This window comes from Crassostrea angulata, chromosome 5 (genome assembly GCF_025612915.1).
Source record: "Crassostrea angulata isolate pt1a10 chromosome 5, ASM2561291v2, whole genome shotgun sequence".
NCBI classification, from domain to species: Eukaryota; Metazoa; Mollusca; class Bivalvia; order Ostreida; family Ostreidae; genus Magallana; species Magallana angulata.
In genome coordinates this window covers 25,144,803-25,272,316 of record NC_069115.1, presented here as the reverse complement: position 1 = coordinate 25,272,316, position 127,514 = coordinate 25,144,803, and the positions used below count along the sequence as shown (strand labels likewise).

The window sequence follows — 127,514 nt, the reverse complement described above, 5'->3', positions numbered from 1 at the left end:
CCCAAGTGGGGCTCGCGCATATCCAAACTTAGAGGAATAGTAGTAGCACTTGATTCTTATTATATATCGTCAAACATTTCCTTAAATGTACGGGATATCAACTAAAATACTATGCAGATGTTGGTTTTTTTTTTTACATTCAGCCCTGCCTGTCCATAGCTCTTTCATGTCCATTTCCGTAAGTTCGGTCTCCCAAAAGCAATCACGGAATTGTCTAACAGTGGTTTTATATTAACTTAATATTAAGGGTTCTTTTTTGCCTTTGCCGATTTACTCACCCATGTGTAAAGACAATTAATATAAGTAAATACATGTATATGCATTTGCCCATCAAATGGGATGCCATTTTGGTCTTTTTTTATTCAACGTTTAGTGTAAGTGTGCAATGTATTTTACATCCAACAATCTGTAGAACAACGTTGTTTAAATACGACTTTTCATCGCGAGTAAAAGCTATTCAACACCTCATTTACGTTAACTTGCAACGCACAGTCAAGCCTTTAGTTATTTAACATTAATTTAAATGTAATTTAATTTTTATAACATTGTGCTATTCTGAAGTTTTGGTGTATGTTCTCGAATGCGACCTTATCGAAATGTCAGATCAAATATGACAAAAACACATATTTCACAAGATCCATACATATATGGTACTCTTTATACAACATTTTGTTAAGAAATGACTAAGCTCAACAGCAGGGTTTTTGTTCATGTTATATCGAAAGTTAAATATCTAAACTACTAATCTAAAAAAAAAAAACCAAACAAACAAAAAACAAAAAACAAAAACAAAAAACAAAGATCTAATGAAAACTGTAGAAAGAGTACTTCGAAAAAACCAATTGGACCAAATAGCTTCAATCAGTGTGTAAGCATCCTCAGCTAGTTTGTTCTTCGAATCATAATTCCCAGGGGTAGGATTGGGCCATAAAGGGGGTTGATTTTTGCAAAGGAATGTACTGAAGAAAATCTTTAAAATCTTCTCTAAAACAATCAGCCAAACAAGTTGTTAATTATGTTGAAACATTCTCAGGTGATGTAAATGCTAGTCGACCCAATTACACATTAGACCAACCATATTTGTCCTAATATTTTGTATATTACTCCTTAATAAGAGTTGGCTTTGCTTTATAATGTCTATCGTGGCTCAGGTGAGCGATATGGCCCTCACATGTGTAAAACTGATTGTGTCTCAGTTTATGTGCAAGCATAATAATAGCTGTTCGGGAATAATTGAGACAATTACTCTTACTCCATTGGGGAAAAAAAATCTCTGGTAAGCTGACAAACCTGCCTTCGTCCATTAAGCGACCCGGAGTAACGGCAAACGTCATTATAACGCGCCTTATTGCTCCAGTGAACTTAACAACTTACAAACGCACGGAAAACATAGATTATTCTTTAATTCTTATCATTCTTTTAAGATGCCAGCATTTACATATTTTCTCGATCATTCTTGGGGTTTTTTTGTCAAAAGAAAAAATATATTTATCTACCTCAAAGTCAAACTACTGTAAAACATTTCTGACAGTCATTCTGTACATATTTTAGAAGTGTTGACTTCAGTTAGTGTGTAGTTTAGTGTGTGTTAGGTGGCTCCAATTTTTCATACATATTTTGCCAAATATAAAAATGATATCAAATTTTAACTCGTGTTGAATAACTTTTGAAAATATATATGACAAATGATCTTATGTACCAAAAAATGTTTTATGGCCATTCTTATATGGTCGTATACACATATTTAAGGTCTTCCGTTTCCAACGGAATACCTTCTTGTTATTGCTTTGTTTCTTTTTCACTATTATTTTTATTGTTTTTTTTTCTGTCACGTTTTCTCAAAAATGCTTCAACCAATTTTCATGAAATTTTCAGATCTTATTCATGACAAAATTTGTAAGAAAAGTACACGGGCTTTTTTTGGTCGTCACTTCCGGTACCGAGATATTTAAGATTTTACGTTTTTGCTTGTTTACGATTTTTCTCAAAAAGTATTTACGATAGAACCTTCAAATTTTCAGAGAAGGTAGAAAGTGAACGGCCGCAGTGCCCTTCGCATATCCGAACGTCCGCCGTCACTTCCGGTCGTCACCGGAAGGAAATGAAAAACCTTAATTTTTCAAATTTTTAGATTTGAATTTTATTTATGTTTTTATTCGATAGAGACGCTTAAAACACTTCAGAATATGAAATTTGTGTTAAAATCGATCCAGGCATTCCCGAGATTTTGAGTTCAAAAGTTCTGAAGCGAGAGTCTGCGTAGCTCAGTCGTTAGAGTGTTGGACTTGTGCCCAGGCGACCCGGGTTCCATCCCCGAGTGCCGATTATTTTTTCTTCCCTAATTTTCCTTTGTTTAACGATTTTACCTTTAAAATGATGGTTTTTATTGTTTTTTCCGTTTTATTTTTATCATAAATAAAAATACTAACAGCTTTTTTAGTACAAATATAGAGCTCGTTTTTGTCAGCAGTTCGCGTCGCCGCCATCAAAGACATGCCGCCGAAGCGCCCCTGCAGTACGACCGCATTAGATTCACTGGGTCGCTTTGCCGGCATCAAAGAAATGCCGCCATCTCAATGACTGTATGCACACAACATTTAGCAATGCACCAACGTTATTCTACATGGCTTTAAAAGGAGGACTGATTAGTATTTGTTCACATATATAGATACACGCTTGTATGTATGCATGCGTTTATTGACATACGTTGCTGATATACTGATTCCCTAAACACTACAAAAAACTAGACAATCTCTCTCTCTCTCTCTCTCTCTCTCTCTCTCTCTCTCTCTCTCTCTCTCTCTCTCTCTCTCTCTCTCTCTCTCTAAAGTACATAAGAACTAAGTACAGGTAACATGCAGTAAATTGGATAGAGGCTAAATGTACATTGGCGTCCAAAAATTATGCATGTATTTATTTCAAGTTACGGGATAATGTCTATGGATTCAAATAATTTGAAATTCATTGTTTAATGATTGTCTTCTTACTGATTGGAAGTCAACGCTAAAAAGTCATTTTTATCAAAGATGGTGTAATTTTTCCTTTTTTGTGCATGTCTATATACTGATACAAATCTGTTGCCTGTCTGGGATCAAGAAAAACCTTCGATGTTTATACTCGTAACTATACAAACGAACGGGTGACTGCGACACGATTTGAAAACTGACCACCCGTTTATGAGTGTTTGAGCCAAAAATAAATATATGTAAAAAAAAAAAAATCAATAGTTACATCTTTCAAACAACGCTCATACATTGTTCTAACATATGTATTTTATTTAATACCACATATTGCAATATGTGATATTTAGAATTTAATATTCTACGTTTAATATAGAAGTCACCGACCGACCCCCCCCTCCAAATTTATAAAATTTAGTTTTTAGGGCCCGATTTTACTTGATCTTTGATCTTGTGCCTTTAATTTCAACTAATTACCATTCTAGATTACTGTACTAATTACCAGACCAATTCGTTCATTATTAACAGAGTTATGAAGCTTTTGGCATTTGAGTTTTAGTTGTTGTGTTTGACATGTACTGTAAAAAAACAAATTCTAACTCCCAAGCCCTTCACTCAATCCTAATGAAAATTCGTGAAAATGAACCTCTGACCCCATTCATATTGTCTGTCAAATATGCAGCGGATTGAACAATTAAGAGGAAATTCCTGAGATTAAACGGCGCTTATTGCCTAAACGTGGAAATTAAATTTACACACTGTACACGCACCGAACCCCCCCCCCCCTTCCTATTCACAAAATCATTTAGTTTTTCTGGCCTGATTTTACTGGATCTTTCATCTTGAGCCTTTATTTTCAACCTAATTCAATTCCAGATAACTGCACTAATGACCAGACCTATTCGTTCATTTTTAAGAGAGTTATAAATGTTTGGGCATTTGAGTTTCGATTGGCGTGCTTGACATGTACTGAAGAAAAAAAATCTAACCCCCGAGCCCCTCACTCAATCCTAATGAAATTTTATGTAAATGTACCTCGGACCCCATTCTTATTGTCTGCCAAATATGCAGCGGATTGAACAATTAATAAGAAATTCCTGAGATCAAACGGTGAGTAAAGCCTGTACGGGGACTTACAATTTACAGAGTACAAGGGATGTAAGCAGCCGCGTAATATTTCTGTTGTATGTATATTTCTTGTTTTCCGTTTAGTCTGTATCTACGATACTGTGTGAACTACTTATGAATGTTAGAACTGTGGAAATTACTGTCTTCAAATTTTTACGTGTCACTGATTTCGTTATTTCTACATTTATAAAGATTTTATTATAGTAAACGACACGAAAAAAAAATTATCAACACTGAAATACATGGGTAAAATGCATCAGTCATTGTTTTAGGACTTCCCCAAATGGTTGTTAACCGAATCCGAGATCCATTCCTCAAAATTCTATTTTCGATTTATTTACGACGAAAATCAAGCTCGGGTCTTTTCACCCCCTCCAGACACGAACACGCATCAATATTTCAAATGACTTCACACTGTTACCAAACCTATATAGTCAGACATCTTACACTTTGTTTTTCATCTCATACAAAAACTCAGCTCTTCTCCCGGGCGGAAACGCCCCAAATTCAAACACAAATTCGGGAATTATTTCGCGTCAGCCATGTTTTGAGACACCTGCAAAGGTTGTGTGTTCTAATCTCGCCGGAGCCAAGATTTGCTCTTTCTCTCTATTACTTTCTCTCCTTTTTATTTCTTTTTCTAAAATATTCAACATAAAAGGGTTGTTGGACTGTAGTACAAGTCGAAAAACAAAACACTCTTCAATTAAGATTTAGACAAAAACAGTTTTTTATTATTAGGGTCTTCCGTCTTCAGCGGAACACCCTTCTATTCTTATTGTTATTAGGGTCTTCCGTTTACAAAGGAAGACCCTCTTTTTTTCTTTGGTTTTCTTTTTATTACAGGTCATTAGACCTGTTAATAGGTCAAAAGATCTCTTATTTAATATGATATAAAATGGGGCTGGTCCTTCAAAATAGGAATCCAACGGGGTGTATAATCCTTCATCCATCGCTCTTTTAGATCACATCTGCATTTCTTGATATGTTTCGTTGATGAAGATAAAAGTCAAGGTCATTTCCTCTTCAAAAAATCGGACGGAAGACTTCCTCGTTGCTCGCAACGAGATCGTGTCTAGTTTATCTTACTTTTTCAGTTTTTTAGGGGCTGGGAAGGTCATATTGAAATTACCTAATTCTCTAAGACTAGCTACATGTGTAGATGTCTAATACTCTAGTATAATTTCAAACAATGTTTCAACTCATACAGATATAAAATCTAGAAAATTTCAATGGGTAGTTTTTTTTAGGTGTAACCTATCAATCTCTACCTTAAATAACATCGAATTTTAAAAATTATCATACATAGTGTTTAAGTATATTTAATATGATTTACATTTTTTTTACTTAAAGAAAATAATTCATATTCTTCTCAGAGTTAGTAGTGCAAATTTGTAGTTTTATATGTACACGATAGATTAAGTATAGGCTAATCTGTTTTTCTTAGAAACTGCTTTAAATTTGAAAACAATGTGCTTATATGAAACACACTTATTTTCCCAATACGTCTGCCCTGGTGACCGGGTTTCAAAGACCTAAAGAAAACCATGAACAACTAAATCACTGATTTTATGATCCAATGATGCAACCAAATTAAAAAGGAGTGAAGACGTAATTTGTTTAAGACTACGAAGAAGACCATATAAACAACAGTGCTGAAGTCTGACTGTTCCAGTGTGGATATAATATTGTGATATTCTGATATTCGGCTTTTTGTATGATATATTGTTTATGTGTGAAATTAAGACACGAGACTGTCATAAAAAGACATTGGGAATGCCCAAAAAGAATGCCTTGATCGATCGTTATATGACCAGTGATCGTGCAAGATTTAGTTCTGAGCTGTATGATTTGAACTTTGCTCGTTGTGAACTGTAAACTTTTGTCCAAGTCCGTCTGTGGGCCTTTGGTGATCAAACTGCATTCAAGTTTATCGATCTACAACAACAAATCATCACTGATCAACATATAAAAGGACACAAGTTAAAATTATTATCTTTAAATTTTACATATTTTATAGATTTCAAAAATAAACACAAAAATGTTGAATTAATCATAATTGACAAAAAGTATTAAACCGATCAGTGATGATTTGTTGTTGTAATCTTGCACGATCACTGGTCATATAACGATCGATCAAGGCATTCTTTTTGGGCATTCCCAATGTCTTTTTATGACAGTCTCGTGTCTTAATTTCACACATAAACAATATATCATACAAAAAGCCGAATATCAGAATATCACAATATTATATCCACACTGGAACAGTCAGACTTCAGCACTGTTGTTTATATGGTCTTCTTCGTAGTCTTAAACAAATTACGTCTTCACTCTTTTTTATAATATGATAAGTCGCGAAGTGAATCAGTCAGTCCATGGTTGCACGAACACTGGATAGTCTTCATTAAAGAACTGGATAGTCTTCATTAAAGAAAAAATCGCATTTTTTCATTTGTTCACATGTCACGCAAACTAGATCATGGTGTTGTTGGCAAGTGACATCAAATTCAGGATGAAGTGGATCACTGAGGGCAAAGGTCTGACAATGATCTGCTACCTTGCTGTCTGGGGAGATGTGTATCTAAGGCAAAAACAAGAAATCATCTATATGAATCTTATCTCCACTGTGCAAAAACATAGAACCACAGACTTTGGTATAGGTCGATATGTATCAATAAGGGCACACACTTTTGTAGGAGTTTAAAAATAATGCATATTTTGTGATGTCATCTCAACCAAAGCAAATTTTAAAGTCAAGGGCATCCTACCACCATGTACACAAATATGTTTTCCGTCTATCTCAAGTTCCAAAGATTAACTACAACACTATTACATTCTGTGTTCTGACAAACCAACATGTGCTGAAGTATGTAAATTCAAATTAATTGGCCCTTGTTTTGTTTTACAGTAAATTACAAAATACCTGTAGAGTTTTCAATAGCTTGTCAAATTGCTCAACAGGTTCAGCAAGATTTAAACGTAGTCATGAAATAACTCAGGTATGACATCAATACATGTTAAGTGAGTTAAATCTAGTAATCTTTTGTTTACTTGAAAATTCTATCAGTCTTCTGTAATTCGCTGTTATAAGTCGTAAATACAAACATATACATTCATTCAAACATACCTTGAAATCTACACGAAGATACTGTTTACATTGGAGAAAGAGGGCAGAGAAGTTTTTTTTCTCCTGTTGGTTTAAAACATGAAACTTCAAGAGTTCCTCCAAAGCGTCCAAAATGGTGCGGAATGCAATGAAGTAGTCAATACCCTCGAGACTGGTTCTTATTTGTGCTCCACACAGGATCCTATACATTGTACTAGCTGTCACCTAGTAAAATGTCCAAAATATATTAAGTAATTTTTTGTAGTAAACATATGATACATATATATTTTCTTTTATATACTAGGTGCCTACATTTAATATGATTCTTATCTAAAGCACTATTACAATTATATTAATTACTTGGGAAACAGCTTACTTAAATCAGTATCTGAAATTTGTATTTTAACTTACCAAGAGGAGAAATGTTATTTTCAGAGCAGTAGGCTTTATACTGTTGAATAACATCACTGGACCCCATGCAACGAATCACGTTTGGCATTTCATATACTGTTCCGTCTGACAATTTAATCTTTCTTTCTCCACATGGTAGATCCCGAATAACATGAGGAGAAGTAATGAAATCCAGAAAACTGTCCAACTTCACTGGATCTATTCTTTTTCTTGTAGAAGTTGTACCTACAGGAAGACCAGGGCCAATATTCTTTGCGTTCTTCAGACACTAGAAGATTCTTCACCACTTCTTCAACATTCTTTGGGAAAATAAAGGTGATCAATTTTGTCAAGATGTTTCTAAATTGTTTGGTGTAGTAAGATTTAGCTGACTAAGAGTAAGGGTCCCACTGGTATCTTCCATCAGCTGAGAATTCTCTTTCACCAATTATCTTAAGATACTCATTCAGGTGCTGAAGGTCATGGCTAAATGTAAAACTCTGGTTTGAGTCCTGTAAAAAATAATATATATTTTAGATTTAAATAATACATGTACGCTATTATAAAACAAAGTCTAAATTTTAAATGAAACCATCTGACTTGTGTACTTGTTTATTTTTTATTTGCCAGAACATTACTTGTAGGTGTTTAGACTCAGTCTATTAAAAGCAATGTCAAAGCCGTAATACAATAATCTCCTCCTCGACATCAGAGGCAAATTTTAATATGAGGCGAAATAAATTCATATCAATTGACTTGTGTACTTGTTATTTTTGATTTGCCAGTACATTACTCATAGGTATTTAAGCTCTATTAAAAGCGATGTTAAAAATTAGATTTTAAATTGATACATATTGATATATCAAATGATTAGATTCATTTGACACTTACTTTGACCGTTCTCATATTTTACTTATTGTCATATATTTCATTTAAATATATGTTTCTCTATTGTACTTACTTCAGAGAGGCATTCCATGCTACTTTCACAAGATGTCTGAGAAAGGCTACATGTACTTTCAGAATTTTCACAAGAAGTTTGAGTACTAATTGTATCTTCAATAACCTGAAAATCATTACCAAGATATTGTAAATATTCCATATCATAATTTTTTTGTAACATTAGCATTTTAGAAAGGTTTAAAAAAAAAAACCTCAGTATAATTGATACTTAGGAAAAGTGATACGTATGTACATGTAGAATGGAATTGTAAATAGTGTAAATGTGTCCAAATATATAGATGGCAATTCAAATTCACTGAATAATTTAACAATGGTTTTCTCGGGGTGTCAATTTCATCTGTTACCCTCCCAAACAGGCACTATTTATATATTGTTATATTCAGAAGTATATTCTCACTATATAACTCTATATAGACGAATAGTCAATAATTGTAATAATTATTAGCTCGTCCGAAAAATATTGACCGGTCAATATTTTTTAAATATTGACAGGCTAGGAATAATATCTAGAAAATATTCCCTCTATTTCAATTAATCGCTTCTGATTTGTTGATTCGTAAACGATGACATAAATAACTTTTCGCGACTCCAAAACAAGGTGACATTATAACAGACTGTCAGTCATGGCGAGTAAACAACGGAGGCGCAATGCGACGGTTTGCTATTATAACGGATATACGGATTTGCGAATTACTGTGAAGTAAAATCAGGTAGAACATCTGTATGACTTGTTTATTCTTACGGGCTGTGGAATATCACCAGTGACCGTTTGATGCTAAGGATATTTTGGAAATGAACTTGAATTCGTGAATTCTTGTTGAGCTGAAAAAATTACGGCGATCTGTTTTCAATTACGAGGGTTGTCCCAAAATAGCGTAGACAAGTGGCGTTATTCAGTTAATCGAAGACAAAAGAAGATGAAATTTGTGCCACAAAGGGTTCAAGAAAGTTGCATTCAAATAATGTTTTAAAATCGAATATTGTTTGAGATTAAATAAGTGAAATGAAAGCATGTTAGATCAGAAATTCGACATGCGGCGCAATGTCAAAAACAGAAAGTTAAAATCAACATAATGAATTGAAAATTGGGCGGAAAAGTACTTTTCGAATGAAACATACACTGATATTTGATAATATTTCTATTATTTACTCAGAAAATGTTTTGGCTATAACAAAACTTTGAAATATTTTATAGCGCGTTTTGTGACAAGTTGAAAGTTAACACGTAATAAAATGACGTTGTCAGCGTTTAAGGCGGCGCAGCAGTAACTGATACAATTTTGTAAAGTCCATGAAATTATTCCTGAGCGGCTTTAGAATTGAATGAAATTAACAAAATCGATGAGAAATGCGTTTTGTGAGTAAGTAGATAAACAACATTGAAAATATTTGAACAAGTATGACGACAATAAGTGGAAAAAGAAACCCCGAACGAAATTAATGGACGTCAAAATGTTAAACGACACATTTCGGTAAGACGGACGTTAGACAGCAAGTAAAACAGGGCAAGTTTGGAGCCAACAGATCCTTTGTACTTAGAAAATATTTTTTAAAAAAACCTAGAAATATATATTGAATGTGCACGCAGGGTACATGTTCAAAGATAATATTTTATCTAAGACATTTTCGGAAATAAAACGTAAATGTTATCGTAAACGATGTGGAGGGTTTAGCAACAACGTAAAACTGGAAATTTTCGACGTCGCACATTGCGCCGCCTGACAAAACGTGTTGTTACTAATTATTCATTTTCTCGAGAAATAAATAAAGTACAGATTTGAACTTTTCAGCATTGTTTGCCAAAGGGTCATTGAAGAAAACATAGAAGTCTAATGAAATTGCAGTGAACAGATTATAAATTATGTGTCCTGTCTACGTTATTTTGGGACAACCCTTGTACTTTCTAAATTTTAGTTTGTTTCTTCATATAACAAAACAAATGTTGACTGTGTTTTCGGGCAACATTGATTATATTAGCCCTCTTGGGACGAAAATATTGCCCTCCGCTTCGCGTCGGGCAATATTTCGTCCCTCGGGGGCTAATAAAATCAATGTTGCCCTTAACCCCAGTCAATATTTGTATGATAGTTTAGCTTCCTTGTTGTTGCGTAAAATTGGATTAATATGATCCTGTCCATTTATTTCTTTGGTCTTCATTATTCCGTCATGATAAGGTTGAAAGGGTAAATCTAAATGTTGGTCCGTCAAAAATTGTTTTAATTCGTCGAGACAATGATTTCTTGCTTCCTCATCACTGACTATAGTACGTATTCTACTGCCAAGGTTGTAAGGGATGACCCGCTTTATATGTCGTGGATGGAACGGTCCAAAATGCAAATATTGATGAGTATCTGTACTCTTGTAAAAGATATCTGTAGAAATTTTACCGTTTTCCTTCTTGACTATAACAATTAAAAACGGAATTTTTGTGGAACTTTTTTCTAATGTGAATTTAATATCTGGATTCAGATCATTAAGGATATTTTTCAACCTTTGTAATTCCGAGTCTCTTTTATTCAATATGATGAAACAATCATCTTGAAATCTTTTCCAGTTATTTTTCAGAGTCTGGCTGAATTCTTCACCGAACTCCTCATTTGTCTTTTTATACAGTGTTTCTTCTAAAAATCCTAAGCATAATGTTGGGGCCATTTTAGTTCCGATGTCTGTACCTTTAATTTAAAGAAAGTATTTGCCATTAAACGTAAATACATTATTCTTTAAAACCAAGTCCGTAGCCTCCAATAAAAACTCCTTTGTAAATCAATGATCAATCCAGAAATTCAAAGCTGTACGTCCTATTGTACTGCTTATATTGGTGGACAAGTTGACTACATCCATGCTTACTAGTAGAGCATCAGGATTCACTTGTTCCGGTAGATGTCGTAAGAAATCTAAGTCATCCCGGATGAAACATTTTACATTTTGACATAGATAGTGGTTTCAAAATGATATTCAATTAATTACTGAGTCGTTGGGTGGGTGCTGCAAGTCCTCCAACAATAAGACGGAATGTTAAAACTGTCCGATGTTCACAAGTAAAGTATTCAGAATTCCGTTTTTGATTGTTTGATTGATTCTTTGATTGTTTTTGATTTGTGAACTTTTGGTAACCCATAGAAGGAACTTTCTAAATATTCAAACTCAGTGACAAATTCTTTCTCCTTATCTGTTAAAGTAGAGGAATGTTTGAGTAACAGTTTTGGGCTTCACAGGATTAGATCACGTGACCAACCAAGTTCATATCCCAGTGAATTTTTTAGATTGCTGTTTATTTCTTAATTGAATACCGCTATAGATTACACGGCAGTATCCCTCTACAACTTCAACTATTACTATGGGTGATTTCCATTTAACCGGCATCGCAATTTACATGCAAATTTAGATAAGTGCCTGTATATGTATATCAGATATATATTTTTGTTTAATTATCTGTTAGAGTTTCATCAATGTTTATATGCAATTTTTTTTTACCAAGATTTGTCAAGAAGGGGGGAGATGATGTGTTGTGTCAATAATTTCAAAACGACCCTCTCATATATTTTTTCTGCCTGTCTAAACAGATGTTTATCTTATATTTCACAAAAACTATATTAACCATGTAATTCTTATTAAATGCCTATGAATTACAAAGCACGATGAATTGATCAAATCAAAGTTACGTCAGTTTTTGTGTGTCTCAATCAACCATCGTATATTTTTTTCTGCATGTCTAAACAGATGTTTAACTTTAGTTACATTATACAAAGGCTATATTAAACATATTTTTAAGTTTTAAGCACGATGAATGTATCATATTGAAAATCACGTTAAATGAACAAAAATTTCACTGTGTATGCTATATAAATATTTCAATAAAAGCTTTGTTGGCAAAGCATATTATACCTTTCAATTTGGACAACAAGAAACAAGTAAGTGTTCAGCGTAATTTTAAATGATTCATGTATTTTTTTTATTGGATTAACACGATCATTTTGCATTATGAAAGAATAACGGATTAAAAAAACTTTCAATTTGACGATGAGAAACAATTGACTGTGCATTTCAAGTAAAATGGTGATATACCGTGGTATTGATATATTCAATTGTTAATTAACATACATTGTATTCCTTTGTAAGAAAAGTTATGAAGGAATATTTACATTTGTAAATACATTTCCTTAAATGAACCTATAGAAAAGTGAAAACGTTCAATTCTGTATGAACTTTTTCGTGACGTCACAATGTTCATAGCACGCGCTTATCGCTTGTCGCTTGGATTATTGTAAACATAAAATCTCGGTAATTATACTATATATATAATATAATAATAGAACGATTTGTCTATTTCAAACGTAAATAATATGTATTACGGTACGACCGTTTGGGCGAGCGCAGCAGGTGATCAAAAAATGAATTATGATAAATCAATAAAAATAAAAGTAGTGACGTAAAGTAAATGGATTTGAATTCAAAATAAAATAAACATACCTATTTTTTCCAGTAAATTTTCATTATTCATAATTCATAAGATTTTTTATTTATTTATATACTGGTCGCACGCCAGTATAGAATTTATCTCATATAAAATGTTGTTGAATAATAAAGATTTTAACATAATGTACATTGCAGTTTATTTCCTCTTTTCTTGCAGCAGACATTTTTCTTAAACTTACATATAAAAATTGACTTATCACAGAGTCCCCCTCTCCCCCGTTTTAAAAAAAATCAAATTTACGTATAAAATTTTTTTTTGATCATATAAGGAAAATGGATCCCCCGGGAGCATGTAATGAATAGTAGTGAAAATAAAGACAAGTTTGAGCAGCTAAAGAGCTAAAGGCATACTACGCACTCCCCATTCCTCACCCGATTAGAATTTTCCTGATTTTGGGAATTTTTTTTTCTTTTTGCTTGTGAAGATTTTTTGAATGATGTTGCCACGCCCCTTTTAAAAAACGTTCCTGGAAATTACCGTAATTATAGTGAATAAAATAAATGTGAGCATTCATCCAAATGAGAGCAAATTACAGCTGTTTCCTATCTCTGAAGAAATGTCCCGATTCATTAGCTCTGCAAGATTTTGAGAAGATTTTGGTATTGATATTTCAGCAGATTTACAATAACTACTTAGAGTAGTTTCCCCTTATTGTGACGTCAAAGTTCACGTCGGTCAAGTGTCGTCTGTCTCTTTGAAAACACACTGGAAAAAACTACGCGAAAAATACTGTTTTGTTTACTTAAAAAGCATGATGTTCTGGAATTTACACAATTTATCTGTTTCTCAAAAGTTTTACTTTGATTCTCGCGAGATGGTATCCAGTCTACTGAGATCGACCGACATTGACGAATTGCTTTGTGGGTCGAAATTTACTGACGCCGAAAAATTCTGTCGGATCAATGTGTAAGAAATCCATTGAGACGTCACTCGAAAGGACGAATTGCGTTGTGTCAGCCGTAACCAATGCATGTACTTGTTCTCGTGAGAGTGTGAAAATGGGAAACCATAATTACAGGGAACTACTGGGACGATTAAAACAAGGCATTACTGGTCCGATTTACTGACGCCAAAAAAATCTGTTGAATGAATGTGGAAATAGTCCGAATTTTCTATTCACACGCGCCTTGCCGGTAGAGCTCGTTTCGCGCCGGCGAGCTGTGATCGCTATAAGTAATATACAGCAATGTTAAAAAATTCACCGGGATATGAAGTTGGTTGATACGTGATCAATTCTACTGAGAAGCCCTTCGGGCTTCACAGGTTTTGATCACGTGACCAACCAACTCCATATCCCGGTGAACTTTTTAAATTGCTGTGTATTTCTTAAATAAATTATCTTGTCTACGTCATCAAAGTATATTCTTATTATATGAGTCTGTAAACAAACTTCCTGTCAGGCATATTCCTATGCTGTTACTTTCAATTTTATTTCAAGTGCACATGCGCAAAAAAATACACATACATGCACGTGTATTGTTTATAAATATGTACAACTATAAGAAAAAGGTCATTTCTCTTTACTCTAAAGTACTTAATCATAATATCAATGCATATTCCGTCGCATATCTCACCGTGTTCACTTTTATACAGCCCATAGTGACAAACTTTGCGTCTGTATTCCAACAAAACAGAAATATCGTTCTACAGCAAAAATAAAAGCTTTATCAAGTGAAATTTATTAAAATAAGAACATAATATAAACGGTGAATTTTCAGAATGGCTGTAACATCTGTGAATCCGTGGACGTCAGATTGTTCAATAAAAACAAACAAGGTCATATTGGAATATGTATTTGTTAATCACAACCGTTGCGATCTAATGAACAAGACAAAGGTTGCTGACACAGAACCAAAATGCATAGAAGGTTAGTCTCTCTCTCTCTCTCTCTCTCTCTCTCTCTCTCTCTCTCTCTCTCTCTCTCTCTCTCTCTCTCTCTCCAACATTTAAATAGTCAATATTAAAATGATCAACAACATTGAAACATTTTGAAAAATAAAAGTTAAATGCTTATATTTCAATTTTTCATTTTTCTACATTGCCTGCAAATGATAATAAAGGTTCCTCACACCCTGTTGAAAAGTTTGTGACATTTATCTTGAATATTTGATATTCAAACATTCATTTGATAAGAAAAAAAGTCAAAGTTAGTGGAAATAATCTACTTTTAAAAATGTATTTCTTTTAATAAAAAGAAAATACCCTGCTATAATTAAATTCAGGACAAGCTTCAATAAATCGGTTAAAAGGTTTCTTGTTTAATGAGACCAGCAGTTTTCTGTAAACATGACACAATATTAAAGCATGGAATGTTTATAATTCATTGTTGACGTACTAGGGTAAATAACTGCAGACAAATTGCATAACACGCGTTATAAATAAACTTTAATGCGTATTTAAATTCCTTTACCGATAAAATCAATTATTTTGTTAAGGTATCTTGATTGAATGAATCTGGATGGAAAACAGATATGTATGGGTTTGATACTGGTGCATTAATTAATTATTTATATTCATTATTATTACATTTATTTCAATAAATGCATCCAAATTTAAACCACGCTTTAATTTATCATTTATCTTAACTTTCAATAACCTCTGCCCGGTATAAAGTCTGTAGTTTTCAACTGTAACACCACAGGACAGTGAACTGAACGGTTGCTGTTTTCATTTTTAGTAGTATAGTAAGGGAAATAATTAACATGATACCGAAAAAAACCCCCAATCAAATCTTTGTAGTTTAATTAGATTTTTTTCTCTTCAAATTAATCTTTATAACTGTAGATTTGCACATTTAAATTTATCACTTAAATTTAAGAAATCCTTCTGATAAATTCATAATATCAAGTTTTTAACCATAACCATATTGAAGTCACCACCCATAATCACATACATGTACTGGCTATTTGATGCTGTTTCAATGTTTCCCTGTATCTTTATATAATTGTGGATTGTCTTCATTTAGTCCACATATATTTTATTTTCCATTGTTACATCTATCTTCTTGAATTCATCACTTTTTATGACTTTTAATAAAGAAAAACATACCTGTGAAAGAAATACAGTTAAAATCAATAAAAAGGCAAAAGGAAAATAAACAAGGTATCTTCATTGACACATTATCAGTTTTTATTCATAAAAGTTCACAGGAGCGAAACAAGTTTCTTATGGAGGTTAATAATGGAAAACGTTTACATCCTTTCACCAATCGGGAACATATTCGGAATACTTCGTACAATTTTTCAACGTTATCATGGCTGATTCAATGCACAATTCCAGTAGACTTTCTATTTTAAATTGTATTTTGAAGCCTTAATCAGTAATTATAGAAGTCTGTGCAACCTGAATGCCTCGATCGGAAAGCAACCGACCGTAACTTTCTCAACTGTTATACATAACCTAGTGGTAGTAGATGAGCAATCAAAACAAATATGGCGACCAAATTCTTTTCTGAATTCATGTCAGCTTTTAGATTCCAATACCAGTAAATTCAATCCGACCTGGTCTCTTGTCAGAAAAATATGTTAATTGCAAAATATATGTTAATTGCAGGGAAATAAAAAAAAATATGTGAATTAATTGTTCTCAGAATCTGTCCTTCTTATTTTTTATATGTTTAAGGTGGCTCTCTACACCAAAGTAGGAGTTTTTTATGCATAATTTTGTTATATATGTAATATTAGGCTATATATTCAACAGTATAAGTCCTCAAAGTACAATCCTCTATTTTCTAGAAACTTTAGAAATATCAATCTTGGTCCAGATAACCCCTTATTTGTCAAATGTTCAAAATGTCTGTTGTAAGGTTCCACGACACACCAAACTTTTATTTGATTGATCGAAAGAGAATGTTTTTTGAAATACGATTACACAAAACAGAGATCAATATTGGCTTTTTCTTATGTTATATGGTGTTTTTTTTTAGTATTTTTTTTTTAGGAAAATGGCATAAACTGTTCTGGGGACATACATGGTATTTTAGAGCTTAAAACTTCTTGTCAGTGAATGTGTAATATAATTATTGATAAAAACATTATCTATCTTGATCGTTTGGTCAAGTATTTATTTTTTTTAAATCAAATTTGCAATTCTTTTATATCTTTTTATTCTATGGATACAAATTAAAGGATAATGTATAGTCACATAATTATAAAGTACTTACTTATATTAACAATATTATTTTACAAAGAAATTGAAATGACAATGCGAAATTAAAAAAAAAATGCTCTTTATCAGATTTGAACCAATCCGGAATGAAAATACGGATCCCAATCAGAATTATTTTAAAATTGAAATTTTACAAAAATATTACAGATTTTTCCGATTATTGATATGAAATAAAAAGGAGATAAATGGCCAAAACCATTTTAAAGCTCAATTTCAATTACAATCGCGCTCGGTTTGATTTTAAGATAAATATTCACTATTTATACATAGAAATGTTGATCTTCTATAGGAACTATACAGTGCCACAAATGACGTAGTTAACCGCATTCCATAACGTTAAGTATTTTGATTCGCAATGTATGTACTGGAGAGTTTTCATAAAAATATTTGAAAACTGTTTCAAAGAGCACCTGCGAACTCTAGTGTTAATACCCAGCAGTAAGAAGCTCCCATAATTGACGAAAATCGTATAATATATGTTGCTCATAAGTCAGTAAAGTCTGTCTCAAGTTATTACTTTCGTCACTTTTCTGATAATTTTCAATTAAAATACCTGTCAATATATCTGTCAATTAAGCTCAATTGAATTTGATAAAAAGGAAATAATCCAGGATTTCTTAATTGATACATCATCTGTATATACCCCGAGAATTTCACAACAACAAAAATCGAAATGGTAAATGTTTACATTTTTTCTCCATTCCAAAGTACTGGGGACACATTTCACAATTTTTGTTAACGCAATCACCATCCTGGGTCCTTCACATAGTTTGCAATGCAAAATCCCCGTATACTTTTCATTTTTGTTGTGCACTGAGACCTAATGAGGTAGAGGGGCGTTTTAGAACATATAATCGTGGGGGATTTTTTTAATTCCAGTGATAGATGTAATTGGGTTTCTAATGTCTTTATAATTATCGATATATTGAGTGGTGGAAGCAGAGACTTGGGGAGGAGTTCAATGACCTAAAGAATTGAATAATTAAACATACTTTTTTACAATGTCAATGAAGTTGAAAGCTTGAAGTTAATAGATAAGAGTTTTCTTCTTTCCAGATTGTCCACTTTGGTATACATCCATGGTTAAAGATCTTGAAGGGAATGATTTCTGTGAAATGATTTTAAAACCAGTGGCTATGTTTGAAAACCCGTTCTTCAAAAGTCCCAACAAGATTGTTTTCTGTGATGTCTGGCGTTCAAAAGACGAGCCTGCGGGTAATCATGGTTAATTGTGATGCATAAATATATTATTTTAACACGTGAACAATGATGTTGTTTGATATTATTCTTCTCAGAATATACCACAGAATATACATGTATCTGTGTAATAGGAAACGAGAATAGAGTGATACTTTTTTATTAAAATTTATGAATTTGGTAAAACATGATTTTTAAAATCAATGACAACCAAGAGCATACATGACATTGTATGTTGCTGTTTCATTGCAATGACAATTAATTCTATATTATAAAGACTTATTATATTCTATAAACAAGATATACTATCTATTGCAGAAATGAATTCACGGTTTCGTTGCAATGAGACGATGAATCGACTGAAATATGATGCCAAAACAGGATACCGACCACATCAGGCTCACGACCCATGGTTCGGCATAGAACAGGAGTACTGTGTGATTGACGACGCAGACAAACCAGTCAGCTATTCTCCTCATAACTACGACTATAAAACACTGCGTAAAATTTTTATTGATATTTTTCAGTAGTTTATGAATACAAAATACTTTTGCCGAGCTTCATTTGTATAATACACCTTTTTTATTTTTTTTTTACCAGAAGATATATATCGTTCTTGAATGCAATGCTTTGAATTTTTGATTGACCTGAGAGAGTCCGATTTTAGGCGATCAGTTGAGCAGCGGTGCACATTAATTTAAAAGCAATATGAGCCACTTTCATGTCGGGAGTTCTTGGTGTAAAAAAGTAATTTGCTACTTCAGTGAGGAAAAAATAATAGTTTACAAACTTTCGTTTAGATACATTTTTGTTGGGAAAACTATTTAGAGGCTCTGATAGAGCAAATTTATATAATCAGGATCTGTACAAAAAACTAATTGCTTATATTTCATCGAACACGACTCTGTTTTATGATTTTAAAGGGGCATGGTCACGATTTTCAACAAATTCTATATTTATGTTTTTATTATTTACAATGCTTTAGAAATGCATTTCGAATGATCAAATAAAATTTGAGAGTCATTTTAGAGTTATAAGAAAGATACAGGGTTCACAATTCTTTGTCATGTAAACAAGGCTTGTGCCCTCTGTTTGTTTACATAGGTTCAATATACCAGTAAAAAATCTTTTTACAGCTTATATGTCTATCATTTTAGTTATTTTAAGCATAGATTAACAGTTCCCAACGTTTAATACATTCGTTTTAGGTTTAAAACTGAAATTTCAAGGTTCAAAATGTAAACAAACGCTTTGTTAAGAATTACATAGTTAAGAATTTCATGCTTTGTAACTCGTTTATACTCAAAATTCAATTGCCTATATAAAATGCCGTAGACGAAGAGACAAGCCTGCATCAGTGTACATACAATGCACAGGGGCATCGTATCCGCTCTACACTCTGTGATATATATATATATATATATCTATATATATATATATATATATATATATATATATATATATATATATATATATATATATATATATATATATATATATATATATATATATATATATATATATATATATATAAAATACACATGGGAAGAATCGAAAGTAGGACACGATTTGTAAACAATGTCAAAAAACAACTTACTTGACAAAAGTTCAAAAGTTACGCAAATCCTCCCACACAATGTCACTGATGTTGTTAAAAACACGTTCACACTCAAATATTCCTAATAAACTCGGTAAAAAGCGTCTTTATCCCATTAAAACCGCTGTCTGCTGCAGACAGCGTGTGATATGATGTCCGTAAGCTTTACTGTATTGAATTTTACCTGATTGCAATAGCATTGCAATGTTATCATGTTTTTTTAAAGTTACTATTGATATCTGTAAGGCAGAGGTTTTAAACTGCAAGAAGAAAAGACCTGACATCACAACATTCCGAGTTAGGCAAAGTCCATTTATAAAACTTTTCATATCTGTCAATTTTCTCAATGAGCATTTTAATTTGTTTATTAGTGAATAAGATTCTTGAAAAAATATAGTATATTTGTACGAGGTCAAGTTAATCTTAAATTAATTGATGTTATTCTCGGGCTTACAGTTGTGTACTCGGCTATCGGTCCTCATCATGCTAAGAATGTAGGCGTTGAGCGAGAGTTGTCAAGCAGACATCTGGTAGCTTGTCTCTATGCAGGCGTTAAAATAGGCGGCCGGGATCGAGAAAATGGCCCTTCACAAGTATGACTCTATGTGCTCACTTGTTCTTTTCTTCTTCGGTTTGCATGTCTTTAGAAATGGTATTGTAAATTGTCGTATTTTGTTTTACGCGCAAGACGTAAACTTACAGAAAATAACGATAACATGTTTCAGTGGGAATTTCAAATTGGCCCTTGTGAGGGTGTGACCATTGGTGACCACCTTTATGTGGCGAGGTATATACTGTACAGACTGGCAGAAATGTATGGCTTGAGGGTAACGTTTTCACCGATACCTGTACCAGGAGAGGCATTTATGTCATCCGGTCATATAAACTTCAGTACCTCTAGAATGAGACAAAAGGGCGGAATGGAGTAAGTTTTCCCCGAGATATATATCAAGTTTTCTAATGTAGTTAGACACAGAGTGCAACAAGAAAAAAAGATCGGTTTAGACTCTCTTTTTAATTGCAGTTTATTTTGTGGGTTATTAAAAAACCCATGAGCATTTTATTTTATTTTTTTTACATTTCAGATTTATTAGACATGCAATCGATATACTATCTAAATCGAGCGAGGAGCCTCTCTTGGGTTATTATGACCCGACAAAGGAGTCCACAAATAGCATCAGACTGCAAGACACTGCTTTCAAATTCCATCCACGCTTTAATGAATTCGTCTTTGATGTAGCTAATAAAAGACTAACATCAGTACGGATTCCGCCGTTAGTGCACGAAAATGGCTATGGGTACTTTGAAGACAGACGTCCCTCCTCAGAACTTGATCCCTATTCCGCAGCAGACGGTCTTGTGCGTGCATGTATATTTGGCGATTTTCTTAAGCCAGAATATCAACATTTGCAAGACCTCCGATTTTGGGACAAAGAATGAACATCAGACAGTTTTAAGCTTTTCAACTCTCCGTTAAATCCCACATTTGTTTAATATTTTAAATATCTGTAATGTAAATGCATAGTTGTGTACAAAATAAACAACAACTTTAAATGGATCCAATAGTACCAATTAAATGTTAAAATTCGAACATGAATAAATGAGGTAGTATATTTCTGCACTTTTCACTTGACTGTATATTCCAATCACCTGCCTGGTGACTGAGTGTTTATGTATAAAGGAATGTACTTGGTTATCAAATATACATACGAATCAAATTGAATAACAGTTGTTAAATATCTAAATCTCATATTCATAATAAAGATAAAATCTTGTGGTGAAAGGGATCGAGTAACTGATTGTTCCTCGTTCGTTTCATTGGTTTCAAATTTTGAAACTACCAACAACAAAAATTAATATGATGTCGGTCTTCCAATCCTATGCCAACACCATGACCAAAGTCTACTATACAATATTTGGCTGAAAAACCACTGTATGAAATGGTTTCAAGGATTTCGAGCTACAAATTTACAGTTACTCTCATAAAAAGGAGTCACCAGGTCTTCCATATCCTGTAGGACCTTTATCTAGATAAATTTAATAGAGTCCATCTTCCCTTCCATTACAGCTACATGTATTTGAAAAATATTCTGATTCGAGTATTTGATTGCCTGCTATCACTTAGCATTGTGATTTCATTTATTCCCTTATGTTTTAAAACAAGTCTTTATTTTTTTTTATTTCAAATCTTAGTAAACAAGTCAACATTATACAATTCAAGTTCATATTATCTTCCACAGAATGTCTTTAACTTCAACTGTTTATTTTATCATAGCAGACCATTGAAAAACGAGGTGCATGTTGAAATAATGTAAAGCACATCAACAAAAATAACAAGAGAGAATCGCGAGCATATCAAGAAAAATATTTAAGAGAGGAAGAGCAAAAATCTTTCAACATTTAATACTCTATAAATTGTGACATTGCTTTTTGTTGTTTTACTCTGATAAAAATTAATATAATATAATGGATGAAATGATTTATAATTACACACCAACTAGGAATACATATATAATTCATATATACATATATAATTGTTTGTGACAAATGTGAACGCTCACATATTAAACTTATCAAATGTCAAATATCCTGAAGCATGTAAAACAACATATCAAGTCAAATTTCACATAATTATTCATTTTAGCTTATAAACTTTAAGCACTATGTCAGCTCAGTTTCTTTTCCATTCGATTAAGTCTCTGAAATGATAAAATAAAACCATTTAAATTTACAAATTTATTTACATAAAAATTTTTTTATTGATTGTAATTTGTATTACTATTAGAATTATTGCTATAGAAATAAACAATGTATTATTTCAATACATATAGTTAGAAATCTTTAGACATTTTTACTTCATTAATTTTTCACAGGTCGGACAAATTCAAGCTCTAAAGATGGCTACATCGCTTAAATTGATCTCTATAGATATATGGCCTAAGTTCAAGCATCTTCCATCTGAATAAAATGATAAAACAGATTATAGAAAACTTCTATAAAAGTATCCCTAAAGTAGAAGTGGACTGACCCAAACTCCCGTCATACACCAGAGTCCGCAGCAGCAGCCCGTGTCTGTCTCCAGGACCCTGTAACCCTGACCCTCAAAAAACAACCGAGCTTTGTTATTGGAGGCAACCCACAGATCCATAACCTGTCATAATCATATAATTTTATGTAGCATTATAAGAATGGTGAACACATATTTTAAGTATATCATCTGCAACTTTAGATTTTAAGATCTGATCAACTTTGAATACATGTATTGCAAAAAATGATCATAGATACAAAAAAGTAAAAAGAAAAACTGCCATAGACCCACTGATGTAACTGCCTTTCATAATCATGCTGATTATTATAAATTAAAACCACTAAACTCCATTGCATTCTCGTATTTAAGAGTTTTTTTAACTAGCAGGAAACAAATTTTCTCGTCAGAAAACTACAATGTTAATTATTCATAATATGCTACATTTATGTGCGAAAACTATATATCATTGAAAAATCTGAGCTTACTGAGCATCCATGTCTTAGAGCATCTTTTTCAGCGGTGTTTAATAAGATTTTTCCTATTCCTTTCCTTCTGAAACAAGAGTCGACAGCTAGATGGTTTATCGAACACGTTCCCGTAGGAATACCTTCCTTTCTTGCCTTATTCAGCAGTTCAAGCCTATAATAAATCATAAAGGAAATACAAATATGAGTTATAGGACAAAACGAAGTGCTTTACTTAATTATGAATTACCAAACACACTACAAAGAAACATTCGACCCTGTTTAATGATCGCCTCTTTCGCCCTTTCCGTCAGCGGGTGAATATAAAACTGTCAATGAGCGCATCTAATGTTCTAATATCTCTTTCAATACAACTTGGTCTGGGTGAATTCATAACTTGGCAAAACCCTTTACTAGTGTAGAGGGCTAAACATAACACGCGGGGAAACTAACCCTGTATACAGTATTTAAGGTATAATCTACATGTACATTTCATATAGACAATGTCTCCTTAAGCACAACTTAGATTAGATCCTTTTAGAACTTAAACCATGCGTTAGTTTACATACTGTTGTATATTTAAGGTCTGTCAATGCACAGGAGTATCAATATCTTAACAGGTCTAAGAAGATTGGTGGATAAAGCATGTAAAATGCCTTTATAAGATAGGAGACTCCGATATCAGCCAGAGGGCTGTGATATGAGTATTTATTATTATATTTATTACATAATTAGAAATAATTTTTAAACAGCATCAACTTGAACAGATTGATTTTAAATATTATTTGAAAATAGTCTGTACATGTATTAAATGAAAATATGAGATCTTACTGTTTTATCAAACATGCAGCTACAGAACCAGAATTTCCTCGTGTTTTGAAATTAACTGCTCTAAAAGAAGTTTTTAACTGCATTTAAAAATGTCGACTGTAAGAAATGTTTTATTTTTCGTCTGTTAACATGCAGAAACGGAAAAAAGGCAGAGGAGTTCCGCCTGGAGTGTGATACGGATCCGTATCAGCCCTATAGGGCTGATAACCTGTATCAGCCCCGGAGGCCGATATGAGTTTTGGGATGTCATCTGTATCACATATGCAAAAAACATGTATTTATAACTAAGTATGAAATATCATATATTAAACGAAATTGTATCATATATTATTATATAATATAGTCAATAGACATCTTGGAGCACCGGGCCTCCATGAAATTTTGTGTGTTCGGAGGAAAATTTCCGATGGAGATCAAAGGTTCTTAGATACTGCTATCATTGTAGCACAAAGGTTTACAGATGGAATCACAGAGATAAAAGATAGAATAACTGATATTTTGAGCTCTTGTAGCACCCCCACCACCATTACATCCCGGATCTTGCACCTATGGATTTTGTTTTATTTCCTTATCTAAACTCGAAACTGCGTGGACATAGATTTTTGAACCTAATAATCTACGATATGCAACAATATGCAATTCACAAAAACTTGACAAATAATGGTATGAACGGGCCTTTTATAAATGGGTTAATGACATAAAAAGTGTGTGGAACTGAAAGGTGTTTACTTTGAAAGAGTGACAGGTTCGCCATTCAGTGATTTGATGTCACCTGGCGTCGTGGAAATATGAAATGGTGCTCCGTAAACTTTATCTACTTCACGCATAAAAATTGCTGAATATTTTAAATTTCTTTTCAAAATCTTTTAATCTTTTGCATACTTAATTTTAATTCGTAGTTATTTAATTAAACATACGTCATCCTACAAAGTACACAGCTTGTCGACAATCACTTTGTCCTCGAACTTTTATAACAACCCTCGTAAACCCGTACTTGTTTTACTTATATTACGGGGCGCTCTCTCCCGTACAGGACTAATACTGGGCCAACCGTGAGGTTATTCTCTTGTTGTTGGACCCAGCCTCATAAAACCTCCAACAAGCCAACACGCGTTTTAGTTTTCAGACTTTTATATAGATTTTACATGAAATATACTTTTACGTGAGTTTGGTATGCATCAGCACCGAAGGTCTGATTCCAACTGACTATAATTTACAATTCAGAATAATATATAATGAACAATGGAACAACACAATGAAGGATTAACATAAGAAGTACAGATGTAAGTAAATCAATTATCAAACAGCTATTGAGTGACTCGGGACATTTTAGCAGCATGTACATAAAAGGATTAATATGATGAAAGAAGCTTAAGTGTCAATAAACATAAACAGAAGTCAATTAAAAGATTAGCTGTCCATCACTGATTGTGCCTCAGGTGGGATTAATGCTGCGCGGAATTTATAACGTTTATAAAACAGTTGTCGAAATAGATGAAAAGTTTTTGTATCAATTAACACAAAGTCCGAAAAGTTAATTTACACAATAATTAAAAATAGTCCGAAAGATTGAATGTCACACCGTGACACTTATTCACTAAACTAAAAGGAAAACGATGGACTATATATCTGACAGAGAGCGAAAAAAGTCATGAACCAAAGTCTCACCCGCAAAAATCCGTACATCCCACAGGGGCCATGTCTTCTTCTCTATCTCTATCCAATTAAATAAAACCATTAATTCACATTCATAATGCAATTTACCAGTTGAATGTTGAAATCTTTTGTTTAAAATATTTAAAAGATTTTAGAACTGAATTTTTACAAATAAAACTATGTTTTCTCAAATATAACAAGAAGGAAAATGTTATTTTAATTAACAGAGAATTATTAATGCCGGCACAACTTGATTTATGTTTTAGGTTCTCTGATCTTCAGCCTCAAAGTATTTTTTTTCAACATAAGAATGTTACATGTATTTGTCCTTCAAACTTTATAATTTCTGAATGGTATCCATGCACTTTAATGTATCTCAATGTATCCACTATGCCAATAACTGATGTAATACCAACTCTAGAAAACTAATACAATCGGTCTCCATAAAAGGCAGATTTGTGGTACGAATAAGAAATCCGGATAATTTAAAGTTATCGAATATGGTAACAATTCATAATGAAGACATAACTGAATGTTCGAATTTGAAGACTTTTGCTGTTGCAGTCAGTAACACATGATGATAATTATATACATGTATGACGCCATTAATATACAATTACTGGAATAGTTCGCTATCACCATGGTAACGCAGAACACATGACCCCGCCTTCTCTCCGTTGTATTCGGCCACTAGGTGTCTCTCATAGAATTCTGGCGGTCTTTCTCTCAGACTGTTGGCATACGAATCTCTCATGTCTGGTAAACTAAAACAAGCAACTTTACATTTCATGCGTTGTTAAGCATTAAAAAAAATTGAATGCAGACTGTTACTAGTAATATATAATCGCCATCAAAAAAATTAATTAATATAATTATGCAGGTTTAAACTTGAACATTGATGTTTCAACAATTTTAGATGGTACAGTTGTAACAGCAGGCATATAGTTTCCAGACCTGCCCCTGCTTGTTGCATGAACCAGTTTCCGTTCAAACGCTTCCACCATCATCCGGCCGGCAAACAGGCGGTCGTCCTCCGTACCTGTCAGGTACCTGACAATCACAGGCCCCGTGGAGGGGGAATCGGTGGGCTCCGGGGCCGGCCGGCCACCAGGCTGTATCATACACACCTCTGTCATGCTCAGTTACGGAAAAGGTGTACAGCAAAGTATCCCCAACTTTCTTCTTGAATCTTCTCTCATTTTTTCTCATAACTTGCTAATGGTTTTAATAAAACAATATTTCTTTATAAAAAAGTAAAAATCAGGATACATATTTTAAAAAATCAATCAATTTGCTTACAGGTAATAAAGAGGAATCTAGATTGAATCCCAAACACTACATACATAAAATTTAGGGAATCAGTGCTTTTTTACAACAAGAAATTCCCCAGAAAATCTAGCTAAGAAATTAACGTTCATTCGCACTATATACAATGAATTTTTAATTAGATGACCATTTTCCACATTAAAATAACCCGTGTAACTATCTAGGCCTTTCTTCTTAATGCTATTTCTAAATGATGAACAGAAAGACTTTATGATGAAATTTTATCTGATAGGCAAGAAACACAACTTTTTAAATATTGTAACTTCCGAAAATATTTCGATCCCTAAAATCTCCAAAGAGTCACAAAACCCACAGAAGAATTTTAAAGGCAGCTATCTCTCTTATCAGAGCATCTATGTAGGCCTACCTTAAAACTACACAGTGTAAATATTGTTTGTTACTTCCTATATAGCGATTTTTGTTTGTTTTACATAAAAAGCAAAAGTAGCTAATGGAACGTATTCATTTAGTAAATAAAGCTATATATGTAGGTATTTCAATCTGTGTAGCTAAAATTAGTGGTTGTACCGGGTCCGTACAATTTAACCTGGGAGGAATATATTTAGTATGTGGATAAAGAGCCTTGTGCCTTATCTGAGGACTAAACATAGCATCAACTGACCACAGCTAGACTCGAACCAGCACTCTATTTTACTGGCCAAAGCCTTTGTGCTCCATCTGTCTGATGAGTATGAAAAAAATTAGAAATGTGATGGTTTACCTGTTCATAGCGGCAGTCGGTCGACAGGGTACAAACACACAACTTGTCTGTTTACATCTATTTATAGATTGGACGTTTCACGAACCCGATTATTATTTTTTTTTTTATCGGGGTCACCACAGAGGGGCCGGGTTATTAAAAACTATAATTGCAAAACTCTTTACTTTTTAATCATAATTATGTAATTAACATCAACTCCTTTATTTGCGAAGTTTCAAATGAATGCACCCTCAGTTGATGCAGAAAATATAGGGAAATACAAGCGATGGTTTGCATGCGCGGATCCAGAAATTTTTTCCAGGGGGGGTCCGAAGGATAATTGTGTTTGCCAGGGGGGGGGGGTCCGAGGCATATTTTCGCGATAATTTTACTATGTCAATTTAATAAATTTTCATTTCCAGGGGGGGTCGGGACCCCCCCCCCCCCCCCCGACCCCCCCCCCCTCTAGATCCGCGCATGGTTTGTGATATTATTGATTAATTAAAACTGTTTCTTTCTCAAGCTGGGGGTTTTACACTTTTTACCTCTCCAAATATTTTTAAAGGTATTTTTTGTTTAAATATTGTAAAATTTGAAAATTCTAAACCCGTGAAAGCATTTTAATTATAATGTAAATTAATCCACATTAATATTGACAGCTAGATGTCCCATACCACCTTAAAACTCAACAAGCAGACGAAATCGAGAGAAGTTAAAGAGACACAACTTTACATTTTGTTGTCCTGTAAGAGAAAAGTATATCCGGGAAAAATTTTATTGATGCGAATATCATTTTTTTTTCGACCAATCAGAAGCTCCAATATCTCGTCAAAGTAAAGAATATTAAATAATTATAAAATCTACTAGGGCATCTGGTTCTTTTTAGGGGAACAATCTCAAAATACAGGTACATTTACTATAATAGGGATATAATTATGAAATTGTCAATTTCCACACTTCCAAGCAGATTAAAAATTTTACAGAAGCAACTCTCCTCAAGTTGTTATATGTGATTAACAATGTAATAATCTACCTTAATTATATGTTAAAAATACTACTATAGTCTGTCCCAAGTTATTGCTTCCATCGCTTTTTGATGATTTTAAATAAAATTACACATACTTGTGAAAGAAATACAGTTGAAATCGTTAAAAGGGAATATATCCAAGATATCTTCATTGAACAATTATCCCTTTCCACTCAGAAAAATTCACAGTCCTGAACGAAAACAGATTCCTTACGGAGAATTATAATGGGGAATGTTTACATCTTTTCTCCATTCGGAATACATCGCGCAATTTTTTAACGTTATCATCCGGGTTTATTAATGGCTGTTGCAATGCAAAATCTCCGTAGACTTTCAATTTCGGGATGTGTATTGAAACCTGAAGCGGTAGAGGGGGCGTTTCAAAACAGATAATCTGGACATTTTTTATATTAGTGGATGAACGTAGTTTGAGCACAGAGGTATTTTCTATTATTGAAATATCAAGCAAAAAGTGGTGGAAGCAAAAACTCGGGACAGAGTATAGTGAACAGCCCGACCACAAAAACCTGATTGATTCCACGTAAAAAAAAAAAAACAATTGTGGTTACGGGGATTTGAAAACATCTGTGTTAATATATCTAATAACACAGTAGATTTGAGAATGTGAGAATCGATTATAAAAAAATACTCCATAAATGAAAAGATACAGTACTTATTGGAGTACATTGACACTCAAGTTGAGTCCACTCCATAAAGGGAAGGAGGAGAAGAATTTTCTAGTGAACACAAAACAAAACAAAATCATAAAAAAAACATACAAAGGTGTATTCTACGTACAATGTACATGTCTTGAACGCTTTAGTACCCTACAGTATGCCAAGAATGAATACCAAAAGCCATAATGATAAGGCTTTTAAAACATTTACAGTTAAATATGATCATAGGTCCTCCTCTATGCCTTGAGAATTCCATCAAATTTATACCTACTCTCGTTTTGAAACCTATAATTTATGTTTGCCTGGATGTTTTGAAAGCTACTCTTTGTTGTCATGTCGGCTATACATTTTTTGGTAGATCTCATGCATGATGATATTGCGTATTATGCATTTTAAATACTCAGCACTACAAAATATGTAAGAATATTGAATTGTACATGCCACATGATACTGCATATATATACTTTATTTATATAAAGACGTCATTTTGTAAACATAGATGTTTCGGGAATATGATTTATTATTTCACGTCTACCAAGAATAATTTCCTCTATTTCTAACGGAAAGTTATAGTTAATTCAAAGCTCTATAGAAACAGCCAGACTAAAATCTACACGCCCCATTTATCGATTGATCGAAATCTACAGCAGCTGAAATTGACAATAACGAAATTGACACGCCCTGTTTGTCGATTGGTCTGAACCTACAGCAACCTAAGTAAAATCACGGACTGCACGAAATAATCATGGTGATGCCAGACTCAAAGTCTTAGGAGACGATTTGGCTGTTTCTTTTAGCTAACGTACTTATGTTCATTAACAAAGTGACAAAGTGGCTGCCCCCTCCCCCGGATGCTATGTGCCTGCAAACCCCCTCCCCAACTGTATAAAACCCCATACGCAACAAAACAAAAATGTTATACAATCACAGTGTCCACGAAAATTACTTTTGTATGATAAAGTCTTTATTTAAACAATAAAATGCTTTCCTTGGTGATTCATTCGTGATATGAAGGTAACGATCATTGCAGGAAAAATTTACATAACGCACTAACGCGGGTTATGTATTTTTCCTGCAATGTCGATACCTTCATATCCCGAATGAATCACCAAGGAAAGCATTTTATTGTTTAAATAAAGACTTTATCGTACAAAAGTAAGTTTCATGGACATTGTGATGGTATAACATTTTTCTTTTTTGTTTTTTGCTTATGGGGTTTTATACAGTTGGGGAGGGGGTTTGCAGGCACATAGCATCCGGGGGAGGGGGCAGCCACTTTGTCTCGCACCCAAAATTTTTCTCAAATTTACATATATATAGAAAAAGTGAATTACCATGGAGTTGGCGCCCTCACTTTTTTGGGACATTGTAAAATGTTGAAGTGAAAGGAAGGAAAATTAACAGTGAAGTTCAAGTTACCTAGCCTACCCCCCCCCCCCCCCCCCCATTGAGATTTGCATGCCACACGTTATTTTATTTGCTTGTCAAAGTAAATATTTTTTTGAGAAGTCTGCGCCAAAAACGACGCTATGTGCCAGGGGGAGGGAGGCTAACAAAAAGTCATGACCAATACTTCAAATAGTTGTGTTGCTAAGATAGAACTGTTGCAGTAGATACATTTGTAAATATTTCTTACATTGTTTTAAATTTAAGTAACTAAAAAAAAACACTAACTGATAACTACCCTATTCAAACATTTCAATTCAACCCGACTCAACAATAACGAGCTCTCGAGGCCAGGAAATCAAATAATATGATTAATATTACACCGTTTAAACACATTTTCAACAAATAATTTTCGTTATTAATTATCATTACCCATATCATTTAAACGTGAATGTTGAAATCATCATAATATCATCAAAAATGAATAAAATATCAATAATTTGGTTTTTAGGGGGTTGGCAAAGAAAGTATAGCAATCACAGAAAATGGTTGTAAACAAATTAAAGCATTAACTCAGACAAATGGTAGTTGGTTTTCTGATAACAACGCCTTTCATCAAATCATTGAAGTTTATTTATGCTTCTCAGGAAAATTAAGTGACAAGATTTTTCACAATAACTCAACACTATATAACTTCTCTGAAAATCTTTAACCTTCCTAAACCCCTTTGAGGTTCTGCATTTTCAAGCATACATTATAGAGTACTTTAATCAATATAGCCAGTGATCCAAATCAACCACATTTTCGATTACCACTTTCCATACAATGTAAAATAAGAGAGTAGCATTGTACAATACATACATATTAAAATATTTTCAACTACAAAAATAAGCATTAGGGTACTTTTATTGCACTGCTATTCTACAAGATCATAAAATTTTTAAAGTGCATAATCTTTAAAAGTACGTTGTAACATTCCACTATAAATCCATGTTTTTTTAGTATGTCAATTACCATAAATTAGAATTGTAAAATATTGTAAATATTTCGGAATATTTTTCTTTTCTATATTCCAACCAGTTTGGTGTGTGTGTATGAGCAAAAAATCGGCCAAGAGAGAATGTGAATAATTTAACATTCTGGTCATGTTGTCGACATTTTAAAGACGATTCTGTCGTACTCGTTGTCAAGTAAATGACTGTCAACATTAACAATAGAATATCCATCGTTTACAATGAACTGTCTGCGATCCTCCACCCCCCAGCCCGCTCCGTGCCCCACTGCCGGGCTCTGGGACATGCTGTTAGGCAAACAGAAGAACACACTGTATGGCAAGTGAGACTGCGCAGCCTCGCTCCCTATGTTAGCAGAAACATCGGACGATATGTTGGGCTCAAAAGCTACAATATATCCGTTAGGTTTTAAGACTGATTTTAATTCAGATAAGACATGACTGGGATCGGGCAGGTCATGCAACACTTCCATTAGAATTATCACATCGAAATTTTTTTTCAGGTTGGAATAAAACAAGTCTGCATTTCGAAGGAAGCGAAGGTTGGGATAACAATATGTCTGCTGACAGTGTTTGACCGAGACTTCGTCTATATCCACTCCAGTGACGTCACAGTCAGGTTGGCTGAGCGCCAGTTGTTGACACAGTTTTCCGTAGCCGCAGCCGAAGTCCAATATGTTTTCAATATTTTCTAGAAAAATAATGTTAACTGTAAAAAGTCTAAGAGTACATCATCGATCTATTTGCTATAATTGTTGTCCAAAGGATTTAGGATAGGCACAATAGAATACATATGTTATCTTGCAACTTTCATTTTGACTTTGTCTGAGAGTGTATAATAATTATAAACAACGATTACATCCTTAACGTGTAAGTCTACAAACAATTAGTTGAACAATTAAATGCTTTCTTTAGTGATTCTTGCAGTATATGAAGGTATCGACAGACAAAATGCAGGAAATAATTGCATGCTTAAGCGGGATGTGTAATTTTCTTTGCAATGATCGCTACCTTCATAACCTACATGAATCATCAAAGAAAGCGTTTTATTATTTATATTTACACCAAGTATGATTCTCACTATTTCTTACGAAAATTGATATGTCTGTAAAGACTAAAATTTACACGCAGCGTTTATTGATTGGTCGAAATCTTCAGCAAACTAAGGAATAAATAGCAGACTCAAATTCCTATAGAAGACGAATTGACTGTTTCTTTTAGCCAACGTACTTATGTACAACAGTAATTAAGTTAATGTTACTATGTTTTACAATTTGCTAGAAGAAAAGAAATAAAAAGCTTTCTTTGATGATTCATGCGGGATTTAAAGGTAGCGATCATTGCATAAAAAAAATTATATTATAACCCACATAAGACACTTAGCATAGAAACTTTTGCCCACCTTGTGTTTCCGTGTGAAAATGTTCAAACACAGGCTCCAAATTCCGTGTTATCCATTCAGGGTTAAAGGCACTCACTTCGTTAAATTTCCCGAGCCATTCTAAGTCTTTTTTAGGGAAAGGATAACCTGTGTTAATTATAGAATGATTAAGTCAAAGGACAATGTCCTTCAGAATATGATAGTTGTTTTTAATGCAAGTATATACAAGAAGTAATGTATGCAAATATATACAGGTTTTAATGAAGTTCAGGTCCTTTTAAAATTTGTTAACGTATTCGTAAACAAAGATCATCACATAATACAGAGCTCACCGAGACGAGGCATAAACATAGTATAGACCATGCACCTTTATCATATTAAAATGAAAATCATAGTTAATGATCTTTGATAAAATATTGAATATTGAATTGTTTGACACAATATCTTATGATATGATATGATATGATATGAAATTGTATAATAATCATATTATTTGCAAATTTTATTCTGTATTGTTTGATACAATTTTCATCTATACACAGCCAACAATATTGTACCCTATGATCCTATACAATTTTTTGTGTCTTATAATAACGTACAATTTAATATCATGATACAATATGATATTGTATCATATGACATGACATTGTATGCTGTTTATGAAATTTACTGACCATGTATAAACCATATTAGGTCAACTAAAAACCATGTAAGAAATAGTATTGTTTTGTATGATACAATTTGAAATAATACAACAGTGTAATATATCACATAATTTAATATTGTATGATACAAAACCATATGATACAATATTATATGATACAATATAAAATAATACAATATCAAATAATACAATATTATATTATACAATATTATATTATACAATATTAAATTACATTATACAATATCATATGATACAATATCGTATCTTTTAACGATAAATCATAGGAAATTATTATAATATTATTTTATCATAAAATATTTTACAATACCATATCAAATGATACAATATCGTATCATATTTTTTAAACTGTATCATATCATACAACATAATACCACAGGAATTATGATATATTATTAACAACAAACATATATCATATATCAAGCAAGTTGAGTGATGTAGGACAAGGTTTTCTTAGCATCCTTGATAATAGAGACCAGGCTCTGTATCTGAAGCTAGCCTTATGTTTTAATGTTTTAAATCCAGAGTTACATGAACCATGAAAAGTAGTAAGGATTTCAATTCTTTCAAACATTCAAAACCTGAACCTGAACTACTTCAAAAAACTTATTTCTGCTCCAGCATCAAGATCAAACTCTATATCTGAAGCTACTTCTTTATATATATCCGTAGATATATCAACTGTTTCAAGACCCTAGCTCAATTTGAGTTGCTCTAAAAAAATTATCTCACCTAAGCATCTAGATCATCAAGGTCAATCTCAGTATCTGAAGCTACCCCTATTAAATCAACCATACACGTTTGATTCAGTACTATTATTCATATAAACAATGACCTCCTCCAAAAAAACTTAACATTCTCCAGCATCCAAAACCTATGGCTCAGATTCAACATTATAACGCATTGCAAGATGCATGATCTATTAGACTGAACCAATTATAACTAAAATTTGTCTACAAAAGGGCACCTGCTCCAAAAACTTTCACCTGCTTTAAAAACCTTATCCAGCTCCAAAAACCTTAACTTCGTCCAGTATCTGGCTCAGATTCAGCATTCAAGCCTGTCATGTGCATAATCATCATAAGACGCACCATCAATGCAAGGTTGGTGGAGGTAGAACGAGCAATAACTTAGACATGGCTTTCAAAGGACATCTGCTCCAAAAACTTAAACCTGCTCCAAAAACCTTAACCTCTTCAAACATCTGAAATCCATGCCCCAGATTCAGCATGTAAGTATTGAAAGTTCATAAATAGGCCCAGATATAAGTAATTACTTAAATATATAGGACCTGCTTCAAATACTTATTCCGACGCCGGGGGGTATAGCATAAGCTTCTCCTGACTTCGTCTCGGTGAGCTACATGTAATATCTAAATAATAAAAGACTAAACTTCCTTCAGTATTCGATACAAAGTATTTTATGTACATGTAAACTGTAACCTGTTTTTTTTTAATTCAATATTTCAAAATGATTTGTATCAAATCCTCTCTATCAAAATCATATCCTTAAACAAACTAAGCTTTTAAGGTTTGTGCGTAACGTATTGATATGTTAAGCCACGGTATGTATTAAAGCATAACAAAATGTTAGAGTTGCAATATTCTAGGACTGCTGGATCAATCTAACGACACAGACCTCTGTTGTGATCCGGATCCCGCATCACGCTCTCAAGGCTGGACAGACAGTCTGCGAACATTGGGAGGACAGCGGAAGTCAGGACGGCCTTCTGGACTCGCTCAGAGGCGGGCAGGCTGTAGGCCTCGTCCTCATACTGTACGATGCCTTTTGCTGTCATACACGCGAGCCATTCCTGAACATATCTATGCATAAAAAAATACTGTCTCCGTCATATAAATTGTATATAGCATTAATTGTACAAGTACAATAATTATGCTTTAACATATTTGGACGATAGGTATATAATTAAAAACAGGAAAAGTATATAATATGCTTAGAAATTTAAAATTAATGCTTGTTTTCGTTGTAAGAAAAAATGCTTTTAAAACCTTATATTTTTGCACAAAGTGAATTGATTTTTGTAATTACGGCCCATGCTGTAAATATGTAAATTGGCATTTCATTTAATCCGGCTTCTCTGTACAAATACGGCAACATCTGTCAGCATCAAATTACCAGCTACATGATTCTGAGTACACGCGAATACCATGTAACATTTTTAACAATGTTTATCTATTTTGTTCAAACTTAAAAAAAAACTTAACGATACAAAGATGCTACACGTTTTCTGAATTGTACATTATTCATACAAGTCGTATAAGTATAAAACGTGATGGTGCACAGTAATCAGAACGAACTAAAGCTGACGTTCTCAGTGGTGTGCAAAAGTGCAGGATCTTTTTATCAATGTGTCACGAATGAAGAAATAAAAAAATCTAGTGTTTAATGAGCTAGATAAACGTTACGTAATCTTGCTGCACCATTGATTATTTGTAAACCGTCTACGTCATCCCTTTCACTTCGTATGATTTATCTCGACATTCCTCCATATAAACGCTCAGTATCAATTGATCTTAAAACGGATCTTGCCGAACTCATTTTTAAATGTTGATCAGGGTAGAATAAAATAAAATCGATACCTGGGATAATAAAAACGATACCTGAGATTGAGGCTGGCCTCCTTGCTGATTTCCTTGGCTGTGGCGGGTCTGCCCAGTCTGTAGAAGGCGTCCACGATCCCCACTCTGTGACCCAGGGCCAGCACCATAGTATGCAGACCTCCACTCACAGTGTCCTCAATCAACTTCTCAAAGCCCTCCAAATTGTTCATTAATTTACAGCCTTTGTTGTATGTTGTATTTTCCATTGTAAATAACCACTGCACAGGATGTTGCACAGGATATGTATAACTCCGAAACTTACCTTGTTTTCTCTTTTTCGGCAAGATCAATTGTGTGCAGGCATTAACCATGCAACATATGTTACACGTACACATGAAAATCCTTGATCTGTTAGTATCTGAATATTCTTAGGAGGAAAATATATCATTGCATAACGAAGTACAACATTAACGTCCCTGTTGTCAACGCACGAAGTATTATATAGGTCACATAATCGTGCATTAACATTGCAAATTAATTTTGGAGACGTAGTACTGTTGTATAATATTAACTTAAACAATTCATTCATTAAATTTTATGAACTCAGAACAAGACTAAAAACGAAACGCGCTTAAAACTTAAGAATTCCATGCGATTATTTAAAATCAAATCACGGGGATGCAAATTATTTTCTTTATAAATTAATTTCATTATCTTTTTGCTATTATCATGTTGACACCAGAAATGACACTCTATTGACCAGATCTTTTTCTTTTGCTTAGCTACAGATTGACAAAAGTCTTTAATATCGATGACCCGAACATGCTATATTCAAGTAGGTTGTCTGTTCTCATTCCTATATCCTAAAATATCTTTCTCCTTCTATACTTCCTTTTTTATGTACAAGATGGGAAATGAAATATTGTTATTTTGTATGGAAGCGTATCTCTTTCCTACCGCGTAATAGTATATCATACGTACAACATTATTACATTTAAGTCGTTAGATAACGATCTGCATGGTTTGTGACTTTTACCTACCACTGAATAAAAAATAAACAGAATGGGTGGACCTTGGTACAAAAGACGATATGGCGATTTTACAAAAGACGATATGTACATCAGTGAATTCTGTGATAGGACAAGACTCGTTTACATATCACGTGGCTTCGACATTCATTGCCAAATTATCACCAGTAAAGGAAAAACTTTTCAATCAGACATGAAATCCGTTGAAAATACAACTTACAAATGATGTATTCTAATAAGAAGGTAAATGGCATACGTTGCACAGACAGGTATAAACAATTATTATTATTATGGGGAAGACCCACTGAAATGTTCATTTAATTTAGAAGTTACATATGAGCATAGTGAGGTATATATTTCTCCTTTCATATATATTTTGACAAAATACATGGAACAGTTGAAGGAGAAAAATATACCTTTAGAAATGTGCTCAAGGCATCAAAATAAGGAGCGTTTCTTAGATAGTACATACATATACAGTAGAAAATACGTTTATGTTTACAAAAAAACAATAGGATAGGATTCACGCACGATGACATGTAACTGTATACACGAAGGATATGCTAGGACTGACACACGATAGGAAAGGATTAACGATGTTTATCGTTAACGTCTAACCGTGTTAAACGATCTTCACGATATACTTGTACTTGACTACAGCTAGATGATGGCATAATTTAAAGAGGTTCGTTCCTCTGGTTTTGGGTAGCCATTTTGGGTCAATTCTAGTCTGGAAATTCTGTGTCACATATGAATTCTACTTGTAAATTATTTTTTCACAATGCCAAATAAACTATATTGAATGAAATAGTGAAGGAAAAATTACATATTTACAGAGTTTAGTAAGGGACTATATTTTGTGGCGGAAGGTTTTTAAGAAGAAAATGAAATTTTATCATAGCTCAGTTGTTTTAGAGTACCGATAGATAGTTTATGTATTGGGATATCTTCGTGATGTTTCAAAAACATATTTTAACAATATTTCAATATTTCTATCGACATATATTGGCATAGATATTTCATGTAAGTCTAGAAAAAATGAATTCCAATTTCCCCTTAAAATTAGATTGTTTCATGCCATATCTCAAAATTTACATCGTTTGGTTTTATTTTCTGAGTTTGTTAGTTTCTTTTGATACGTCTATCATAATTTGAGACTTTTAAATAATTTTATTGCATGTTGAATCGGTTATGCATAAAAATAGTGTTTTTTTTCAGTGCAAAAAGGTCAAAATATCAATTAGGTTAAGAAATTGCAAACTTTTTCTTTATGATGATTTTAATTTCATTAATTTTTAATAATCTAAATTTGAATTCAATTCCATGGTTCATTTCGATAAAAAAAATTATACAGGGAAAAGTGATTTATGTGCAATTTCCACTTTCAGTGCAGAAAGGTCATATAAAATACACCGTAACACCGAAAGGAGCATATAGACCCCAAAATTTTGTTTTGAATATTGCTTTAGTTATGCGTGTAGATGTTAAAAAAATACTTGAGAAAAAAGACTTTTGATTGCAGGGCCCAACGTCCTTATCAAATAAAGAACATGTAAGAATCAAGATAGACGTACAATATCTTTTAATTACCGAATGACGAGTTGGTTATCGTAGCTGTGTCATATATGGAATATACAAAAACGACCAGATAAAAACTCTTATATAAAGCACGAGCTTACGAGATTTGTCCAAAAAGTTCGTGGACACATTTAATTTCATTCAAAATAACGGCGCAATTATCAGGAAAGTATTATAATATTTTAATATAGAGTATAATAATGTGTATATGTATAAAATCCAGAGCAATGTACATGTTTGTATCGCAGATATCATTGAATATACATCGCCTATACAGGCCACACGGGCTAGTCTGACGTTGAGTTATAACGGCGTTCTTAATTATAACGTCGTAGTCCTGGGTTAACCCCAGAGTAATCACTGTGACTGATTTAAGCACCCCTGCGAATGTGTTCGGAATATTTCTTTATCGTTGCTAAGTAAGTAATGAATCCAGAGGTGTTCGAATGAAAGTTCACGAGACTTCACCGAGATTTGTTCATTTCCTGTGAAATTTCGAGCGGAAGTATAAGTGTTCGGATAATATTCTCAAAATACGTAAGTACTGGTCGATTTTCATATCATATCCTACTTTGATTGGTATTAAAACGGGAAAAGCTTTCAGGATGTATGTCTTATTTCACCATCTAGCAGTTAGGCTATTTATATTAAACGATAATATTCAGAACAGAGTTATCGTTCGTGTTCGACCACATGCAGAGTGGTGGAAAATATAAACATTGGGTTGCTTAATAAAATCATAGCCATGTTTGATGCTTGTGGTGTGCAATACCATGTTTTAAAAAAAATAATGGGTGTCTGTTTTGCATTAAAACTTAGTATGTCGAGCTATTTTCAAGGAACATTCTGCATAAAATGGTATAGTCTGTTTCACCATTGATATTACTAGGTCAGGTGCGGATCGAAAATTAATCCTCAGGAGGGATCTCTTTTAAGCATGTTAGTTGTTGCAACAGCAGACAAAAACTAATTTTTGTATAGTCACATTTATTTTTAGAACACTTTTATTCCCCAATTAATGAAGTTAAAGTTTAAAATCAATAAACCTCTTGATTTTATATTTGACTACAAGAACCTAGATACTGTGAAATAGACTTTATACACGAGGTACGATTTTTACTGCGAAACTGAAAGGGTCAAATAAAACCACGTGGTCTAAAATTTGAATGACAATAACATTCGCAGGGGTGTAAAGGGTACAATCGCAGGTTCCATAAACAAATCGCTTGTGTCACTTGCAGATACTATTTCGATGTTTTTCCTGTTTCCTCTATCTTTTGTTTTGTTCCTATCGGTGTTTCACCTCATTCGACACAGATTTTCTATGATGGCGCATTGTTTCGCGCGGTCAGCTAGCTGACGTCGATTTTTCGAGCGTTTTAAAAGACATGCTCTTGCTGTAGTATCTTTTAAAAGTACTCTGCTAGTTTGAAAATGGTTTCAAATAACGTGTGAAAACATGTACAACATACATAGTACATCACAACAGAAGATTGTGAAGTTTTCAAATGTTTTACAAAAACTGTTAACATTCATGTCTAAAAACTCAATTACAAAGATAGTTAACAAGACAACTTTGAGGTGCATATGGTGACCATCTCAAAACTCCCCGCTTAAATAATGGACAATAGGTTGAAAAGGATTTCAGAGAATTTTGCTTTGACTTTGACCTATATCTTAAAAAAATGTATTTCTTCAGTTTCAATTTCCCTTACATACGGGCATTTTCAACTACTTTGAACATGATTAAGCAAATGGGAAACAATTTAAGGTCTAAAACTGATTATTTAAGATCTACTATGACCTTCACATTGACATGGGTCAAAGTCAATGCACACCATTAACCCAAATGCTCTGCTTATGTGAGGTATGAGCCCAAAGTGGAGAGTATGCATGTGTATGCTCTTAAAACACTCAATCGATCTCTATACTGCTTACACAAGCAAAAGTGGGTCATATATAATAATGTAAATATTCTAATATTCAATCGTGCAATTGCTAAAAATTATATAAACACAAGTAATGAAGATTCATTCTTTGAATATTATGAGGTAATAGTTTTAGTCGGAGCGTGATCAATTTGACCACGCTCCGACTAAAATTATCACCTCGTAATATTCAAAGAATGACACCACGACCCATCAGTCCGAGGTACCAGATTAAAAATGACATCAGTTTTATTTTAAAAGATAGGGACAAGAGAATGTATAGACAACTTTTTTTTCTATTTATTACAAATAAAATTTGATACATACATGTTTAATGAAATAGACAATTATGAATAATTATCACAGTCAGCAAAGAGACTAAAATGTATACAACAGAACTTCATACATTAAAAACTCCGTCAAAGGTACATGTAATTCATTTTGTAAAAAGACATAACGTCGATCCATGGACAAGCAAGATACACGTTTGTTTAAGGCTTTATTGAGTTTGGTGAAGTTACATAAATCATGCATCATCAAAAAATTCATGTGTAAAATTAAAAATACAAAAACCGATTTTTGTTTCACAAAATCATTCATTATTCCATTGAGCGTTTAAATTATATCTTTTCACCAAAAAAAATAGTTCTAGGAACAAGGTAACTAAAAGAGTGTTTATTTAAACAATAGAATGCTTTCTTTGATGATTCATTCGGGATATGAAAGTAGCGACATTGCAGGAAAAATACATAACCCGCGTTAGCGGGTTATGTATTTTTTTCCTGCAATGATCGCTACCTTCATTACCCGCATGAATCATCAAAGAGAGCATTTTATTGTTTATATTAACATTTTTTTTTACGTAAGTAATAAATTGATTATGAAAAAGTGAGTAAAATTCATTGAATTACTGTTAATATACATAAGTACGTTAGCTAAAAAACCAGCCAAATCGGCACCTGTGAGACTTTGAGTCTGACATAATCATGATAATTTCGTGCAGTCCGTGATTTTTCTTAGGTTGCTGTAGGTTTCGACCAATCGATAAACAGGGCGTGTCAATTTTAGTCTTGTCAGTTTCTCGTCAGTTTCAGCTGCTGTCGATTTCGACCAATCAATGGACGGGACGTGTAGATTTCAGTCTGGCTGTTTCTATAGAGCTATGAATTTACTATTAGTTTCCATATGAAATAGAGGAAATACTACTTGGTAGATCTAAATAAAATATGATCACAATTTTAAGCGGCTACGGCAGATAATGTGATATGTGAATTTTAACAGGTTCGAGATTTCTTCTCCTGAGCTCGATCGGATTCTCTGTCCATCTGCAGTCAAGCGAACCATTTATAATAGAACCTTCTCCATGAGTGCAAATTCCTATCAAAATATCAAAATTAAATTAACATGATTCTAATGTAGTAAATTATCAATAGCTATAAGGCATTGTTAAGTACATACTCTTTCTCCAGTCAGACACCACATTCCACAACAGCAAAGTGATGTTGTCTCTTTGGTAACATATCCCTGTCTTTCGTACAAGTTTTTGGCCCTGTTGTTTGTAGCTACCCATAAAAAGATTTCCTGTTGAATTTAAAAGAGCATTAATTTGATATGCAATAAATAAGACGATTTTAAATTTGGTTTTAACACTGCATATATGTGTAATATCTTTTACATTACGTCCCACAACCTGAAATTCACGATTAGGATTATAGATATATAGTATGAAAGATTTGGCAAATATGACCTCTAATTTTATATTCAGTGTTACTTTGCAAAAGCTTTATGTATAATACTTTCATTGGGTGTATCACATTTTCTTAATAAAGTTTTTGCATCTATTTACTAGAACTAGGATGAACATAGTGAATAAGGAATTCTGATATGAGTTTTTTCATCCATGATGAGAACCCTTTTTGATGTCATCTTTTTCAAATACTGACAGGTATTTCTGATTGTCCTGGAAAATGCCCAACACGTAACATGTAGCTGTCCTCATTGGAAATTAGAAACTAATCAGAACATCGTCTTTAAAACTTCTATAAACAAGCATTCTGAGAGTATTGCATAAGCAATACACGTCCCCTACCGGTTTGTATTATTCTATGAAAGCTTCCAAGCACACAACTATTTCAGAGCTATTGTAAACGAGATGTCATGCTTTAATCAGAGATAAAAGAACAGAGGAAATTTAAACTATATAGCTGATATAGAAATTATATACAAAATAGGTAAAATAATACTCTTTATTTCATCTCCTGTAATTTCGCCAAGTCTATTCTGTATTCGCTGGTAAAAATTTGTGAAAACAATGCACTGTTATGCACAATATCATTTCTTACCGTCTTCTGTACCCCGAATCAGTCAAACCAAACAGTTAAACAGCCCAACCCGACAACGAACCCGATTGTAATAATACAAAAAAAAACCCCTGCCGATTAAATTTACAACACAATGTTTGACACTATTTTACAGAATTTATTTGTTTGTTAGAAATTATAAAAGGAATGGTACAAGTAACGCACGATATTATTACTGACTACATACTGGCCTCGTTTATTCAGTACACACCGAACCCGATAACGAACCCGAACATTAAAAAATTGGGATAATAAAAATTAATTTTCTCGAAAATATGTCAATCAGACGCTACAAAAGTGTAAACTTGATCTGTAGTTTGACATTTTGAAGCTGTTCAGCAAGTTTCATATTATTCCTCAAATGAATAAAGAAAAAAAGTGTGGAAAACTGAAGTGGGACAGACAGACGGACGGACGGACAGACGGACTGACGGACGCAGAGCAAAGCTATAGTCCCCTCCGGTGAAACCGGTAGGGGACTAATAACATATGTAAAAAGTAAAATTTAATGAATATCCAAACATGTTGAAAAAATAAACACTTCCTGATTTTGAATAATAAGAGGTCTAAGATCTTGGTCATTTTTGCAGGATATAGGGTAAAAAAGAAGTAGATGTACATTTGATTTAGTTAATGCATCGAACCTAATGCATGCGAAATAAAGCCTTTGATCTTCAGGGGATTACACAAAAATAGAGTTAACCTGGGGGTTTGATATCTAAGCGCAAAACTGGCATTAAAGACGTATTATGAGTCCCCTACCGGTTTTCACCGGAGGGGACTATAGCTTTGCTCTGCGTCCGTCCGTCAGTCCGTCCGTCCGTCCGTCTGTCTGTCCGTCCGTCTGTCTGTCTGTCCCACTTCAGTTTTCCACACTTTTTTTCTTTATGCGTTTGAGGAATAATATGAAATTTGCTGAACAGCTTCAAAATGTCAAACTACAGATCAAGTTTACACTTCTGTAGCGTTTGGTTGACATATATTCGAGAAAATAAATTTTTATATTCCAATTTTTTAATGTTCGGGTTCGATATTCTGCATAACAGAGCATTGTTTTCACAATTTCCACAAACCGGTAGGGGACGTGTATTGCTAATGCAATACTCTCAGAATGCTTGTTGAATATGGCTAGGTAGGTGAAATAAAGCAAAACGATCTTTACACTATAATATAGGTCTCAAAATGTCAAGGTTTTATCATATTGTACTGGGACTTAGGTTAACAGCTCAATATGTCCCAATGAACATTTTACAGCCTAGTGTAATCCATTGCATTACCATACACGTGCTTGCAATAAGGTGGTTATCAACATTAACTAAACGATGTTTCAAATTTTTAGGATTATAATTTGTACCTTACATCCTCTTTTCTTAGCGTCGACTTCAGCCGTGTCTAATAGAACTTTCCCAATGCCTTTACCTCTAAATTTCGAGTCTACACAAATATGATCTACATAACATTTTCCAGCAGGAACCTCAGAAGATGTTGCAAGGTTTAAAAGGGCTAATCTAAATTCGCAAAAAAAATTAAAATAATATATCATTAAAGAACAGGATGCACGTACATGTAAGCCAGAATGGTCAGTGTGTACATTAATTCTACGATAATGAAAAAGTCTAATTATCCCATGTCACCGAAGATTTAACAGGCATTAATAACTAAAATAGTTTTAAGAATAAATGAATTTTCAACATCTGACCATTAAATACAATGCAGCATGGTACCTCACTTTGACGTCATGAAGTTTGCAATCTCTGATTGACGTCAAGGTGTGAGGACTATTTTTAAACGTTGTACACATTGGAATAGTTTCACCCACAATCAAGTTCCCGATCCTAATCCGAGGTGGGTAGGAATATCAAACATTAACTATCATTGTTCCCCTCATATCACAAAAGTTTAGTACTTGTGATTAAGGTGGCTCACTACACCTTGAATTAGTTGCTCAAACCTGCCGAAAATAACTTCATTATAATAAACTACTAGCTGCAGGTCTGTATATCCCGGTCTGAAAAAATTCGGATGGACGACCAAGTCGTCCATCCGAATTTTTTTCAGACTTGGAGCTACAGTCCTGCAGCTAGATAAACTGCATGATGGATAAGAAGTATGTGAGTCAAAAAGGCGAAACAATGTGCAATAATTTTGGATTTAATTTTAAACATTTTAATTCAGCAAAATGAGCAAAATCCCCAGGCGGATTCGAACTCGTCATATGTGTTTCAACAATCCTGATACTTTAACCACTAAGCTATGATGATATTCACCTAAACTGATTGATACAAACAATTTAACAAAACATTAAAATCGCCATCGTGTGACGTAAGAATTGTAAGTCTGATCGTAGTGAGGTGCCTTAAATACTGGTACTGGTATAAGTACATGTACGCAAATGATCGGGATGGGTCCAAGTTTAAAAGTTTTATTGATCCTATTTTATCTTATATTTTATACGTTAATTTTAAATTTTACGTCAGCTACGCACAAGCTCCACATACTTTTCTAACGCATTGCATAATATTTGTAAGCAATATGTGTGTTTTTCTAATGCAAGATTCTGTGTAAGAGATTTTTTACAACATATATCAATGTCACAAAATTATTGATTGTATATAAATTAATTTATAAATATTGGTTTAAACAATATTTTATTATGTACAAATGTAATAGGATTCGTAAAAGACAGTCTGCCTACCTAAGCTTTGTGAATCTTGCCCCCCCCCCCCCCCCCCAAAGGTGGAATTTCACAATCCCATACAAATATGTAATGAATGATTATATTTCTCGCATTATTTTACATAAAAAACGATGTTTGACAACTTTATCTTTTGATGCTTAAAAGTGTACTTTCGGTTTATCCCGCCGCACGCTACAATATTTTCAATGAAAATATGTTTAAGGACGATGGATCCTGCGATCATAAGTCTTTAAGGTTTTTTTTCTAAAGTATTTTTTAACAATCTACACACACAGCTAAACCAACACTCAAAATAAAATCTTGGGTCTTTATGACCTTTCGGTGCTACAGTGTTTTTGATATGACCTTTCTGCACTGAAAGTACAAATTGCACATAAATCGCTTTTCCCTCTATAATTTTTAATCGAAATGATCCATAGCATCAAATACAAATTTTCATTATTTAGAATTAGTAAAATTAAAATAATCATTAAGAAAAAGTTTGCAATTTCTTCGCCTTTTTTAATATTTTTACCTTTTTGCACTAATAAAAGGCTATTTTTATCCATTAACGATTCAACAAGCAATAAATTATTTAAAAGTCTCCAACTTTTTCTCAAATTTTGATAGACTTGTCAAAAATATCTTACAAATTCAGAAAATAAACCCAAAGGTATGGGTCTATGATGAAAATTTTGAGATATAGCATGAAATAAGCTAATTTTGGGCAAAAATTGGAGTTCTTTTTTTCTTGACTTTTATGAAATATTAGTTAAATGTGCTAATATGCATAAACTAGGTAGAAATTTGGATTGCGCTGAACATAAGGAAGCTAAATTTACAGTACTCTAAAACAACTGAGTTACATGTATGGAAAATGTTCATTTTCTTCTTTAACCTTCCGCCGCAAAATATAGTCCCTTACTAAACTCTGTAAATATGTAAATCCCCCTTTTATTCGATATAGTTTATTTGGCATTGTAAAATAGGAATTTACAAGTAGAATTAATATATGGCAATGAATTTCCAGACTAGAGGTGACCTAAAATGGCTACCCAAAATCAGAGGATCGAACCTCTTTACATTGTATAGTCTGTCCCGAGTTATTGCGTCCATCACTTTTTAATGATTTTTAATAAATATATCCATACCCGTGAAAGAAATGCTATTAAAATCGATAAAAGGGAAAATATCCAAGATATCTTCATTGACAAATTATCATTTTTCACTCATAAAAGTTCACAGGATGTGTATTGAAACATGAAGTGGTAGAGGGGGCGTTTCAAAACGATAATCTGGAAATTTTTCAAATAAGCGAAAAGTGATTGAAGCAAAAACTTGGAACAGAGTATAGTCAATTTCAACTAAACCAAATAATGTCTTATAATTAAGCTAATTCAATCATCCATTATTTACTTGATGTCCAACCATACGATGTTTGTTTACATTATACAGCGACGTAGTTATACACAGTGTAAAACACAAAAATCTCACACTGGACAAACCGATCTCACACCGGTAATTATGCGAGAAAACCATTTCTGAACAGACTTACCCACACAGGTCACAACACCCCAAAGACTTCCCCACACAAGTCACGACACCCCAAAGACTTACCCACACAAGTCACGACACCCCAAAGACTTACCCACACAAGTCACGACACCCCAAAGACTTACCAACACAAGTCACGACACCCCAAAGGCTTACCCACACAAGTCACGACACCCCAAAGGCTTACCCACCCAAGTCACGACACCCCAAAGGCTTACCCACACAAGTCACAACACCCCAAAGGCTTACCCACAAAAGTCACGACACCACACAGACTTACCCAACAAAGTCACAACACCCCAAAGACCTACCCACACAAGTCACAACACCCCTAAGACTTACCCACACAAGTCACAACACCCCACAGACTTACCCACACAGTTCACAACACCCCAAAGGCTTACCCACACAAGTAACAACACCCCACAGACTTACCCACACAAGTCACGACACCACACAGACTTACCCACACAAGTCACAACACCCCACAGACTTACCCACACAGTTCACAACACCCCACAGACTTACCCACACAAGTCACGACACCCCAAAGGCTTACCCACACAAGTAACAACACCCCAAAGACTTACCCACACAAGTCACGACACCACACAGACTTACCCACACAAGTCACGACACCCCAAAGGCTTACCCACCCAAGTCACCACACCCCAAAGACTTACCCACACAAGTCACGACACCCCAAAGACTTACCCACACAAGTCACGACACCCCAAAGGCTTACCCACACAAGTCACGACACCCCAAAGGCTTACCCACCCAAGTCAAGACACCCCAAAGACTTACCCACACAAGTCACGACACCCCAAAGACTTACCCACACAAGTAACAACACCCCACAGACTTACCCACACAAGTCACGACACCCCACAGACTTACCCACACAGTTCACAACACCCAAAAGGCTTACCCACACAAGTAACAACACCCCACAGACTTACCCACACAAGTCACGACAACACACAGACTTACCCACCCAAGTCACGACACCCCAAAGACTTACCCACACAAGTCACGACACCCCAAAGGCTTACCCACACAAGTAACCACACCCCAAAGACTTACCCACACAAGTCACGACAACACACAGACTTACCCACACAAGTCACAACACCCCACAGACTCACCCACACAAGTCACGACACCCCACAGACTTACCCAAACAGGTCACAACACCCACAGACTTACCCACACAAGTCACAACACCCCAAAAACTTACCCACACAAGTCACAACACCCCAAAAACGTACCCACACAAGTCACAACACCCCAAAGACTTACCCACACAAGTCACAACACCCCTAAGATTTACCCACACAAGTCACAACACTCCACAGACTTACCCACACAGTTCACAACAACCCAAAGGCTTACCCACACAAGTAACAACACCCCACAGACTTACCCACACAAGTCACGACACCACACAGACTTGCCCACACAAGACACGACACCCCAAAGACTTACCCACACAAGTCACGACACCCCACAGACTTACCCACACAAGTCACGACACCCCAAAGGCTTACCCACACAAGTCACGACACCCCAAAGACTTACCCACACAAGTCACGACACCACACAGACTTACCCACACAAGTCACAACACCCCACAGACTTACCCACACAAGTCACGACACCCCACAGACTTACCCCCACAGTTCACGACACCCAAAGGCTTACCCACACAAGTCACGACACCCCAAAGGCTTACCCACACAAGTAACAACACCCCAAAGACTTACCCACACAGTTAACAACACCCACAGACTTACCCACACAAGTCACAACACCCCACAGACTTACCCACACAGTTCACGACACCCCAAAGGCTTACCCACACAAGTAACAACACCCCACAGACTTACCCACACAAGTCACGACACCCCAAAGGCTTACCCACACAAGTCACGACACCCCAAAGGCTTACCCACCCAAGTCACCACACCCCAAAGACTTACCCACACAAGTCACGACACCCCAAAGACTTACTCACACAGGTCACGACACCCCAAAGGCTTACCCACACAAGTAACAACACCCCACAGACTTACCCACACAAGTCACGACAACACACAGACTTACCCACCCAAGTCACGACACCCCAAAGGCTTACCCACACAAGTCACAACACCCCTAAGATTTACCCACACAAGTCACGACAACACACAGACTTACCCACCCAAGTCACGACACCCCAAAGGCTTACCCACACAAGTCACAACACCCCTAAGATTTACCCACACAAGTCACAACACCCCACAGACTTACCCACACAGTTCACAACACCCCAAAGGCTTACCCACACAAGTAACAACACCCACAGACTTACCCACACAAGTCACAACACCCCAAAGACTTACCCACACAGTTAACAACACCCACAGACTTACCCACACAAGTCACAACACCCCACAGACTTACCCACACAGTTCACGACACCCCAAAGGCTTACCCACACAAGTAACAACACCCCACAGACTTACCCACACAAGTCACGACACCCCAAAGGCTTACCCACACAAGTCACGACACCCCAAAGGCTTACCCACCCAAGTCACCACACCCCAAAGACTTACCCACACAAGTCACGACACCCCAAAGACTTACTCACACAGGTCACGACACCACAAAGGCTTACCCACACAAGTAACAACACCCCACAGACTTACCCACACAAGTCACGACAACACACAGACTTACCCACCCAAGTCACGACACCCCAAAGGCTTACCCACACAAGTCACAACACCCCTAAGATTTACCCACACAAGTCACGACAACACACAGACTTACCCACCCAAGTCACGACACCCCAAAGGCTTACCCACACAAGTCACAACACCCCTAAGATTTACCCACACAAGTCACAACACCCCACAGACTTACCCACACAGTTCACAACACCCCAAAGGCTTACCCACACAAGTAACAACACCCACAGACTTACCCACACAAGTCACAACACCCCAAAAACTTACCCACACAAGTCACAACACCCCAAAAACGTACCCACACAAGTCACGACACCCCAAAGGCTTACCCACACAAGTCACGACACCCCAAAGGCTTACCCACACAAGTCACGACACCACACAGACTTACCCACCAAAGTCACAACACCCCACAGACTTACCCTACCAAAGTCACAACACCCCACAGACTTACCCACACAAGTCACGACACCCCACAGACTTACCCACACAGGTCACAACACCCACAGACTTACCCACACAAGTCACAACACCCCACAGACTTACCCACACAAGTCACAACACCCCAAAAACGTACCCACACAAGTCACGACACCCCAAAGGCTTACCCACACAAGTCACAACACCCCAAAGGCTTACCCACACAAGTCACGACACCACACAGACTTACCCACCAAAGTCACAACACCCCAAAGACTTACCCACACAAGTCACAACACCCCTAAGACTTACCCACACAAGTCACAACACCCCACAGACTTACCCACACAGTTCACAACACCCCAAAGGCTTACCCACACAAGTAACAACACCCCACAGACTTACCCACACAAGTCACGACACCACACAGACTTACCCACACAAGTCACGACACCCCACAGACTTACCCACACAAGTCACGACACCCCACAGACTTACCCACACAAGTCACGACACCACACAGACTTACCCACACAAGTCACGACACCCCACAGACTTACCCACACAAGTCACGACACCCCACAGACTTACCCACACAAGTCACGACACCCCAAAGGCTTACCCACCCAAATCACGACACCCCAAAGACTTACCCACACAAGTCACGACACCACACAGACTTACCCACACAAGTCACGACACCCCACAGACTTACCCACACAAGTCACGACACCCCACAGACTTACCTTCACAAGTCACGACACCCCAAAGGCTTACCCACCCAAATCACGACACCCCAAAGACTTACCCACACAAGTCACGACACCACACAGACTTACCCACACAAGTCACGACACCCCACAGACTTACCCACACAAGTCACGACACCCCACAGACTTACCCACACAGTTCACGACACCCAAAGGCTTACCCACACAAGTCACAACACCCCAAAGACTTACCCACACAAGTCACAACACCCCTAAGACTTACCCACACAGTTCACAACACCCAAAAGGCTTACCCACACAAGTAACAACACCCCACAGACTTACCCACACAAGTCACGACACCCCACAGACTTACCCACACAAGTCACGACACCCCACAGACTTACCCCCACAGTTCACGACACCCAAAGGCTTAACCACACAAGTCACGACACCCCAAAGGCTTACCCACACAAGTCACGACACCACACAGACTTACCCACACAAGTCACGACACCCCACAGACTTACCCACATAGTTCACGACACCCCAAAGGCTTACCCACACAAGTCACAACACCCCAAAGGCTTACCCACATAAGTCACAACACCCCACAGACTTACCCACACAAGTCACAACACCCCACAGACTTACCCACACAGTTCACAACACCCCACAGACTTACCCACACAAGTCACGACACCCCAAAGGCTTACCCACACAAGTAACAACACCCCACAGACTTACCCACACAAGTCACGACACCACACAGACTTACCCACACAAGTCACAACACCCCACAGACTTACCCACACAAGTCACGACACTCCACAGACTACCCACACAGGTCACAACACCCCACAGACTTACCCACACAAGTCACGACACTCAACAGACTTATCCCAAACAAGTCACGACATCCCAAAGGCTTACCCACACAAGTCACGACACCACACAGACTTACCCACACAGTTCACGACACCCCAAAGGCTTACCCACACAAGTCACGACACCACACAGACTTACCCACACAGTTCACAACACCCCAAAGGCTTACCCACACAAGTAACAACACCCCTAAGACTTACCCACACAAGTCACGACACCCCAAAGTCTTACCCACACAAGTAACAACACCCCACAGACTTACCCACACAAGTCACGACACCCCAAAGGCTTACCCACACAAGTCACGACACCACACAGACTTACCCACACAAGACACGACATCCCACAGGCTTACCCACACACAAGTCACGACACCCCGCAGACTTACCCACACAGTTCACAACACCCCAAAGGCTTACCCACACAAGTCACAACACCCCACAGACTTACCCACACAAGTCACGACACCCAAAAGTCTTACCCACACAAGTAACAACACCCCACAGACTTACCCACACAAGTCACGACACCACACAGACTTACCCACACAAGTCACAACACCCCACAGACTTACCCACACAAGTCACGACACTCCAGAGACCTACCCACACAGGTCACAACACCCCAAAGGCTTACCCACACAAGTCACAACACCCACAGACTTACCCACATAAGTCACAACACCCACAGACTTACCCACACAAGTCACGACACCCCACAGACTTACTCACACAGGTCACAACACCCCAAAGACTTACCCACACAGGTCACAACACCCCAAAGGCGGCACGTCTTCGTCCCTCTCTCTGAATAATGATAAACTCAAATCCGTGAGACGTACAAAGCATGTAATATGATACTCAAACGGGGAAATGTGAGTGATTTTATCACTGTTGAATATTTTGTTGCGTGGTTCCTGAGGTCCACGCAGAAAATATATAAGCGAGGTTAAACCGGATGCTATGGGGAAAATTCAGCTTGCGCATGAGCTAGCCTGGTTCCTGTGCGTAATGGGTAGCTCAGGGAACCAGTCTAGTACACGTTTATCTGAATCGGGATCGGGATTCCGTGCAATATGCACACATAAGTTTGAAGGCGCTGTAATTGTAAAGTTGTTGGTAAACAGTATAGAAACAAAGTATTCCTTTTAAAGAAATGATTGGCATGTGATATGAACTATCAGTATTATGAAATAAGTTAATGTTATGCCGAAACTACAACATGCATCAAATAGCATAATTTGGAATGTTTTGTTGTTTTCCGAATACACATGTAACTTAACTTTACTTTTATAGTAGGCGAGGCTAGTGAACTTCCCGATTAAATTTTTTAAGCATTTAAGTGTGATTGAATAATTATGTCACTGTATCAAAGTTTAAATCTCAAGAAAAATCCTCAAAATATGAAATATTTAATCTACACAAAGCTGTCACTACATAGTTAACAAAGTAGTGCGAATCGTAATGTGTGCGCAAATAGTATTCACCGAATGCCTGATACTATACATGCAAACTTCATTCATAGATAGATCATAATTATTTTAGAAGTATGAGTCCTTTAAATTCTGAGATAAAAAGTCAGGGCTATACATACATGTATACGTAATACAACGTACAAATTTAGTGGTTAAAAGCAGAGGGCTAGAGTCGGTGGAATCTCTTAAGGCTTTTACGTTTTCATTGGAAACACATGCAAATGGTCCACGTATTGAAGTCCTTTTTTAAAGGACAGCAACTTGTACAACTATTTTATGTAGTGTTTTAAAAGTGTTATATAAACTTCTATCATTCCTGATTCTTTATTTTCATATTAAATATTGATTTTAAAATTCCATATTTCATTCGTTTTTGCTTATTACGCTCTTTGACGGTGTGAATTCAATAAGAAGATTTCATTAATTCCTTGCAAGGTTAGTCCTGAGGGGTTTTTTTTCAGTTTAAAAAATACTTACGGAAAAAGTTTCGAATCTCCATGGTAACGAAGGACACAGACTCCAGCTTTATCTGCATTATATTCAGCAATGAAGTGTCTTTCATAAAACAGTGGAGGCCTCCCTTTCATATTGTTCGAATACATAGTTCTCATTGCGGGTAAGCTGTGAAAGGCAAGCATATTATGTACATATATACAGGACTGCAAAACTTGCACTCCCTCAGGCTTCAATGTGCATGTACATGTACATGGTCATCAATCGATTTACTATAAATTATAATAAATTTCTGTTTTGATAGGAACTGTATTGAAAACATATTGCTTCTTGATGAGCGAATCTTCTGCATTTTTTTTTCTTTTGAGAGGGACCGATGGTCGATAGCATTAATAAGTTATAACTACACGTATTTGATCCACCTTAAAAAATAGTTCCGAAGAACAATGGATATCAAAATAAAACAAATACATTATTCTAAATATACATGTATATGATTGTTTTTCTATACATAATAAAAGTTAATGAAAAACAGGCCGAGAAGAGCTCAAGTGCGCATGACTTTACGCATCTTTTCATTTTTTAAATGCAGCCAAAGACCTGTGCAAAACTTTCTTTTGTACAGTGCTTTTACACAAAATCAACATTATGTAACATTTATGAATTGAGAACTTGTGATTGTATGACTCTGATAGAGTAAAATGCTGAAATGGTGCTTACCTGTCATAAGATTGGTGATAAAAAAAACTTTGTATAATGCTGGAGAAAAAAGTACAATTCGTTGCGGCCATGGATTTTTAATATATATTTGAAGAAAAGGAAATCTCAGGGGCAGAAATACGAAGATTATGGGGGAAATAGAAGAATTAAGAACATGTTCAACCATTTCCAATACGATCCAATAGTAAAAAGTATTAACCTTCAACACAACTCCCTAAGAAATTGGGATGGGGAATAAGTTATTTTTTTAATCTTGAAATAATTGATATAAAAGTAAAACTACTTGCAAGATATTTCATCAAAATATCTATAGTCTGTCCCAAGTTATTGCTTCCATCAATTTTTGATGAGTTTTAATAAAAATACACATACCTATGAAAGAAATACAATTGAAATCGATGAAAGGGAATATATCCAAGATATCTTCATTGCACAATTATCCCTTTTCACTCATAAAATTTCACAGGAACGAAAACAATTGTAACGTTTCTGAGTTCGATATGGGATTCGGCTGCTCTGCCTGAGCAAATCAAAGAGTGAATTAAATGATCTATTTCCTCAATCACAGATTTGAATTTGAAATATGTACAAATAATATCCCCCGGTTCTCTGTGGCGCACGCACTTCAAACTACGATTGCGTATGCGCTGCTCGGAGACAGGAGCGCACGCGCCGTTCCGGGACTGTAGCGTACTAACTACAGTCAACAAGCCAATTTGTATATTTATTACTCCAAATATACACCTATAGTCTCGAAAGCCTATTACAGGCATGTAAGACTACAGACAGGTTATTCTTACCAACCTTAATTTCCTTCCTGGCTTCGATGTGTTGATGTCTCGGCCGTCGAACACAGACTCTACGATCCTACTGATTTTCTCAGCTTATATACCCTTCGGGTATCACGTGACCAGCTGAGGATCGAATGGGATGAGTACATAAAACCGGAAGTCAGTCAGCACAATTCTACCACAGTGAACCGAAGGGATATTTTCGATTTTGATCATAACTTCGCTTCACAACCCACACCTCCGAGAAATGCGTCCCGCATTCTCACAAATCAATTTCAAAAAGGAACAAGATTAAACAACACTATACATTTTTTTTTTCAATTTTCTGTTTATCTAAGACAGTAACATATATTTTCAGATGCACTACATCTAATTTTCAAAGCAAACATGTAAGGGCTAATAGTAAAAACAGTGCAATATCTTTGCTCTCTAGCTTGAAATTGACCATAAGTCATCTTAAAACCACTCTTCATCTTCATGGACTTCTATCACCGATTCTCCACCAACTTGATACGATTTCTGAACTCGATCTAAGCGCCTCCTCTTAGTTCCTTCTGTCTGCGTGTCAACATTTACTCCCGTTGAAGTCAAGGTCTGGGTAGATGCGTCCACGGTAAGTATACCAGCTTGAACAGCAACGGCCCTTAAGGTGCTTGGTTTGGATGCAGAAGCAGTAATGGTGAGGTCTTTAGCTGCTCGCTCACGTGGAGTTATCATCGGAGTCGCAAAAGGACTTGGAGCAGTTGGAACAACGGCATCAGGACTCACTATGGCCTTTGCTCTAGGAACATAAACTGGAAGTGGTCTCGTGGGTTTCCTCTTCGTCACTTCCTGGGTAACAGAGATTGTGCGCAGGATGTCAGATTCACCTACCACGTCAGAGAGACTCCCAGGATCCAATGATTCCCACTCATGATCAGACTCGCTTTCCGCTTGTACGGTTCCAGAACTACCACCGTGCCGTGTTCTCTCGTGTCTCTGCATATCACTCTTCTTGTTGGTGGCGTAATCACACTGCGTACATTCAAATCTTTTCTGGCGACGCTTCCTTCCACACTCTATAACATGTTTCTCCCAGAAATTCTCTTCCACAATGCGCTCATTGCACATAGGACATCGGTGTCCCTCTTTCCTAGCACTGGTCCTAGTGTTTACCATTTCCTACAAAATAAAATAACAAAACAAAACATTGAATCTGCTCACTATTTACACAATTTAAACAATACAGACATTATAACTGAACTATATTTTGTATTCTACCACAAAATCATCATGCCAAGCAGGTGCGCGTTTCCGGCGCAGGGGTCTACTTTTAAGGTCTGCGCTCGCGCTTTCTATATCATTATCACACAAATGCGCATTGTCATCAATAGCATGCAAGTTGTCAGCCTCACACTCTATTTCGTTTCTCTCTACTGACAGTTCTTGTTCTTCACCTGTCAATATCTGAGATTTACACTTTCGCATGCGATCGCAATGAATAACACCACTCTTGCCTCGAAATCCGCATGCTACTATGTAAAGAAAATCAGATAACTTTTTCTCTATGACGAAAGGACCTTTCCAAAACGATGTCAGTTTTGGCGAACAGCCGCTTTTTCTAACCGGAAAGTATACATAGACCTTTTCACCTGGTTCAAATATTGACCATGCTACTTTCGCATCATGATATTTCTTCTGGCGTAGCATCTCTTTTTCTGTATGTTCTCTAACAATTTTGTGCGCGGTTTCCAGGCGTTCACGCAAAATCCATACCCACTGATTAGAAGGAATGTCTTTTATATCAGATGGCATCTCGTACATCAGGTCTAACGGAGTAGTCGCCTCTCTACCCAACATCAACATGTTTGGGGAGAAGTTAGTTGTCTCGTGCGCTGTGAATCTGTAAGCCATCAATAAATAAGGGAGATACACATCCCAGTCACGCTGGTTTTCTTGAACATAGGTACTGAGCATCGAGAGCAGTGTGCGGTTAAATCGTTCCACCATACCATCTGATTTCGGGTGATAAGGTGTGGTACGTGTTTTTCTAATACCCAATAACCGACACATTTCAGAAAACAGCTTGCTCTCGTATTGGCGCCCTTGATCAGAATGCAGAACTGATGGTACGCCAAATCTGGCTATAACTTGCTCCATGATTGTCTTGCTACGGTTTCAGCATCCATACTTTGTAGAGCGAAAGCCTCTGTCCACTTTGTAAAATAATCGGACACTACAAGTATATGGCGATTTCCTCTGTCCGTCTCTGGCAATTCGCACAATATATCAGTTGCAATCCTCTCCATTGGAGTACCGGAACCAGCAATTTGCATAGGAGCTCTTTGCTTTGGATTTGGATTCTTGCGCATGGTGCATTTTTCACAACCGGAAATATACTGATGGACATCTTTCTGAAGCCCAGGCCAGTAATACTTTTGCCTTATTTTGGCCAGAGTCTTCGTAACACCTAAGTGTCCTGATGTATGGCTGTCATGGCACATATTAAGGACTCTCCGACGCTCTTCATTGGGGATAATAGCCTGGAATGTTTCCTTGCCTGAGGGTAGCAGTATCCATTTTCGCATTAACAGCCCTTCTTTTATGCACAGGCGATCAAATTGATTCCAGAGTGATTTCACTACAAACCCTTGCTGCGTTATCTTAGAGTTACAAGGTCTTTTCCCATTTTCAACCCAAGAACGAACCAACTGAATGTCCTTGCTTTCACTCTGCGCTTCTTTCAAAGTATGGTCATCTTTCTCGCTCGAGTCTAGATTTGCGTACACAGTTCGAACTTTTTGCACTGTTTCAGGTTCGAAACCACACTGGGGACATGGTATTCTACTGAGTGCATCTGCGTTACCATGCTTTCGACCAGGGCGGTGCTCAATCTCAAAGTCGTACGTACTGATCACTTCCAGCCACCTCGCCATTTGACCTTCCGGATCCTTAAATCGTAACAGCCATCTTAGTGATCCGTGGTCTGTCCTGATAAGAAAATGACATCCATAAAGGTAGTGTCGAAAATGCTTGACGAAGTGACAACCGCCAATAATTCTCTCCTGGTAACGCAATATTGCTTTTCAGCTTTAGACAAGGTTCGGCTTGCATATGCAATCACACGTTCTTTATCATCAATTTTCTGCGAAAGCACAGCACCGATTGCCGTTCCACTGGCATCGGTATCCAGGATAAATTCCTTTGTTACATCAGGTAATGCTAAAATTGGCGCACTGACCAATCGATCACGCAACACCTCAAAAGCTTCCTGGGTCTCTTTCGTCCATTGAAACTTCCTTCCCTTCTCAGTGAGTCGATGCAGGGGCTTGGCTATGGAAGCAAAGTCTCGTATGAAGCGCCTGTAGTAGCTGCAAAGGCCAAGGAAAGATCGAATTTCTGAGACATTACTTGGTATCGGCCAATCAGCAACTGCTTTTACCTTTTCCGGATCAGTAGCAATACCATCCTGAGATATTATATGCCCAAGGTACGAAACCTTCTTTGCAAAAAGGTTGCACTTTTTAGCCTTCAGTTTGAGACCTGCCTGTCGCAAACGCTTGAACACCTCTCCGAGATTTTTTCTAGCATGTCTTCAAACGATTTCCCGACAACAATTATATCGTCCAGATATACCAAGCACTTGTCCCATTGAAGGCCTGCAAGCACTGTCTCCCTGAGACGTTCGAAAGTGGCAGGTGCGCAACACAAACCGAAGGGCATAACCCTAAACTGATATAACCCTTTGCGCGTAACAAAGGCAGTCTTCTCCTTGTCTCCTTTTTCCATGCCGACCTGCCAGTACCCACTGCTGAGATCTAGTGTACAAAACATAGCATGCCCTGAAAGATGGTCAAACGGTTCCTCTATCTTTGGAAGTGGATATGCATCTTTCACTGTAACTTCGTTTAATCGACGATAGTCAACGCAAAAGCGCATTGTCCCATCTTTCTTACGAACTAGGACAACGGGTGATGCCCACGGGCTGATAGATGTTTCGATTACCCCTTTATCAACCATTTCATTGACTTGCTTATCAACCTCTTGAGATAAATGTAGAGGGATTCGTCGAGGCGCCTGTTTGATAGGACGAGTTCCTAGTTCAGTATTTATCTTGTGTTTCACAACATGTGTGCGCCCTAAATCATAGTTCGATGTTGCGAACAAATCCTCGTTTTTGTGCAAGAATAGTTCTACCTTCGAAAACTGCGCAGGAGACAGATTAAGTTTGCACCTGTCAAACAACTCCCGCAAATCACTGCGTAATCCCTTAGCACTATTTTCAGCCTCATCCGCGGAAGCATTTTGTTCTTCCACTGCAGTCATTTCTGCAATCAAAGTACCACCATGAATTTGCTGAACGCTCTCAGTGATATTCATGAGACAAACTGGCACAATATTATGTCCCTTTACCAAAGTTCGGCCAACCAATGCGCGTCCACTCTCAAGAAACTTTGGCTCGGCCTCTACCAAATAGTCTGCAGAACCAAATGTATTTTCTCCCGGTACCTTAGCCTGAATTACAACTTCACTTCTCGGTGGCAGGCACATATCCTTATCCGCCGTTACCCTATAGCACCCTAATGTACCTTCCCATGAGAAGCGACACTCCTCGTTATTCAATTTCAGAGAACTTTGTTCGAAGTTTATATCTCCTTTGCATGCTCTAAGAAAATCAAGACCCAGTATCCCGTCTACACTAATATCCGCTATCATTAGTTTCACCGTTTCCCTTGACCTTCCTATCTCTATAACGAAATCGGCTTTTCCATACTGACAAAGTCTTGAGCCACTGGCACTCGTTATAACTTGTCTACTCTCCTCTAATACGGGCTTGTCTGGTAGTTTGTCATATATTCTCTTAGACAACAAAGTCAGGGATGCACCAGTATCAATGAGAAGTTTTGTTTTGAGGCCGTTTACTTCTGAATCTATAAAAATACCCGCTTCTTCACATAAGTTGCTTGCCCTACATTTCCTTTAGAACTCTTTCGATTTTTTCGCCTCTGCTTACCGCGAATTCGACGCGCATTCCCCTCTTTAGGCTGCTCACTGCGTCGAGTACTACTGTCGCGCTCTCTCTTCAATTTGGGACAATTTCTACGGATGTGTCCTTCTTCTGAGCATTTGTAACACTTCACTTTCCCGCTTCTTTGTGTATTGGCAAATCTGTGACCTTCAAGAACGCTTTGATTTTTACCTTTCTCCTCAATGCGCTTCTCTAACGATTCTATCTTATCCTGAAGTGTCTGCATCATTTCAAATAAATCTTTGGACTGCGATTCATTCTCACTAGTGGGTTTTGTGAAGTTCACACTGTGCACGTGGCTTCTCTTTTCAGTCTTGTAATATGCGTCCAACTCAACTGCCAAGCGTAATGCTTCATTCAAATTTTGAGGTCTACTTTGCTTAATGCGCAATCGCATGTCGGAATCTACCAGCGCATCTATAAATGCCTCTTTTCCAAGCGTTTCTCTTACCTCCATTAGTACTGAAGGATAAGCCAGACAAGTAAGTCTCCTAATTGCTTGACCTAGTTCTGTCAGTGTTTCCGAAGCTCTCTGTCGTCTCTCTTTCAATTGCGCACGGTAAAGCTCGGTTTGATTCGGCGGCGCAAATCGCTCCTCCAGTGCTTCAACCAACAGAGTATACTGTTGTCCCGTCTCTGACGAGACATTCCCAAGCACCCCTTGCGCAGCACCTCGCAATGATACGGCTAAATAGAGTCCTTTCTCTCTATCAGACCATTTATTAATGGCCGCACAAGCGTCAAAATGAGACTTGTAATCAATCCAAGAATGACTACCGTCAAAAGTCGCAGGTTTTATATTGCATTTTGTTGCATTCCTGTCGGTGGTGATTGGCATTTGCGTAGGCGGACGACTGTTAACACTCCTTAGCGCAAAGTCGTTATTTCGTCTATGGCCAACAGAATCTGTAACTGTACTCAATTTACCTGTAGCTAATTGTTGTTGCGCTTGCGCTGGCACTGGTATCTGCGAATGCACTTGCAGTGGTAAATGGTGTTGCGCATGCATACGATTTTCTTGCGGCGCACTCGCCGTTTGTAGATGCGCATTTGATGCGTTTGATAGCCTATCAGTCACGGCTTCCGGCGCATCCGCTTGATACTGTTGCGCACTTTCATAATGTGCATTCTGTGCAGAAGCAGGCTTTCGTTGTGCCGTTTTTCTTAAAGTAACACCATCAATGTAACTACCCTCCGCCTGAGAGTTTTCCGTTTGCCTTAAATTCACGCTCACCACTGTATCATTCGCAACTCCTTCAGGTAAGCATTCCCGAACTACAACTTCCTTGGGTATAGTAGCAATGCCAGAATCGCGCATCGATCTATTTCTCACTACTGGTGTCGACTGCTTTTCTATTTCAAGGCGCAATCGCTCACAACTCTGTTCAAGGAAAGAGATTTCCTCATCCAGCATTTCATCCATTGCGCTCATCATTTAACAAATAAAAGAGAAACAAACAAACAGTACTCTATTTTAACAACTAATTTTAAATGTGATTATTTCTTTTATTTGCCGAATCCCACCGCTCGCTGCCACCAAATTTATGTAACGTTTCTGAGTTCGATATGGGATTCGGCTGCTCTGCCTGAGCAAATCAAAGAGTGAATTAAATGATCTATTTCCTCAATCACAGATTTGAATTTGAAATATGTACAAATAATATCCCCCGGTTGTCTGTGGCGCACGCACTTCAAACTACGATTGCGTATGCGCTGCTTGGAGACAGTTCCGGGACTGTAGCGTTCTAACTACAGTCAACAAGCCAATTTGTATATTTATTACTCCAAATATACACCTATAGTCTCGAAAGCCTATTACAGGCACGTAAGACTACAGACAGGTTATTCTTACCAACCTTAATTTCCTTCCTGGCTTCGATGTGTTGATGTCTCGGCCGTCGAACACAGACTCTCCGATCCTACTGATTTTCTCAGCTTATATACCCTTCGGGTATCACGTGACCAGCTGAGGATCGAATGGGATGAGTACATAAAACCGGAAGTCAGTCAGCACAATTCTACCACAGTGAACCGAAGGGATATTTTCGATTTTGATCATAACTTCGCTTCACAATTTTCTTACGGAGATTTGTAATGGGAAATGTTTACATCTTTTCTCCATTCGGAATACACTCGGAATACATCGCGCAATTTTTTAACATTATCATCCGGGCTTATTAATGGCTGATGCAATGCAAAATCTCCGTAGACTTTCAATTTTTGGATGTGTATTGAAACCTGAGTGAAGCAGTAGAGGGGGCGTTTCAAAACAGATAATCTGGTCATTTTTCATATTAGTGGATGAACGTAGTTTGAGCACAAAGGTATTTACTATTATTGAAATATCAAGCAAAAAGTGGTGGAAGCAAAAACTCGGGACAGAGTATAGAGTACAAATAATTTGACTCGGCCTCGATAAAATGGGAAGGGATAATGATAGTTTATAAAAATTTAACTCCTAATATAACGTATAGCATACCTCACTCGACTTGTAGCATGGACAAATTTCCGTTCAAACCCCTCGAACACCAACTTTCCAACAAACTCCATGTCCTCTGCTGATTCGGTGGCATTTCGCACGGACACTGTGCCATTGCTGAAGAGTTCTCCTGATGTGACATCGCCATATATCTAGCCAAGTGCCAACGGCTGTTGTGTTGTTACGCTTGGGTTGAACATCACTGTGTGAAAGCAACTAATAATGACTAATCGTGATTATTATAATAGTAATTTTTTCAGTAGACATTAAGTAGAACATCCAGAAGACATCTAAATATATCGTTTCTAGATAATCAAATATCTCTATTTTTGAACAATCGGCAATCAGTATCTAGTTAATCAAGCCTGAAACGACCAATCTGGGAGAAGCTCGGTAATATATCATATATATGTATCTGTCACCGAGAACAAGGGCACCATAGGATAAGGGGAACTAAATCGTATAGGTCCAACCTAAGAGACAGGGGGTCACCCTATAGTCCTTACGTTTAAAAAGACCTTTAAATCGATTATGCATAGAGCTATGTTTCACAATTTCTTAAGTGAGTTGAATTAAATATGAATTATCAACAATAATCAAAAGAAAAAAGTCAAATGGAACAGGATAAATTTAAAATAATTATTTCTTGAAATGTCAAATGAGTCAGAATCAAATTTATCTCGATGTTGCTTAGTCTACTGACAGACTGATGGACAGTCAACTGGATAGTCAGTATGATTAGACATAAGCAACATGAGGTGGTGGCCAAGAATGTCTGACTCACCTGAATAAATTCCTAACAGTATTCATAATCTTAAAGATAATCATAGACCTAACCATTACGCACATAGCATTATAGAGGGTTCGCCCCCCCCCCTTTTTCTTGCAGGAAAGATAATTGTTCTAAAAATTATCTTGAAAAGATGGAAATATTGAGATGTTGGAGTCATAGGTAACCCCCCCCCCCCCCCCCCCCCCCCCCCACGGATTAGGAATTTCATGATTTGGGGAAAAAAAAGTTTGGTAGGTGTAAGAACTATAGGTATACCCCCCCTCCCTGGATTAGAATTTTCATAATTTTGGGAATATTTTTTTTTGGGGGGGGGGGGGGGTTCTTGTCAAGATTTATGAGGATTAGTCTAGCCCCCCCCCCCCACTTTCAATTTGCTTCCGACGCCACTGATGATTAATAAAAGTGGGGTACAATACTCATGAAACGCGATAGGGACTCGTTGGGGATTGTACTAATAATACAAAACTAATTAATGAACCTCAGTGCGTTTCTTCAGTAAATTATGTGCTTTTATTAGAAAAATAAATAAAAAATGCTCCCCAGGTTAGAACCCCCATACTTCACATTTGAAGTCAGAGGTGATCTTGTATATGTTTTATTAATATCTCTCTCTCTCTCTCTCTCTCTCTCTCTCTCTCTCTCTCTCTCTCTCTCTCTCTCTCTCTCTCTCTCTCTTACGCATTCACTGTTAATTAGTAAGAAATACATGTACCACTATTTTATTATTAACATAGTAACAAGATGGTTAATTCCACAATCGTAGCATGTTAAGTTGATGGCGAAACCAGCCACTATCTCCCTCAATAGCTAAAATCGGAGTAAACCGGTGCACCCCTAGAAAGTATCGCAGCGCCCGTAGCTGTACGGATTCGATGTTGTAATGTTTTGAGTGTCCCCACACTCCACTGCAGTAGTCACTCTGCTTAGAAACATCTTTTCGTAAGTGTAAAATCCTATCGATTTGTTTGAATGTATTTTCGAAATAAGACCTCCTAATGCACGTCCTCCGGATTTAGCGAGGTATTCTGTATTATTTCTAAATGTAGTAAATTCATCGAATAGAACACCAAGATATTTATAGGATGTTGTAACACTTGGAAAATGTGTATTTAAACTGGCGTATGCGTATCAAAACCTCCAAATATAGACTAAATGTCATTTTTAAGAACGCCAATGCAAATATCTAGTACTCAATCCGTTTCGAATTTCATATATCAGAATTTGTCTTTATTTTTATCATTCGCATATAAGATGAGGTGCTGAATTTTATCCATTTAAGTTTTACTATACAATCACGCGTAATTAAGATAGTACATTTCAACAAATATTCACCGGCAGTACTCTCGGCTGGCAGACGAAGTTACTTGTACAGTGCTCAACCTTGTTGTATTATACATGTATATAGAGGGGATTTAATTTTTTTTCAAAATATTTGTTTTAAAGAAATTTTGTTCAATGAATGTCTAATTAGAATATATAAATATATATGTCATAAAAGGTCTATTAGGATAATTTATATTAATTTTAAAAAATGAGTGAAGTCCCGGGGGTCCAGATACTTGGGGTGGGGGATGGAAGGGGGGTCGGTCCTGTCCGCAAGCACCTGTGAACAAAACAAGATTTCACAATACACATGGTGGGTCACCTTACATGTAGTGGACACTTAATGAAAATTCTATAAAAGTCGTGTGCATCTTGTTTGTACCAATGGCAATAAATTATTGCTGGCTATTTATAAAAATTTTCAGAAGCGGTTAGACTATAATAATAATATAAACCGTGCAGTGATTTACACTATCAATGAACATGTTCATTAAGTACATACTCGGTACATGTATGTCCTTTAACCGTGGCATATGTATCTTATTTTTTAATCCGAACAAACTTAGTAATAAACAAAAACATTTAAACACAATCAATACATGCAAAGTACTGCTTTGAATATTTTTATACGAACCTTAGTTTATGTCATGGGTATATATTACGGAGGAAGAAAACACGGGGGCTTGGTTGTTGGATAGTGAATTTCCTACTCTAATTATTTGTTCCCGAAGAAAAAAATGATTAAAATTAGTAATAATCTTATGTGTATTTCTGTGTACTGCAATAAATAAATTCACTGAAATCCCCCGTTTCAGTCATGTTAAAAAAGTGTATTCAATGTACATTAAAAAAAGTAAAGGGACGACACTCGCCATCTTGGATTTATAGGGGGTCCTCGTTTCAAGCTATGTTTTAAACAAGTTCTTCCATTTCTCCAACGATTTCTGACGAGATCTAGGATGGAAAATATTCAACTGACTTATTCCTATCGTCTGAATACATCTGTACGCTGCATAATAAACACATCGTTCCGAAATGTACTAGATACTTGCCAAACTTATCGAAAGCAACGGAAGTTTACTTTTGAGTGACGTAAATTCTCCATATAATCACTGAGATGTTCCGAAAATGTATGATAAATCTAGAGAGAGCAAAAATTCCGCGAAAAGTTATCCTCTTGGTTTATCCAATGCTTTCGGATCTCCTCAGTGATTACATGGAGAGTTTGCATCAACTTCCGTTGCTTTCGATAAGTTTGGCGAGTATCTAGTACATTTTGGAACGATGTGTTTATTATGCAGCGTACAGATGTAGTCAGACGATAGGAATAAGTCATTTTAACATTTTCCAACCTAGATCTCGTCAGAAATCGCTGGAGAAAAGGAAGAACTTGTTTAAAACATAGCTTGAAACGAGGACCCCCTATAAATCCAAGATGGCGAGTGTCGTCCCTTTACTTTCTTTAATGTACATTGAATACACTTTTTTTAACATGACTGAAACGGGGGATTTCAGTGAATTTATTTATTGCAATACACAGAAATACACATAAGATTACCAATTTTAATCATTTTTTTCTTCGGGAACAAATAATTAGGAAATTCACTATCCAACAACCAAGCCCCTGTGGAAGAAAAGGCAGCGTACTGTCTACAATGTACATACTAGAAATTATTGTAAACATTGTCTTGCGCAATTCGTGTTGAGTAAACTTAGAAACAAATTGATCAAACTTTTTTTCCCCGGAATGTAATCAGTGTCACTAAACTGAAAAGGATAACATCCTTAAATATAAGCTAATGGTCCTTTTTATTCAATGAATTACAGGAAACTACCACACTTTTGTTATCGTTAAATTAAAATTGAATAAAACGACACATTCTGGTTAGTGTTGATAGTTTGGATTGTTTTTAGCCGGGTCGCTGAAAGCAGAGTCCTGGCTGTAAGCAGGCAAATTAAAATCAAAAGTAAACAAAAAAACGAGCAGCATAAAGTAAAAGTTTCCGCTATACCAAATAGTTACAAAGGGAGCAATGTTTTGTCAAATCTATTGGTTTTTTATTTCTTTGCGTATAAATTTCAGGCACGTAGCATCGTTTTTGAAAGTGGGGGCAGACTCATCCAAAAAATCTTGCCAAGCAAAAAAAAAAAAAAAAAAGAAAAAAAAAAAAAAGACGGCAATTTGAATTTCTCCAAAATCTTCAAAATCCTAATCCGTGGTGGTGGTGGTGGTGGGGGGTGGCGTAGCATATCTTAAACTTCAATTACACTCCTTAATTCGTTATTTTCATACCGATTATTTACAGAGAGAGAAAGACAGAGAGAGATTGCCAGCTTTTACTACAAACTATGCCTAATTACACATCAAAAGAGCCCGGCTCTCAGTACTACATGAACTTCAATACTTTGATTTATTGTAATAATTGACGTTTTATACATGAAGATGATTTTGTGCACCATATATTTTGTATCCATGTCCTTCCAATGAAAAGACAAATAGAATGAATTGACATTGGTACAATACACGATATAAATGTGCGTTAGTGTTTTTTAAAAATAAAATGTTTTCTTTCGTGATTCATGCGGGGTATGAAGGTGGCGACATTGCAGAAGAATGATACAGAACACGCGTTAGCGCGTTATAGCGCGGGTTATGTAATTTTTTCTACAATGATGGCCTAGATTCAGCATCCAAGTCTTTGAAATCCATAAGTATGTCCAGATGCATCATCCATGCAAGTTTAGTGACGGTAGGACAATTAATAACTTATATACAGGACCTGCAACAAAAATTTTAACCAGTTCCGGACACCGACGCCAATGCCCCGAGGGCATAGCATAAGCCTCCACCGACTTCGTCTTGGTGAGCTAAAAATACCAAGCAGAGTGTCAAATCTAAAATATTCACAAATACATTACAAAAATGTACGTGTTTGTTTGATTTTTATTTGATTAATACAAATATTTAATTTCACATGTAGAAAAATCTCGCCAAAAAACATTTGCAAGATAAAATGATAAAAAAAAAGATATCATAAATCAGAGACGTAAAAACAGATCGATCATGTTGATTTAAAAAATAAAATGCTTTCTTTGGTGATTCATTCGGGATATGAAGGTAGCGACATTGCAGGGAAAATACATAACCTGCGTTAGCGTTTACTTTATATAAACATCTTTCTTTAACTATTTAATAAACTGATTATGAAAAGTTAGTAAAATTCACTAAATTACTGTTAATGTACAAAAGTACGTAAGCTAAAAGAAACAGCCATATCGTCTTTTGTGAGACTTTGAGTCTTGCACCGTCATGATTATTTCGTGCAGTCCGGGATTTTACTAAGGTCGCTGTAGGTTCAGACCAATCGATAAACAGGGCGTGTCAATTTCAGTCCTGTCACTTTCAGCCGCTGTAGATTTCGACCAATCGATAAATAAGGGCGTGTAGATTTCAGTCTGGCAGTTTCTTTAGCGCTATGAATTGACTATAAGTTTCCGTAAGAAATAGAGGAAATTATGCTTGGTAGATGTAAATATATATGCATGAAGTTCATCAAGGGACGAAGATGCGTCCCTGGTTACCACTAACTACAGAGACAATTCTAGGGGAATATTTCTATTAGCCACACTCAACACAATGATCAAATTGTAAACTTCATAAAATGTAATGTATAAATTGAGTAAATTCTTGCAAAGAAATCCTTGCAAGTTGATATAAAAAAAAATTCATAAAAATATTGTAACAGACATCTTTATGTGATATGAGTGTTATTGTAGGGGCTTTTGTAGAAGCTTAAAGTCCTTTTCCTCAACTCGAGCTCATCTATTCGTCTACTCCAGCACTTTTTCCATGCGTACAATTTCCTATCCAAAAAAAGACATAGCGTTAATGTTCATTTTTATATTCATTATGAAATCTACAATTCTACAAAATACATGCCAAGGATATTACAGGTTGATTATATAAATACTAGTAGTGCCTGTTTGGGAGGGTAACAGTTGAAATTGACACCCCGAGAAAACCATTGTCAACCGACGCGAAGCGGAGGTTGACAATGGTTTTCGATGGGTGTCAATTTCAACTGTTATCCTCCCAAACAGGCACTATTTATTTTGTTATACTGAATGTCTTAATTTTAAAGAAAATTTTACTGCTTTCATATAGGAATAACGTGAATTCTACGGCGAACCATACGCGCATAATTTTCGCGCATGTAACAATTTTTAATGTTACCCGTTGCTAAGTGCGTTGCTAACGCTGAGGGTAATAGAAAAGATTGTTATACTTTCATGTTAAATACTGAACTCTGATTGGTTAAGACGCAGTTCATAATATTTTCTATTACCCTCAGCGTTAGCAACACACTTAACAACGGGTAACATTAAAAATTGTTACATGCGCGAAAATTAACAAAAACGAAAATTAAAAAACGCACGGAGACCGGTCCACTGCTATGGAGTTGTTTTGGCGGTGTCTGTCCGCCTGGTGACGGTTGCTGTGTTGTGACGGCAGTGTTGTCCATCACTAAAAAAAATTAACTACAGTCGATCAATAGAATCATTACCAAAACAGTAACAGAATTAAATAAGCTACAAGTTTGGAAGAAATAATAATCTGTGTTTAAGGAAAATATAAAAGTAATAACAAATACTTAAACGAAAATATTCCATCCAGTTTAAAAACTGTTTCATTTACAAGGGTGCTTTTTACGATTACATATATGTACACGCTGCACAGTATATTTGAACAAAATCTGCCCGCCCCCCCCCCCCCCCCTCCCCCCATTTTTATAAAAGTTTTATTTTTATATTTATTTTATAAAAAATAATTATTATAAAATAGTGAAAAGTTACCCATTTCGATACAAGTTGCATACCAGTGTACGGTGTATACAAGTTTATACATGGCTTACCTGAATCTGTTTGTATAGTTTATAGCAGTAAGTTATTTTGTAATGATAGTTTTTCACTTCCAGAAAGTAGATTCTTAATGGTAATTGTTATGATATTGTCATTCATTTACTTAAATAAAGACTGCCTTTGTGGGGCATAGAATGGACAATTTAAAAAGTCGTGCTCAGAGTCTTCCGCTTCTAAAGGACAATTTTGACATAGCACCCCTCAATAAGTTGTTGTGAGAAGAGATCAGCATTTAAGTTGCCACTGTTATTTCTAGTTATTTATTGTTAATAATAAGTTAAACTATACACGGCCATTACGAGTACAAACGTGTGTGTATATATATATATATATATATATATATATATATATATATATATATATATATATATATATATATATATATATATATATATATATATATATATATATATATATATATATATATATATATATAAGTAACTGAATCGCTTTTATTATAAGTTCATTTTTTTTTTTAGCAAACACAGCTCTTAGTTTTATCTTCTTCTTGCATTTTAAACTTTACTTCGATCAAGTTTCAGATTCGGAACAGTTCGACAAAGTTTAAATTTACGACCAGTGTTTCTAAACACGAGGACGTTTAAGTGTTTAATGATCGAGGGGAATATCTAGTACTCCGCTAGTACTCCGTGAGGGTTGTTTGGTGTACATGTAAAAAAGTCAAAATCTGCTGACTGCATGTGAAATCATCTTGTTTTGTTATAAACCAAGACCACGGCGATTATGTAAATATTCGATGGGTGTCAATTTCAACTGTTATCCTCCCAAACAGGCACTATTTATTTTGTTATACTGAATGTCTTAATTTTAAAGAAAATTTTACTGCTTTCATATAGGAATAACGTGAATTCTACGGCGAACCATACGCGCATAATTTTCGCGCATGTAACAATTTTTAATGTTACCCGTTGCTAAGTGCGTTGCTAACGCTGAGGGTAATAGAAAAGATTGTTATACTTTCATGTTAAATACTGAACTCTGATTGGTTAAGACGCAGTTCATAATATTTTCTATTACCCTCAGCGTTAGCAACACACTTAACAACGGGTAACATTAAAAATTGTTACATGCGCGAAAATTATGTGCGTACGGTTCGCTGTAGAATTCACGTTATTCCTATATAAAAGCAGTCAAATTTTCTAAAAATTTTTAAAAAAGACATTCAGTATAACAAAATAAATAGTGCCTGTTTTGGAGGATAACAGTTAAAATTAACACCCCTCGAAAACCATTGTCAACCTCCGCTTCGCGTCGGTTGACAATGGTTTTCTCGGGGTGTCAATTTCAACTGTTACCCTCCCAAACAGGCACTATTTATATATTATGAACTGCGTCTTAACCAATCAGATTTCAGTATTTAACATGAAAGTATAACAATATATTTTACTACATTGCTGGCTACGAGGCTTCAAATTCAACTCACCCTTTCTCCGGTTCCGCACCACATGCCACAACAACACAAAGTTCGCTTGTTTTTGTAAGTATATCCCTGCCTTTCGTACAAGTGTTTAGCCCGGTTGGTTGAAGATACCCACAGAAAGATCTCCTGAAGAACACACAAAGTCACATAACATAAACGAGTGATGTGAATGAATAACTACAAAAAGAAGAGGATATCTTTACAAATCTGGAGATATTTAAACAATGAAATGCTTTCTTTGGTGATTCATTCGGGATATGAAGGTAGCGACATTGCAGGAAAAATACATTACCCGCTAACGCGGGTTATGTTAATTTTTCCTGCAATGATCGCTACCTTCATAACCCGCATGAATCATCAAAGAAAGCATTTTATTGTTTATATTTTCATCTTTCTTTAACTAATTAATAAATTGATTATGAAAAGCTAGTAAAATTTACTAAATTACTGTTAATGTACATAAGTACGTTAGCTAAATGAAACAGCCAATCGTCTCTAGTGAGACTTTGAGTCTGGCATTGTCATGATTATTTCGTGCAGTCCGTGAGTTTACTAAGGTCGCTGTAGATTCAGACCAATCGATAAACAAGGCGTGTCAATTTCAGTTCTGTCACTTTCAGCCGCTGTAGGTTTCGACCAATCGATAAATGGGGCGTGTAAATTTCAGTTTGGCTGTTTCTATAGAGCTATGAATTGACTATATTTTTCCGTAAGAAAAAGAGGATATTATACATGGTAGATGTTACTATATAAATATATATATATATATATATATATATATATATATATATATATATATATATATATATATATATATATATATATATATATATATATATATATATTTCAATAAATGTGCGGTTAAATAACAGAATAATTGATTGCATAAAGAAAATTTACACAACAAACTTTTTTCAAAATCGTACCTTACATCCTCTTTTCTTAGCGTCCATATCAGCCATGTCTAATAGGACTTTCCCAATGCCTTTACCTCTGAATTTCGTGTCAACACAAATCATATCTATTAAACATTTTCCAGGTGGAGTATCGGTAGGCACTGCCATCTCTAATAGGATAATTCTAAAATCGCAAATCAACATTTTAAATACTTTAAATAAAAGTAAAATATGTTATTACATAATCATTGACATACTATTAAAGTTTTACGCAACGTGCATAGAAAACAGAGTTTGTCATTTTTTATGCACTGTTAAAAAAACAACTTTTGAAATCTTGTCACAATCAATGAGTACTGCTGTCCAAGATCCTCACTGTTTGTGCAGAAGAGGGTTTGGATGATTATGAATATGAGGTTAATATTGAAAGAAGCATTTCACGATATCATACATATTCTAAAGTTTTGCCAACTTGAAGATGGTTTGTATTTCTTCGAATTCGAAGTGATCATTTGATCATATAGGTTTTTTGTGGGGTTTTTTTGGTGGGGGGGGGGGGGGGACTTTTTTTGCAGGTATCTAAAATCAATGATAAAGAGATGATTTTGTGCATCATGATAGACTTACCCGCACGTATTACAACACCCTACAGGCGGCAGGTCTTCCTCTCTCCCTCTTAAAAAATATAATAAAATCAAAATCATGTTTACAAACAGTAACTGTTGTTGAGACGCAAAATCAATAACAAATCTTCTTTCCTAATCTTTTGAATAATTACACTAATTGACATTTCCTTTATCAAATACTCTATACTCTCCATACCACATGCAGAGATACTGTGATTGACTGGACGTAAATGCATGTTTTGATACTTACGGGAAAAGTTCCGAATCTCCGTGGTAACGTAATACAATTGCACCAGCTTTCTCCCCGTTGTATTCTGCGATGAAATGTCTTTCATAAAACAATGGAGGTCTCCCTCTCATGTGGTTTGCAAACATAGTTTGCATTGCTGGTAAGCTGAGGATGACATTTGATTTTTAAGTACGCATGCTTATCATATTTCTCCACAATGAACTAATGTAACGATCAATTTAAATAGATTGCAAACCTTATAATTACAGAATTACTTAAGATTGTCTAAATTAATTTTTTTTGAATAACTTTGAAATGTGCGTTTTCTAGCAACACATCAAACGATATTCGGATGATAAACCTTTCTCGGTTTGTAGCATGGATATATTTCCCTTCAAACCCGTCGATCACTACCCTTCCCAAGAACTCTCTGTCTTCCGTTGATTCGGTGGCATTTCGCACGGAGACCGGTCCACTGCTATGGAGTTGTTTTGGCGGTGTCTGTCCGCCTGGTGACGGTTGCTGTGTTGTGACGGCAGTGTTGTCCATCACTAAAAAAAATTAACTACAGTCGATCAATAGAATCATTACCAAAACAGTAACAGAATTAAATAAGCTACAAGTTTGGAAGAAATAATAATCTGTGTTTAAGGAAAATATAAAAGTAATAACAAATACTTAAACGAAAATATTCCATCCAGTTTAAAAACTGTTTCATTTACAAGGGTGCTTTTTACGATTACATATATGTACACGCTGCACAGTATATTTGAACAAAATCTGCCCGCCCCCCCCCCCCCCTCCCCCCATTTTTATAAAAGTTTTATTTTTATATTTATTTTATAAAAAATAATTATTATAAAATAGTGAAAAGTTACCCATTTCGATACAAGTTGCATACCAGTGTACGGTGTATACAAGTTTATACATGGCTTACCTGAATCTGTTTGTATAGTTTATAGCAGTAAGTTATTTTGTAATGATAGTTTTTCACTTCCAGAAAGTAGATTCTTAATGGTAATTGTTATGATATTGTCATTCATTTACTTAAATAAAGACTGCCTTTGTGGGGCATAGAATGGACAATTTAAAAAGTCGTGCTCAGAGTCTTCCGCTTCTAAAGGACAATTTTGACATAGCACCCCTCAATAAGTTGTTGTGAGAAGAGATCAGCATTTAAGTTGCCACTGTTATTTCTAGTTATTTATTGTTAATAATAAGTTAAACTATACACGGCCATTACGAGTACAAACGTGTGTGTATATATATATATATATATATATATATATATATATATATATATATATATATATATATATATATATATATATATATATATATATATATATATATATATATATATATATATATATATATATATATATATATATATATATATATAAGTAACTGAATCGCTTTTATTATAAGTTCATTTTTTTTTTTAGCAAACACAGCTCTTAGTTTTATCTTCTTCTTGCATTTTAAACTTTACTTCGATCAAGTTTCAGATTCGGAACAGTTCGACAAAGTTTAAATTTACGACCAGTGTTTCTAAACACGAGGACGTTTAAGTGTTTAATGATCGAGGGGAATATCTAGTACTCCGCTAGTACTCCGTGAGGGTTGTTTGGTGTACATGTAAAAAAGTCAAAATCTGCTGACTGCATGTGAAATCATCTTGTTTTGTTATAAACCAAGACCACGGCGATTATGTAAATATTACAGATCATACGTGTGTGGGCTAACATATTTTATTACAATTATTCATAAATTGCTATATGCGACTCCAAAGAACTTTTATACATGCAACATGTTTTATATGCCTTATGAAGAATTCAAATCGGTCGGCATCTAATATTTTAATATATATCGCAATGACACTTACATTGTGTCTAACTGAATCATGTAATTTAAAGCAAACGGGCAGGTACATGTACTATATGGGCCGAGTGGAGACAAGCTGCTGACCATGCTTCGGTTTTTTACTAAGTGAAACTGACACGTACAAACTATATAATTTTATTTAACGATTTCGTCATTGAAATTTAATTAAATAATGAGCTCGAAGCAAGTACATGTACCTGTATACAAAGTTACAAACCTTTGTAAATCCAATAGCAGTTATGTAGCTACCGCTCGAGTCAAGACACCATTTGTTCCCGGGTTTGTTTACATTTTGACCAGTAGCTTTCGCAATACATGTTGACTAAATGTAGAAACCAAACGATCGAACCTTTTTTCTCCGAATTGATTGCTAAACCGACTATGTTTTATATGTCAGTTGGTTCCAAATAAAAAGTTTAATATGACTAAACTCTTCGTTGGGCTAGCTTCGTTGATCTGATTTGAATAATTTAATGATGAATAAAAAAAAAATTTGGTACTAATTCAATTTCAATTTAGTTCATTTTCAAAGTTCATGTACGAGGGTTGTCCCAAAATAGCGTAGACAGGACACATAATTTATAATCTGTTCACTGCAATTTCATTATTTCTATGTTTTCTTCAATGACCCTTTGGCAAACAATACTGAAAAATTCAAATCTGTATTTTATTTATATCTCGAGAAAATGAATAATTAGTAACAGCAAGTTTTGTCAGGCGGCGCAATGTGCGACGTCGAAAATTTCCAGTTTTACCATTTTTTTTGTTTACGTTGTTGCTAAACCCTCCACATCGTTTACGACAACATTTACGTTTTAATTCCGAAAATGTTTCAGAAAAAATATTACCTTTGAACAAGTAACCTGAGTGCACATTCAACATATATTTCTAGTTTTGTTTTTTGTTTTTTAAATATTTTCTTAGTACAATCGATCTGTCGGCTCCAAACTTACCTGTATTACTTTTGTCTAGCGTCCGTATTGCCGAAATGTATCGTTCAGCATTTTGAAGTCCATTGATATCGTTCGGGGTTTCTTTTTTCCACTCATTTTTATCATACTTGTTCAAATATTTTTAATGTTGTTTAACTACTTATTCACAAAACGCATTTTTAATCGATTTTGTTAATTTAATTTACTTCCAAAGCCGCTTAGGATTTATTTCATGGTCTTTACAAAATTGTTTCAGTTACTGCTGCGCCGCCTTAAACGCTGGCATCGTCATTTTATTACGAGTTAACTTTTCAACTTGTCACAAAATGCGCTATAAAATATTTAAAAGTTTTGTTATAGCCAAAACATTTTTTGAGTAAATAATAGAATTATTATCAAATATCTATGTATGTTTTATTTGAATTTTTTCATTCGAAAAGTACTTTTCCTCGCAATTTTCTTTTCATTATGTTGATTTTAACTTTTTGTTTTTGACATTGCGCCGCATGTCGAATTTCTAATCTAACATGCTTTCATTTCACTAATTTAATCTTCAACAATATTTGATTTTAAAACATTATTTGAATGCAAATTTCTTGAACCCTTTGTGGCACAAATTTAATCTTCCTTTGTCTTCGATTAACTGAATAACGCCACTTGTCTACGCTATTTTGGGACAACCCTCGTATTAGTAAAATACTCTGTAAAGAATGTACAGTACCGATCAGACCCAACCTACATGTAACACCAGAGTGAACCCCAACTAAACCCCGGGTTTACATTTGGGGTTAACTTTGGGTTTACTCTGGTTTTACTTTTTAAAAATTTGGGTCCACTCGGGGTTTACTTTGGGTTTACTCTAGGTTTACTTTGGATTTACTTGGAAATGCTTTTGATGTCAACTGTACGCAACTAAAGTATAAAGCAGACCCGTCCTTTATCTTAGCATCCTACTGCCTGTTATTCCTGCCCCTTGTATATTCCGAATACACAGGTAGCGTCTATTTTCAGGGGTATACTTCTGACTGGGTTTACTCTCTGTGTCCACTCTGGGTTTACTTTGGGTTCTGGGTCCACTCTAGTAAACCCGGAGTAAACCCAGAGCAAACCCAGGGTTTGGTTGGGGTTTACTTTCTGTTAGGTTGGGTCTGATCGGTACTGTATCCGTCATCAAGACATTCAGGCTAAATTATTTGGAATGATTAAAACTGAAAATTGTATACGGAATTATAATCATAAGAGTATATATTTGTACAACTGCACAAAGCGCTTTGAGCTATCCGGAATGTGAATCTTGATTGTTTAGCGCTATTGTAGGAATAAGAATTTTAACCAGAGATTGCGTCACTGCAGTGTCAATCACGGGAAGACATGAAGCACTTCTCATATATATTTATGATAGGCGATTTATGCAGTTGTTTACGCTTTGAACAATAACAAATTAAATATACATGTACATGTATGTGCAATGTATGATCATTAAATTAAGACTCCGTAATTTCCCTTTCATTGTAACCTTGGATATGACTATTCTTCAGTTTGGCTGGAAGGTTCCAATTTATGGTCAGTGTCTCAGTGATGAGATTGCCTGAGCTACATGTACATTTGGAAAAGTTTGATTAATTTAGATCGAAGTAGAACAGTGTTGGATTATAAAATGGCATCTGGATATATCGGTATATCTCAAATCACACAGAAACAACGGTGTCTCAAGTCATACAGAATACATCGATAAATGTTATTCTATCTGCGGGTTTGAAGCGTCAGGTAGAAACATTTCTGCAAGGTGTGCATTACTAAAATTAAAGTTTACAAAGGATTGTTGTGAAAAATCAAAATTTCAAAAAAGCGTTATTTATTTTTTTATTTACCTGTACAACAACTCTGAAAACATGGAGTATCCATGTTGAATTTTTTTTTACAGAACAATATACATGCACAGTTTAAAAATTGTACAAAAAAAGTAACATTTAGATAAATAAATTTATACATGCACCTGTTTAAATAATAATTTAATTTTCAAAAAGTAAAAAAAAAAAATATTGAAATATTTTCTTGAAAAAAAAAACACAATATAAAACATTAATAATCCATGTACTAAGTATTTTTCATATTTCTCTTCATTTATTTGTTCTAAAATTGTAATATCTATAATTTTAAAGCTTTCCATTTTGTCTTGTGATATTAAAAACACTTTCATGACTTGTGTGTTGTCATGCAAACAAGCAAAGGAAATTAACAAATTTTAGATCTACATCATGAGATGAGCCATGTACATGTATAATGGCTGCGTCTATACAAACTGTTCTTTGCATTAAGAATCCCCATCTTGGTTTGTACATGCTGTACCAGCTAATCCAGAACTTTGTCCATTCGAGCAAACTCCTACCGATAAACACAATAATTGATTGTTAAAATTCTATCAATGTGATATGGTATGACCATGGCTTCATCGAGTACATAATGTACTTACCCTTTCTCCGGTCATGCACCAGTACCCACAGCAGCATAGAGATTTTTTCTCTATGACATGGTATCCCTGTCTTTCATACAAGTGTTGGGCTCGGTTAGTTGTAGCTACCAACAGATAGATAACCTGAAGGATACAAACACAAACGCATCGAAACAAACTGTATGGAATCAATATCCGTAGACAATTTATCATCCAATACATATTGCCAATTAAAACATAATAACATGTACATGTACCTTGCATCCCCTTTTCTTGGCGTCTATTTCAGCCATGTCTAATAGAACTTTTCCTATGCCCTTTCCTCTGAATTTCTCGTCTACACATATAGGATCCAGATAACATTTTCCGGCTGGATAATCTTTCGGGGTTCCCAGTTGTAAAAGCCAAAGGCTACAATCATAGAACACAATGTAAGAATGGGTTGCTATTGAAAAACAAAAAGGTTGCGACTGCTAGTCTCGTTACAAATATTAACCAAACTTTAGCCAATTCATTAAAATCACAACCATTCAATGTTGAATTTTTATTTATGTGAAGACAATTCCGTACATTAATCACAAGATTCCTTCTGGTGACCATTTGACTTTTACTACCTGCTCATCTGCCACAGAATTATGTTTGTGATTCTAGCATGATATATAGTTACGGACACTTATAATAATGGGCCTCATCCATCTGAATTGATGATACAATCGTTCCTTTCACAAAGAAAGGTAATCCGAAAATAGGTATGTACATGTACAGAAATATATTCAATTCAGAATTTTAATTTCTCTGTTTGTAGCAGGCCCTAGTTAAGGGGTGGTTGCAGGAAGAGGGGTGAAGGGGAGATAATGAGTGAAAATAGGAAATATGAAACGATTAACTCGCGAAACGACGCCAGGCATTGCACTGGACGCATTTTGACCAGAACCTTTGGCTCGGGTGAGCTAAAAAGAATAGGGATTGCAGTTACTTACCCACACAGATCACAACAGCTGAGTGGCGGTATATCTTCACTTCTATCCCTTTTAATGATAAATATGTACAAGTATGTATAATAGAACAGTACTCCATTTAGAATGCAACGATAAATTCAACCGTAATTCTTTTTAGTTTCCAAATTGGACAAACGTTATTGCGTTTATATAAGATATTATATATTTTTAGCTACTAAGATGCTTTGTATAGAACCGGTCTATATAAAACTTAGTCAATGTTTGATACTGACGGGAAAAGTTCCGCGTCTCCATGGTAATGTAAAACACAAGTACCAGCCCTCTCTCCGTTATATTCGGCAATGAAGTGTCTTTCATAAAACAGTGGAGGCCTCCCTCTCATGTGGTTGGAATATATAGTATTCATCGCGGGTAAACTGTAAAATCAGGGTTAATTAAAACATATGGCTACGGCTATAAAAAAAAATGTATAAAAAATTGGCCCGTGTAGACAAATGCAAGATATTTTGGACTCTGTGTCTCAATAAAAGGACCTTGCTACTGGCCTCAATATTTAGACGAGCGTACTTTTGATTCAGATTTCACTTAATTTTACAAAAAGTCTATAGATGAAAGAAAATAAAGACAGAATTCAGTTTTACAGCTCTGGTGTTTGGGCCATTGAACTAAATTTTAAAAATATAAAGTTTAGTAAAATTAAGTATAATATAGATTAAACCATCCGAGTTGACCATTATTTTATCTACTGGGAGCTAACGTATGCCATCCTCCACACCTCTGAAAGGTTTGTTGATACATGTACATTTAAATCGACTGATTTATTGTAATGCAAAAATGGAGGCACCAATGACAAAGATGTCCCAACTTCAGGACAAATTGTGGTGGGAACAAACCTTATTCTACAAAATACTTCAAATATATAAAAAAAAAATTAATTTCGAAAAAGAAATTTATTTTCGCCCGAAAAAGAAAAAGAGACAGATCATACCTTGCTCGACTGGTAGCATGAACGACTTTTCGTTCAAACGCCTCAATCACCAACTTTCCTATGAACTCCCTGTCTTCTTCTGATTCAGTGGCATTCCGCACGGACACCGGGCCACGCCTCAGGAGTTCTGTTGGTTGGACATGTCCATCTTTCTGTCCAATTGGTAATGGCTGCTGTGTTGTTATTGGAGTGAAGTCCATGTTATATAGATGTGATCAACTGTAGAAAGAAAATGGTGCACTAGTACAAGCGCTTTATACTTTTTAAATTAATTTATAGCCAAAAATGGAAAAAAGGTTCTATCTATTATATTTTCTGAGAGAATCACGTACCCCACTTCTATTCATAATTTAGGATTACATACATGTATATATGTAAGATTTTGTAAACGAATATCATTTCCATTTTTTAACAAAAACATATTCTACATAAAGCCATTGGTTTTGCTCGATAAAGGAAAGTAGTAAAAGAGACCAAAAACAATAAAATAAAAAGATCACGTTATATCTAATAATTTAATATATATTCGCTGTAAACTTTTAAAAATTAACATATCCGTGAAATAACAGATGATTTATAATCGATCATGATATTGGACTACTGCTTGACAGAATATCCGTAACAGTGGTGTCTGAAGCAAATTGAGAGTGTGTGGGTGGGGGGGGGGGGGGGGGGGGTAGACTAATCCTCAGAAATCTTGACAAAACCTAATTCCCAAATCATGAATATCCTAATCCGTGGGGGGGGGGGGGGGGCCTAATGGTCCAAAAAAAGGGTAAATTTAAGAACAATTACAGACCCTGAAACGTGCTACTAAACCTCTAAAACGAACCGTACCGTTCTGTGCAAGAAACGAACCGTACCGTTTACAAAACGAAACGTACCGTTCACAAAGCGTAACGAACCGAACCTTGCAACTGGTGTAGTAGCACGTTTCAGGGTCTGTATGTTTGCTGCGAGAAAAAGTTGAAGGGGGGGGGGGGGCTGAACCCTCTATGATGCTATGTGCCAAATGGTAAGGTCTAACTTTGTAAAAAAAAAAAAAAAAAAAAAAGTAGGGGGGGGGGCTAAGCCCACCCTAGCCCCCCTCCCCTGGTTCCGACGTTTATGCGTAAACAAATACACCTACATGTACATTAATTGCATATACATTTTTTTCTATTTTAGCTTGATTTGAAACTTAAATTAATTATCATTAATTAAGCTATGAAAATTAATATCACAAACAGGTATGGATACATTTTTTGTTTACTTTTAAAATGCAACAGGGTTTTCAAATATACTTTTAAAAAACATACTTAACTCGACATGAAACTAATCCACGTATATATTAGGAACCTATATGGTACTGCTACGAGAATTAAAAGGTACGGCCACACGATGCGATTTTCTGATGAATGTTCGCATCGTGTGACAGCACCTAAATGATATCCATATCTTTCGATTTTTTTCTATCAGAGGTTGAATATCCAGTACTCGGTTTAAATTCATAGTTATCGTTGGTAGGTCTCGCAATACTTTAATACAACCGAAGTTACTTCCCTTTGCATAGATATTTTGTAATAAATAAATTTTGAATAGTTCTTCAACTCACGTACCGTAGGCGTATACACAACCCGTAATGCGGGGAGTCGCCAAAGAGTATGTGCAGTTGGGGTTGCTCCCACGTATCCATAGGTGAGTTGATTTTTTCCGCTTCGGAGACGAGAAAAATGCAGGTCACGGCTTTTGTTGGCATTTATAAATAACTACAGTACAGGGTGATCCATAAATGCTGATTCCATTTTAAGACTTCATAAAACTCTTACCTGATGAGATAAACTGTTAAAATTAATAGGTAGCATTCTAATCTCCAGTGGATTAAATTTTACATCATTTGTAATGTACGGATAAAATCTACTTTAAAAAGAAGAAAAGACGTCATAAAATTGGGGTAGGGTTTTTTATAGTGCCCCATCTTTACCGAATGGCTACAAAATCTAGATATTGTACTTTGAGACTCGTTTACTTTAAACTGTAATCCGTTCTAGGGCGAACTGGATTTTGCAGACATATAAAACTTAATAGAGTAGAAGGGTCGTAAAGAAGAGTTCACCATGCAAGCTTAATTATATAGTGAAAGTAGAACTAAGGACAACTATAGACAACAAGGAAAATCAAGATCTCTATTTTGTCTTCTTTGACTGATCATCTGAAAAAAGCTGAATATGTTAGCAAATAGTATTTTCAATGAGATCCAACATAAGATAATTGTGAATAACAGTAGATCAAAGCATAAAAAATGAACCCTAAACATATCAAGAATGGTTGTGTGGTTTGAAACAAAATTGAAGAAAGTTTCATTTCTTTTAGGACTTAGCCCAGATGGTGACTTACTGCTGCGTTACTCATAACTAAGCTTGGTGTACACCTGGGGTGGGGATCTTTCACTCATGTTATTAAATGATCAAGTTATTAAATAAAACCTTAAAATCTCAAATATTTGAGCTGCTAATTAAAAGAAAGAGGGGAACCAAACAGAAGTGTAAAACAGGGTGCAATAGAAACTTGTCATAACAACTATATTTTTGAACCTGCAAAACGAAAAAACGTCAATTAAACCATAGGATGTAATTTTGCTATTTTGATGTAAATATTTAATGTCCCAGCACTGTTATGTAAAGCACCGCAAACTGCACTTAACCTACATAAATTAAAACTGTACTCTTTGCATATTCATACCGTATATTTCACAAAATTTTATAAAATTTGTTTTTTTTTAAACTTTGATGGGCATTCAAAACAGTATCAGATATTTTGGATCACCCTGTATTTCCAAAAATCTATACCGCACAGAAGACGGTGATCGATAGTCAAGCATTGAGCCGAGTGCTCCGTGCGTCTAGTAGTCTCTTACACTTCGAAATGTTTGACAGATTAACATTAATTTACGGCAATCAAATGGTCAAAAATGCATGCTTTGCAAAATCTATACTACTTGCATCTTGTAAATGAAACAATTAAAAGGGACCGATGGCCGTGACCAATTTTAAATTGTAAAAGTAAAGTAAAATACCGACGATTTTTAAAAAGGTCAAATTTATGTATTTTTTCTCTACTATAATTAATAGTTTATAGCTTAACAAATCATACCTTAAATTTTTAGGAGCTACATGTACATCGGATGGTTATTTAGTTGACCATCCGGCACACTTCAATTTAAATCTTAATACATATAAATCTTTTCCTAAGATAGTTTTAAACATAACTAAGCGTAATTAATCAATTGTGCATGGCGGGTTTTCGATGGTTTTTATGTTTTGCAACATAATATATCCTCTCTACATTTTTTGGTCAATTATATTGGAAAAGAGTTTGTTTTATGTATTATCAATACATCGCTCTGAATAAGTTCACCCTAAAAGCAAAGACTGAAAAGCAAAGTACAACATACATGTATGTATACAGGTATTCCAACACAAAGCCAAAGTTGTCGACATCCTCTATGACTATACATCTACATTAAAACTCGTTTATTTTATTGTATCATTTAAAAAATAATAGACACACTTTTGGCTTTCTATAATTATACCAGCATAATTTTGACGTCCAATAAAATGTAAGTTTTTAATGAACAGGGTTCCCAATTTTCAGATCCAGATCTCTTCGATTTTTAACCATGGGATACATGTAATTTGCTTTAAAATGCTTCAGAACATTCGTAGTTTCTGCAAACACCAAAAATGCTACACGTATATAATCTACAGGACATTCATCATCTGCCATCAGGGTTACAAACTTTCTGAATTATTCGATGCTCATAAATAGTACTAAATAATAAGTGACTGTAAAACGAGAAAGTTTGGCGCATGCGTATTTTAGCGCAAACGCAAGTGCTGATACATTGGCGCGAATAAATTTTAGCGCACACACCTAAACAAAACAATGCTACCGTATGGCGTGCTAAAACAAAGAGTAGGCTAACATGTCAAGCATCTGCGAACAGTAAAACAGAGAAAATTGCGACAAGTGTAAAACAGTACTAGTATACAATGTACCCCACTCTCAGGACTTCGGACCGGAGCGGGGATATAAATATGACACAACTACATGTATATGTAATTATCCAAATAATAAATCATATGTATCCTGCATGCAAAATCGTAGCACAAATTTTTTCATAGATGGGAAATTGTCAGCAAGGCCATACTGACATACACGTAATATATATTGTGCATGGAGCACCAAGATAAAATCAATTAAGTATTGATCGATACTATTTCAAATGAAGTGTGTTTCTGTACCTTTCTTTTGATTTACAATTACATGCCCACGCACGCACTTGATCGGAGACATAATAACAATGATTGTGGTGAGACCCTACCTTGTGCTCTGTTCTCCTCACTAGAATGAAAGTCATCTACAACAACTTGTACAAAACACGAGTTTAGTGGAATCTGTCTCTAAATATGTGCTTTATATCTTGAAATCTTGTTCCGAAAACTGTCCTCATCTCACGTAGAGTTTGGTCAACAACATACAGTCTGCCGAGTAATAAAATGTATATTTACGATATTGTTATGTATAACAATATCGTAAATATACATTTTATTACTCGGCAGACTGCCTGGGATTGGTTTGAAAGAGCAGAATGTTAGCTCTAACCAAATACAAATATAAACAATAAAATGCTTTCTTTGATGATTCATGCGGGTAAAAAAATGAAAATTAAAAAAAAAATTACATATTACCCGGTTATGCATTTTTTCTTCAATATCGCTACCTGTTTCCCGCATGAACCACCAAAAAAGTATTTTATTGCTTAAATAACACATAAATATGTATGGTAAACATCCATTTTTGGTAGTTGGTTTAATTAAAATAACTATTTCAGACTAATCTTTACTTATCTTATTATAATTAATTCGCAACATAGAGTTATTCTCCGAAGACACGAGACGATGCCAACTGTTTAATTATTGATTCAGTGTAAAAAGCATGCATGTGCTGCTAGCAATTTATTTATTTTTAAAACCGAATAAAACATTTTTAAAACAATTGAACGTCATCAAATTTGATCATATTATCCTATCGGAAACGGGTTAAAAATATTGCCAGCTAAATGTTACATGTACTAGTAATCCTAAAAGCGTTCATTTTTCCACCCCACTTCATTTCCAGTCGAATAAAAAGTTAAAAAAAATATTTTATAAAAATCAAAAATTCTACACAATAAACAACTAAATAAATTTGAAATTACGATTTTATTATAAGTCATGCAAGACATCTTACACCAAATTTGAAAAAAAGTTAAATAACAAGGTCCTCCAAATGAATCAGAAATTATTTTCATATTAATCACTTTGAAGAACATGTTGAGGGCCAATCAAATGATGGATTAAATCTGGGAAGTTTAAAGAGAAGTATATTTCCAAGGGCGCCACCCATCACAGACCAGCTATAAATGGTGGCCAGGCATTAAAACAGTCAAAATGATGCCTCAAATATGCAGAGTAAGAGCAATGTCTTGAAAGTTAATTGACAAATTTCTCAATTTAAAGAACCACAACTCTGTTGAAATAACCACTCATGTGAGAACATGAGTGCAAAGAAAAAGCAGCACAACAAATAATTATACTACTATAAAACAATTTATTAACAAAATATGTATATATTATTACATATGTATATAATGACACAACGATGACTTGCGTGGATGTTGATTCAAATGTGTTCTGATTAAGTTTCTTCAATCTGAAAAATATTGTATAGAAAATATAACTACTAAAAATAAAATAGAGACAAAAGTAATTCAAAGCTTTAAACTTTTCCATATACCGGTAATTATGCAAAAATTGTCAGGGAACGGGGGCCATATCCCTGTGGATTTTGCCGAGTTTGAACAGATTTGAAATGGGAAATATCTCTATTTGAATTATTTATCTTTAACAAGAGGCCAATTGGCCTTAACGGTCACCTGAGTAGCATATATCCAATACACAAACTTGTCATGGAGTCTCATATATGCATCTAATTAATTAGGTTTCATACTGGAGTAGAAAAATTATAAATTTGTAATGACAACCACATTTAATTCAAAAAGAACTGAAACCTATAATTTTGGTGAAAAACTAAAAGATCTGGTGTACAAAATAATGAATTTAGTTTTCCTTTCAGGTGTGTGGGAGTAAAGAAAATAATTTTTTAACGTTATATGCATTAACATCTATACATCCATTTTGGCCCTGCCCTAGAGTCAAAACCCATACCCCAGGGGACATGAAAATTAAAATTTCAGTAGAGGACTTCCTGGTAAACATAATTATTAGTCGTTTTTTTTATACAGATGTGTGAGAATAGAGAAGAAGATTTTTAAACATTATATGCATTTACACTTTATTGCCATATTGCCCCCCCCCCCCCCCATGTCCTGAACCCCTGACCCAGGGGCCATGAATTTCACAATTTAGGTAAAGGAGATTGTGGATATCATAACCATGTATTCAGTTTTTTGCCCACATGTGTGGGAGTAGAGAAGAAGATTTTCTTAGATTTAATACATTTTTACTATTTGGCCATATTGGCCCCACCCTAGAGCATGAACACCTAACAAAGGGGTCATGAATTTCACAATTTTAGTAGAGAGCCTCATGGACATCATAATCATGCATTTAGTTTTTAACAAATATATATAGGAGTAGAGAAGAAGATTTTCTAAGATTTAATACATTTTTACTATTTGGCAATATCGGCCCCACCCTAGAGCCTGAACCCCTGACCGAGGGGTCGTGAATTTCACAATTAAGGTAGAGGGCTTCATGGACATCATAAACATGCATTTAGTTTTTAACAAATATATATGGGAGTAGAGAAGAAGATTTTCTAAGATTTAATATATTTTTACTATTTGGCCATATTGGCCCCACCCTAGAGCCTGAACCCCTGACCCAGGGGTCATGAATTTCACAATTTAGGTAGAGGGCTTCATGGACATCATAATCATGCATTTAGTATTTAACAAATATATATGAGAGTAGAGAAGAAGATTTTCTTAGATTTAATACATTTTTACTATATGGCCATATTGGCCCCACCCTAGAGCATGAAAACCTAACAAAGGGGTCATGAATTTCACAATTTAGGTTGAGGGCTTCATGGACATCATTATCATGCATTTAGTTTTTAACAAATATATATGATAGTAGAGAAGAAGACTTTCTAAGATTTAATACATTTTTACTATTTGGCCATATTGGCCCCACCCTAGAGCCTGAACCCCTGACCCAGGGGTCATGAATTTCACAATTAAGGTAGAGGGCTTCATGGACATCATAACCATGCATTTAGTTTTTAACAAATATATATGGGAGTAGAGAAGAAGATTTTCTAAGATTTTAATACATTTTTACTATATGGCCATATTGGCCCCACCCTAGAGCCAGAACCCCTAACCCAGGGACCATAAATTTCACAATTTTGGTAGAGGGCCTCATGGACATCATAACCATGCATTCAGTTTTTTCCTCACATGTGTGGAAGTAGAGAAGAAGATTTTTGAAAATTTGGCTTTTTTTGCATATTTGGCCCCGCCCGTGGCACCCCAGGGGTGGTAGAGCCATAAATTTCACAATTTAGATTCTTCTTACCATAGAGATGCTTCACACCAAAAATGGTAACGATTGGCCTGGTAGTTTCCAAGAAGAAGTTAAAAATGTAAAATTGTTAACGCACGACGCACGGCGCACGACGCACAACGCACGACGACGGACGAAGACCAATTGCAATAGGTCACCTGAGTGACTCAGGTGACCTAAAAATGTTGAAAAACTTAGTTATTTTTTTTCCAAAATGTCAATAAATTTAATTATTGTTCCAGCATTTGACACAAAAGTTATCTGGCAGTGCTCCACTACCTAAAAGAATTTATCAATAATCTTCATAGTCTAACATGAGAAGTGATGGAGAATTGACTCACCTTTATGCTATACATAAATCCCAACCCACAGCAATAAGAAGACCACACCAAAGCCCATAAACACCGAGGCGACCAGAGAGACCAGGAGCTCCTTGGAGAGGTCCCGAGTGAATTTGTTGGAGGTTACTTCATAGCTGAATTATCCGTTAAGGAAATACATATACACCTCTAAAATATCTTACTTTTTTATATACATGTAACAACTTATTTCTTGACTGCTGATCATAATTATCTACATGCTTATGAAAGATGTGAAACATTTATAAATACGTGAATACATTAATATTTGTTTTCCTTTTGACAAATAATCAGATTTACTACAAGTTAATGTAAACCGATTCTTAGACTTCTTAGGCCAAAAATACATGTACTATTCGTAAGTTTCTTCAAAATGAAAATCAAATTATTAAATCAATGCAGCAATATTTAATTCAATATGAAAGTGCCTGAGAAACTAACCACTATTTAATGTTATTTATCATTTTTACAACATTTTTAAATATGCTCCATATGTAAAAGCCGAAAACATAGCTGACCTTCCACCTATATAAAACCTAACTTTCGTTATACTTTAAAACCATAACAAGGATACACAAAGAACCAGGCCATAAAGAAGATGCCGATTCCCAGCAGCACGACGGTCAGGTGTGGGAACACCGCCGGGTTGATGGGACTGACGTACCGACTCATCATCTCCACTGTCATGTCTGCCTACAACACAGTGTTAAAGGATTTCAAAATCAATGCTGTATGTGAGACCATATTGATGGACATAGAATACCAAAGTTTATTAAATATGAAATCTTTCCTGAAAAAAAAATTGTTATTCTATAATATATGAAGTGATTAAAAAATATCGGAAAGATTAATATGCATTAGAAGTTCAAATCAGAATATTTGTGTTGTGTTGTTGAGCATGTTGATAAAGCTGATACATGAAATGTTTGATACAAATTAACATGTGCCAGCTAGTTGTTGATTCCCACTGGTCTTTGTAAATACAATTCCTTATCAAAAGTGATCAATGAGACAAATAAAATGATGACTCGTTACATTTCTATGATTTATCACAACATTTAGAAACACATGTGACATATTCGTACATTGAATGTATCAAGACATTACTTAGCTGGAAAGAAACAAGGTTGACAACAATTTAAAAGCTTTTCAACACCCCTCTTATAGTCTTCACAAATTACTGTTTTCATCACTTATTGCATAAAATTTCAATATTAATCACAAATGTCTTTGTGTCCAAACTAAATTGATTTGCTAGAATGAAAAATATCTAGTTACATGTATTCTGTTTTGAAACACTTAATACAGGATGGGATGAATAATGACAGACCAGATCGGCATTCAAACCGAGGCTCCCTGAATATCTAGTCAGGTGCTCTACTAACTGAGCTACATATGTATCTGGCAAAAGTATCCACATCTTCACTAGCCAAGTGTCCGATTTGTTTTTCATGAGAAAATGCTACTAAGTGAAGATGCAGTATCCAATGGCAAACCACTGGACCCTCCACTTTGGAGGTTCATCAAATAGAATTTATAATTACATGATTTCCCCACTGCAGCCTCTAACTCTTCAGATTGGAGAATCCAGAATTAGCTTTTTACACCATGCCCATGATCTTTATTGTTGAACACCAGCATTGGTTAGGATATAGCTGCAGGTTTTCATTCAATTTAATTTACATCAAGATCGAGAGACGCCATTTTCACCTGTAAACAAACTGTACCACTCAACTTTACGGGGCTGGTGATGGTGTTTTAAAAACTATCAGAGAAGAATTGATTGGTACTAATTGTTTTCACAAAATTTGCGTATAAATAAGGTTAATCAGTCAAAAACTAGCGCAAGTTTTTGTGCGCAATGAATATACAATTTTTTCAATGGGTGGCACTGTAGCTCCGGCTTGGTCGTCCATCCGAATTCTTTCAAAATGGGAGCAACAGACCTGCAGCTATGGTTTGGACCACCCCCACCCTTCTACCAAAAGAACAATTTGTCTTTTGAATAAATCTTGCCTATTTTTAAGTTTGTCTTTAGTTTCCAAATGAAATTTATTTGAAATGTTCGTGTTGTATCAAGAATCAATAAAAATCATTGTGTATAACATCGGATACAATGTACCGGTTTTCTGCAGAGTGCTTACGTGGACAAAGTCAAATGTTACAAGTTGTCAGTGATTCATTTATGAATAAATGCACAGTGATTCATTACAAAATCCTGATCAAATGAATTAAATTTGAATTTAAAAAAAACGATCCTCAAAACTAACAAGCATTTCATTGTAAAAATGAATAAATACCATGTTGAAAATCGTGGAGATCAAAAGCGGAAGTGCCGGTGGAACAAGTGCGAGAGACTGCGCATGTCCAAGAAGTGAAAGTAGACTGGTTCAATATAATTCTGAAAAGGGGGTGATTTTTTTACAGTGACATAAACAATAAATGAAGTGTCCATAGTTATTCCGCAAAATGTCAAACTTTACTCCTCTATGCGTATATTTTGAAATGCAGTAGTTTATTCACTCAATTATCTTTCAATTTTTTTCATATAATAAATTTCATGCTCTCCTCTCGTCAGAAGTGGAACCGTCCATATTTGTTTCCCTGTCAGCGGTAAATAAATGGACGAGACTTTACACACTTCAGAAGTCTCCACAATGCACAACGATCAATAATCGATTAATCTGACGCAAAAGTAAATGTGTGATACTTTGCTCGGTTATCATCTTTACAGGACATGTCAACTTGGGTTTTTAATTTTCTAAAGGAAAATGTGCAGTGATTAGGAATATATAATTAACACCATGCTCAGTCCGCTGACACGGGGATATGGCTCCTGGGACGGGATGCATTATGATCCCTATTCTGATCACGCTGCAGAGGTATGTGTTTTACAATTTATAAATTAAGTTAAGAGAAGAAATTTATTTGTTAAATAGAACCTTCACTTAATTAGGTTTTGTGATTAGAGATAATTTAAGATAAAAAAAATTCTTAATTTAAAAAAAATTAATTTTATAATAATAAAAAAAAAAGGAAAAGAAAAACGTTAAATGTATAAAAAAAAAATTCACTATACAGTACGGCAATGTATAAGTACAATAAGAATACTTAACCTTTATATCAACAACTCTTGAATCAACTTATAATTGTTAATTCATTTAACTAGTCATCTTAATTATCATATAAGCCTTATTTTTCTCTGTCCCTATACTTTGTGTGTCATTATGGTGTATAAAGATACTTCATCATCATGTGTGATGTATGATGATATATAACTTTTTGAAGAATACTTTTTTATAATTATTATAATTTTGTTCTATTTTTTTTTTATTTTAGGAGAAGTTACCATTCATCAATGAACAGGAACCCCACAGACACGGCATTACTGTGGGCCACATGTCACGATGTTCCACCTCGCTTTCGTTCAAGAGTGGCATGGCCCCTCCCGCCACACCCATCAGTCGCTCCGAGAAACTTCAAAGGGAGACCACTCACAACAGACTCTCAAGGGAGACAACCTCTGTGGACCACTCCAGCAAGTATGACCTCCCGAAGACTTACTTGACTAAGAAGGGGGCTCTGATGCTTTTCACTGCCCCTAAAGATGACCAGGAGCTTGATGAGAGCTATGGGAGTCCTAAGGTTGTTAAGACCCACAGAGTGAAGAAGTTGCTGGATTCCTCCCTGAAGATTGGCTCTCTGGACAGACTGGCCATGTCTATATTGCAATATGGAGATGAGGAGGTATGTACATTTGTTTTTAGTTTAATGGAAATTTAATTCATTAAAACTCAGTTGTAGATTGTGCATCTCTTAAGTGCTTCTAAAAAGGCTGGTGTAGTTAATGCCTGTTGCCAGTTTTTCTCATTTACATGCATGCACATTTACAAGCAGTAAGATACCTTTAAGGTTTGTATATTTACATATGGTAAAAAGAATTATTCAGCTACAAAAATTATTAAAGTCTTATCCATGTTATCCTGAGCTTTTAAAAAAGTTTTTTAAAAAGTTCAAAGGAATTCAATAACTTAAAATACTAAGATGATATACTGGGGTTACAACTTCATTGTAATAGCCATCTTCTTGAAAGATATGTAGTTATAATAAGCAATCACAGACTACATGAATTCCTATTTTGTTTGGTCAGGAAGGAAAACTTGCAATTTTCTTTCTGCACAAAATTAATTTTCCCATTGTAAATGCCATATAGAGCTTTATAGTGTCAATATTTGAACTAGTGGCAACATGCTTGAAAAACCATTAACACTTCTGAAATGTAAATAGAATTGATTGGATACGATGAATAGGACATGTTTACTTATTGGATAGGTTCACTGTGGGCACGAAGTTAAATGAAATCTTTGCTAAACAATTCCAATGAAAACAAAATAAGCGTGTAAATGAAGTTGAATCGTTATGTAACTTTTACATTGTAACTGAAAGAGGATAATATATTTCATGTATATCACCCTTACCAAAGTAAAATTATTGCTGCAACAATGCCGCAATATTGCGGCAATATTGCAGCAACACATTTTTGTTACCAGAAACCAGATTTTAAGACTAGTGAAATGTTGCCGCTAGCTGCAACAACTTCTGGTAACATTTTGGCAATACTGCTGGAGTGTTGCCGCTAGCGGCAATAACTTCTGGCAACATTCTGGCAATACTATTGGAGTTATTTCTGTAAAAAATTATATTAACATGCACCTAGAATATTGCCACTAGCTGCAACGACTTCTGGTAATATTCTGGCTACACTCAGTATCATACTGCCAGAAATAATTTTCTGGTAACATCTACATGTATTTGATAATTTTAATCATGAACTAATTTATACATAATATATATTATTCGATCTGGCAATACTGCATCATATTTGATTTCTGCTTTAATTAAAATTTAAGGAGAAGCCAAGCAGTGGAGGGGGGTTAAAAGTTGTCAATTATTTAGATATAATTTCAGTTATTTAGATATAATTTCAGTTATAACACCTCAAAATTTGCAAGAAGTTTACCACAAACTTGTCTTTTTCCTCTGATTTATTATGCTTACCGAGCTTGCAAAAGCTTTAGCAGAATTTAGACTTATAAAATTTTACACATTCAGCACAAGTCTAAAACTGGTATATAATTGCATGAATTGCTTTTGTATGTACATGTCTCCCCCCCCCCCCCCCCCAAAAAAAAAAAATTAATGAGTCGAAAAAATTAAATCTAATAAATATTTTATGATTAAAGTCTTATTCTAAGAAAGTCTCAATTAAAAAAATCCAGTGATATTCTCTTCAATGGCATATAACTGTTATGCATGGTTAATTACGATGTTTCAATAAAAGACAGTTTGCATCACACACCCCCCCCCCCAACTCATGTTTTACGTGAATACCCACCTGTCTGTTCTTTTGTAACGGTGTGTTCTTTTTTATTAAGTTAAAATATCAGTCTACTTAGATTTGAGTATCTAAACTGCTCGATGCATGTTGAATTAAGAATTTTCGTATGCTGTTTGTTTCCACTTTTACTTTCGTTTCAATGTTAAGTTACGCGCGCGCTGATTGGTCGATCACATCGCTAGCCGCCAATTTTCACATTCGAAGCTGCCATGTTGTCTGCCATCGAGCCTCCTGCCATCACTGGAGATGGTGAAATGATTGAAATGCGGGAATTATCTGTAAACAAGGTTAAAAAAAACCCACTGTCAACGGAGTGTTTATCTGTGAAAAAAATATCAACGGCTGAACTGAGGACGAATCTGAGTGAACGAATCGAGTGTTGACATCCCCTGCACCATCTGCATGAGCACGTTTTTGAAAAAGTAAGTTTAGCAATAAAAATATATTCATTGAATAGCAGTTTAAACATGTTTGTTATAAGAAAATAAACCGAAAGACTGCGATCTACCATTATATCAATGGGTTCAACACTGTTTAAGAACCATGCGCGGATCTAGAATTTTATTCGGGGGGGGGGGGGGGGGGGGGGGGTCCGACGGTTATTTGAGTTTGCCAGGGGACGGGGTCCGAGGCATATTTTTGGTAATTTTATAATGTAATTTAAAAAAAGTTGAAGGGGAACTGCTTGAAATATGAAAACAATTGCCAATGTGCTTAAATGAAATCCATTTATCTTCCCAGTAGGTCTGCCCTGTGTTTCACAGACCTGAAGAAAACCATGAAAAAAGCTGTCACCTTACTGATTAAATGAATGGTGCAACTGGCAACCAAAAAAGAATGATGGCATAATTTGTTTAAGATTATGGAGAGGAACATATACACAACAGTGCTGAATTCCAATGTGGATATTGTTGTGATATTCTGATAGCTGTTTTTGTGATTGTTTATGTGTGAAATCAGAATGCCCACGAGACTGTCAAAAAAAGGACATTTGGAATGCCTAGGACGAATGCCTTGATCAATCGTAATACAGCAAGTGGTTGTGCAGGACTTGTAAACAATATGGTTTGAGCTTTGCTTACGGTAAACAGTGAACTTTTGTCCATATCCGTCTGTGTGCGTTGTGTCAATCCGTCTGTGCGCGTTGTGTCAATCAAACTGCAATACATGTTATTCTGCAGCACCAAATTGTCACTGATTGGCTGAGTACTTTTAGTCAAGTTTCATCATGATTTGTTCATCATATTTGTGTTTATTGTTTTTATAAAATGTGTTAAATTTAAAGATTATTAATTTTAACTGGTGTCCTTTATAAGCATGTTGAAATTCCAGTTTCAGGTCTCTAATATTATACATTATATTTTTAATTCAATACCTATTTTGTGCATGTTACATTGAATAAAATTATTTTTTTAATTCTTTAATATTGTGTAATCACAAACTTTTTTTTATTTTTGAAAAGTCCAAATTTAATGTAATGCAAAATGTTAGTCTTGTTGTAACCTTTTTGCATCTTTAAAAAAATAAAACTGTAGTGGCAATGAAAGATTTTTTTTTCATTTTGGTTGTAGATTAATATAATATACATGACTGATTTACTGTATACATTTATTATTTATAAATATTGCATATATTGTACCATTGATGCCAGAGCACAGAAAATGCATTGAACCAATATTTCTGCAATGTCATTTTTCTTATGTAAATGTATTGCCAGAAAGGTGTTGTCGCAACAATGTGTTGCAGCAAAACTTTTGCGGCAACATCTTTCTGGCAATATTGCCGCAATCTCATTTGCATACGAAAAACGCTACTGCAGCAACATTGCCGCAATGTATTGCCAGAAAGGTGTTGTTGCGGCAACATCTTTCTGGCAATATTGCCGCAATCTCATTTGCATACGAAAAACGCTACTGCAGCAACATTGCCGCAATGTATTGCCAGAAAGGTGTTGTCGCAACAATATGTTGCGGCAAAACTTTTGCGGCAACATCTTTCTGGCAATATTGCCGCAATCTCATTTGCATACGAAAAACGCTACTGCAGCAACATTGCCGCAATGTGTTGCCAGAATGTTGCTGCAGTATTGCTGCAATAATGCCAGAATGTATTGCCAGAAGGTCAATATTTTGGTAAGGGCAATTAGTCGCTATGTACACAGTATCTTTGCATCATTATATAGATAAATTGTATTAGATATTGAGTGCATATATATGACATGCTCAAAGTTATTAAATGATAGGAAACCATGCAAACCATATATGGATGTTTAAATTACATAATGAACTCCTTTTTTTCAAGGAATATGACAAAGAAAATGCAAGCATATCTGATGAGAAAAAGAAAATGTTCATAAAAATTTTACGCAAAGAAGAAAACCAAAGAGAACTTGATACTCGCTCACAGCCTGGCTGTGATCTCAACTCATATCTCAGGGATCTCAAATTCAGAGCAAGGTAAGATCTCATTGTGTTTCTTGTGGAGCATGGTAGGATCTCGACTCGTATCTCAAGGATCTCAAAATTAGTGCAAGGTAAGATCTCGGATCATATCAAAGGAATCTCATATTAAGATCAAGGTAAAATATCAACTCATATCTCAGGGGTCTCATATTTAGAGCAAGGTAACATCTCAAATCATATTTCAGGGATTTCAACTTCAGTGCAAGGTAAGATCTCAACTTGTATCTCATGGATCTTAGATTTAGAGCACAATAAGATCTCAGCTCATATCTCAGGGATCTCAAATTTAGAGCAAAGTAAGATCAAGTGTGAGCAGACTAAAATTTTAAATCCCTGTTAATGACTGAGATATGTGATGCAGTTATAATACATCTTCTCATAAGGAAGATGGTCACTTTATATTGATAGTCCAAATATATTAAGATCAATATGGAATGGTAATATGATTGTATGTTCATGCAGTCATTCAATTTCATGTTTATAAATTGCAGGTAAAGTAAATTATTCATGGATTATTCCTTAACATACTAATATGTATTAGTTTTCATTAATTAGGAACTCCATAGGAAATTTTATATATTAGAAATACATTTTTATTTATGGAGAATATGTATTTTTTCCTTGTAAATTCATGTATTTCATTTGAAACTGTAAAAATGTACATTATAATGTACTGGAAATATAGTCCATTTAATATTAACTTTTTTCTGTAATTTAATTAGCATTGGCATCTGGTCAATTTGGTTTTTTCCATTCTCTGATCTTGATTTTTCCATTCTCTCATGATCGAAATGAGAAAATTATTATTTGTCCTTTATTCAAACATCAAAACAGGATTATCAGGGGATATAGTGAAGGGATGATTGTATGACACTTTAGAATGGTGTAACTGTATAAGGCTTGACTGTTGGTAATTATAGCTAGCTCTCACATATGACTGGTTGTTAACAAGTGTCTTTAAATGCCCTTTTGGAATTTTAGAATTGGTTTTCTTTATTTTTGACCAGCCTAGTATTGATCAAGATTATTAAAACCTTTGACTTAGTCATAAATAATTTTACTAATGGCAAATGCACCATTATATTTATCAATTTAATAGCCATCTAACATGTCTTAAATGTCTGCTTGTTCAGACCCATAGCAAAAGATCTCTGATATTAATTGGCAAACTGTAGTGTTGTGTATTCGAGCAAACCTCCACAAAAATTGATTTACAATTTGATTACAAATACTTCAAACCTGAGCTTTTCATCAAACAATCTAGCGCATTTAAATACTTCAGAAACTCTGGTGGTTTTTTCTTTGATTTGATTTCCCTTTCCTGACCATTTTAAAGAAAGAAAACAAGGAGCTTAGATCTCATCGGTGCCATTACCCAAGAAAGAGAGCTAGCAATTCTGTCTTTTTCTTTCTTTTGAGCTCATAGTCTGAGCAAACAAAATACCTGTCACAGCAAAGAAATCAGAATGACTGAGATTCCCCTTAGGACTGATTTCACATCTGTGGATTGGCTTTAATGGATTAATATTGATCGATAAGTCTGCTGTGTGTTCCGTCTTTTGGTCGTTGGGTAGATATTCAACACCTACTTGTTGACCTTACGTCTCAGGCGTTCTAGATAAGATAGAGCTGAGACAGTGTATAATTCTGCAGAGAGGGGTCTCTCTCTTTTCAGCACAGAGAGAGAGAAAGAGACAGACAGACAGAGTAGCTTTGTAAAAAAAAAAAAAAAGAATCCTCGAAAGATTTTAACTACATAAAAGTTTATTTTTTCACATACAACTGAGTTTGATTTGTCAGCTAGATTGTAAAATTTTTAGATCCTTGTAAATAAATAAGTTAAGTACATTTTTATGGCCAGATTGAATATTAACTTTGGGATCCTGTTACTTTATATATATATTCAATCTATCAATGTTTTATAGGTACACTTAGTGAAATGACATGGATCATTTGAGGGATCTTATAGTTCTGTTAGAAAACAGTTAAAGGGGTGATAAAATAAATTCTGAAGGTAATTCACCATCATGCTTTCTGTCGGTGTTTTAATAATTGATGGATTTATTTCAACACTCCCACTGTTTTGATTACTTATGCCTGTGTCATTTTCTTCAAACTGACATTTAAACATCCTTGAAATTGCAAAACCTCAGTTTTCTTTGCTTAGGATCATTTTAAAACCAACACTGGTGTACTTTTAAATGATAATTTGAAATTCAAATCTTAATGATGATGTACGTAGATCGAGGAATTTGACTGCATAATTACTGTAATAGCATTTGTTAATAAAAATAATCATAATTCATTGATTCATTTCAACAAATACATTTCCAAACTCAAATATTCTAAACAATGATTTCTTTATCATATATTGCATATTATTTATAGAACGGTCAGAATTGATTTTGAAACATTAAAAATATCAAACTCTATGACGGTATTTAAGAATCCCAATTCCTGTACATTGTAGTACATAGCTTAAGCTGCAATAATTACAGACTTGTCTGAGTGATAGTTGCATAAGATAAATATCTGTCTAGACATTCTGTCAGATTATTTCTTCTCTCAGTGAAATACAGTACTGTACATGAATGTTTATTGAATTATATATATTAATGGGACACACTTGATTTTTTACAAACAGGAGCAACAAAGTCCATTCTGTAAAATTAATTACATGTAAATAGTAGTTGTACCAGGTAGGTATAATGTGTCAGACGAGTCTACATGTTTAAAAAATCTAATTTTTGGTTTTTTTATTGTTTAAATTCTCAGCTACAGAGCTAACATGAGTGGTGACACCAATATACCTCGAAGTCGGGAAGCGATGGAATTGCGTGCAATACTTCAGGGCCTACAAGACAACCGCTGGCCCATAGTTTACAACACAGAGTCCGGTACTTTTGAAAACCGCAGCAGCTTTGGAGACCAGTTTACAAGACCAGTTTCTCAGCAGTCTACCAGAACTCAAGCATCCCAAGGGTGAGGCTACATGTCAGAATCAATTGTACTTTTAAAACATATTTGATATTGCAAACCTGTTCCTTGTTCAAGGCCGTACAAAATGACTATGTTCTGAGTGATTTACTCGTTAGGAGTTCAATCACATATATTGTTAAAGTGGTAAAAAATTGATGCACACATCCACTGTATGTATTTATTGTGATTTTACAAACACAAAGGCAATTAATTAGATCGATATATCAACCTACATGTATATTCCACACATATATTTGAAATGTTTTGGATATATTTAGCAGTTTAGGGGGGTTAGGAGGGGGGGGGGGAGTGGACTTGGATTTTTATTTTTATTTTTTTTTGGTGTTTGATATGACAATACTTTTTTTCATCAAAATAGGTTACAATGATATTAATGCAAATTGATAATCTTGTCTGATACAGGAATTTAATGTTTAATGTCTCAAATTACTTCAGTCCAACACTTGGCCAACACCATTTACACTGGCACAATCAAAACATGAATAAATTTCTAATATGCAGAGTGTACACACATTAGTCACTTTTGCATGTATCAATAACAATGCACTTAAAGTAGGTTTTTTTAAAGACTTTAAACCCGGTCCTCAAAATAAAATGAAAGAAAGAGTGAGAGAGCACAAAGCAAAGGAGCTTTGTGATGGGACCCGCTGTGTCTGACAGCTATCTGTGACCAAGACATCTTGCTATGACACCTGTTGTATAGTATAGTCAGTGTTCCTTGTCTATATGGACAATGGAATAGATTAGAACACTGGGAGATTTAAGGCCATAGTTCTCGTTGGTATGGGACTAAATAATTATTACTTTTGAATGCTTCAATATTGAGTCGATCTTGGTTAACACCCTTCAATATTAAATATCATATGGTGTAAATGCCACTAGAGTAATATATTAAAGCACACATTCTATCCTATATGGATTTATTAGATTCACTTTTGATAGAATGACGTACTGGTCCTGATATTGACACAAGTGTTTGTAATTCTTATCTTTTATGAAAAATTACTGTAAAATAAAAGTTAATCTTTTTTTTTTACTGGTCAATTTCTCAATTGAAGGTTTTTAGCCCCCCCCCCCCCCCCCCACTTTCAAAAACAATGCTAAGTGTCTGTATTGTGTAATTATTAATGTACCGGTACATCAGATTATGTAAGCAATAACAAAAGCAAAAAGGATACAAATGTTTATTGAATAAGTTATTTCATTGCATTTGAATTGATTTTTTTAACTACCGGGTATTTCAATTCCTTTTTACAATTTTTCAAACCACCTTATTTGTGGGTACATTTTCTCCGTGTTACGTTTTCTCCAGGATACGATTTCTCCTGATACCTCTTTGCATGCCCTCTAGTGTTAATTTAAATTAGTGCGTGACTGTTGTTTTTACATCAGTGATTGTTTATTTTGCATTTGTGTCTGTTGATTTTGCAAAAGAGTCTGTTGGTTTTGTTTTATTAGCTGGTCTAGATCTGTTTCATTATTTCAGTATGTTTTTTTTTTTAAAATTACGTGTTCTTGATCGATCGAAGTAAGTCTAGAGTCTCGATTTTTTTCCCTATATAACTACAGCAAATTTACTCTTGATTTCTTGAACTCTTGATCCTTTAAAGTTGTTTCTTGGTCCCATGGACTTTGAGCCATCGAGAGTCACCTGTAGTTGTTTGTTTTGCATTAACGTTCATTTTACTCTTTCCACTGCCCATATCAAAGTCCTCGATCATACAGTGGTGATGGGTATGTTAATAAGATCATAAAGTTATTAAATTATTTATTATGAATTTAGCAAAAAAATTAATTACACAATGATATAGAAATGGAATTTGCTTTTGATTGAAAATGTTAATCAAATTTTCCTCTAATTATTTAATTCATTCAATTTCAGACAAAAATCATTACTTCTTATGAAACATAAGTTATTACTAATGATTCAACATCAATGTCAGCTTCCAAAAAAAAATTGTTTTAAAAAATTTAATTGCATGGTTGATTGAGAATCAATTACATAAAACGTCTATATCTATAAAACAAGAAAAGTTTGAAGAGTTGGCGGTGCAGTGGTCAGAAAGCACACCGGTACATGGGAGACAGGCCATTGGTTTTTGACAATGGTTATAGCCAACAACATTTGTTCATCAGAGTGCACTGTACTTGCTAATCATTTTCTCCTTGTCAAAAATATCGAAAGAAATGTAAAGATTTTAAGTCTGTTATTTTAACATAAGAGGATTATAACATTACAAATGTACTTGCTTGTTATATTTTAAGAGCATTATTCTAATACCTCAGTGTATATTTTTGAGCTTTTGCTATAAATAGAATCTTGAAGGTCTTGTAAGAAGCTTCCTTTGATCTGGCCCTTAATGCATGCATTGTATACCCATTCAAATTAATTCAAATTACTTTGATGTATAGTTGTCCAATTCTCAGCAATGTTTGATTGAAGGAATTAGTGTTAAAGTATTTTTCCTTATCATAGATTTGCAATTATTATTATGTTGGAAAATGTGTAACAATATCATTGAAGTCTTTATATTACACAGTCACTTTGTCATTTAAACATCAACAATATGAGTGCAACAATGTTTAATGTTTGTAAAATAACCGGGGTTCGACACTCTGATTTCCCTCTTGCAATACAAGTTATACACAAATCTACACTGTAAAACATAAACTTTTTTAATAACTATTCAACTGGCTCAAATATTCTGAATTTTTGTAAAAGAACCTAAGATACTAAATTCATGATACTTTAGATTGTAATGCATGAAAAATTAGAAAAGATATTACGTCTTTCGGACAATAACAATACAATATGAGAACCTTAATGGCAGGAGTTGTATCTGCATTTCTTTTTAAAAAGTTAAATCTTAATTAAAGATCGTGAATTTTTGCACAAAAAATAAACACATTCATGTGAGACAGGACAAATGACATCTGAGATACTAGTATACATATGAGATATGTATACTAGGTACATGTGTATTTACATAATAGTTGGGTACACATCCTAAATGAATCCTAAGTACACTGTACATACATCCTAACAATTTGGGATCTTTCCTGTATTTGACAGGCTGTTTATAGGTTTTATGTATATGTTTGTAGATCTGGCAGTACCACCCCTCGCTCTATCCTCTCTGCCAGTAAACTCCGGGCATCCCTCAAGTCCTACAGCACGTACATGGGTCGGCCTGCCTCAGGTAACCTCCAGGGTCCCAAAACCACAAAAACTGGAGTATTGCTTACTTTTGAAAGATAAAAAATATCTATTATAGCATCCCATGAGATTATAAGTTCAGTTAAATTAAGATGTCACTAATCAGACTCTTTTTGATTTAATTTCTCTTTCAAGTCTTTCTCAGTATCTACATGTACAATGTACGTCAATGAATAAAAGTCATCTCTTTATCATAAGATGACACAAAAACTTATTCTTGTCAATAAGTAGAAAAAGTTTGTACCTAGAAGTATACATGTATTTTGAAATTGAGTTAAAAAAATTGTCTCAGTGGAGGAGACATGAACCAATCATTACGGCCTTTCAATTTATTTCAAAATGAAAAAAAAAGAAAAAACACATACAATGGAACAACTATTATGAAATATTTACCTGAGATTACATTTTCATGTGTTTTTTTTAGTTACTCATTAATCTTTTTATAGGGCTTATATATGTTGTCCTTATTAGTGTTGTTCAGAAGTTTGTTAAACTTTTGTTTTGGTAGATAAACAGTGTAGTGAAATCTACATGTTAAATTCATTTTTGTTTTAGTGATAAAGCATGTTCTGTCTAAGCTCTATATGAGTGCACAGCTTGTAGTCAGTAAGACAGTGCAGGTCCCTAAATATTGCTTTTAGATAAATGTGCCTTTACTTAGACCTGCTTTTAGTGTTCCAATGCTTTGCCATTTCGTGTCTTTTTTTTACAAAAAAACAGATGATACAGTCAAGGAGATTAAATCCTCCCTACCTCGAGTCTCCATTAGGCGCTCCTCGGCTCCTTCCATAGGAAGCAGGTCAGCAGACTTGATAAGTCCAGGGCGAGGAAAACGACGCGTCCACTCATCTATTACAGGAGGAAGTATTGTAGAAGAAGACGAGGAAGGCCTTCCTTTGTACTATGATCCATTGTCAGGTATGGAGGGCTCCTCTATTGCCTACACAGATTCCACAGATCTTGGACCACACATGTACACATTTGATCTAGCATCAGGTGAAAGTTCACACTTTGATATGGACAGCCAAGGTGATGGGCCCAAACTCTCTGGTGATGGAAGTGTGGATGTGGCGGAGGACACCAATGAACAATCGGATGATGTAGAAGTGTTAATAGTAGAGGGACAAGGTAGCACTGATTTGGCTAGTGAACCCCAAAGTAGTTCTAATCAATTCCAATTGGTGGTGGAAGACCAAAACACTAATACTTGTGATAAGTCTGCACAATATGAACTTGACGTAGATTCTTTAAATAACAGTGGTGTTGGTATTGGTGCTATTCCAAGCATTAGAATTGGTGAGGGTGTATCCACAAATAACATTGTTGACATGAGTAGTGCACTTAGTTCCCAGCCCGACCCTTGTAGTGAATCTGAAAAATTCGATGCTGAAACTAGCACAACTCTCAGTGAAGATCTAATAGAACCCCCTGGTGTCAATAAAGTTGATATAAAACCTATTTCAGGAGTAATTCCCGAGGAAGAAAATGTTGATGTAGGGTTTGTTGGTGAAGGTGTGCACATTCCACGTGGTGATGACGAGGGCGATGAACTTGACTGGGAAGAAAGGGGTGAGGAGGCAGCAGGCACTGAGGTTGACTTGGCTAGATATGGAGTGATAGGGGAGGAGGATATTGGAGAAGGGGATGAGATAGATGAAGGCACAGAAGGAAATAAAACTTCACCAAAAGTTGGAGATGTACACGACACAAGCCTTTCACTTTCGCCTGCACGTCTCACTAAATCGCCCACATCATTAAAAGATCAGGGTTCACCAGAAAGACGGGCCTCTGTAGCACGAACTGAATCAAGGGCGTCACTGAAATCTCAATCTCCCAATCTGTCAAAGTCCCAATCTCCTGTCTTGAGAAAGACATCAATTTCACAAAGCAATAAAAAGTCACCGTCTCCTGTCCAAAAGACAGTTTCACCCATACAAACTCCTCAAAAAACTGTAGTAAACGAGATATCTAAGCAAATCCCCTCTCCTGAAATTCGTGGCAAAAACACCCCACCATCTGTAACAATCACAAAGAAATTGTCCTCACAAAATTTACCCAATGTAACGAATGACGCCGACACCCCAGACACTCAAAAGACAAACAAAATGCCCGTTGGTCCCTCTGATAAAGATAATTCATTGCAAGGCCCGAAAGACATAAAACATGAAGGGCCCAAAGATGGCCTCCCTCTTGCACCAGCTTCTAGTCCGGTTCCGAAAGAACTGGACGCACCTGACACACAAAAAGCACAAGCTATGGATGAGGGAGCACCAGAGAAAGAGCTTAAAGCAGTGGCAGACAAATCTGAGAAAGGTGGGTGACCTTTAGACTTACTGTTAATCACATATACATTGGTTCGAGAAAATCATAATTCATATTGAAGTGTGATATCGACGAAATAAATTAATCTTTAACATTGTGAAACGTTTATTCTAGACCGCTTTATACAGGTATGTTCTGTGATCCAATTGTTAGGGAATGATATGTGTATATTATTATCACATGTTCTAATTTTAAGCACTGTAAAATGAAATATGCATGTCACGTTATTCATTAAAGAATCTCTCACAACTTTATATATAACAAAACATCGCGCTTGAACAGTACCAATGTAATAAGGGAGCAAACTCTTGCATGTGTTTTTCAGCATGTCAGTTTGAGTAAGAAACCTGCAGTATAATATTTGTCAAGCATGAATTTGTTGCTCTTTTGCGAATTGTGTCAGCCGAATGTATATATTAAAATATCTTTACAGTGCAAAATTGTTCCTTTTCCTCGGGTTAGAAATGGTTTGTTTGATGTTGTATAGTTGCACGTATCAAAAGATTTGGTAGCGTTGTTGGTTGCTTCTATTCACTTACAAGTATACATTTGCTGACTTTGGTATTAGGTTAGGTAGCATTATTGTTCATCTTATGCCAATTTGTCCAATTTGTAATCACCACCTCGTCGTGATGAAAATCCAACTAACGAATCACCGTCCATTGTTTATTTGACCAGCAGAAGATGAAGACAAGGAAACCAGTCCCGACTTGTCAATCAGTCCAGTTGAAGGTATGTGAATTTTCTAGAAGAATTGTTTATAAATAAAAAAGACCTTTCTTTGACGCACCAGTAGTCGAGAAAATAGCACAATAAACTGCAGGCAGTTGTGGTATAATGGACTTCTGAACCAGAATAATGCGTGGCGTTAATATCGAAAACTACATTTTCTTGTAGTTGAAACTATGAAAAAAGAGTAAATTTATTAAACTAAGTATTTACTACAGAAATTTTCGCTATTTGTGGATTTCATTATCAATCTAAATCGTTTTATAAAGATTATTTCCAACAATGTTTAGAATTTAATTTGCACGATGTTATTAAGGGAAACATTAATATCGAAAGACAATCGCATTTTTAGTTTAATTTTCAATATTTTTGAATTTCAAAAGCATATCACTTGGTTGAGAAATGTATTAACTATCGTGCTTCCTTGTCATGAACCTTTGTATGAAACACTTGACAATTAGAAAAAAACCCTCGCAGGTATAGCAATAGAATTCACTTAATTGTCATATCTTTAAAAAAAGATTTTACTCTTATTGACGGCAAATATTGTTTCATATTTGTTTTGTCTTTTTATGTCTGGATTAAATAGATTGAATTGATTGTGTTATATTTGTTTTTGGACTTATTGGTCTAAAATTTCACTTACATGGTTTACACTTTTATTGCTTTTCTTTAATGGCTTAATCCATATTCAATATGATTATGTTTATTTAATGTGCTAAGCAATTGGGTGTATTTGGTTCCGTTGATTTGATCGCTGTACATATACATATTAAGATAACTGATTGCAAGGAAACACACGAGTAGTTGACAGTCTGATTTCTCTAGTGAGAGCTTACTGAGATATATCTGTGTGCGTGCCGGTGAGGCTCGCAAAACTAGATTTTGTTTGCAGTTAATTTTTCCATCTATGTTTACACAACCGTCGCGTTTAATACAGCTAATTGACTAAGGACGTACCCAAATGTGTGTCTGCTTTTGGCGAAGCACGCTCTCTTTTGAAAACTGTGAGGCTAATTTGGGTATTGTTGGAGTGTCAGCTAGGGTTCACTTTCTATTTTGATATGTGCCATTCTTGAATCAATGAAACGCGAAAGCCTCATATCTGTCCAGCGAGTCGTCTATGATTGAGACAGTGTCGTCTTCCTATTAATAACAATCATGGGGATGGATGCATTTACATTTTATATGCTTTTTGTTAAAGATAAAGACAAAAAGAAACAGCTTCAAACGTGAGTAGATATCTTAATTCAATGTTTCATCATTCTTATTCAATGTTAAAACACATTATATGCTCTCTCGATTGATTTCAAAGTCTTGATCATTTGTTTATTAAAATGTCTTATAATAAGTATTATTTGTTTTCTAGAAATGAAGACAAAGAAAAACCAAAGGGACTTGGTAAGGGGAAACTGATTTTTAATCGTTTGAACCAAGTTTGTTAAACAAGTAATAAAGATGTATTCTGGTTTTTTTCTTAATAACGTTCTGTAACCTTTTAAATGCTTACATTGGCGAAATATTTGCTGGTTTTACAATGAATTTAGTTTCACAACTTTGACAGATTCGAAACGTGATAATATATATCACATCAGAATGATTTAGTTGGTAATTTTTCTACAAAAATATAAATCAACTCCTACGAAAACGGTTTATCTTTAAAAAAAACTACAAAAATTAACCTGTAAAAATATCAATTTTCTCGATAAGATAGCAATGATACACAATGTAGAGGAACGTTTAATAATGTTATATGATATTTATTAAAATTCAAAAAAGAATGTCTAAGCTGGTGATGTTATAAATGTGAATGTTTTTACTGTTGTCTATGATATAGATGGGGCAGGCGGTGCAGATCCCTCTATATCTACCAAAGTGGAGGCTCCAGCTCCACCCAAGCTGGTGGACCAGATGCCAGTCATTCCAGACTACCTCAAACCGAAACCACAAAAAACGGTCAGTTATTTCCTGAAGTATACACAATGATGTACTGTTAGTTATAAAAATAAAATCAAACCAATACCACAGAAAACGGTTATACACAATATAATGTACTATTAATTAAGGTCTTCCGTTTTCCAACGGAAGACCTTATTGTTTTCGTTCGGTTTCTTTTTCCCTATTATTATTTTTTTTTTTCTTACAAAATTTGTGCAGGCGATTTCTCGGAAATGGCTGAACCGATTTTCGTGAAATTTTCAGATCTAATAGATATTAATCCGAACTTAATATACATTTTTTTTATTTTGATGACGTCATTTCCGTTCTTGAGAAAATGACGTTTTAGCGATTTTCAGAGGGTCGGCTTGTCCAGGGATCTCCTCCTAAACGGTAAAAGATATTGAGTTCAAACTTTCAGGGATTGTAGACAAGAGATTGTAGATGTGCAATTTGGCATTCAAATTTGTCATCCTCAAAAGGCGTTAAAGCTCGCCTGGTCCCGAAAATTGAGATGGAAAAAATGCCTTAATTTTTTATGGTTTTCTTAGTTTATCTCTTTTCTGAAAAATATTTTGTTAACACATGTAATGCAAAAAATGTTTATATGTACAAGACCTTTCATTTGATATCAAGAAAAAGGGGCTGGCCCCTAAAATTAGGGAACCAAAGGGCTCTAAAGTCTTTCATCTGTAGCCCTTTACTGAGAGATAATATTTGAAATGTTATAGAAGCAAATATGTTTATCTCACAGTTATGTATTCAAGCAGTGTAATGATTTTGTCATGTATTACGTAATTAAGGGTTTTTAGGGGCCAAAAGTCCAAAATTTCGATCACCCAAATATCAGAAAGGAAAAATATTTTGTTATGCAACACAGAAGAAAAGTTGTTCAAATTAATGTTCTTAACAATATGCAACCTTCAAAATGTTGTTAAACGGCCCCTATGAGGAGATAAGGGATCGGCCCCTAAAACATTCTTTCTCATATATCTCCAGAATGGTAACAAATTTCTGAACACTTGTTTAACAAAATTTGTTTAGAATTAAATGACCTTTCATTTGATATCAAGAAAAAGGGACTGGCCCCTAAAATTAGGGAACCAAAGGGCTCTAAATTCTTAAATCTGTAGCCCTTTACTGAGAGATAATTTTTGAAATGTTATGTTTATCTCACAGTTATGTATCCAAGCAATGCAATGATTTTGTCATGTATTACGTAATTAAGGGTTTTTAGGGGCCAAAAGTCCAAAATTTCGATCACCCAAATCTGAGAAAGGAAAAATATTTTGTTATGCAACACAGAAGAAAAGTTGTACAAATTAATGTTCTAAACAATATGCAACCTTCAAAATTTCGTTAAACGGCCCCTATAAGGAGATAAGGGATCGGCCCCTTAAACCTTCTTTCTCATATATCTCCAGAATGGTAACAAATTTCTGAACACTTGTTGAACAAAATTTGTTTAGAATTAAATGACCTTTCATTTGATATCAAGAAAAAGGGGCTGGCCCCTCAAATTAGGAAACCAAAGGGCTCTAACGTCTTTAATCTGTAGCCATTTACTGAGATATTTTGTGAAAGGTTATAGAAGCAAATATGTTTATCTCACAGTTATGTATCCAAGCAATGTAATGATTTTGTCATGTATTAGGTAATTAAAGGTTTAAAGGGACCAAACGTCCAACATTTTGATCACCCATATCTCAGAAAGGAAAAATATTTTGAAATGCAATACAGAAGAAAAGTTGTTCAAAAGATGTTCTTAACCATATGCAATCTTCAAAATTTCGCCAAACGGCCCCTATAAGGAGATAAGGGATCGGCCCCTTAAACCTTCTTTCACATATATCTCCAGAACGGTAACGAATTTTTAAACACTTTTTGACAAAATGTTTTCAGAATTAAATGTCTTTTCATTTGATTCCAAGAAAAAGGGACTGGCCCCTTAAATTAGGGGATCAAAGGGCTCTAAAAGTTTTTATATATAGCCCTTTAATGAGAGCCATTTTGTGAAAGGTTATTAATGCTAGATAAGGTATAATACGTTTCTATATCCTTACAAAATAATGATTTTCTCTTGCGTTAAACAATTAGGGTTTTTAGGGACCAGATGTAAACAAAATTAATCTTTTCATTCTTGATTGGAGGAAATGCAAGCATTTAAAAAAAGCAATGCAATAGAACTTATAAAAAGCGGTGCAATGAAGCATAAGTACTTCACTCCTTTTTCCATATCATGTTTTGTTGTCGAAAATCACAGTCGATGATGTCATATTTACTTCTAAATATCGGACGGAAGACCTCCTCGTTGCTCGCAACGAGATCGTGTCTAGTTATATATTATATTTGAAAAATAAAATCAAACCGACACCACAGAAAATGGTAAGATATATCCTTACTGTTTAGAAAATGAATTTAAAATGTATATTGACTTTAAGTCGTCATTGAAACGTAAGATGCATATGTAATGTTGCTTCATGGATTATTCTTGTAACTAATAGACACTTTATCCTCTGATAGCAAAGTGTTATTCGATAAATAACGAGGGCTGACTTTATTCTGATATTTTTTTTACCCTACAGCCAAAGACAAAAGAAAAGAAAGCGAGAAAACAACCTGCTCCAAAAACCAAAAAAGATGTCACCAAAGCTATGTCTGTTGCTTCAATACAGCCAGAGGCTGATACTGCCAGTAAAGCTGAGGTGATTAATCAGTGAATTAAGATTTGTAGACCATAAACTTTATCATTCGATTATTTACTGCAGATCTCTAATTTATAGAAACACATTAAACAAGTTAAAAATTAATTGAGATCGCCGTCTTTGTAGTACATGTATCGGTAAAATTGACAAGACTACTTCATTTTTTTTGTAAGACTACAGAGAATTAAATAAAGATATGAAATATTTAACAAAACAAAATTCATGTAAAAGATCAACTCAAAGATATACTTTATTAATTGTTCTCAATGTTTTTTATGTAAGTGATGCATGTATATGCTTATCATCAAATTTTGTTTTGCGGCTTTTTAGTCTGTTGCAAAGGTATGGGACCACCAAAAAGTGGAGATTCCACCAGAAAAAGACGAGCTTGTCATCCCTGACCACATGAAGGAAGCCTTCGATAGAGACACAGAACAGTCCAGAGCAGCCTTGGAACAACAAATGAAACAAAGTAAACTATTTTTTCAACAGAGTTTTAGCACTATTTATCATTACGATTATATATACATAATAATACTAGTTATCATAAAAACATCCCAGTACATACATAATACTATAGTAATTTAACGTGATAAAAGGTTTTTTGAGGAATTTTTGAATAAACCCACAGGATTTAAACTACTAAATGGGAGTGTTACAACATGAAGGAAAATAAACAAATATTACATAGTTTAAGTCCAATCATCACATAATTATGGCCTCAAATTTCAAGAGAAATGTCAAATTTTATTCACTTATAGTTGAAATGCTTTCTTAGATCATAGGAAAGCTAGGAAAACTAATGGTGGTATGTATTTAAGTAAAATGGGCATGGCGGAGGACGTGATATATAATGCAAAAATGCACAATATTTGGGCATATGTTCAGTGAAGAAATTGATCTGACTACACACTATAGATGCATGAATATAGTTATGTTGTTCAATCTATTTAGAACTGTAAACACCACTTCTGATTGCATCATTCTGCACAGTGTATGTTGTTGTTTGTTTTTTTTTTGGTAATTGTGATTCAGACAGGAATGTGATATTTTATGTACAGATGTTATTTTAACTGTTCCCCTCGGTGAAAACGAATTGTATTGCTGCAACAAACAAAAAAGAGTAATTTATCATAAGGATTTATATATCCAAACTAATTTTGATGTATTGTAAATAGTTTTAAAATGATACGATCATTTAAAAACTTGATCTGTGTAGTGAAGTTTTACAAAAACCCAACCACAAATCATTTCTTTGTCTTAATGGGAGTAAATGTGTCAAGGAAAAATTAATATTGCACGACGCTCTGATCACGTACAGATCATATGTTCAAAATTTGGACCAAGGGGTGTATTTTATGAGTCTGATATCGTTGATTGGGAGCATTATAAATAATTAGTGAGCGATTGGTTGCAGCATTGTCATTATGGTGGAAGGTTTCATTTGCTTCCTATTGATTCGTTCTGATGCATTAAAAAGAATGACAAAGAAAGCTTAATTTCTGAATGTGTTACAGTGGCCAGTATAGTAGACGATACTTTAAACCACACAATAGACGAGAACTACCTCGAGACTGGACTCACAGAAGAGGAACTCCTAGAGGCTAAGATGGCAGTAGAGGTCAGTATCAGATGATGGAGATTGTCTTGTATGTTATCTTTGTCCCTTTCTATAGTTTTCCATTAGCTGCGCATTACCAGTGGTAGATAAAACAAACATTCAGTAATTTTTGTAATCAATTGTGTTATACAAATATTTTAATTACCGGTTCCATTTCATGTATTCTAAAATTATTACAATTGAAACATTCAGACGCCCCAAAGTTTCGTGATTTTCTTGAGTATTGCTGTAACAGTAGATGAAAGCTGTTTATAAAGTTATATATATTTAACAATATTACAATGACAGGAAAAACTTCTAGTAGCACAAGCAAAAATTGAAGAGATGGAGAAAACTGGCACTATTGAAGATTCTAAAAACTCTGATGAGAAACAAAAAGCTGTGACGGTAAAAGAAGGAAAAGGAAAGAAAAAAGGCGGTAAAGGAAACTCGGCCACCAAGGACAGCTCGGCAAAACGTCAGGCAAAGGTTGAAAAGGACCTTCAAGCACAGGTATGTCTAATCAGAGCTTTTTTTTTTTTTTAAATTGAATCATTGCAAATATCAATTCCTAAACCAGAAACCTGAAAAAATGATTGAAATTTCGATTGACTTGAAAACGTTAATTGCTTCAATGTATTTTATTATTCATTTGTAAGAAAATACTCAAAAAGGAACAAAAGAGGATAGAAGAAAAGGTATCTTATTGCTTCAGCATCTTATGTTAACATTATTTCCACAGTTGGCATACCTCTTGTTCAGTTGAAGATCTGAAATGTGCACTATTTAATTATGTTTCGTTTTCAACTGGCACAAAAAACCTTTACAATTTATAACACAAACCATACCAATTACCTTTTCCAGCTTTCAAGTCCTTCTTTATGATATTTTATTTTTGCTTATCATATTAGTAATTACTTTTTTCAACAGATGCTTGACTATAACGATTTCTTATCTATTATAATAATAAATTTTCAGATTGGAAAGTTTTCGTTTATCGGTAATATTATGCTAGCATTAATTATTAGCAAATAAATCAACCATTGTGGTAGAGTGTGATTTCTGAAGTTGAAGTGTTGTTTATACAAGCGTATTCAATGACTTCCTGGAACAAGAATATTAGATCATAGGTTTTAAGCTAGTTTATTGTGATATGTTAACATTTACTGATGTATGTAGACAGTACTATTGTATGACCACTTACATCTTTTGCTGTGAATTTAACCTTGATATGTCCGAATTTGAGAACACGACTTGTCCTTGCCCAGGGACCAACTATATCGTGAGACAATACATTTGTTATGTCTAAAGCGTTTTTTTTTATTACTAACTGAAATGATTTACCAGTAATGTTCATTTGTTTCCAACTTGCAGTTTACAACTAGAATTGTGTGTGAATTATTAAAATTGGTTAATCAAATATTTAAAAAATGTAATTTTACAGTGTGGTTTTTGCATTTGAGTTTGTAGTGTAGATTATTTGTTTTAAATTTATAAATTTTACGTTCTGATCAATGTGTATGTTATTATCTCAGCAATCCTACAAATCATTTGATGGAAAAATTATTATTTCTCGATAAACAATAAAAACTAGTCCACTAATGATTTATTTAGGCTTCCTAATAGTTTCCTTGAAAATTTGCCCTGTATTTGCACTTTATTTTTATTACCATATAATTGACAGCTGTTTAAACCAGAACCATAAAACTATATCAGTTATGTACTGATTTTTCTCGTCTTATGGATTATAGCAAAATCTTAGGGCAGCAGTCGCCTTAGTGTTATAATGTAACATTTTATTCAGCACCCAATCAATAAATAAACATTGATAATGAAGGAAGGATGAAATACGATATCTAGGTTTTATTGATATTTGTCAATTTTTCTTGTTTTAATATCACTGTTTTGAGGATATGTTAATTCGTGGACAATGGTAATTATATTTTTTACGGTCTGTTGTCATTGAACTTCGATTTCATGGACTGAAGCAGCAAGACAATTCACAGAAAGTGATGGTCAACAAATATTGATGGAACCAAAGTATTGATTTTATTTTAGATTTTTTAATCAATTTTATAGAAAAAATTAGAAGAAAAGCGTAAATTGGAAGATGAAATCATGGCCAGACAAGAGCTCGTAGAGGAACACGAACAGAGGACAAGGGACAAAGAACTGGTAAGATGTCTTTCTATTTGGAATTTTAAGTTCTTGAAGCTTTTAACCCAGGGTAATTTTTGACTGCGAAATGTATATTTCGTAAATAGACAATTTTGATTTTTTTCTTATTGCTAATTGACGATGCAACTGTAAGTTAGTTGTATTTGTCCAGCCTAACGGGATACCTACAGAAATTGCAACCAGAATAAATTGATTGTGTTCATGTGTATGTTTTCATTAAATTCATAATTACTGATTTTTTCTACGAATATTGATTAAACAACGAATTCTTATTCAACTTAAAAGAAACGTGGAAAAGCAGCCAAGAAGGTAGAATCCAAACTTGGAATTGGGACTGTATTTAGATCTAGTATATTGTGATAGTAAAATAGAATTTTATGTTCTCCTTTACTTTCTTTACAAAAGACAACAGGAAACATTCTCATTACTGTACGTGGTATTTTGGAGTTGCACTTAACAGGTTTCTTCGATACGGCACAAAAGTAAAAAGGGTGGAAGTTGTAAATAGCACATAGACACTATCATAGTGACAAACGTTTCGAAAGCTTAAATTGAAAAATCTGTTCATAAATAAGCGATATATTATGATCATTATATATAAGCACTTTCTTTTTTTAATCTGATATTGCTCAACATTTATCCAAAGAAGCATCGTTTTGATAAAAATTATTTGAGGAGGGTTGTGGTGTAGATTTTCTACTTATTTATCAAAATGTTGTAGAATGACTTTCATAATTATGAACTAGGAACTGGGTATTGAAGGGTATCTTTCAGTTTTGTTCTTAGAGTTGATTTAGGAAACTCTATAGAAACACTTAATAAAGTGAACAATCCATATTTAATTTCATTATGAAGCATAAGTACCATTATAATTTAAAGTCATGTTTTATAAACAAAATATGAAACGATTTATTTATAAGGAACTTAAATTGGAAATGGAGCGTTTAAGGAGAGAAGAAATGGAAATGCAAGAGGCCGTCGATGAGGTCCACCAATACCTGGCTGAGTCTAGGAAGCGGCAGCGAGAGGAGAGAGATCAGAGAAGGAAAGCGGATCAGGAGAGAAGGCGAGATCTAGCGCGGGAAAAATTCGAACAAGACAAAAAGAAAAGAGAAGAGGAAAGTAAAAAAGTAATGGAAGAGTTGGACAGAATTCATGATCTCGAAATGAGAAAACAGAAAAAACTGGAGGAAGAGATGAAAAGAGAAGAAGAAGAAAGAATAGCTCTGGAACAAGCAGAGGTGTGAAGAAATGAGCTAATTATAATGATTGTTTTATTGTATATTTTCAGAATTCTGGGTTTTTTTAAAATCTTAATTAGTAATAAAGTGAGTAACAAAAATAGTAACAGTTTTATGTTAAACGGTTTACTAGAAATATAATTTGATTACAGGAGGAAGAAAAGGAAAGGGTACGAGCTGAAGAAGATCAAGAGAGAAGAGTTAGAGAAATCGAAGTTCAGGTGTGTAAATGACGCCGGTTATCTGTCGGGTTTATCCTTAACTTAAATAATCAAAATTATTACGAAATTTTGAATGGTTTTTTATGTGATATAATTTGTTAAAGATGGAAGAAGAGGAAATGCAGAGGTTGTATAATCAAGAACAAGAAATAAGTCGTCAACGAATTTTATTAGAAATGGAACGAGAAAAAATGGCAGAGGAAGAAGAGAATAAGAGGTGAATAAATAAAAAAACAAAGCTGTATATATTACACTGTTTAATAGTGATTTTTATTAAACATGTTCCATATAAATTTCCAACTGCGATATACACTGAGACGTGGAAAAATAAAGCCACCGTGAATATTGAACTGTGTATTCAGCATCTCCATATAGACCGTCATTACAGATGTTAATGATAAATGTGTGCATGAGCGGGGCTTAAGTTACATGTACCACTTGCTTATCGTAATCATAGTATTTTTAAAATCAGTTAAAAAAAAAAAGCAAGCATGAATATTATGTATGATTTAATACAATAAATGTTAATTAAACAACTAATTATAACGGAAGATTCGTTTAACATTTATATTTTGACACCCCTGTAGATCTGCGGCCATATCGAAGCCATTGTTGTGAACACGTGCGCTAATTGTCACTTATTATCTCGGACATCTCCTTAGGGCAAAGATTCCTGTATACCCATGATGTCTGCGATCAGTGTTCATATTGAGCAGTTTAGTAATTGATTATAAAATCATCTAGTTTTTTAACATATTACGTTTTTCCCCTAATTTTCAGGCCTAATATGTCAGGTGCGCATTATACATTTTGCAGTGCGTATTTTTGACAAAATACTTTTTTCGTCATAGCATTTAACGGGATTAAGACAGTAGCTTAACGTGATTCCATAGAAAAAAATGTAAGTGCATGGTTGCACGTTTATTACTCATCAGATTTTTTTTAAAATATTGATTGATTATTCTACATTGAAGGAATAGTTTATCCGTGGAATTAAAATTCACACCGTGAAAGGTACTAACACAGGAAATCGTGAAATTTTAAACACATGGAATTAAAGACATTTGCAGTATTACGAGAAGAAGCGACCAGAATATTGATGTTACTAAAGTTAGAAAGTTTGATTTTCCAGACAAGAACTTTTGGCTGAGCAGATGAAGTATGAAGAAATAAAACGAAAACAAGAAGAGGAAGAGCTTAGAGTATTAGACGAACAGAGACGAAGGTTACAGGAGGTACAAACTTAGTTTATGTCTCAACGGGATACATTTTTATTGAAGAATCATGATCATGATGCATCCATTTATATCTCTGTATCTCTTTTTACATTATATGTCATTGGCCTTGTAGTACAAGTGTGTGACTAGATCATATGTAGCATCATTATTGGAAACAAGTGTTTCTACTTACCTTCGATGCAAGAAAGATTATTTCCGCAGGTCAGGGTTCAAAATTTTACAGACCTGATTCGAAAGTGTAGCCTTTATTTATTTTGTTGAATCTTTTTGACTGTTGACTGTAAATAATTGATACCAAACACATTACTCCCATGATATTTTAGGTTATGGGATGTGAACCTTGGGTTTTGATTATTATACACTAAGCACTAGTTTCGATTTTTAAGAATACTGAAGATAATTATATGGGTCAATTGATTGTTGTTTTTTAGCTGAAGGACATGGAGGAAGCCGCAAAGCTTAAACTTCAACAAGATCTTGAAGAGAGAAGAGCAAAAGCCTTGGCTCGAAGGGAGGAAAACTTAGAAAACAGAGCTAATATGGACAAACTGAAGCATTCACAGGGCATCACCAAGTCCTGGGTTTTCTCTTACTTCGTACGGTGGCCATTGGAATCCTACATGGTGTAAGTCCCTATAACAAAAGAGAGTAATTTAATGAACTTAAAAATGTTAAATGTAAGTAATGATGTTAAGTCTAATGTGAGAAATTCATTTCATTGTATCTGTAAAAATTAAGATTCTTATTAATAGTATTACAATATATTTTAACCGCTGGCGTTTCTCATTTTTATTATTTATATCTTAATCATATATAATTATATGCATTTTATTTAAATATTTATGAATACAAGTTTGTAGGTTTGCAAGGTCACTCAAAATAAAAACGGAATCTAAAGTTTGTGACTTATGTCATGTTGTAAATTTTGAATTTACCGGGTGGCAGTAAATACAAAATTTACGTCATGTTGTAAATTTTGTATTTAGTGCCACCCGGTAAATTCAAAATTTACAACATGACACTTCTCATAATGGAAAATAATAAAATAAGTCAATTGTTTGGATTACTTTTTACGTTTTTTATACTCAGTGTATGTGATAATTCTTCCTTAATGTTATTGATACACTATATAATGTACTTTACTTTTTTTCAATGATTTTTTTTATTTTATTGCTCTATTTTTCTCTAAAGGCCTATGGGTGTAGATGAGACGAAGAAAAAGGGATTCCGACCAAGACCGAAAACGGCCAAATAAAAACTTGTAGGAAAGAGGAGAACTTTTATGAATTTAATTTATTTGTTAATTCTATAATGGTTATTTTATTTTGTTGTCCACTGTAAGAGCGTCTATTATATACTAGTATAGGTTTAACATCCTGTGCATTATTTTGCTTATCTGTGATACATTGAATATCTTTCTTTCATGTTTTTGAATAATAATTTTCAATAATGTTGTTAATTGAAACTGTTGACTTATTCAAATTTTTTGATTTTTTTTCTTCAATCAAGCCAAATATTACACAGTTATGCAGTACTTGATAATGCCTCGCTGCCGCTGATAAATAAAGACGTATACACTGTGTATCTGATTCATTTTAATTTGTTGAGATTTATCATTATTTAATGAAGTAATGGAGGATAAAGCTCAACAAATTAACCATAAGATCTTCCTTAATTTTTTTTTTATTATTTTTAGGCATTAATTTAGAAAGGAAAAAAAACTAAAGGTTTAAAAATTGAATTTTGTTCCTTAAGGTGGAAGAACACATCATCACAAAATGGCTGACCGCTGATCGAAACGACGTTTCGTTTTATAAAAATGATTTTATCGACTTCAACATGTAACTTACTCCATAGCCGAGTGGATAAAGTGTCGGACTTTGATCTGTAATCCCGAGTTTGAATCCCGCAGGGGCTTTTGTTTTTACTTACTGAAATAAATTTTTTAGATATTCATTTTTTCTCCCCAAACTGCAAATTTTTCGCTTATTTGACATATGTACAGTTTATTTATCATTTTATCTTTTATAATCAAATAATGTCCTGTTAATTTGAGTGACGTTTTCGAGGTGTGTAATTCCACCTTAATCATTAATCAGAGATCTCCATCTCAAAAATATAGTCCAAATTTGGCAACGGCCGTCCATACCTATTAAATGACCCAGGTGAGATATTGTGTTCCGTGCTTGTCCGTCGTCGTCCGTTAACTTTTGAATATCAACTTCTCAAATACTATACCGAGCCAATTTAGTCCAAATGACATTTGTTGTACAAAATGAGGAAGTAACTCCGTCACACTAACCCTATCTAAGAGACTTGAATTGTGGGAAAAGCTGTTTAAGGAAATCTTGAATATTGTCTTCATTACTCCTTGACTTCTACTTATTATAAAAAAAAACTATATGAATGATAGTCGGGGTTGTGTTTCTATCAAGGTTTGTTATTTCATGACCCAAGCTATAAAGGTCATAGTAAAAATTAATTCTTTAAAGTCTTATTTACTCTGAATTATCAATTAAACAAGATGAGTGAGTGGTAAGGGGGGGGGGGGAGGGGGTCTATCAAAAGTGGAAATTTCTCGTGGTGAAGGAAAGATTTGTTCAGTCACAATCTATGCCCCTTTTTTACTTAAGTTCCTTCAGCTTGCTCTACCTCGACTGCCGACTACTACATGCAGTTTCTGCTTCTATATCTTTCTAATTATAATAAATAATTTTGATTGGTCGAAAACTTAATCAATATTGTTTTTATTATTATCATAAAAGTTCTCATGATTTAACTAGAATTATCTCTTTAAGATATAACCACAGATACATATAAATGGGAAAGAATATTACATGTATAACAATCTCCGATCCTCAGCAATGTTCGATAACTCTAAATTATCTGGGATTTTTTTATTCGTACCATAAACCTGCCTTTTATATATAGACATAATTAATACGTCTTCTAGTGGTAATATACATGTAACGATAAGATTTTCAATGAACTGGTTGGCTTAGAGGTCGCAAGGAGACCAACTATACAGAGGTAACCGATACCGATACGGGTTTTTTTCTTATTCGATCTCAACTTGTATATTTACTCCCCTACATCTATCGTGGCTAGAATTGCAATAACTTCGTAAAGTGCATGGATGCAATCAGTAAATTTCTTTTTATTTCTTTTCATCTATAAAGTTTGAAGGATAGATAACATTTTTATGAGGAAAAAAATACTTTGAAGCTGGGGATCGGAGAACACGTCTTAAAAGGGTAATAATATTATTTTTATGGGCCGTGCCTTCACTCAAAGGTCACTGCATCAGAAATAAGCATAAATATTAAGAAACTTTTTAAATATTGTGGATACATTAATTAACAATGGTGTCACAGAATGAATTGAAGTTCATTGTATGGATATAAACGGAATAAGAGATTTTTTTTTTATTCAAGACACTGATTAAATATTGATGTTACTCTCAAAGCATCCTGACCGCTGATACATGTATAGTGGCATACATGTATGATAGGATCACATTAATAGTGGAGAGTTTTTCATAAAAGTATATATTGGGGGAGGAAGAAAAAATGTACTCTGAAAACACGGGAAAGCCCTTTTCATGGATTAATGTTTTCTAAATAATAAATGATTCATCTAAGAGGGACCTGGCTCCGGGATCATGAAAGATCTTAGGCTTAAGTCAGAGTTATAATCATTCACCAAAAACGTATTAACCATAATTTTTAACTTAAAAAGTGTGTAGGTAGCAACAAGATAAGAAAACAATCCTAAAACATGATTCGAATTTTGTTTGTACGTTATTATAAAACTTATAAAATGCATGCAAATTCTGACTTAAGTCTTAGATAGCTTCATGATCTTGTGGCCAGGTCACGGTTTTATCTTTTACACCATTAAAATTTTCAAATTTGAATTATTTTCCATTTTTATGGAAAAAAATGCTAAACTAAGTTTAATTAATAGTTTTAATGGGCAACAAAAATTGGAATGTTACCTGTTAGTTTAAAGCTTATGTCAAGTTTTTGTTTACATGTAGAGGAAAAACATTCTTTTAAAAATGAAATGAGATGTGAGAAACAAAAACTGTTTTGTTGTGTTAACATAGAGCTAAAATATGATTTGATGGAAAATTGAACAAAAATGTAACTATTGTAAACGAAAACCTTGACGAGCAGAGAGAGAAAGAGAGAGAGAGAGAGAGAGAGAGAGAGAGAGAGAGAGTGTGTGTGTGTGTGTGTGTGTGTGTGTGTGTGTGTGTGTGTGTGTGTGTGTGTGTGTGTGTGTGTGTATGTGTGTGTTTATTTACTTTAGCTTAATGAACCGATGGGCCTCATTTGCTCGATCAATGCCAAACGTGAATGTATCTTTTTTCTTAAAAGCATGCATTGATAAATAAGACCTTTGGTTAGATTGTAAAAATCAGTTACCGTATAAACTTTTAAAAATTGCTTAGCTTTTAGTTAAATTCTTCTTACCATTCAATTAGCATAAGAATTGCAAATGAAAAGACCAACCATCAAAGTTAGTTATTAAACATTTTACTGATAATGAAAAAAAAAACTAAGTTGTCAGAAGCACCTCCTGGGATAAAAATAAAACCTTTAAAAGAATTAATAATTCTATTTTCTAATTATTGTCTCAATCAACAAGTCATGTCTCACCAACAGATAGAAGGATGTGCGGATATTTACTTGTTCTATAAAAAATATAAATGTTATGTTAAAAAACAAGTTCAATGTACAGTGTACCACAAGCTTCAACTACAGCCTTTTTATTGTTATTTTGCATTTTGAATTATTCATAAAATATATATTCACAAAGAGCACAGACCAATCATAGAAAACCTTGACTGAAATTTATTTGTTGTGGCCTACAATTACAAAACAAAATCCCACTTGTTTTGGCAGTTGAAATAAAGTTTATTATGTTTTAATGTTTTTTTATTGGTATAGTCTTTTAAAAAAAATGAATGAGTGTATTCTTTGAAAAGGAAGCAATATATCTCTGGTTCATTAGCTGTCAAATGCTACTAACGTCACGAAATGTGATCTAACATATGATATGCATCCCATTATCCCACTTTTCATTTGTGTATCAAACCCAACGATGTATGTTTGTTGTTTGCCATTAAATTATCCATAGCTGTTTGTGTATTTAAAGGAAAAACATTTTTTTAGTGAGACACAGAACCAAAAACACTTAAAAATTCTAGGCCATAGACTTCCACCAAAACAAATCTTTCTCATCACGATGTACTTTAGCATCACAATGCACAGGGGCCAAGCCCGTTTTAACATTAATTTCAATGTAACCATAAATAAAGGTATGGTGTTCCGATGGGGCCACTTCGACCTTCGCACTTTCGCCTTTAGGTCGAAGATGCGAGAGTGCGAAGTTGCGAAGGCGAAAGTGCGAGAGTGCGACGGCGAAGGAGCGAAAGTGCGAAGATGCGACGGCTAAGCGCGAAGATGCGAAGGCGAAAGTGCGAAGGTGCGAATGCGAAGGAGCGATACTACTATCGCTCCCTCGCCTTCGCAACTTCGCACTCTCGCCTTCGCACTTTCGCACTCTCGCCTTCGCCTTTTTTGATAGCATTCAGAAAGTCTCGGTCGATTACATAGAATTTGATGCAGGCACCTTACTCGCCAAGGTTTTCCGATTAATCTATGATATCATTGGTACGCATGCGCTAGGCCATTGTGCTTACTATGAATGTTTATAAATATTTTAATGTGTATATGTGACATATATGTTTACCAGTGCTGGCTATGCCTAATCATTATATACTCCATATAAAATGTAATGTCCGCCATAATGTATACATATGCACTTCCAGACTCCTGTCACTTACCAGCTGTCTGTTTACCGTAGATCAAACACAGTAACATTCTAATTTCATTACTAGTATGCGACACTCCTTGCTGATGTATGGATCTAGAGGTGGAAAGGGGGTCGCCCCCCCCCCCGGAAAATTCAATACTAATAACTTCACACATACAGTAAAGGGGGAGAGAGGGTCCGGATCTCATCCCCCCCCCCCCGGAAAATTTAATTTTATTAATTATACTAGTATATAATAAAATCTCCAAAATATGTCTCGGAACCCTCCCCCACCCCCGACAAATATAATTATTTATCCACCCCACCCCCTATAGAAAAAGTTATGGATTTGCGCAGGCTGTTGAAAATAATTTCTAATAAGTTCATCGTCTGCCTCAGATGCCATTTTATACAGCTAAAATTGTCTTTAAACGATAGAGAGCTCCACAATTATAAAAAGGCGAAGGCGAAAGTGCGAAGATGCGAAGGCGAGAGTGCGAAGATGCGAAGGCGAGAGTGCGATAGTAGTATCGCTCCTTCGCCTTCGCACTTTCGCCTTCGCATCTTCGCGCTTCGCCGTCGCATCTTCGCACTTTCGCTCCTTCGCCGTCGCACCTTCGCACTTTCGCCGTTGCACCTTCGCACCTTCGCACCCTCGCGCCCCGACCTAAAGGCGAAAGTGCGAAGGTCGAAGTGGCCCCATCGGAACACCATAGAAAGGGGTCGAACTCTGACCCAGATAAAAAACTACCAGCTCGCTTCAAAAGCCTAATAAATCAATTATTTTTTACAACACTTGCATTATGCGTGTTTTTTTCTTCAGAAAAATAATGTCTAAGATACACTCATGCTGAATTTCAAGTTGATGGGTCTTAAAATAGCGAAGATATACGTCATTATTCTCTCGAATTCGCCAGTTTATTTTCACTAGGACATTTACCGGTCCAGGGCACACGGTGGGATTTTGCCTCTGACAACAGCAGTATTGCAACAAGTCGAGAAACATTCGCACTAATCTTTTAAAATCTCACATCAAACGCACGCTATTTACTTCCTTAAATTCCGATAAAATTCCGTAAATACTCTCCAAACTTAACTTTTATTCTGTAGCCACATCAACTTCTGACCAGACCGGCCATTGTGATAGAAAATGTTAAACTCAATTTCATTGGTTAATATTCCTGATGGTCCAATCAGAATCAGTATTTCTCGAAGACGTCAAAATGGCTGGCCCTGTCAGAAGTTGATGTGGCTGCAGAATACAAGTTCAGTTTGGAGAGCATTTACGGAATTTTATCGGAATTTAAGGAAGTAAGTAGCGTGCATTTGATGTGAGATTTTAAAAGATTAGTGCGAATGTTTCTCGACTTGTTGCAATACTGCTGTTGTCAGAGGCAAAATCCCATCGTGTGCCCTGGACCGGTAAATGTCCTAGTAAAAATAAACTGGCGAATTCGAGAGAATAATGACGTATATCTTCGCTATTTTAAGACCCATCAACTTGAAATTCGGCATGAGTGTATCTTAGACATTATTTTTCTGAAAAAAACACGCATATTGCAAGTGTTGTAAAAAATAATTGATTTATTAGGCTTTTGAAACGAGCTGGTAGTTTTTTATCTGGGTCAGAGTTCGACCCCTTTCTTTATTTATGGTTACTTTGAAATTAATGTTAAAACGGGCTTGGCCCCTGTGTCACAATGTAGATATCAGATGTCAATTGTTTTACCACATAAACAAAATCTGCAGGTTTTTCTTTGATTTGATATGCACCCTTTATACATGTTTAAGTTATTAGTCAAGACATTTTGGTTGGTGAAAGAAACTTTTGACGCACATTTACATAAACTTTTTTTTCATTGAAAATGGAAAGCAACATGCTAGTAAATAAAACGATTTTATTTTATTCACAATATCTAATGGTCTGACATTGACAAGATGCAGACCCTGAAATGCACTACTACACCAGCTGTACGTTTCTCGCACGCTTCTCACACGCTATACGGTTTGTACGATACGATACGTTTCTCGCACGGTACGGTACGTTTTTCATACGATACAATACGCTTCTTGTACGATACGATACGTTTCTTGTACGATACAATACGTTTTCTACACGCCTTCCATACGGTTTGTACAGTTTCTGTACAATATGAATTTAATTTCTAACAATCGATGATAACAAAAACATCTTATTCACATTAATTTCAAAATATTTAGGATTATCACAAGTTTAAATAAATACATTATGTCGTCAATAACAATCTTAAATATGGCCTTATAGACAAATACCCGCCGAATAACGTAGCTGTAAAACTTGCGGGGATGCGCTAATTACACCAAATGTACACAGGAAATGTCTCAATCCAAAAAATAAAATACATACTACACATGATAATGCTACATTTCAAATGATTAAATTTTAAAATGGATAATTTTAATGCCGATTTCCTTGAAAAAATGCATTTTGATTTCAAATACTAATAGGTTTTTTATATCAGGACTTTTTTTCATTCGTTTTAGGATGAAAGGATAGACAATTAAAAAAACTACTTTCAAAATCTATGTATCACTTTACTCTTGTAAGATTTCGTCTTACAAACGCCTCTATATTTTTCTTAGAATTAAAAAACACGAAAACATTAATTACAAGATAAGAATTCTGAGAAAGGACGAATAAAGAGTTATGTGCTATGTATTGTTTGTTTAAAAACAATCTCTGTTAAGTCACCTGAGCCGAAAAAAATTGCTAATGAACAAAAGCTACCATGTTTTCTCATTCACTCTTTTCTACAATGAATTCATATGTTAATTTTCCCCGTTGAAATTTCTTTTTTCGCATGTGTGTGTGTGAGAGAGAGAGAGAGAGAGAGAGAGAGAGAGAGAGAGAGAGAGAGATTCACTTTGACACGCATTAATTTGAGAATACAGAAACGAACATTATTACGGGCCGCCAGAAGGCGGTCCGTTATTTGATATACATTTAAATATTGTAACTGCGTTTCTGCGGGATAGCTTTTTGTTTACAAAATTGATAATATGCTTATTTTTATGAATTAAATATAAATTATTTGCATGTAGAACTATGTTTTATGCTTTTAAAAAATATTAAATATTTTTTGTTTTGTTCGTAAATGTAAATTAGGTCATAGACTGTCGTGTTAGGTGCGTTTTTATCGAGACTATAATCCATTCGGGAAATTTCGGAGTTTTTTATTCTTTTCAAAACAATGTATCGAGATCGGTATATGGGACATACTAAAGACCTGAAATACCAAAGACCTGAATGACATGAAATATTATAAAAATGATATTACTTCATACTCTGGCAATAATCATACAATTACTGTTAGAAATGCTTACAGTAACGAACTCGATTCTTAATAATAGTAGTAAAATGTTCAAAATGTGTTGCTAAGAATATATTAAAATTTACCATAAAAATTAGTACAACCAACTCATTATTTTCTTCTTTGTGGTGTGTTTTTGATGTAAACAACCAATGGTGATTCATACAACAATCTTATTTTTTGCGGCCCATTTGACGCTTGCGTCAATATGATTTCTTGTATTTGTATGATATCAGATTAGATTACATCGAACATCACAGCGTGTTTATCCGTTGATGACTAAATAATTTCTACTTAGGTTTCATCGGGGTAAGCATTCTAAGATTTGGAAATCAAATGCAATTTTCCGTTATGTAAATTTACCACGTTCTCTCTCTCTCTCTCTCTCTCTCTCTCTCTCTCTCTCTCTCTCTCTCTCTCTCTCTCTCTGAAATTCTTTTCTGCAAAAAAACCTTTTTACTACTTCTTTAACCCCTTAAACTAAAATAAGAAAAGAAAGAATTTGTAACAATTTAGCGCGATTTGCCGCTGTATATTTTCATCTACCGGGCAATTTCTCCACTTTGTCTATTTCTCGCATGTATTTTCTCTGCATTGTCGCTACCTCGGTACGTGCATTAATCATTAAAGTAAGCATTTTATTTTAAAAGATTCTCAATAATTATTTCAAGGTTATAAAATATCCGTAGAGTATTAATTTTGTGTATTTACTTTATTTTTTAATTCCATGAATACAAATACATGTACATATGCCATCACTGTATGGAATTATACTTCCCCGTTAATTGGTAGTCTGCAGCGCATTTACTAATTCTCAGTGTATATCTAAAAAAGGTGTGTTCATTAAATTGGCCTGAATCAACAGAAATTATGCAACATGCTACACAGGCATGTAGCATCGTTTTTGAAAGAGCGGGGTGAGACTTATTCAATTTCTTGAGAAGCAAAAAAAAAAAATTACCAATCTTCATAATCATAATCATAAATTTAACCATAAAAAATGGGGTGGGGAGGCAAGTACCAAAACTTCTATTTTAATGTTAATTTGGATAGTTATCCCTTTTTACATCCTTTCAAGGATGAGGTTAATGGACTGCTTCAAAATTAAATTTTTTATATGTAAATTTAAGTAAAATGTCTGTTGGAAAAAAGAGTGGG

General features: G+C 34.9%; 8 protein-coding genes and 1 pseudogene across 20 annotated transcripts; 2 read left to right on the top strand and 7 right to left on the bottom strand.

Annotated features, from left to right (window-relative positions):
- Positions 1-7,095: 7,095 nt before the first annotated feature.
- LOC128185894 (uncharacterized) lies at positions 7,096-8,634 on the bottom strand (annotated as a pseudogene).
- A 3,717-nt stretch (positions 8,635-12,351) lies between these two features.
- LOC128185891 (glutamine synthetase-like) lies at positions 12,352-21,458 on the top strand. The gene is made up of 7 exons (XM_052855594.1): positions 12,352-12,458; positions 14,743-14,891; positions 18,248-18,406; positions 18,707-18,889; positions 20,442-20,578; positions 20,711-20,910; positions 21,071-21,458. Exons 2-7 carry the CDS (start codon positions 14,744-14,746, stop codon positions 21,423-21,425), a joined length of 1,182 nt encoding a protein of 393 aa, XP_052711554.1. The 5' UTR covers positions 12,352-12,458; position 14,743; the 3' UTR covers positions 21,426-21,458.
- A 914-nt stretch (positions 21,459-22,372) lies between these two features.
- LOC128186362 (uncharacterized) lies at positions 22,373-28,081 on the bottom strand. The gene is made up of 7 exons (XM_052856167.1): positions 28,012-28,081; positions 26,919-27,179; positions 26,585-26,728; positions 25,977-26,024; positions 23,499-23,652; positions 23,014-23,136; positions 22,373-22,684 (listed from the first exon to the last, which is right to left on the bottom strand). The coding sequence occupies exons 2-7, from the start codon at positions 27,098-27,100 to the stop codon at positions 22,652-22,654; spliced, it is 684 nt and encodes a 227-aa protein (XP_052712127.1). The 5' UTR covers positions 27,101-27,179; positions 28,012-28,081; the 3' UTR covers positions 22,373-22,651.
- A 3,615-nt stretch (positions 28,082-31,696) lies between these two features.
- LOC128182813 (S-adenosylmethionine-dependent methyltransferase Rv2258c-like) lies at positions 31,697-37,261 on the bottom strand. The gene is made up of 4 exons (XM_052851565.1): positions 36,777-37,261; positions 35,794-35,978; positions 33,495-33,620; positions 31,697-32,783 (listed from the first exon to the last, which is right to left on the bottom strand). Exons 1-4 carry the CDS (start codon positions 37,109-37,111, stop codon positions 32,224-32,226), a joined length of 1,206 nt encoding a protein of 401 aa, XP_052707525.1. The 5' UTR covers positions 37,112-37,261; the 3' UTR covers positions 31,697-32,223.
- A 4,240-nt stretch (positions 37,262-41,501) lies between these two features.
- LOC128186256 (uncharacterized) lies at positions 41,502-66,309 on the bottom strand. The gene is made up of 7 exons (XM_052856052.1): positions 66,270-66,309; positions 63,520-63,721; positions 54,546-54,689; positions 53,353-53,400; positions 44,965-45,118; positions 42,709-42,831; positions 41,502-42,627 (listed from the first exon to the last, which is right to left on the bottom strand). The coding sequence occupies exons 2-7, from the start codon at positions 63,588-63,590 to the stop codon at positions 42,595-42,597; spliced, it is 573 nt and encodes a 190-aa protein (XP_052712012.1). The 5' UTR covers positions 63,591-63,721; positions 66,270-66,309; the 3' UTR covers positions 41,502-42,594.
- Positions 66,310-68,559: 2,250 nt separating this feature from the next.
- Positions 68,560-75,985, bottom strand: LOC128186144 (uncharacterized). The gene is made up of 7 exons (XM_052855880.1): positions 75,849-75,985; positions 74,109-74,298; positions 73,769-73,912; positions 73,520-73,567; positions 72,923-73,076; positions 72,000-72,122; positions 68,560-69,499 (listed from the first exon to the last, which is right to left on the bottom strand). The coding sequence occupies exons 2-7, from the start codon at positions 74,294-74,296 to the stop codon at positions 69,467-69,469; spliced, it is 690 nt and encodes a 229-aa protein (XP_052711840.1). The 5' UTR covers positions 74,297-74,298; positions 75,849-75,985; the 3' UTR covers positions 68,560-69,466.
- Positions 75,986-78,407: 2,422 nt separating this feature from the next.
- On the bottom strand, positions 78,408-82,717 carry LOC128184462 (uncharacterized). 3 transcript variants are annotated; one of them, XM_052853951.1, is made up of 7 exons: positions 82,568-82,712; positions 80,963-81,182; positions 80,247-80,390; positions 79,996-80,043; positions 79,273-79,426; positions 79,037-79,159; positions 78,408-78,948 (listed from the first exon to the last, which is right to left on the bottom strand). In XM_052853951.1, the coding sequence occupies exons 2-7, from the start codon at positions 81,160-81,162 to the stop codon at positions 78,916-78,918; spliced, it is 702 nt and encodes a 233-aa protein (XP_052709911.1). In that variant the 5' UTR covers positions 81,163-81,182; positions 82,568-82,712; the 3' UTR covers positions 78,408-78,915. The 3 variants fall into 3 exon arrangements, with proteins under 3 accessions (XP_052709911.1, XP_052709910.1, XP_052709908.1); XM_052853950.1 differs by having other exon boundaries at positions 78,409-78,948; positions 80,963-81,181; positions 82,561-82,717; XM_052853948.1 differs by lacking the exon at positions 82,568-82,712 and adding an exon at positions 82,261-82,422 and having other exon boundaries at positions 78,409-78,948; positions 80,963-81,181.
- Positions 82,718-86,573: 3,856 nt separating this feature from the next.
- Positions 86,574-91,372, bottom strand: LOC128183590 (transmembrane protein 258-like). The gene is made up of 4 exons (XM_052852684.1): positions 91,235-91,372; positions 89,509-89,627; positions 88,917-89,050; positions 86,574-86,695 (listed from the first exon to the last, which is right to left on the bottom strand). Exons 1-3 carry the CDS (start codon positions 91,235-91,237, stop codon positions 88,924-88,926), a joined length of 249 nt encoding a protein of 82 aa, XP_052708644.1. The 5' UTR covers positions 91,238-91,372; the 3' UTR covers positions 86,574-86,695; positions 88,917-88,923.
- Positions 91,373-91,530: 158 nt separating this feature from the next.
- Positions 91,531-118,644, top strand: LOC128183589 (calponin homology domain-containing protein DDB_G0272472-like). Of its 11 annotated transcripts, none has more exons than XM_052852679.1 (25): positions 91,531-91,816; positions 92,274-92,681; positions 96,634-96,788; positions 99,570-99,776; positions 102,900-102,994; positions 103,732-104,139; positions 104,476-105,324; positions 106,012-106,065; positions 107,267-107,294; positions 107,432-107,463; positions 107,900-108,018; positions 110,586-110,705; positions 111,036-111,177; positions 111,484-111,513; positions 112,223-112,326; positions 112,615-112,818; positions 112,965-113,003; positions 114,385-114,480; positions 114,769-114,792; positions 115,404-115,724; positions 115,877-115,945; positions 116,050-116,162; positions 117,078-117,180; positions 117,615-117,808; positions 118,375-118,642. In XM_052852679.1, exons 1-25 carry the CDS (start codon positions 91,739-91,741, stop codon positions 118,436-118,438), a joined length of 4,056 nt encoding a protein of 1,351 aa, XP_052708639.1. In that variant the 5' UTR covers positions 91,531-91,738; the 3' UTR covers positions 118,439-118,642. The 11 variants fall into 11 exon arrangements, with proteins under 11 accessions (XP_052708639.1, XP_052708631.1, XP_052708633.1 ...); XM_052852680.1 differs by having other exon boundaries at positions 91,532-91,816; positions 103,732-103,929; positions 118,375-118,640; XM_052852671.1 differs by having other exon boundaries at positions 103,732-105,324; positions 118,375-118,644.
- The last annotated feature ends 8,870 nt before the right edge of the window (positions 118,645-127,514 follow it).

Bases quoted from the DNA above. Each gene is read 5' to 3' on its own strand.
- LOC128185891 (XM_052855594.1), top strand. From the start codon at position 14,744: ATGGCTGTAACATCTGTGAATCCGTGGACGTCAGATTGTTCAATAAAA. The intron at 18,407-18,706 runs GTAATCATGGTT...TATCTATTGCAG, and splicing joins TTCAAAAGACGAGCCTGCGG to AAATGAATTCACGGTTTCGT. The intron at 20,911-21,070 runs GTAAGTTTTCCC...TTTACATTTCAG, and splicing joins AGACAAAAGGGCGGAATGGA to ATTTATTAGACATGCAATCG.
- LOC128186362 (XM_052856167.1), bottom strand. From the start codon at position 27,100: ATGACAGAGGTGTGTATGATACAGCCTGGTGGCCGGCCGGCCCCGGAG. The intron at 26,025-26,584 runs GTAATTGTATAT...TTAATTGGATAG, and splicing joins GGTGATAGCGAACTATTCCA to AGATAGAGAAGAAGACATGG. The intron at 22,685-23,013 runs GTCAGTCCACTT...TTATCATTTCAG, and splicing joins GGTGTATGACGGGAGTTTGG to AGACTTAATCGAATGGAAAA.
- LOC128182813 (XM_052851565.1), bottom strand. From the start codon at position 37,111: ATGTGTACGTGTAACATATGTTGCATGGTTAATGCCTGCACACAATTG. The intron at 35,979-36,776 runs GTATCGTTTTTA...TTTTATGCATAG, and splicing joins GAGGCCAGCCTCAATCTCAG to ATATGTTCAGGAATGGCTCG. The intron at 33,621-35,793 runs GTCTGTGTCGTT...TAATTAACACAG, and splicing joins GGATCCGGATCACAACAGAG to GTTATCCTTTCCCTAAAAAA.
- LOC128186256 (XM_052856052.1), bottom strand. From the start codon at position 63,590: ATGGAGTTTGTTGGAAAGTTGGTGTTCGAGGGGTTTGAACGGAAATTT. The intron at 53,401-54,545 runs GTAAGTATTTTT...ATCATTATTCAG, and splicing joins GGAGATTCGAAACTTTTTCC to AGAGAGGGACGAAGACGTGC. The intron at 45,119-53,352 runs GTAAGTCTTTGG...TTGCGAATTTAG, and splicing joins GGGTGTTGTGACCTGTGTGG to ATTAGCCCTTTTAAACCTTG.
- LOC128186144 (XM_052855880.1), bottom strand. From the start codon at position 74,296: ATGGACAACACTGCCGTCACAACACAGCAACCGTCACCAGGCGGACAG. The intron at 73,568-73,768 runs GTAAGTATCAAA...ATATTTTTTAAG, and splicing joins GGAGATTCGGAACTTTTCCC to AGGGAGAGAGGAAGACCTGC. The intron at 73,077-73,519 runs GTAAGTCTATCA...TTGCGATTTTAG, and splicing joins GGGTGTTGTAATACGTGCGG to AATTATCCTATTAGAGATGG.
- LOC128184462 (XM_052853950.1), bottom strand. From the start codon at position 81,162: ATGGACTTCACTCCAATAACAACACAGCAGCCATTACCAATTGGACAG. The intron at 80,044-80,246 runs GTCAGTATCAAA...TATCATTAAAAG, and splicing joins GGAGACGCGGAACTTTTCCC to GGATAGAAGTGAAGATATAC. The intron at 79,160-79,272 runs GTACATGTACAT...TGTATCCTTCAG, and splicing joins CCAAGAAAAGGGGATGCAAG to GTTATCTATCTGTTGGTAGC.
- LOC128183590 (XM_052852684.1), bottom strand. The intron at 89,051-89,508 runs GTATCCTTGTTA...CGGATAATTCAG, and splicing joins TTTATGGCCTGGTTCTTTGT to CTATGAAGTAACCTCCAACA.
- LOC128183589 (XM_052852671.1), top strand. From the start codon at position 91,739: ATGCTCAGTCCGCTGACACGGGGATATGGCTCCTGGGACGGGATGCAT. The intron at 92,682-96,633 runs GTATGTACATTT...CTTTTTTTCAAG, and splicing joins TGCAATATGGAGATGAGGAG to GAATATGACAAAGAAAATGC. The intron at 106,066-107,266 runs GTATGTGAATTT...TTTTTGTTAAAG, and splicing joins GTCAATCAGTCCAGTTGAAG to ATAAAGACAAAAAGAAACAG.